Below are 144,179 nucleotides of genomic sequence, written 5' to 3'. Positions count from 1 at the left end.
GTGCTTCTTTATCTCAAAATCTCCTTGAGTCCTAAAACTTTCCAAAAGCCCTGCACCTCTACAATTCTGGCCTCTTTGTGCATCCCTGATGTCCTAAGGCCTTTCCATTGGCAGTTGTGCCTTGAACTGTATAGTTCTGAAATTGCCTCCCTAAACCTCTGTCTTTCTACATCTCTTCTCACTTAAGACTCTCCTGAAAAACTTATTGCTGTCTTAATATCTACATAGCCGGCCAGGTGTCAGATTTTATGATGTTCCTGGGAACTGAAACACTTTGGTAAATTTTCAATGTTATTGGCATCATATGCAATCAAGTTACTGTTGTTCCTGTACCTTTGAACAGTATTCATTGTTGTAATGTAGAAGCATATTGCTTCATGCAGATATTGGCCTGAAAGTCATTGCCCTCCCATAAGGTGCATTTGGTGGGGGCGGGGGGGGGGGGGGGGGGGGAGGCTGGTTCATTTAATCTGTCTTCCTTCCTTTGACACAATTAACTGTGATGGGAAGGATCAGGGACAGACTTCCTGCCCTGGCCCCTAATTAAGGCCTTTAACGGGGAGGGGGAGGTGGGGGGGGGGGGGGGGGGGGGGGGGGGGAGGGGGGAGGGGGGGGAGGGGGCGGGAGTGGGGAGGGGTGGCGGGTGAAATGGCAGAGGGCCCAATTGGGGGACCTAGCATGCGCAGAGTCACCCTCCCCCCCATCCTGGCTGCTGACCCCTCTCCTGTGGCCTCCCCCCATCCCACAATCCCCACCATGCCACCCCCTCACTCACCTGTGATCTGGGAATCCTTGTTGATTCTGGGCACATTGACAGCAGCTGTCATTGTTTCTGAAGGCGCTGCCTACAACCAACAGCTGCCGGCCTCAGCTGTTGGAGCCAGTCAGGGGTGCAGGTGGTGGTTTCCTTTGGGTGGGATTTCCGCTGCCAGAATCTTGGATCCAGGGGAAGACCTGCTGCTGGCCAGAAGTGCCAACGTTTCCGTTGCCTGGGTTGAATACTGCCCTCTGTGGGGGTTCCGTTGAGAGTTTAGCAGAACCTGCAGAAGAAACTTGAGACCCCTCAGGTTTTCCTCGGTGACTTTTTCTCCCACTTACAATAACCACAGCTTGCATTTATATAGCATCCTTTAGTGTAGAAAACCATCCCACGACACCTCACAGAGGTGTAGTCAAAAATAAGTAGACACTGAACTAAAGGAGTAGAAATGGGGCGGCACTGTGCCACAGTGGTTAGCACTGCTGCCTCACAGCTCCAGCGACCCGGGTTCAAATCTGACCTCGGGTGACTGTGTGGAGTTTGCACATTCTCCTCCGTGTGCTTCCTACTGTCCAAAGATGTGCAGGTAGGTGCTAAATTGCCCCTTAGTGCCCAAAAGGTTAGGTAGGGTTACAGGGATAGGGTGGAGATGTTGGATTAAGTAGGGTGCTCTTTCCAAGGGCCTGTGCAGACCCAATGGGCTGAATGGCCTCCTTCTGCATTGTAAGGATTCTATGATATGTGAACTCGTGATCCAAAGTTTAGTCAATTATGTGGCCGGGTTTTAAGAGTCTTTTTAAATTACAAGAAGGAGCTGGTGGGGCAGAGAGAATTCAACAGCACGGTATGCGAGTGATTGAAAGACCCCACCAATGATCGGGGCAACATGCAAGGGATCAGTCAGAGGGCAAATGACTAGAATAAGAGAGAGCAAAGAAATTACAGAAGCATCCAAATTTTCTCCAGGCACTGTGCAAGCTATTGGGCTGGATGCTCTGTCGACGGGATCCTCCGTTTCGCCGGCAGCCCACTCACTCTCATGGACTTTCCGACGGTGTGGGAGTGCCCACATTAACCGGATGGAGAATCCCGCTGCCAGTGGGGGCGCGCCGCACCAGAAAACGGGTGCGCTGGAACGGAGAATCCCGCCCAAGAACTTCGACTAAGCTATATGCTATGGGGCTTGGCTTTTAATCCAACTGGAGCAAATTCCACAGCAATGAGACTCTCATCATTAAATACATCATTGATCTGGGATAATTTAATCTGAGATCACCAAAGTAAGGGCACAGCAGTTCTGAACTGCAGCTGCAAAAAAATAAACTGCTTTTATATTTGTTTAGGGAGTTACTGTTAATAAAAAAAATCTACACTCCTCAAAAGAGAAATGAGGGTTTTTTTGTTTCAAAAAGGAAAATCTGCCTTGCAGGTTGTTCACTATTTGTTCTACGTTAATCATTAATGTTTCCTACCCTGGCTGTTGTTTTTGACCGTGTGCTACAAACACTGGAATGTGGTTTGCAATTTATTGCCAACCACTCCCTGTGAGACTTGGGATGATTTTCAGGCCTGGGAGTTAACCTGGAGTTAATACAACTCCAGACTGTGGATACTTGTAATGTCTGTGTGAATATCTGACAGTCGTCAGATGTCGTGATTCAGCTTTATCCCATTTGTGTAGCAAGAGGGAGAATAAACAGATGATCTTTGTATGCAGATGAGATGGTTTTCCTGTTTTGTGATCTGATTGCTCTGTGGTTCACCTTGGAACAAGTTAGTTGAATGTAACGATAGACAATATGACTGGAGTCTAGATTAGGCAGAGGACTGGAGGAGCTCCAGGCCACAATATGCCCCTATTCTCCAGGTTAAAGCAACAATGGTTGGTATGGAGTTACTGTAACTAAATAGTTTGAATTAAACCTCTGTGTGAGTGAGTTTATTTCTCCATGTCTGAAGTCACCAATTTCTATCCAGCTGCTTGATTGGCATGCTTTTACATCGCACACCAGTTTCCTGATCTGGAGTGCAAAGTTTAATGTTTGAAAAGACAATTCAAACTAACTCACTGAAAGCAGTGAAAGATGTCATCATACTGGTTCTACCAGTTTTGGTATGGCTTCAAAGAAATGTGCATTTTACTTGCAAAGAATACCTCAAGGGAACACTTTCAATAAGCAACTTTAAGTGACGTTTTAATTTAAACCCCCCCCGCCACAGATTTTCAAATATGCACTATTGTACATGGATTTTTTGCAGTAAATACCTAATTATTTTGTCATGTATTTTTCACATGGAAATAGATTTTTACCTTTACTACATAAAATATTTCCTACTTGGAGTACAGAAAGGAGGACTGAGCAGGGAGGATCATATACCTGTACCCAAGCCTGCTTGATTTATATTCCATTAAAATGAACTGAACAATGAGGCAAAATAAATGACATACATTTAAGCAGGTATGCATATGGTGATGGACAAATAAAATGAGGGCCAAAATGTTACTTTTGGGGGTTGGGCATGCGTTCGACCTGACCAAATATAAAATTTTGTAACATGATGTTGGGTGTGCTTTCTGACATTAACGTACACGTGTACAATTTTGAGGTTGTCAGGCGCGCATCTGATTTGCGTGCACCCCACTCAATTAAAGAGCCAATTAAGACCATTAACAAGCCAATTCTATGCTACCCACGTAGATTTCAGCTCGTCGCATGGGTGCTAATCACATTTTTTGCATTTCCTCATCCAAAAGCAGAATAAAAGTCCCCCGGGGCAGCAGCACTTTCTCTGCCATCATGCGCTCAGGGCTGTGTGAGTACAGCTTTGTCCCCGGATTTCTTAGCGATTCTTTAAACTTTTCAAGCATGTCTTTCAGCATTTCAGGACCTCATCTTCTCTGGAAGGTTTCACTGAGGATTCCAGAGCATACCTACAGTGCAGAAGGACGCCATTTGGCCCATCGAGTCTGGATTGACCCTCTGAAAGAGCACCGTACCTCGTCTCATTCCCTGGCCCTCTCCCCATAACTCCACCTAACCTGCACCTCTTCGGACACGAAGGGACAATTTAGCAGGGACAATCCATCTAAGCTGCTCATCTCTGGACTGTGGGAGGAAACCGGAGTGCCTGGAGGAAATTCATGCAGACATGGGGAGAATGTGCAGACTCCACACAGATTCCAAGGGTGGAATTGAACCGGGTTCCCTGGCGCTGTGAGGCAGCAGTGTTAACCACTGTGGATTGGAGCACAGGGATCCTTCATTTACATATATATATTGAAGATAGGAGCAGTAGGAGACCTTTTGGCTCTTCGAGCCTGCTCCGCCATTTATCATGATCATGGCTGATAATCCAACTCAATTGCCTAATCCTGCTTTCTCCACAAAACCTTTGATCCCATTCTCCTCAAGTGCTATATCTAGCTGCCTCTTGAATATATTCAAAGTTTTAGCATCGATTATTTCCTGTGGTAATGAATTCCACAGGCTCTCCACTCTTTGGGTGAAGAAATTTCTCTTCATCTCTGTCTGAAATGGTTTACCCTGAATCCTCAGACTGTGACCCCTGGTTCTGGACACACCCACCATCGGGAGAGCATCTTCCTGTATCTACCCTGTCCAGTCCTGTCAGAATTTTATAAGTCTCTATGAGATCCCCCTCATTCTTCTGAATTCCGGCGAGAACAATCCCAACCTAATCAATCTCTCCTCATATGACAGTCCTGCCATCCCTCGAATCAGTCTGGTAAACCTTTGCTGCACTCCCTCGAGAGCAAGAACATCCTTCCTCAGAAAAGGAGACCAAAACTGCACACAATATTCAGGGTGTGGCTGCACCAAGGCCCTGTATAATTGCAATAACACATCCCTGCTCCTGTACTCAAAACCTCTCGCAATGAAGGCCAACATACCATTAGCCTTCTTTGCCGCCTGCTGCACCTGCAAGCTTACCTTCAGCGAACGGTGCACAAGGGCACCCAGGTCCCACTGCACACTCCACTCTCCCAATTTACAACCATTCAGGTAGTAATCTGCCTTCCTGTTTTTGCTTACAAAGTGAATAACCTCACACTTATCCAAATTATCCTGCATCTGCCATTGATTTGCCCACTCGCCCAACTTATCCAGATCATGATGTAGGATCCCTGCGTCCTTGTCACAATTCACCCTCCCACCCAACTTGGTATCATTTGCAAATTTGAGATGTTACATTTTGTTCCCTCATCCAAATCATGAATATATATTGTGAACAACTGGGGTCATCTTCCCTGAATCTACCCTGTCTAGTCCTGTTAGAATTTTGTAAGTCTCTATGAGATACACCCTCATTCTTCTGAACTCCAGCGAGACCACTCCCAACCTACTCAATCTCTCCTCATTGTCCCAGAACTGGTCCCTGTGGTACCCCACTGGTTACTGCCTGCCAATTTGAAAAGGACCCATTAATCCCTACTCTTTGTTTCCTCGCTGCCAACCAGTTTTCTATCCACCTCAATACACTTCCCCCAGTCGCATGTGCTTTAATTTTGCAGAATAATCTCTTATGCGGGACTTTGTCAAACGCCCTCTGAAAGTCTAAATATACCACATCGACTTGCTCCCCCTTGTCAATTGTACTAGTTACATCTTCAAAGAATTCCAACAGATTTGTCAAGCATGATTTCCCCTTCATAAATCCATGCTGACTCTGATTGATCCTGCCACTACTTTATTTTGTCTTTTAATTTAGAGTACCCAATTATTATTTTTTCAATTAAGGAGCAATTTAGCATGGCCAATCCACCTAACCTGCATATCTTTGGGTTGTAGGGGTGAAACCCATGCAGACATGGGGATAATGTGCAAACTCCACATGGACAGTGACCCAGGGCCGGGATTCGAACCCGGGTCATCAGCGATGCCACTACTTTATAAATGTTCCGCTATAAAGTCCTTGATAATGGATTCAAGAATTTTCCCCACTACCGATGTTAGGCTTTCTGGTCTATAATTCCCTTTTTTCTCTCTTCCTCCCTTTTTGAATATTGGAGTGACATCAGCTACTATCCAATCTGCAGGGAATGTTCCAGAGTCTATAGAATCCCAGAAGATGACCACCAATGCATCCACTATTTCCAGAGCCACCTCCTTAAGCAATCTGGGATGCAGATTCTCAGGCCCTGGGGATTTATCCGCATTCAATCTCATCAATTTTCCCAGCACCATTTCTCTACCAATATTGATCTCCCTCCGTTCTTCCCTCTCACTAAACCTTTCTTTCGCCAACATTTCTGGTGTCTGATTTGTGACCTCTTTTGTGAAGACAGAACCATTGAATTGCTCAGCCATTTCTTTGTTCCTTAAGATACATTCCCCCGCTTCTGTCTGTAGGCGACCTGCATTTGTCTTTACCGATCTTTTTCTCTTCACATATCTATAGAAACTTAGTGTCAGTCTTGATGTTCCATGCAAGCTTACTTTCGTACTGGATTGCCCCCTTCTTAACCAATCCCTTGGTCCTTCTTTGCTGAATTCTAAACTGCTCTCAATCCTCAGACCTATTATTTTTCTTGGCCAATCTGTATGCTTCTTCCTTGGATCGGATACTATTTCTAATTTCCTTTGTAAGCCATGGATTGGTCCTCTTATCCATTTTGCTTTTGTGCCAGACAGGAATGAACAGTTGTTGCAGTTCCCCAATGTGTTCCTTGAATGTTTGCCATTACCTATTCACTGTTATCCCTTTAAGTAACTCTCTTCAATCTATCAAGGCCAACTCACGCCTCATATCTTCATAGTTCCCTTTATTAAGATTTAGCACCTTAGTCTCCAAATCAACTACTTCACTCTCCAGCTTGATAAAAAATTCTGTTACGTTATGGTCGCTCATCCCCAAAGTGTCTCGCACAGCTAAATTGGCAATAATTCCCTTCTCATTACACAGTACCCAGTCTAAGATGGCCTGCTCTCTAGTTGGTTCCTCCACATGTTGGTCAAGAAAACCATCCAGTATACATTCCAAGAATTCCTCCTCTCCGGCATTGTGGCTAATTTGATTTGCCCAATCTATGTGCAGATTAAAATCACCCATGATCACCAATATTCACTTGTTACATGCATCTCTGGGGCAGCACGATGGCGCAGTAGGTTAGCACTGCTGCCTCACGGGGCTGAGTTCCCAGGTTTGATCCCGGCTCTGGGTCTGTGTGAAGTTTGCACATTCTCCCCGTGTTTACATGCGTTTCACCCCCACAACCCAAAGATGTGCAGGGTAGGTGGATTGACCATGCTAAATTGCCCCTTAATTGGGAAATAAATTAATTGTGTACTCTAAATTTATTTATTTTTAAATAAAAAATTACATGCATCTCTAATTTTGTGTTTAATGCCATTCCCAAACTCACCACTGCAGTTTAGGGGTCTATATATGACACCCACTAATATTCTTTACAACTTGATGTTTCTCAACTCAACCCATACAGACTCCACATTGTCAGACCTAATATCCTTTCTCACTATTGTGTTAACTTCTTCTTTAACCAGCAGTGCCACACCACCACAACCATCAAGAAGGACAAGAGCAGGAGATACTTGGGTACCCCACCATCCTGACTTGGAAATGTATCACCGTTCCTGCACTGTCGCTGGGTCAAAATCCATCCCTAACAGCACTGTGGGGGCACCTACACCTTAGGGACTGCAGCGGTTCAAGAAGTCAGCTCACCACTACCTTCTGAAGGCCAACTAGGGATGGGCAATAAATGTTGGCCTAACCAGCAATCTCTACATCCTGTAAATTATTTTTTTTTTAAATGTGTCTTTGCCAATCCATCTCAAGGGCCCATATGTCCTTAGGGTAGGTTGGGACGATGTGGAATCTGAAGATGGTGAGCGGGTCACTCATTGGGTAAGTTGTCATACAGGGCGGCCACACATCTCTGGCCCTGTTCCCTACCAACTCTCGTTGAGGGTCACCCCAGGTGGGATGTTCAACTATCTTGGGCATCTTGCCCCTCGCCATCATTCAAATCAACCTCCCCCACCACCCTCCAGCACCTCCCAGCTGGCACAATATCTACACCCAGCTCTAGCCCATTCCTAACACCTTTCAAATAGAGGCAAGCAGCAGAACATAGAACATAGAACAGTACAGCACAGAACAGGCCCTTTGGCCCTCAATGTTGTGCCGAGCTATGATCACCCTACTCAAACCCACGTATCCACCCTATACCCGTAACCCAACAACCCCCCCCCTTAACCTTACTTTTATTAGCACACTACGGGCAATTTAGCATGGCCAATCCACCTAACCCGCACATCTTTGGACTGTGGGAGGAAACCGGAGCACCCGGAGGAAACCCACGCACACAGGGGGAGGACGTGCAGACTCCACACAGACAGTGACCCAGCCGGGAATCGAACCTGGGACCCTGGAGCTGTGAAGCATTTATGCTAACCACCATGCTACCCTGCTACAGATTGGAATGTTTTTGAAGAAGTGTTTATTGGTGACTATATGCATAGTTGTGCTCTGACCCCCTAATTGTCACCTGTGTATTAAATCCCGTGCCAACTTAAGTTGTGTCTAACTATCTAATTTTACATGCTCACATGCTCCTTCCAGGTGTTACCCCAAACAGCACATCAGATATGGAGATGACCTACTGTGTCTCTTGCCCTTTTACCTGAGATTCCTGTAGTGGCCTGGGCCTGGATGTGCACAGCCGACCTTCAGTTGTCACAGGGGATGATGTGTCACCCTGTTCTGCCCGTTGCCCATCATATACGGCAATATAAGGTGAAGGTGATTCAGAAGCGTTGAGGTGCTCCTCCCCTGTACCTGCAGGCACTGGAAAATTGCTAACAGTCCCCCTCCCTCTTACCGACCCCCACCCCACCGCCGCGCCTCCTGTAAATCCTGGCTCTGTGTCTGCAACTCTACCAATGATGGGATCATACTTTCCAGAAGTGCGATACCTGTCTGAACTACAGCTGTTCCCTGGGATTGGGCAGTGTTTGACCGTCCGCCTCCTCAAGAGTCCCTGCCTCTACCTAGGGTTCTGCAGCATGTGTGTAATGTGCATCAGAAGGTGACCCAGGAGCCTCTGCACTAAAATGCCCCACTGAGGTGTTAGGCTCTGCGATGGTGGAGAGTGCAGGTGACAGCAGTGACAAGAAGTCGGAGTCTTCCTTGGACTGGTACTCCTGGTCTGGTGGGCAGTGACTCTGGTTGGCCCGCCCTCGACTGATGGTGGTTCGGCAAGACAAAAGAAAAAAGACATGGTGAGATCTTGGGAAGGATTAGTCAGTTTTGGGAGAAGGTTACTGATGCACGATCAATTGCACAAAAGACTCAGAATGGTACAGCTGTGGCTTTATTGCTGTCAGATGCGTGGCCTCCTACTGCAGCTGGCGAAATGGCAGATCAATGGAGGACACGCATAGTTATACAGCTCCTTGTGGGCGGAGCCAACTGGCAGGGGCTACTGGCGAACCTGTAATACAGGTCCTACCTTACGTCCCCTAATACAGGTGCAAACAGTGGTTCACCACATTCACCCCCTTTTAAAAATTAGTCCAGTGGGGGTCTCGTGGAACTATATACAATGTTGTAAATTATGTACAGTGGGGAGGGGAAAGAAAATGTCCATTTTGACGGTCTGGTGCCCGTCAGAGGTTCAGTCGATCCGGTGCTTTGACAATTCGCTGGGAGCGACGTAACGGTGGCGACGATGTCGGTGCTGGCGGTGCTGGTGTCACCGATGTCGGTGCTGACGGTGTTGGTACTGGCCAGTAGTTGGATGACCCTGGGAGCGTGCCGAAACCTTCTTCGTCCTCTTGTGTGGGCAGGGGAAGGAGGGATGGACCTGGTGGGGTTAGTGTTGGTAGCACCGGGGGATGGGAGGTGCGCATGGGTGGGGAAGTGTGTTGGAGTGGAACCTGATGGTGTCAGGTCCCTGAGGGAGTCAGTATCTTGGCGGCCATCGGGGAACTTCACGTAGGCATACTGGGGGTTGGCGTGGAGCAAGTGTACCCTGTCCACCAAGGGGTCCGCCTTGTGGAGTCGGACGTGCCTATGGAGAAGGGCCAGTCCTGGAGCTGCGAGCCAAGTCGCGAGCGGCACCCCGGGTGTGGACTTCCTAGGGAAGGTAAAGACACGTTCATGGGTTGTGTTATTTGTGGCGGTGCACAGTAGTGACCGGATGGAGTGCAGTGCATCCGGGAGGACCTGCTGCCAGCGAGCGGCTGGGAGGTTCCTGGCCAGCTGAACGGCCCCCCAAACCGTCCAGTTCTCCCTCTCTACCTGCCCGTTTCCCCGGGGGTTGCAGCTGGTCGTCCTGCTGGAGGCGATACCCCTGCTGAGCAGGAACTGACGCAGCTCATCACTCATGAATGAGGATCCCCTGTCTCTGTGGATGTAGGTGGGGAAACCGAACAGAGCGAAGATTGTGTTGAGGGCCTTGATGACGGTGGCAGATGTAATATCGGGGCATGGGATGGTGAAGGGGAATCTGGAGAACTCATCTACCACACTGAGGATATACGTGTTGCGGTCGGTGGAGGGGAGGGGCCCTTTGAAATCCACGCTGAGGCATTCAAAGGGGCGGGAGGCCTTCACCAGGCGTGCGCGGTCCGGCCGGTAGAAGTACGTCTTGCACTCCGCACAGACCTGGCAGTCCCTGGTGACTGTCCATACTTCCTCGACGGAGTAGGGCGGGTTGCGAGCTTTGATGAGGTGGTACAGTCGTGTGACCCCTGGGTGACAAAGGCTGTAGTGTAGGGCCCGGAGTTGGTCTACTTGTGCGCTGGCACATTTACCTCGGGAGAGGGGGTCTGGGGGCTCATTGAGTTTCCGGGGCGATACAGAATCTCGTAATTTTCAGTGGAGAGCTCGATTCTCCACCGCAAGATTTTATCATTTTTGATCTTGCCTCGCTGCGTGTTGTTGAACATGAAGGCAACCGACTGTTGGTCAGTAAGGAGAGTGAATCTCCTGCCGGGCAGGTAATGCCTCCAATGCCGCACCGCTTCAATGATAGTTTGGGCCTCTTTTTCGACGGATGAGTGCAGAATTTCAGAGGCATGAAGGGTGCGGGAAAAGAATGCCATAGGTCTGCCTGCCTGATTTAGAGTGGCGGCAAGGGCGACATCTGAAGCGTCGCTTTCTACTTGAAAGGGCAGTGTCTCACCTACTGTGTGCATCCCGGCCTTGGCTATGTCTGCTCTGATAAGGGCGAAGGCGTGTTGTGCCTCGGCCGCGAGGGGAAATTGAGTTGACTGTATCAGTGGGCAGGCCTTGTCCGCATAGTTTGGGACCCACTGGGAGTAGTAGGAGAAGAACCCCAGGCAGCGTTTGAGGGCCTTGGGGCAGTGGGGGAGGGGAAGCTCCATGAGGGGGCGCATGTGGTTGGGATGGGGCCCCAGAAGTCCGTTTTGGACTACATAGCCGAGGATGGCCAGGTAGATCGTGCTGACCACACACTTCTCTCTATTATGCATAAGGTTGAGAAGAGTGGCGGTGCGGAGGAATTTAGCGAGGTTGGCATCGTGGTCCTGCTGATCATGGCCGCAGATGGTGACATTATCTAAGTACGGAAATGTGGCCCGCAAACCGTACCAGTCGACCATTCGGTCCATCTCCCTTTGGAAGACCGAGACTCCGTTAGTGACGCCGAAGGGAACCCTAATAAAGTGAGAGAGCCGACCGTCCGCCTCGAAGGCAGTGTATGGACGGTCCGATTTACGGATGGGGAGCTGGTGGTAGGCAGATTTCAGGTCGATTGTTGAGAAGGTACTGTGCAATCTGATTGACCATATCAGATATGCGAGGGAGGGGGTACGCGTCGAGCTGCGTGGACCGGTTGATGGTCTGCCTGTAGTCCACGACTATTCTGTGCTTCTCCCCCGTTTTTACTACTACCACTTGGGCTCTCCAGGGGCTATTGCTGGCCTCAATGATACCCTCCTGAAGCAGCCGCTGGACCTCAGACCTGATGAAGGTCTTGTCCTGGGTGCTGTACCGTCTGCTCCTGGTGGCGACGGGCTCGCAATCCGAAGTTAGATTGGCAAAGAGGGAGGGGGGGTCAACCTTGAGGCTGCAAATGGTGAGTGGAGGTAGGGGCCCGCCGAATTTGAGGGTGAGGCTCTGGAGATTGCACTGGAAATCCAGGCCCAGTAATAGTGCAGCACAGAGGTTGGGGAGGATGTAGAGACGGAAACCGCTGAATTTTACGCCCTGGACAGTTAGAGTGACCGTGCAGAACCCTCGGATCGGGACAGAATGGGATCCGGAGGCCAAGGACATCCTTTGATTGGCGGGGTGGACCGCGAGGGTGCAGCGCCTTACCGTATCCGGGTGTCTTAAGCTTTCGGTGCTCCCGGAGTCCAGCAGGCAAGAGGTCATGTGGCCGTTGATTTTCACTGTTGTCGAAGCGGTGGCCAGGTTGTGAGGACGAGACTGGTCCAGTGTCATCGAGCTGCGGGTGGTCGTCGGAGATCTCGGATGATGAGCGTCGGTGGCCCAGATCGTAATGTGTAGTTGGCGTTCCAGCCCCATGGGGATGACAAGATGGCGGCGTCCGGAGGTCCTGTGGGGAACAAAAAGGGGCACAGAGGTGGTGACTCACCCGAGCCACCCTCAGGTGGGCGTTCATCTTTTTTGGCACTGGGTCCCAGTCCTTCTGGTGAGGCTGGCAGCGCTCACTGCCTTCGCCACCTCCTCCCAGGCCCTGTTGATGATTAGCCTCCTGCCGAACCTGAGGGAGAGGGTGTTCCTCCTCACCTCCACCATATCCAATATTCTGTCCAGCTCACTCTCCATGAACCTCAGGGCAGGTCTTCGTGGAACCATCTTCTTTGCTGGAATGAGAGTGTTTGGGAAGTGGAGTGCTTATAAGCAGCTCCAGCTTGTCAGACTCTCCAGTGCCAATTCCGGCCTCAGTGATTCAGATGCCAGCAGGAATGGGAGTTGTTCTAGATTTACGTGGACAGAGTGCTCCTGACCCTCCGTCTCCTGACTTGCTTCCCAAATAGCGTCCTCAGTGGGAACACGAACAGCACGCAATTCAGTCTCAGCGGCAACACTTAGTGTCCGAAACAGAAGACCCTGCCCGTTGTATTCCATTTATATGCTTATGGATTCATGATTTAACCAGGTTTTCTCTTTTGCCCCTCTATTTTAAGGGATGTTAGCATGTTAACACCCCTGGCGTGTTTTCCTGTCCTGAACCTGGGAGTATTGTGACCAAATGTAGCAACCCAGCACCACCTTGGCTGAGCTTAGTTAAATCAGGATGAATTAGTGCCCTCTTCTGTTCTGTATGGGCAACTATATTTTGGAGAAACTTGGTTTGGGCAAATTTTAATGGAAGGTGAATGTAACAGACAAATAAATAAAGGAGTTGAGTGCCATTGATTGTTTACTGATAGGTATCAAGTTAAGGTGAGGCTGTTGTCAACAAAGGTATCAATTCCTCAGCATTTGCCTCAGTCAAACTCTAAACTGTACAGGTTACTGAAGTTACATTTGGAATGCTGCAATCTATTTTAGACACCTGACTTTAACCTTAATGCAAAGAGAAAGTTCAAACAAAGAAGTAAGAGACCTACACTAGACGTCATGAGAAGGAACTCACCAAGCAAAGTCAAGGAGATGAAGGGAAAATATGAGCAAGCTCACTCATAACATATTTGCTTTAATTGCAACTTCAAGGAGGGGTTTTGCCTCATCCCTGTGATTGTTCTGTAGCACAAATAATAATAATCTTTCTTAGTGTCACGCGTAGGCTTGCAATGAAGTTATTGTGAAAATCCAGCGCCTGTTCGAGTACACTGAGGGAGAATTCAGAATGTCCAATTCACCTAACAAGCACGTCTTTTGGGACATGTGGGAGGAAACCGGAGCACCCGGAGGAGAGCCACACAGACACAGGGAGAACATACAGACTCTGCAGACAATAACTCGAGCCGGGAATCGAGCTGGGTCCCTGGTGTTGTGAAACAACTGTGCTAACCACTGTGCCACTGTGCCTCCCCTATTAACCACAGCACTGGGCCATCTTGTTAAATCTGGCTGCAACAACTTGCATTTATGTGGCACCATTAACATCGTAAATTATCAGAAGGCAATAATATTTGACACTGTGCTACATAGACGATGAGGGCAGATGCCCAAACGCTTGGTCAAGGAGGTAGATTTTAAGAGAAGTCTTAGAGGAGGAGAGAGAGGCAGAGAGATGTGGGGAGTAAAACTAGGCAAATGAAAGCATTGGTTATCAACGGTGAGATGATTAAAACTGGGGATTGCAAGATGCCAGAATTGGAGGTTTGTAGGCAGGAGGAGGTTACAGAGAGGGTTGAAACAAAATGGGCGGTATTCTCCAATCCCCCGCAGGCCTGCGTAGATCCCGCCCCCGACGTGGACGGAATTGTCCGCCACCCGGGAATCAGCGGGGACGGGAATCCCGCCACGCTGGTCGGCAGGCCCCCTGCGGCGATTCTCCGGCCCGCGATGGGCCGAAGTCCCGCCGCTGACAGGCCTCTCCCGCCAGCGGAAATTGGAGCACCTCTGGTGCCGGCGGGAGCAGGTGTCGCGTGCGGGCAAATTCTGGGTGGCGTGGGGCGATCGGACCCCGGGGGGTGCCCCCACGGTGGCCTGGCCCACGATCGTGGTCCACCAATCGGCGGGCAGCCAGTGCCGTGGGGGCACACTTTTTCTTCCGTTGCCGCCACGGCCTCCACCATGGTGAAGGCGGAAGAGACCCCCCCTACCGTGCATGCGCCGGGATGACGTCAGCGGCCGCTGACGCTCCGGCGCATGCACGGCCTCACGCCGGCCGGCGAAGGCCTTTCGGCCAGCCGTTCGCCGCGGCTGGCGGGGAGCCAAAGGCCGCTCGCGCCGGTCGGCGAGGCGCCAACCCCTCCGGTGTGGGCCTAGCCCCTAAAGGTGCGGAGAATTTCGCACCTTTGGGGAGGCCCAATGCCGGAGTGCTTGGCGCCACTCCGGTATGCCGGGACCCCCCTGCCCCGCCAGGTAGGGTAGCATACCACCCAATACGAGCCTTTTAAAAAAAATTTAGAGCACCCAATTATTTTTTCCAATTAAGGGGCAATTTAGCGTGGCCAATCCACCTACCCTGCACATCTTTGCTTTGTCGGGGCGAAACCCACGCAGACACGGGGAGAATGTGCAAACTCCACACAGACAGTGACCCAGGGCCGGGATTCGAACCCGGGTCCTCAGCGCCGCAGGCAGTAATGCTAACCACTGTGCCACCGTGCTGCCCTTGAGCCTTTTAAGAATGAGACCATGTTGTACCAGAAGCCACAGTGGTCACCATTTACAGGTGATGGATGCCGGTTGTTTGGAACTTGTGTTAAGGTGCAGGGAGCAACGTTTTGTATATGCAAATGTTTCTGGAGGGTGAGAAGGCCAGCAAAGGACAGCAATGCAGTCAGCAGACTGAGAGAGTTGGGGAGGAGGGAGCGAGGTCCTCTTTTCCTTTTCTACCTACACTTGGAAAGGCAAGCAGCAGTCTTCGGAAGGAGGACATGGAAACTGTGGAGCTGATTGGATGAGTACGCCAGGTAAGTATTTACTACTTTAAGTATTTACTATGCTAATCGCTTATAGTTTTAAAGGTCTTAATTTGTGGTTTGTTTGTAAGGGCTATATTCTGTAACAACGACAAGCAGGGAAGAAGGACCATGGAGTAAATTATTTCATCTGATATTAAGCATCTTACAAAGGTTAATTTAAAGGGATCAGTCAAAATTAAGGGCAGCACGGTAGCATAGTGGTTAGCATAAATGCTTCACAGCTCCAGGGTCCCAAGTTCGATTCCCGGCTGGGTCACTATCTGTGTGGAGTCTGCACGTCCTCCCCGTGTGTGCGTGGGTTTCCTCCGGGTGCTCCGGTTTCCTCCCACAGTCCAAAGATGTGCGGGTTAGGTGGATTGGCCATGCTAAATTGCCCGTAGTGTCCTAAAAATTAAGGTTAAGGGGGGTGTTGTTGGGTTACGGGTATAGTGTGGATATGTGGGTTTGAGTCGGGTGATCATTGCTCGGCACAACATTGAGGGCCGAAGGGCCTGTTCTGTGCTGTACTGTTCTATGTTCTATGTCACAGCAGGAAAAGTTTGCTCCTTTTGCTCCATGTGTGAAGCTAGGAACATTTCCAGCGCTCGTGGCCACCATGTGTGCTGGAAGCGTCTCCAGCCGCAGCTCCTAGAAGTGGCGGCTAGATGCACTGTGGACAACCTGCAAGGCACAGAGTATCATGGATAGCACATATAGAGAAATGGTTATACTACAGGCTAAGAGTCCACAGGCAGGAAGGGAATGTACCAGCCTCCCCGAACAGGCGGCGGAATGTAGCTTCATTTGAAGCCTACTTGTGACAATAAGCGAATTTCATTTCATTTTCGAATGGGTGACTAGCAGGCCGGGCATGAGGATTAGGCAGGCAGTGGCTATTGCCCTGAAAAACAGGTACACTGCTTTGGATACTGTCGAGGGGAATGGGCTCTCAGGGGAAAGCAGCAACAGCCAAATTTATTGCACCACGGTTGGATCTGTGTCTGCAAATTAGACCCTAGGATGGTATGTTGCCTCCCTGGTGCTAGGGTCAAGGATGTCTCAGAGCAGCTACAGGACATTCTGGAGGGGGAGGGTGAACAACCAGTGGTCATGCTACACGTTAGTATAAACTATGTAGGTAAAAATAAGGATGAGGTCCTAAAAGCAGAATATAGGGAGTTAGGAAGTAAGTTGAAAAGTAGGACCTCAAAGGTAATGATCTCAAGATTATTCCCAGTGCCGCGCGCTAGTCAGAGGAGTAATAGCAGGATATATCGGATGAATAGATGGCTAAAGAGATGGTGTGAGGGGGAGGATTTCAGATTCCTGAGACACTGGAACTAGTTTTGGGGAGGTGGGATTAGTACAAACTGGACAGGTTGGGCGCGATTCTCTGCTGCCCACGACGGGTCGGAGAATAGCGGGAGGGCCTTCCCGACATTTTTCCCGCCCTCCCGCTATTCTCCCCCCCACGGCCGCCCCACGACACGAATCGCTGCTCGCCGTTTTTTACGCCGAACAGCGATTCTCCCCAGGCCGATGGGCCGAGTACCCAGGCCTTTACGGCTGTTTTCATGAACGCAAACACACCTGCTCTCACCGTTCGTGAAAACGGCCACAAAGTGCCGTCCCGGACAACCATGGCACCGATTGGCACGGCCGCACCACGGCCGTGCCAAGGGTGGCATGGGCCTGCAATCGGTGGGCACCGATCATGGGCAGCGGGTCCGATACCCGCGCACTATTTGTTCCTCCGCCGCCCCGCTGGATCAGTCCGCGGGGAGGCTGAGGGGCATGATGGGCCGCGCATGTGTGGGTTTGACGCATATTCGTGACGACATCATCCGCGCATGCGTGGGTTGGAGCCGTCCAACCCGCGCATGCACGGCTGATGTCATTGTGCGCGTCAGCCGCCGTGACGCTTGGCGCACGGGCTTAGCGACGGTCGCTAAGCCCGCGATGCCGTGCTTCACGGGCCGCGCTGCTAGCCGGGGGGAGAATCGGGTCCCGGGTGGGGGCGCGGAGGCTGCCATGAAACACGGCCAGTTTCACGGCAGCCTTTACGACTCGCCGCATTTGCGGAGAATCGTGCCCGTTATACCTGGTAGGACTGGGACTGATGTCTTAGGAAGAGTATTTGCTTGAGTGGTTGGGGAGAGTTTAAACTAAAATGGCAGGGGGATGGGAACTGCAAGGAGTCAGGGGAAACACGGACAAAACAAAAGACAAAACGGAGATTAAGAAAAGTGATAGGCAGAGAAATCAAGGGACAGAATCAAACAGGGCCTCAGTAAAAACTAATGGGAACGGGCCAAGTAATGTTAAAAAGGCAAGCCTTACAGCTTTGTGCCTTAATGTGCAGAGCACTCACAATGAAGTGGATGAATTAATTGCACAAATAGATGTAAACGGATGTGATATAGCTGGGATTACGGAGACATGGCTGTAGGGTGACCAGGATGGGAATTGAACATCCAGGGATATTCAGTATTTTGGAAGGACAGACAAAAAGAAAAAAAAATGGAGTTGCATTGCTGGTTAAAGAAAAATTAACGCAATAGTGAGGAAAGATATTAGCTAAGACGATGTGGAATCTGTATGAGTAGAGCTGAGAAACACTAAGGGGTAAGAAAAGTTAATGGGGTTTATATATAGACCCTCAAACTGTCGTGATGATGTTGGGAATGGCATGAAATAGGAAATTAGAGGTGTATTCAATAAAGGAACATCGGTAATTGTGGGTGACTTTAATCTGCATATAGATTGAACAAATCAAATCAAATTAGGAACAATACCGTAGCAGAGGAATTCCTGGAGAGCATACGGGATGGTTTTCTGGACTAATACGTTAAGGAACCAACTCGTGACTAGGTGTTCCTAGACTGAGTATTGTGAAATGATAAAGGAATAATTTGGCAATCTAGTTGTGCGAGACTCCTTGGGGATGAGCGACCATAATATAATAGAATTCTTCATCAAGATTGAGAGCGACGTCGTTGATTCTGAGACTAGGGTCCTGAATCTAAATAAAAGAAATTACGTTGATATGGGGTGTGAGTTGGTTATCATGGATTGGGAAACATTACTTAAAGGGATTGTAGTCGATAGGCAATGGCAAACATTCAAAGATCACATGGGTGAACTGCAATTATTTAGAACTGTCTGTCATAAAAATAAATCAGGCGAGGTGTTCAAACCATGGCTTAAAAGGGAAATTAGAGATAGTATTAGATCCAAGGAAGATGCATAGAAATTGGTCAGAAAAAACAACAGACCTGAGGATTGAGCGAAGTCTAGAATTTAGCAAAGGGTTGATTAAGAAGGGAAAAATAGAATACGAGAGTAAGCTTGCGGGGAACATGAAAACTGGCTGTAAAAGCTTCCTTAGGTATATGAAGAGAAAAATATTGGTGAAACCAAATATAGCTCCCTTACAGTCAGAAACAGGGGAATTTATAATGGGGTAGAAAAAATGGCAGACAAACTAAATACATACTTTCCATAGAATCCATAAAATAGAATCATAGAATTTAGTGTCGAGTCTGCACCGGCTCTTGGAAAGAGCACCCTACCCAAGGTTAACACCTCCACCCTATCCCCAGTTCCCAGTAACCACACCCAACACTAACGGCAATTTTGGACACTAAGGGGCAATTTAGCATGGCCAATCCACCTAACCTGCACATCTTTGGACTGTGGGAGGAAACCGGAGCACCCGGAGGAAACCCACGCAGACACGGGGAGAACGTGCAGACTCCACACAGACAATGAACCAAGCCAGGAATCGAACCTGGAACCCTGGAGCTGCGAAGCAATTGTGCTAACCACTATGCTACCATGCTGCTCATATCCATAGAATCTATATAATCCCTAAGATGCAGAAGGAGGCTATTTGGCCCATCGAGCCTGCACCCACCCTCTGAAAGAGCACCCTACCTAGGCCCACCCCCACCTGCCCTATGCCCGTAACCCCACCTAACCTGCACATCCCTGGACATAAGGGACAATTTAGCATGGTCAATCCACTTAACTGCACATCTTTGGGAGAAAACCAGGGAACCTGCACAATGTGGGAGAAAACCAGGGAACATGGAGGAAACCCATGCAGACACGGGGAGAACGTGCAAACTCCACACAGTCAGTCACCCAAGGCCGCAATTGAACCCGTTTTCCGGTTCTGTGTTCACAAAAGAGGACACAAAAAATGTACAGAAATGTCAGGGAAGACAGGGTTTAGTGAAAGGGAGGAACTGAAGTAAATGGTAGGGAAATGGTGTTGGGAAAATTGATGGGATTGAAGGCCGATAAATCCCCAGGGTCTGATAATCTCCATCCCAGGGCAATTAAGGAAGTAGCTCTAGAAATAGTGAAAGCATTGGTGGTGTTTTCAAGATCCTATAGACAATTCCTATAGATTGGAGGGTAGATAATATAACCCCATTATTTAAAAAGGGAGGTAGAAAGAAAACAAGGAATTATAGATCAGTTAGCCTGAAGTTGGTAGTGGGGAAAATTTTCAAATCATTATAAAAGATTTAATTGAGTGGAGTAGGGTGGCACAGTGGTTAGCACTGCTGCCTCACAGTGCTGAGGACCAAGGTTCGAGCCCGGCCCCAGGCCACTGTACATGTGGAATTTGCACATTCTCCCGTGTCTGCTTGAGTCTCACCCCACAACCCAAAAAGATGTGCAAGGTAGGTGGATTGGCCACACTAAGTTGTCCCTTAATTGAACAAAAAAGAATTGCATACTCTAAATTTTAATAATAAAAAAAGGAAAGATTTAATAACAGAACACTTGGAAAACAATGGCATGATTGTACAGACATCATGGATTTACAAGAAGGAAATAATTTTTAAAAATAAATTTGAAGTACTTGCAGTAGCTACAGTATTAATCCAGCTGGTCCAGTTCAATTCTAAGTCCTCAGGATGTTGATAGTGGGGAATTCACCAATGGTAATGTTGTTGAGTGTCAAGGGAAGATGGTTGGATTCTCTCTTGTTGGAAATTGGTTTGGCACCTTGTGACTGAGTGAATATTACTTGTGACTTATCAGCACCAGCCTGGATATTGTCCAGGTCTTGGTGCATATGGACATGAATTGCTTCGCTATCTGAAGAGTCACAAATGATGCTGATCATTGTACAGTCATCAGCGAACATGGCCTAATGATGGAGGGAAGATTGTTGATGAAGCAGTTGAAGATGGTTGGGCCTAGGACGCTACCCTGAGGAATTCCTGCAGTGATGGCACTGGGATGATTGACGTCCAACAGCCACAATCATCTTTCTTTGTGCTCGGTATGGCTGGCACCATCTAGTGGGGAGTTATCCTCCAATTCCAGTTGGCCCCAGTTTTGCTAGGGTTCGCCTTGATGCTGCACTCGGACAAATGCTGACTTGATGTCAAGGGCAGTGCTTCTCGCCTCACCTCTGGAGTTGAGCTGTTTTGTCCATGTATGGATCAAGGCTGTAACGAGGTCAGGAGCTGAGTGCCCCTGCGGAACCAATTTAGTGGAAAAACAGCGCATTTCCACTGGGAATTGAAATAAACGAGTAGGCTTCAATTAAGTTACTGTGAAAAGCCCCTAGTCGCCACATTCCGGCACCTGTCCGGGCAGGCTGGTACGGGAATCTTACCGTGCTGCTGGCCTGCTTGGTCAGCCAGCGATTTAGCCCAGTGAGCTAAACCATAATTAAATAAAGTCAGAAGAAAATTTCACAAAAACTGAATGCATTTTGTCTTAGTGTTTTTACAACAGATCTTGGTGCAAAATGGTTTATTTTACCTTAATTATGTCAAAGTCATTTTAAAAATTAACTTTAACTTGTGTAGAATTAAGCCTGATCAGGTTTATTCAGCAATAATGTTTATTGTTAAAATGATCATTTGTAAGCCATAAAGTGTAAATAATGATTGGTCTTCCATCACCCTAATAAAAACAGAGATATTTTACAAATAAAAAGTGTCACGGTTACACAATTTGTTAGAGCTCCATTTGGACATTGATAACTGTGACTTAGATTCATACAAGCTGTCGTTTCAACCTTCCTGTATTGCAATAATAGGGAGAAGCAAAAATAAAAAGAAGCATTCACAGACAGCAGAGGGAGCTCTCCACCACATCTTGAAATAACCTGTGTAACGTTGAAAGGCTCCAGATAGCCCAGTGAGGCTGAAAGCAAAACCATTGCATTATAAAACGGAATGTTTTCTTCAATAATATGGAGAATTTTTAAACATTAGAATACAAACATAATGCCGGATGGAGTGGTCTGGCAGAGCAAAGTGTAATTAATATTGTGGGAATTGAGTAAATACTATACTCAGGAATTCTGACAGCCTCATGAGGTCTCGGCATGTTTTAATGTGTAATCCCCAGTCAGGTAAAGCATGCAGTCTTTTCATTTGGAGTCATATATAAGTTAATAACTGACTCTGGGATCTCAGCCTCAAAAGAAATTTTCACCCACCAGTTCATTTTCAAAATCTGAAACTTCTCTCATTTGTCAGTCCTTCACTGCATCCAACTCTCATGGGCTTTGCATCCTTATTTGCAGTGGCACAAATGACAAAAGCATATCACAGGAAATCATTTTTAGACTGCTTTATTCCCGAGTTAAGTTTCTTCTTTGTAGGCTGTTAATCAGAGGCCCTGGAGCTCTGTACAGAGCTCCCATTAGCACTGCTCTGTCCTGCCCTGGACTCTTCTGACAGCTCTCTCCAGTAGATTAAGTTGTGAGATGCTGGCCAGTAGATACACTGAATACTTGTGTCTCCGTCTGTCTCTTACGTGTAACAAAACCATTCATCTTCGCAGTCCTCTTGTCTTGTGTCTTGTTTGCTAGCAGCTAAAAAATGGAAGAAGCTCTCCTGTGTGATTTGGCACCAAAGCTCATACATACAGGGCACTTGACATCAAGTGTACCTGCAGGGTGCATGACCTGCTCACTGTTGCCACTTCTGGCCGGAGGACTGCGCACAGCTCAATTCCTTCTCATTGAAAAGGCAGCAGCGGCCGCCATTCTCAATAAAAATGCCGGTAGCTGCTGTTGGGCACTTCTTCCGTGACTGTGACCATCATGGGAATGCTGTGACTGATCACTCTACAACCCTCCTGATGCCTGCCAGTGGGTCGCAACCCATACTTTGCAAAACCCTACTCTACTTGTGGAGATGCTTTGAGATGACCTCGGCATTCTAAATGTTATTCCTACCTTAATTCCTACTGTTGTGTGGAGAGTGTGGATTTCAAATAACATAAACAAAAACATCACAGGTGTGAATTTTGCAGTGAACAGGATCGGAGCTCTTACACATTGTTGTAGTTTGGCATATGTGTCAAACATTTGGTTGACCAACAAAATAAACATACCTTCCTATTGTCTCGGGTACTTCAGTATAAGCAAGTGAGCTAGTGCTTCACAGGTGGCAGCATATAATTAATTTTGTTAACTCGAAAAATGATGGTCAGTGTTTTACTTTTCTTTGTCCCTCCTCATGCTTTTGTTTCTCATATCCAAATGGTGTGATATGTGAATCCACATCACTTGGTCAGATAGACATCACTTGGTCAGATAACATGTGGTTGGCATTTGGTGATCCAAGCTTAAAGAATACTTCTAACCAGAGTGGGTGGCTCATATCATCAGTCTGATTTCCACTTGCTCGACTGTTGGCTGCAGATTATGATCCCTGCCGAAGGCAGCATGGTAGCACAGTGGTTAGCATTGCTGCGTCACAGCGCCAGTAACCCATGTTCAATTCCGCCTTGGGCGACTGTCTTTGTGGGGTTTGCACTTTTTCCGCGTGCCTGCGCGAGTTTCCTCTGGGTGGTCTGGTTTCCTCCCACGATCACAAAGATTTGGAGGTTAGGTGGATTGGCCATGCTAAATTGCCCTTAGTGTCCAAAGATGTGCAGGACAGGTGGGGTTACAGGGTTACGGGGATAGGGCAGTGGAGTGGGCCCAGGTAGAGTGTTTTGGTACGGTTGGTGCAGACTCAATGCGCTGAATGGCCTCCTGTCGCACTGTAGGGATGCTATGGATTCTGTGATGAAGTGGGTGTAGTGGACAGCAATGCCCACAACACTAGGATAAGCATTGTTCTACTCAGTAATTTTGACATTTGCGAAGTAGTGTAAAATTGATGATATTGAATCAGCAGCCCATATTAATTTCTCTCCCACACAATCCATCTCTTAAGGGCAGATGGTGGCTTCATGGTAATATGTCCAGACTGGTAATCCAGAGGTCCAGGTCAATGCTCTTAGAACATGAGTTTAAATCCCACCGGAGTGGAATTTAAATACAATAAATCAATCTGGAATATAAAGCTAGTCTCAGGAAAGTGACCATGAAATCATCAGTATTAGAAATCATAGAATCATAGAATTTTCATAGAATTTACAGTGCAGAAGGAGGCCATTCAGCCCATCGAGTCTGCACCAGCTCTTGGAAAGAGCACCCTACCCAAGGTCAGCAACTCCACCCTATCCCCATAACCCAGTAACCCCACCCAACACTAAGGGCAATTTTGGACTCTAAGGGCAATTTATCATGACCAATCCACCTAACCTGCACATCTTTGGACTGTGGGAGGAAACCGGAGCACCCGGTGGAAACCCATGCACACACGGGGAGGATGTGCAGATTCCGCACAGACAGTGACCCAAGCCGGAATCGAACCTGGGACCCTGGAGCCGTGAAGTGATTGTGCTATCTACAATGCTACCGTGCTGCCCCTCCATCTGGTTCACTCATGTCCTTTTACAGGGAAGGAAATCTACCATTCTTACCCAATCTGGTTGTCATGTGCCTCCAATGTTGTAGTTTTCTCTTAACTACCCTCTGCAATAGCCTAGCAAGCAACTCAGTTCAAGGGCAATTAATGAATGGGACTTGAAGGTCAGAGGAAATATTTTCCTCTTCAGCTCTTTGTAGTAAATTACCCAATAACTTACAACAAATCCTTGACTTTGGTTGGCCATCATGGCTAGGTATGCAATCAAATTGTCAAAGGAGTCATCTAGTAATAAAATGAAGACGAGTGAAGATTTTAAATTCATGGGAAGGAAGCATATCTTGATAATTTTGGATAGATCTTCAATCATAAAAGAGCCAGCTGGTTAGATTGCACTCCTCACTGTTCTAGATTTCTCCTGGAAGCATGTTCAAGACAAAGAACAATACAACACAGTGTTGCCTTTTTTACCTACTGTAAATATGGCAGTCAGTGAGGTTGCCCTCCTTCCTTTGGATATCAATATTTTGATGCTCAGAGTCACCAGGTATCAAATGATACCACCACAAGGTTCAACCGGCTATCGATCAAAGAGCCAAACACCAGTTTGTTAGTTCAAGGTTAAGGATACTTTATTTACACACACAATTAATCATGCAACATAAACACTACTAGTTAAACTACACCTGTCGACTATGACAACCTGCATCCGGCTTAGGTCAGAGGAACAGTGGCCGTTGTTCGGATCTGTATCTATCGGGTCTGTAGAAGTAACTGCTGCTCAGCTGGGCTCATCTGTCTGGTAGTGGGTGTTGAACTTGAACTCGCTTCTGGTGGTGCAGCGATTGGAGATGGACGTTGCCGGAGTGCCAGGCCCAAAATAGACCAAACACATGGTGGACTCTCTTCTTATGCTTGGGCGGTCCTTCAGTTTGGACCCCACTAATTGGGTGATCCCTCATCACTATGTTCGATTTCGAACCAATAAATGGGCGGGTGCCTTGATGGCTGGGCGTGTCCCAAGCGGTCATTCACCCTGTTGTTTACACTTCCCTAGAACAGGGAGTTAGTACAGGGCGCTGAAACATCTGGGACTGTACCAGTCACGCAAGTCCTTTGTCTGGTGGAGATGGGTCATCAAATGCTAATCGGTTTGGGTTTTGATACCGTCTGGATTTCTCACTCGCAAATATACATTTCAGGCTCTGAGCCTGCCTGAATTTCGCTTTGTCCATTTTTCCCGTTATGCTTTTTGACTTTCTCTCTTCCTGGTTGCAAGTGGCCATCCCAGATGGCTACAACAGCAACAGGCCCTTCGGCCCTCCAAGCCTGTACTGGTCATGATAGCAGCCTTGGCCAAAACCCTCAGCACTTCCTTATCCCTCTGTCCCCATCCTATCCATGTATATGACTTGATGCCTTTTGAACGCTGTTAATGTATCTGCTTCCACAACCTCCCCTGGCAACGCATTCCAGGCACTCACCACCCTCTCTGTGAAAAACATGCCTCGCACATCTCATCTAAACTTAGCCCCACGGACCTAAAGTTATGCTCCCTAGTGACTGACCCCTCCATCCTGGGAAAGAGTGCCTGCCCATCCACTCTATCCATGCCCCTCATAATCTTGCAGTCCCTCAACCTCCGTCTTTTTAATGAAAGCAGCCCGAGTCTAATCAGCCTCTTCGCTAACATCCTTCAGGCCAGGCAACATCCTGGTAAACCTCCTCTGCACTCTCTCCAAAGCCTCCGTGAATAGTACGAAACACATGTCACGTGACTACATTTCTGAGCATGTACAAGGAAGCCACACAGGTAACCCACTTTGTGTCAAATTTGAGCAGTTTCTCCTGAAAGATTGTGAAATCTTGTGACGTGCAGTGAGCCTGCGTGTTCACTGAAGGAGCACGGAAAAATGCTGCTGTCTTTATTAGAATAAGGGAGATAACAAGGTAATTTGATGGAGATTATTAAAACAATGAAGGGAATGAGACAGAAATGATAGAAACAGACTATTTCCCTCGATTTAGGGTTTTAGAATGAGGGGGTGTAGATATAAGAATAAACATAAGAGATTTAGGACAAAAAGCAGAATAAATATTTTACACAGAGGGTTGCAAAGTGGTGGAATATATTGCCCAAATTAGTGAGTGAAGCAGAAATCATGTCAACATTTAAGGATAGCTTAGATAGCTGTGTTGGAAACATGGATTATATATAGTGGCAATAATGGGGTTAAAATGTTCATGAATAATAAAAAAGAACCAAATGGACTGAGACTTTGATCAGATTGATTATAAGCTGACATCAGATCAAAGAAAGAAAGCAACAGTCAGCAGTCGGTCAGATGACTGACAGAACAAAGATATCTCAAGGGTATCTCTGCCTGCCAGCAGTTAATGCTGTAGATTACTAAGAATGATGGTTGAACACACACATCTGGAGAAGAAAGACATTTTGTTTTCAGACATAATTTGTAAACCAGATAACTTGGAACTGGCAATATGTGTGTAGCTTTGAAGCACCCATGTAATCCCTCACAGCTGGACAGCCCATGGGAAGTTATAGCTCTAACACGGTTCCAAGAAATAGCTATAAATTTAGCTTTGTGGGATTCAATCACGGACTTTTCGGAAGGGACCCAGGTTCGATTCCTGGCTTGGGTCAGTATCTGTACGGAGTCTGCACATTCTCCCTGTGTCTGCGTGGGTTTCCTCCGGGTGCTCCGGTTTCCTCCCAGAGTGCCGAAAGAAGTGCTTGTTAGGTGAATTAGACATTCTGAATTCTCCCTCTGTGTACCCGAAAAGGCACCATAGTGTTGCAACTAGGGGCCTTTTATAGTAACTTCATTGCAGTGTTAATGTAAACCTACTTGTGATACTGAAGATTATTATAAAATTTGCTTAGTCCTCATAGCTGAACTCTGGCCATTAATACTGCTGCTGAGAGTGAATAAAAGTATTATCTTTCTCTCCAAACATACCAGGTGGTGACCTTTAGATCAAAGAACAATGATCTGGTCATGTATTATGTGGGCTAATTTTAAAAACATATGGTTGAAGGAAAGAAGACTGAGTAATAGAGGACAGCACAGGCACATGGAATTAAGATCAAATTTGTCTGGAGGACAAATAGAATTGTGTGTATCTATATAATTTTAATGAATATTGTTACGACACCTTGGGCTAGTGCGCAGTCAATTCCAGTCCCACAGATACCAAGAATCCCAACATAAGTGAATCAACCAATAAATAATACCTCTTGTATTTTTATGAGATCTTTGATCCTTGACTGCTCCAATGAGTTAAAGACTTCAGATTTGCAATAAACATTTAAAAAACTGCTTATTAAAACAAGAGAAGAGATAAACATGTAATGGAAATTATAGAACAACAGTCTGCTAATCTAATTATCCCCTAACACCTAACGCATGGGCGGCACTTAGCCCATTGGGTAGCACTGTTGCTTCACAGCTCCAGGATCCCAGGTTCGATTCCTGGCTTGGGTCACTGTCTGTGCGGAGTCTGCACGTTCTCTCTGTGGCTGCGTAGGTTTCTGCCGGGTGCTCCGGTTTCCTCCCACAAGTTATGAAAGACGTGCTGTTAGGTGATTTGGATATTCTGAATTCTCCCACTGTGTATCCGAATAGGCGCCGGAATGTGGCGACTAGGGGCTTTTCACAGAAACTTCATTGCAGTGTCAAAGTAAGCCTGCTGTGACAATAAAGATTATTATTATTATTATCCCCCCTCCACCCAGACCCACACAAGACAGACACATGGAAGAGATTGTAAAGGATCAAAATTACAGGAATGAAAAAGGGGATGGGATGAATCCTTGCAGCTGAGGGTGTGGTCTTTCGGTCGGCAATCTTCCAAGGACGCAAAGTATTGAAATCATCGGTTGGTTTGAATCTTCCAATGTTTGACTTCCATTAGAACGAACGGGCTATAGAATTCTGTTTGGGGAATCAATTTCAGTTGTACAGGCTTCCATCAGACTGGCTCTCAGATTCACTGAGAAAAGATTAGAATTCTCTACCTGAGAATTTCAAATAAGGTTGTCTATCCACTCCACCTCTCGAATGTTTGTCTGCCATTTCTGCAGATCAAGATTAACTGTAGTGAAGAGAAGTAGGAAAGGGGTCTGTCTACCAGACCTATAGAGGTCTTAGGAGAGAGCCATCCGCACTGTGCCTTCCTCAGCATTTCAAACAGAGGTCAGGCTTTCACACCTGGCTACAGAAACTGCTGGCAGCCTTTTAGAAACATAGAAAATAGGTGCAGGGGTAGGCCATTCACCCCCTTCAAGCCTGCACCATCATTCAGTAGGATCATGGCTGATCATGTAAATTGAGTATCCCACTTTCTCTCCGCACCTCTCGATCCCTTTAGCCACAAGGGCCACATCCAACTCTCTCTTGAATATATCCAACGATCTGGCCCCAACAGCTTTCTGTGGGAGAGAATTCCTTAAGTTCACAAGTCTCTGAGAGAAGATGTTCTTCCTCCTTTTTTTTAAATTTAGAGTATCCAATTATTTTTTCTCCAATTAAGTGGCAATTTAGTGCGGCCAATCCACCTAACCTGCACATCTTTGGGTTGTGGGCATGAAACCCACACAGGCACGGGGAGAATGTGCAAACTACACACGGACAGTGATTCAAACCTGGGTCCTCAGCGCAATAGGCTGCTGTGTTAACCACTGTGCCACGTGCGGCTCTAGAAGACGTTTTTCCTCATCTCAGCTCGGAATGACTTATCCCTTATTCTTCAGCTGTGACCCCCTAGTATTGGGAACATTCTTCCTGCATCTAGCCTGTCCAGACCCATCAGGATTTTATTTGTTTCTATGAGATTCCATCTCATTCTTCTAAACTCCAGTGAGTAAAAGCCCAGTCGATCCCGTCTTTCTTCATATGTTAGTCCTGCTATCCCGGGAATTAGTCTGGTGAACCTTCGCTGGACACCCTCAATAGCAAGAAATTCCTTCCTCAAACTAAGAGACCAAAACTGCACATAATACTCAAGTGTGGCCCTACCAAGGCCCGGTATAACTGCAGCAAGCCATCTCTACTCCTATACTCAAATCCTTTCACTATGAAGGCCATCATGCCATTAGCTTTCCACACCGCTTGCTGTACCTTCATGCTAACCTTCAGCGACTGTTCCACCATGACACCCAGGTCTCGTTGCACTTCCCCTTTTCCTAAACTGCCACCATTCAGATAATAATCTGCCTTCCTATTTTTGCAACAAAGTGGATAACCTCACATTTACCCACATTCAAATGCATTTGTCAAGTATTTGCCTGCTCAGCCAGCCTGTCCAAGTCATGCTGCAGCCTCTTTGCATCCTCCTCACAGCACACACTGCCACCCAGCTTAGTATCGTCTGCAAATTTGGAGATATTGCATGCAATTCCTTCATTCAAATCAATAATGTATATTGTAAACAGCTGAAGTCCCAGCACTGGACTCTGCGGTAACCCACTAATCACTGCCTGCCACTCTGAAAAATACATGTCTATTCCCACTCTGCTTCCTGTTTGCCAACCACTTCTCTATCCATGTCAATACATTACCCCCAATACCATGAGCTTGAATTGTATTCTCTAATTTCTGGTGTGAGACCTTGTCAAAAGCCTTTTGAAAGTCCAGATACACAACATCCACTGGTTCACCCTTGTCCACTCTACTGCTCACATCCTCAAAATATTCCAGAAGATGTGTCAAGCATGATTCCCCTTCAGTGAAGCCATGCTCACTTGGACCGATCCTGTATCCACTTTCCAAATGCTCAGTTATTTCATCCTTAATAATTGACTTCAGCCTGTTCCCAACCACCGATGTCAGGCCAACCGGTCTATAATTCCCCAATTTCCTCTCTCACTTCTTTTTTTAAAATGTGGGGTTACATTAGCTACTCTCCAATCCATTGGAACTCTTCCAGAGTCTATATAATGCTGGAAAATGAACTCCAATGTGCCCACTATTTCTAGGGCCACTTCCTTAAGTACTCTGGGATGCAGAGCATCAGGCCCTGGGGATTTATCAGGTTTTAATCCCATCAATTTCCCCAATATTGGGGTGGCACTATTGTTAGCACTGCTGCCTCATGGCGGCAATTTTCCCAATACAATTTCCTGACTAATTAGGGTTTCCTTCAGTTCCTCCTTCACGCTACACCCTCTGTCCTCTAGTATTTCTGGAAGGTTATTTATGTCCTGCTTAGTGAAGACACATCCAAAGTATTTGTTCAACTGGTGTACCATCTCTTTTTTGCCCGTTATGAATTCACCTGATTCTAACTTTAACATTTGTTTTCACCAGTCTTTTTCTCTTCACATACCTATAGAAGATTTGCCAGTCAGTTTTTATGTTCTCTGCAAGCTTACTCTCGTATTCTATTTTCCCTTCTGAATTAACCCCTTTGTCCTCCTCTGCTGGATTTTTAATTTCTCTCAGTCCTCAGACTTGCAGCTTTTTCTGGCCAATTTATATGGCCCCTCTTTGGCTTTAACATTATCCCTGATTCCCTTGTCAGCCATGGTTGAGCCACCTTCCCCATTTTACTCTTGCATCAGACAGTGATGTACAATTGTTGAAGTTCAGCCATATTGTCTTTAAATGTCTGTCATTGCATATCCACCGTCAACCTATTCAGTATCCTTTACCGGCTTATTTTAGCCAATGTACATCTCATACCATGTAAATTAGCTTTCTTTAAGTTTGGGACCCTAGTCTCAGACTTAGCTGTGTCACTCTCCATCTTAATGTGGCAGGGGGATGGGAACCAATGCTGGAAGTTGGAAGGTAGTAAAACAGGGACAGAAACAAAAGGAAGTAAGGGGAAAAGTGCAAGGCAGAGAAGACATAGTCAGAAATCCATAAGGGCGACAGTACAAGGTACAGTGACTGAGGGGAGCACAGTGAATAGGCCCAGTAATAACAAAAGGAATAAAACTGGAGATGTTAAGATTCAAAACAGAGGTAAAAAAACCAACATAAGTGTACTTTACCTGAATGCTCGTAGTATTCGGAATAAAGTAAATGAGTTGGTGGCACAAATCATCGTGAAGGACTATGATTTAGTGGCCATTACTGAAACATGGTTAAAGGATGGTCATGACTGGGAGTTAAATATCCGAGGGTATCAAACTATTCGGAAGGACAGAGTGGATGGTAAGGGAGGTGGTGTTGCTCTGTTATTTAAGGATGACATCCGGGCAATAGTAAGGGATGACATCGGTGCTATGGAGGATAAGGTTGAATCCATTTGGGTGGAAATCAGGAATAGTAAGGCGAAAAAGTCACTGACAGGAGTAGTCTATCGGCCACCAAATAGTAACGAGATGGTGGGGCAGGCAATAAACAAAGAAATAACTGATGCATGTAGAAATGGTACAGCAGTTATCATGGGGGATTTTAATCTACATGTCGATTGGTTTAACCAGGTCGGTCAAGGCAACCGTGAGGAGGAGTTTATAGAATGTATCCGCGATAGTTTCCTAGAACAGTATGTAATGGAACCTACGAGGGAACAAGCGGTCCTAGATCTTGTCCTGTGTAATGAGACAGGATTGATTCATGATCTCATAGTTAGGGATCCTCTCGGAAGGAGCGATCACAATATGGTGGAATTTAAAATACAGATGGAGGGTGAGAAAGTAAAATCAAATACTAGTGTTTTGTGTTTAAACAAAGGAGATTACAAGGGGATGAGAGAAGAACTAGCTAAGGTAGACTGGGAGCTAAGACTTTATGGCGGAACAGTTGAGGAACAGTGGAGAGCCTTCCAAGCGATTTTTCACAGTGCTCAGCAAAGGTTTATACCAACAAAAAGGAAGGACGGAAGAAAGAGGGAAAATCGACCGTGGATATCTAAGGAAATAAGGGAGAGTATCAAATTGAAGGAAAAAGCATATAAAGTGGCAAAGATTGCTGGGAGATTAGAGGACTGGGAAATCTTTAGGGGGCAACAGAAAGCTACTAAAAAAGCTATAAAGAAGAGTAAGATAGAGCATGAGAGTAAACTTGCTCAGAATATAAAAACAGACAGTAAAAGGTTTTACAAATATATAAGACAAAAAAGAGTGGCTAAGGTAAATATTGGTCCTTTAGAGGATGAGAAGGGAGTTTTAATAATGGGAAATGAGGAAATGGCTGAGGAACTGAACAGGTTTTTTGGGTCGGTCTTCACAGTGGAAGACACAAATAACATGCCGGTGACTGATAGAAATGAGGCCATGACAGGTGAGGACCTTGAGACGATTGTTATCACTAAGGAGGGAGTGATGGGCAAGCTAATGGGGCTAAAGGTAGACAAGTCTCCTGGCCCTGATGGAATGCATCCCAGAGTGCTAAAAGAGATGGCTAGGGAAATTGCAGATGCACTAGTGATAATTTACCGAAATTCACTAGACTCTGGGGTGGTCCCGGTGGATTGGAAATTAGCAAACGTGACGCCACTGTTTAAAAAAGGAGGTAGGCAGAAAGCAGGAAATTATAGGCCAGTGAGTTTAACTTCGGTAATAGGGAAGATGCTGGAATCTATCATCAAGGAAGAAATTGCGAGGCATCTGGATAGAAATTGTCCCATTGGGCAGACGCAGCATGGGTTCGTAAAAGGCAGGTCGTGCCTAACTAATTTAGTGGAATTTTTTGAGGACATTACCAGTGCAGTAGATAACGGGGAGCCGATGGATGTGGTATATCTGGATTTCCAGAAAGCCTTTGACAAGGTGCCACACAAAAGGTTGCTGCATAAGATAAAGATGCATGGCATTAAGGGTAAAGTAGTAGCATGGATAGAGGATTGGTTAATTAATAGAAAGCAAAGAGTTGGGATAAATGGGTGTTTCTCTGGTTGGCAATCAGTAGCTAGTGGTGTCCCTCAGGGATCCGTGTTGGGCCCACAATTGTTCACAATTTACATTGATGATTTGGAGTTGGGGACCAAGGGCAATGTGTCCAAGTTTGCAGATGACACTAAGATGAGTGGTAAAGCGAAAAGTGCAGAGGATACTGGAAGTCTGCAGAGGGATTTGGATAGGTTAAGTGAATGGGCTCGGGTCTGGCAGATGGAATACAATGTTGACAAATGTGAGGTTATCCATTTTGGTAGGAATAACAGCAAACGGGATTATTATTTAAACGATAAAATATTAAAGCATGCCGCTGTTCAGAGAGACTTGGGTGTGCTAGTGCATGAGTCACAGAATGTTGGTTTACAAGTGCAACAGGTGATTAAGAAGGCAAATGGAATGTTGTCCTTCATTGCTAGAGGGATGGAGTTTAAGACTAGGGAGGTTATGTTGCAATTGTATAAGGTGTTAGTGCGGCCACACCTGGAGTATTGTGTTCAGTTTTGGTCTCCTTACTTGAGAAAGGACGTACTGGCGCTGGAGGGTGTGCAGAGGAGATTCACTAGGTTAATCCCAGAGCTGAAGGGGTTGGATTATGAGGAGAGGTTGAGTAGACTGGGACTGTACTCGTTGGAATTTAGAAGGATGAGGGGGGATCTTATAGAAACATTTAAAATTATGAAGGGAATAGATAGGATAGATGCGGGCAGGTTGTTTCCACTGGCGGGTGACAGCAGAACTAGGGGGCATAGCCTCAAAATAAGGGGAAGTATATTTAGAACTGAGTTTAGGAGGAACTTCTTCACCCAAAGGGTTGTGAATCTATGGAATTCCTTGCCCAGTGAAGCAGTTGAGGCTCCTTCATTACATGTTTTTAAGGTAAAGATAGATAGTTTTTTGAAGAATAAAGGGATTAAGGGTTATGGTGTTCGGGCCGGAAAGTGGAGCTGAGTCCACAAAAGATCAGCCATGATCTCATTGAATGGCGGAGCAGGCTCGAGGGGCCAGATGGCCTACTCCTGCTCCTAGTTCTTATGTTCTTATGTTCTTATGTTCTTAATGAAGCATTCTAGCATATTAGGCTCACTCTTCCCTAAAGGCTGGTGAAAGCAGTGTTGCTAATTAATCCTCTCTCATTGCACAATACCCAGTCTCGGATGGCCTGCTCTCTAGTTGATTCCTCGACATAATGGTTGAAAAAAAAAACATCTCTTATACATCCAGGAAATCCTCCTCCTTTGCATTGCTTCCAGCTTGATTAGCCCAATCAATATGCAGATTGAAGTCACCCATAATAACTGCTGTACCCTTACTGCACGCACCTCTAATTTCCTGTTTGGTGCAATCTCCAAGCTCACATCTGCTGTTGGTGGTTCTGTACACAACCATCTGGATAGAGAATTCTTGCAGCATTTAAATTAGGTGTTAAACGTTTATAGTACTGCTAAAAGGAATATACAAATCTGCTCACTCCAGCCGAAGGGCCAGAGAGGAAAGAGGCTCCAGCCTTTTTGGGAGCTAGCAACTGGCTCCTGCTCAGCTGCTCAGAATGAAAACTGAAAGCCAAAATGGAATCTGCATTCTGTTACAGAATTTTCTGAAAGGCTCTACCAATCCCAATTGAGATTAAAATCTGTCCCAAGATTTAAAGAGAGGGGATTGGTTGCTAGCCAAGTCCATCAAAATGACATCACGAGCTATGCCACAGAGCACACTGCACGGAGGGGTGTGCCTGAGTTGTTTCAAATAGCAGCTTGCAGCACGGGAGTTTCAGTTCGACACCAAAAGGCTGTAGTTTCAAAAATAGCAGCCAGCAAAAACAGCCAGCAAAATGCAGCAAGTAAAACAGGGATTAAAAAGAAAACAAGGATTACACAAGGAGTTACAAGAGGATCCTTAAAATATGGGGCGGGATTCTCCCAACGGGAGACGAAGTGCGACGCCGGAGTGAAAACCGGAGTGTTTCACTCCGGCGTCGGAGGCCGCTCCCCGCCTCCTATTCTCCCACCCCCGGGGGGCGAGGAGCGGCACCGCGTCATTTACGCGCGCCGGGCCTTGGCACCGCGTAAAAGCGGCGGCGCGTAAATTACGCGGCCGGCGCCCTGTAAATGACGTCACCCGCGCATGCGCAGGTTGGCCCACGGACATGTCGGAGTGATCTTGCGGGGCGGCGGAGGAAAGGAGTGCACCTCTCAGAGAGGCCGGCCCGCTGATCAGTGGGCACCGATCGCGGGCCAGATCGCTTTTGATGCAGAATAGGGCCAGCAGCGTGGGTTCAATTCCCGTACCAGCTTACCCAAACAGGCACTGGAATGTGGCAACGGGGGGCTTTTCACAGTAACTCATACTTGTGACAATAAAAGATTATTATTATAAACTTGCTAATCAGACCCGCTACGTTTTCTTCCAAGTCATTTATGTATATTACAAAGAGCAGAGGCCCCAGAACTGATGCCTGCGGAACACCGCTAGTTACGAGACCTCCATTCGGAAAAACACCCTTCCACTGCTACCCTCTGTCTTCTATGGCCAAGCCAGTTCTGGATCCATCCAGCTAGTTCACCCCTGACCCCATGTGATCTAATCTATTGCACCAGCCTGCCATGATGGACCTGATCAAATGCTTTACTAAAGTCCATGTCGACAACATCCACAGCCCTTCCGTCATCAATCATTTTTGTCCTCAAAATATTCAATTAAATTAGTGAGATATGACCTCCGTCATACAAAACCATGCTGTCTGTCACTAATAAGACTATTCACTTCCAAATGTGCATAGATCCTATCTCTGAGAATCTTTTCGAACAATTTCACTATCACTGACGTCAAGCTCACTGGTCTATAATTACCCGGATTATCCCTGCAACCCTTCTTAAATAACAGTACAACATTGGCTATCCTCCAATCCTCTGGGATCTCACCTGTGGCCAATGAGGACACAATGATTTATGTCAGAGACCCAGTGATTTAATCTCTTGCCTCCCTCAGTACTCTGGGCTAGATGCCATCTGGCCCTGGGGATTTCTCAGGAAAACCTCCCTGGAGGATTACAAGTGTCAGAAGTAAGGCTGCTGTATTTGTTGTCAAAGGACACAACCCATGCAAGGTTGCCAGAATCAGAAGTATGCATGCCGCCAGACCAAAAGCCAAAGCCACCTCAGGCCTAGGCTGCACCAGTCTATGAATCCATAGAAGACAAAACAATGCATCATTGCACCATTCCACCGAAGGTCACCACGATAAAGATAACACTTTTGGTCAACAGACATTGCTTAGAAATGGAGGTGGATATGGGAACTCTCATCTCCATGATCAGGGAACTGAGCTTCCGGAATCTCCGGATAGGCATCTTACCCCTAGGCCTGTGAGGCAGCAGGGCCAGGTTGGCCATATATACAGAGAAACCTTTGAAGACTATGACCTCAGCTATCTATGGGTAGTAGACATCCAACACTAACGAGGACATGACCTAGCCCCTTGGGCAGAGAATGGCTTCAAAGGATCCATCTAGAATGGCTACATATATTTAAACTTGGAACTGATAGACTGTAGGAGGTAATTGGCAAATATTCTGAAGTATTCCAAGAAGGCCTTAATAGAATAAAGGGAGCAAGGGCAAAGATTTATGTGGACCCCGACCCCCTACCCAAATCTTTCAGGATGCAGCCAGTCCCATATATTTTTTAATTTTTGAAATTCATTTCAAAATGGTGGAACACACCATTACAAGGGGACATAAATTTAAGATAAATGGTGGAAGATATAGAGGGGATGTCAGAGGTAGGTTCTTTACCCAGAGAGTAGTGGGGGCATGGAATGCACTGCCTGTGGTAGTAGTTGAGTCGGAAAATTTATGGACCTTCAAACGGCTATTGGATAGGTACTTGGATTAGGGTAGACTAAGGGAGTGTAGGTTAACTTCTTAAGGGCAGCACGGTAGCATTGTGGATAGCACAATTGCTTCACAGCTCCAGGGTCCCAAGTTCGATTTCGACTTGGGTCACTGTCTGTGTGGAGTCTGCACATCCTCCCCGTGACTGCGTGGGTTTCCTCCGGGTACTCCGGTTTCCTCCCACAGTCCAAAGATGTGCAGGTTGGGTGGATTGGCCATGACAAATTGTCCAAAATTCTATGATTAACCTAGGACAAAAGTTCGGCGCAACATCGTGGGCCGAAGGGCCTGTTCTGTGCTGTATTTCTCTATCTATCTCTATCTATTTATGGGATGCGGACGTCACTGGTTAGGCCAGCATTTATTGCCCATCCCTTGTTGCCCTTCAGAAGTGGTGGTGAGTTGCCTTCTTGAATCTCTGCAGTCCTTCATAGAACATAGAACATAGAATGATACAGCGCAGTACAGGCCCTTCGGCCCTCGATGTTGCACCGACATGGAAAAAATCTAAAGGCCATCTAACCTACACTATGCCCTTATCATCCATATGCTTATCCAATAAATTTTTAAATGCCCTCAATGTTGGCGTGTTCACTACTGTTGCAGGTAGGGCATTCCACGGCCTCACCACTCTTTGCGTAAAAAACCCACCTCTGACCTCTGTCCTATATCTATTACCCCTCAATTTAAGGCTATGTCCCCTCGTGCTAGCCACCTCCATCCGCGGGAGAAGGCTCTCGCTGTCCACCCTATCTAACCCTCTGATCATTTTGTATGCCTCTATTAAGTCACCTCTTAACCTTCTTCTCTCTAACGAAAACAACCTCAAGTCCATCAGCCTTTCCTCATAAGATTTTCCCTCCATACCAGGCAACATCCTGGTAAATCTCCTCTGCACCCGTTCCAAAGCTTCCACGTCCTTCCTATAATGAGGCGACCAGAACTGTACGAAATACTCCAAATGCGGCCGTACTAGAGTTTTGTACAACTGCAACATGACCTCATGGCTCCGGAACTCAATCCCTCTACCAATAAAGGCCAACACACCATAGGCCTTCTTCACAACCCTATCAACCTGGGTGGCAACTTTCAGGGATCTATGTACATGGACACCGAGATCCGAGGTACACTTGCTATGCTGTTAGAGAGGGAGTTCCAGGATTTTGCCCCACCGACAATGAACGAACGGTGATATATTTCCAAGTCGGGGTGGTGAGTGACTTGGAGGGGAACCTCCAGTTCGTGGGCTTCCCAGGTATCTGCTACTCTTGTCCTTCTAGATGGTAGTGGCCGTGGGTTTGGAAGGTGCTGTCTAATAAACCCTGGGGAGTTACTGCAGTGCATCTTGTAGATGGTACACAGAGCTGCCACTATTCGTCGGTGTTGGAGGGTTTGAATATTTGTGGAAGGAGCAGCAATCAAAAGGGCTCCTTTGTCCTGGATGGTGTCAAGCTTCTTGAATGTTGTTGGAGCTGCACTCATCCAGACAAGTGGGGAGAGTAGTGATCTCTATATGTGAATGTACATAAGGGGTTAATGTGTAATCAGTAGCACCACATGATCACTAGAGGGCCGGACAAACAGGGGTATAAAAGGCAACCACATTGAGTCTCTCTCTCTTTTTTGGGTGCACTGTGACCAGGGCAATAGCAGACTAGTTCAGATGGCTAGTGGAGGTACGTATAGTTACTGTAGTTGGATCTTGTTAACCTTATCAGTAGTATTAAAGTTAAAGTAAAGTAAAGCAATTATTGTTTCAGCTACTCAATAAACCTTTTGTTATTACTGGACAAGTTCGAGTCTTCTTCATCGAAATTCAGACCTCATCATTAACTAAGGATTGAGTAACACATGCTACCTACCACGCAGGTAACAAAACAGAGAGTACACTCCTGACTTGTGCCTTGAAGATGGTGGACAGGCTTTGGGAGGTCGTGCATCCTGGCATGCTCTCCTGCACGCTTCATTGAACGAGGATTGAAACCTTGGCTTGGTGGTAATGATAGAGTGGGGCTATGCCGCGCCATGAGGTTGCAGATTGTGGTTGAATACAATTCTACTGCTGTTGATGGCCCACTGCACCTCATGGATGCCCAGTCTTGAGTTGCTAGATCTGTTCAAAGTCGATCCCATTTAGCACGGTGGCAGTGCCACACAACACGATGGAGTGTATTCTCAATGTGGAGGCAGGGCTTTGTCTCCACAAGGACTATGCAGTGGTTACTTCTACCATTACTGTTATGGACAGATGTAGTTGCAGCAGGCAGATTGGTGAGGATGAGGTTGAGTGTGTTTTTCCCTCTTGTTGCTGCCTTCACCACTTGCTGCAGACCCAGTCGAGCAGCTATGTCCTTTAGGATTGGCCAGCTCGGCCTTTGGTGGTACTACCAAGTCCCTCTTTGCAATGGACATTGGCATCCCCCACCCAGAGCATATTCTGCACCCTTGCCACCCTCAGTGCTTCCTTTAAGTGGTGTTCAATATGGAGGAGTACTGATTCATCAGCTGATGGTGACCAGCATGTGGTAATCAGCAGGAGGTTTCCTTGCCCATGTTTAACCTGAAGCCCCATGAGGCTTCATGGGGTCCAGAGTCTATGTTGAGGACTCCCAGGGCATCTCCATCCTGACTGTATATCACTGTGAAATGAAATGAAATGAATGAGTTAAATGAAAATGAAAATGAAAATGAAATGAAATGAATGAAATTAAAATCACTTATTGTCACAAGTCGGCTTCAAATGAAGTTACTGTGAAAAGCCGCTCGTCACCACATTCCGGCGCCTGTTTGGGGAGGCTGGTATGGGAATTGAACCGTGCTGCTGGCCTGCCTTGGTCTGCTTTCAAAGCCAGCGATTTAGCCCTGTGTTAAACCAGCCCCGTGCTGCCACCTCTGCTGGGTCTGTCCTGCCAGTGAGATATACCCAGGAATGGTGATAATGGTGTCTGGGATATTGTCTGAAAGGTATGATACTGTGAGTCAGGCTGTTGTTAACTAATCTGTGAGATAGCTCTTCCAACTTTGGCACTAGCCCCCAGATGTTAGTCAAGAGGACTTTGCAGGGTCGACAGGGCTGGGTTTGCCGTTATCATTTCTGGTGCCAGGTGGTCCGTCCAGATTCATTTATTTCTTGTGTTTTTGCAGCGTTTAGATACAACTGAGTGTCTTGCTAGGCCATTTCAGACGACATTTAAGAGTCAACCACATTGCTGTGCGTCATGAGTCATATATAGGCCAGGCCAGGTAAGGATGGCAGATTTCCTTCCCTAAAGGACATTAATGGTCTGGTCGACATGCGCTATTTTGCAATGTGCAATGGAGAACATTCTCCAAGGACTACGTAAGGTGGCAGTTTACTTAGACTACATATTAATCACAAGGGTCATGGAAAAAGAGCACATAGCAAATCTGAAGGAGGTTTTGAGACAATTTTCTGACACATGTATACATCCCAAAAGACACAAATATGTATTCCAGGTCGGCGAAGTGACCTACCTAGGCTATCGAGTCAGTAAAACAGGTCTACACCCGGTGGGTAATAAAGTTAAGGCCATCAAAGAGGCACCAACCCCACAAAATATGACAGAATTAAAATCTCTCCAAGGCCTCGTAAACTACGACGGGAAACATTTCCCAAACTTGTCCACTTTATTGTCACCCCTGCACACACTGTTAAAGAGCAGATGTGCTTTTGACAGAAGCCGCAGGATGAAGCCTTCATGAACGGGAAGCAGCAGCAATTACTATCATCAAACACCCTGGCTCATTTCAACTCCAAGAATGAACTGGTATTGGCATGCGAACAAAGAACAAAGAAAAGTACAGGACAAGAAGAGGCCCTTCGGCCCTCCAAGCCTCTGCCGTCTAAACTAAAATCTTCTACACTTCCTGGGTCCGTATCCCTCTATTCCCATCCTATTCATGTATTTGTCAAGATGCCCCTTAAATGGCACTATGTCCCTGCTTCCACCACCTCTTCCGACAGCAAGTTCTTGGCACCCACTCCCCTCTGTGTACCAAACCTGCCGCGTACATCTCCTCTAAACCTTGCCCCTTGCACCTTAAACCTATGCCCCCTAGTAATTGACCCCTCTACCCTGGGAAAAAGCCTCTGACTATCCACTCTGTCTATGCCCCTCATAATTTTGTAGACCTCTATCAGGTCGCCCCTCAACCTCTGTCATTCCAGTGAGAACAAACTGAGTTTATTCAACCGCTCCTCATAGCTAATGCCCTCCATACCAGGCAACATCCTGGTAAATCTCTTCTGTACCCTCTCTAATGCCTCCACATCCTTCTAGTGGTGTGGCGACCAGAATTGAACACTCTACTCCAAGTGTGGCCTAACTAAGGTTCTGTACAGCTGCAATATGACTTGCCAATTCTTATACACAATGCCCTGGCTAATGAAGGCAAGCATGCCATATGTCTTCTTGACTACCTTCTCTACCTGTGTTGCCTCTTTCAGTGACCTGTGGACCTGTATACCTCGATCTCTCTGACTGTCAATACTCTTGAGGGTTCTACCATTCACTGTATATTCCCTATCTGCATTAGACCTTCCAAAATGCATTACCTCACATTTGTCCGGATTAAACTCCATCTGCCATCTCTCCGCCCAAGTCTTGAAATGATCTAAATCCTATTGTATCCTCTGACAGCCCCCATCGCTATCCGCAATTCCACCAACCTTTGTGTTGTCTGCAAACTTACTAATCAGTCCAGTTACATTTTCCTCCAAATCATTTATATATACTACGAACAGCAAAGGTCCCAGCACTGATCCCTGCAGAACACCACTAGTCACAGCCCTCCAATCAGAAAAGCACCCTTCCATTGCTACTCTATGCCTTCTATGACCTAGCCAGTTCTGTATCCATCTTGCCAGCTCATCCCTGATCCCGTGTGACTTCACCTTTTGTACCAGTCTGCCATGAGGGACCTGTAGTCCATATAGACAACATCCACTGCCCTACCTGCATCAATCATCTTTGTGATATAATGCAGTTTCACTACCAGCCAATTAGGTACAGCTTTACTGAGATATCACCTTTTCAGTTTTTTTCAGCTTCAGTGGAATCTCCAATACTCACCCGAGGTAAGTTAGTTTGTACTCACCACTCCGCCCTCCGAGACTGCTCCCTGGAGACTCTCTACGTGCTCTTTAATGAAGTCTCGCCTCTCTCTCCACACATTTTACTGAAGTTTCACCTCTCTCTCACTGCTCTTTACTGAAGTCTTGCCTCTCTCTCTGTACTCTTTAATTAAGTCTCCCCTCTCTCTCTGCGCTCTTTACTGAAACCTCACCTCTCTCTTCGCTCATTTTATTGAAGTCTCACCTTTTCTCTTTAGTTGGTTCAGATTGTACTCATTGTGGTTGGCTTCTCCCATCACACTGACAATGACAGGATAAGAAGAATCTCCCAAGAGCAGAGGATCTCAGGATGAAATACCAGCATCCCAAGATATCCAGGTAAAGAAGGAACATCCCAAGCATAGGGAAGCAATAGAATACCATCCTCAATAGACACAGTTTGGCATTGTACACTCTTGTACATAGGAACCAGTAAACCAATGATACCCACAAAATGCCAAGCCTCGCTACACAAGCATTCTCGCTGCTCTCTAACCATGTTAGAGGACCACTCCAACCTCGTCAACACGAGAAGGTTTACACCATCCTCCACCAAGGAAACCCCACGAACAAGGAGTAGAACAATGGTCACGACACCCATTCACTGGGTATCTCGGCTATGGTATGATCCTCCCCCCTTCGACACGATAAGGAAACCCCCCCCCAAGAAGTGTTTCCAGCTACAGCTCCTGGAAGATCGAGTTTCAGAGCTGGAGCGGTAGCTTCAGACATTATGGAGCATCCGCGGGCCTGAGATCATCATGGATAGCATGTATAGAAAGGTGGTCATACCACAGGCTCAGACTCCGCAGGCAGGAAGGGAATGGATGACCACTAGAGAGAGCGAGAGAACTAGGCACGTAATGCAGGAATCTCCTGTGGCCATTCTCCTGCAGAACAGATATACCGCTTTGGATACTGTTGAGCAGAATTGCCTCTCAGGGGAAAACAACAACAGCCAAACTCGTGGCACCACGGTTGGTTCTGCTGCAGAGGGGAGGAGTAATATGTGTGCCAGTACAATAGTTATAGGGGATTCAATTGTAAGGGGAATAGAAGGCGTTTCTGTGGCTGCAAACAAGACTTTAGGATGGTATGTTGCATCCCTGGTGCTAGGGTAAAGGATGTCTCGGAGCGGGCATGTCCTGGTGTACGGCTGTGAGGGAGCAGTCAGTTCTAGGTGTAGAGCTGAGTGGCAGTGGGCAGGTCTGAGCTGAGTGGCAGTGGGCAGGTCTGGGCTGAATGGCAGTGGGCAGGTCTGAGCTGAGTGGCAGTGGGCAGGTCTGGGCTGAGTGGCAGTGGGCAGGTCTGGGCTGAGTGGCAGTGGGCAGGTCTGGGCTGAATGGCAGTGGGCAGGTCTGGGAATTTTTCCCAAAGAAGTCGATAAACGGCTGCCACCTCCGGGCAAATCCTCACATCGATTCTTTCAGGGCAGACCTGACCTTCTTGAGCCAGAGAAACCCAGCGATGGCACTAACTCATACCCCCGATTTATGGGGATCCAAGTCCCTCCACACCAACAAGATCCATCACCCGGCTATCAGGGAGGCAAAGGCCAAAACATTGGCCTCTGTTGCCCTCTGGACTCCCGGGTCTTCCGACACACCAAAAATCGCCACCTCTGGACTCGAAACCATCCATACCTTCAGTACCTTTGACATGACATTGGTAAATCCCTGCCAGAATCCTCCAAGCTTCGGACATGCCCACAACTATCCTCCACCCCTGCAAAGTACCTGCTCATCTGGCTACAATCATCTGCGCCCTGTGGACCACCTTAAATTGTATCAGGCTAAGCGGGGCACACAACGAGGACTCGTTGACTCGCCTCAGGGCATCCTCCCATAACACGACCACCAACTCCTTGCCCAGTTCTTTGTCCCACTTCACTTGGCTTCACTTCCCCTATTAGGGCACCATCCGAATCCCTGAACTCTTTATAAATTTCCGATACCTTCCCTTCTCCACTCCCGTTTTCGACACTACCTTGTCCTGTACCCCATGGGGCGGCAGGTGCGGAAAGGTCAAAACCTGTCTCCGCAAAAGTCTCTCACCTGTAGCTGGCAGAACCCATTCCCACCGGGCAGCTCAAACTCCTCCTCCAATTCTTCCAAACACGGAAATCCCCTATCTATAAACAAATCCCCGAACTGCTCGATCCCAGCCTGCTGCCACCCCCAGAATCCCCCATCTAGCCATCTGGCGCAAATCGGTGATTGCCACAAATTGGTGCCCACACCGGCGCTCCCTCCACCCCCGTATGCTTCCACCACTGTTCCCACACCCTCAGGGCAGTCACTACTACCGGGCTTGAGGCGTACCAAGCTGGTGAGAATGGCAGAGGCACCGTTAACAGTGCCCCTAATCTTGTACCCATACATCAAGCCACTTCCACCCGCTCCCACACCGATCCTTCCCCCACTACCCACTTCCTGACCATTGCCATGGTCGCCGCCAAGTAATAATTTATAAAGTTCGGTAGGGCCAGCCCCACCTCTCGACCTACTCCAGCGGCACCTTCTTCACCCGCTAGGCTTGCCTGCCCACACAAACCCAGAAATCACCGCATTCACCCTCTTCAAGAAAACCTGGGGATAAAAATAGGAAGGCTCTGAAAAATGAACCGGAACCTCAGGAGAATCGACATCTTCACCGTCTGCAGCCTCCCTGCCAGTGACAACGGGAGCATATCCCACCTTCAAAAGTCCCCCTTCATCTGCTCCACCAACCGAGCCATAAGCAGCTTGGCAGCTGCTCCCACTCATGGGTTATTGTTAATGGTGGATATTTTCTGGACTTTCTGAAACTCTCCTCACAGGTTTGGCTACATTGGAAGAAAAATAAAAAAGGCAAAACTTTGTGATTCAAAGATCAGAATTCTGCCAAACAGTGAAAAAAGCCGCCAGCGGACTGAGATAAATGTAACCCAGCTGACCATATAAGGACAGCTCTGCTATCCTTTGAGATTGATTCTCAAGTTGAAGACAACTTTGTTTCCCCCAATATGCCAGGATGGATTCTCCTCACATTATCAGGTTAGCCAATGGTTGGTGCTTCTGCCTGCCCAGTTGACCAGTGAACTTTCCTGTGATGTCTCCGTGGAGATTTTGGTGGCTGATGAGGATTTGGAAGTCACCAAAGAGAAAATGCTGCCGGAACAACCTTTGGCCGATAATAAAAGTAATAATAATAATAATTACTTATTGTCACAAGTAGGCTTCAGTGAAGTTACTGTGAAAGGAACATTCCGGTGTCTGTTCGGGGAGGCTGGTGCGGGAATTGAACCTGTGCTGCTGGCCTCGTTCTGCATTTCAAGGCAACTGTTTAGCCCACTGTGCTAAACCACTGTGCTAAGCCGGGCAGCCAACTTGCCTAATTTTAAGCCCTTCCACCCACTATTCCCACCTGGTGGAGTGGAGTTTAAAATCACCGCCAGAGAGAGAGAATAGTCTTTAAAGTCCTAGATGTGTGATAATATCTGTCATGCTAGTGAGAATTTGGTAGTGTTGTGATGTCTGCATTAAGGACTGTAAGGAATGGGGAAATTCTTCGCCCCTTGCACACATAGGATAAGGAAGGTATGGACTGTAAGGGACACAGTTTCATTAGGGGATCTGCTGTTAGATCACAAAAGAGACAGTCGTACCAAAAGCCCTGGAGCTATTCTGAGAAATAATGTACAAGATGAAATCACATGGATCACCACAGAAGAAATATTAGGATTATCCTTTATTAAAATGCAGAACATACCAAAAAATAAATAAGAATTATTGTTCAATACAGCCAAATTCCAAATTGCAAATGTAAATCCTTGATCGATGTTTTGCCCTAACATCCTCCTTTTAAATTGAATATCTTGGTATATAGTTTGATGTATTCGTATATAATTGGTTGGTCTAATTAAGTGTATGTTACAACCAAAGTTATAAACAGTAGTTTTTTTTAAAATTATAAGCTACGAGTGAGTGTTACCTTTGGTAAAACATGAGATTTGTTTCAGATCATGAAAGTTTTTTTAGAAATTCACAGACAAAGTACATGGTGAGGTGGCATTCCACGTCATTCCAACCTCCGTCACTTACCATTTCTACACAATCCTCACCACCAAATGCATTGTTGGGTTCTCCTGGTCTCCAATGACTGTAATTCTGCAGAGGGGTTGAGTCAGTGTACGTGAATTGTCTTTCTTTTTCTAAGTCATTCACCCCGATGAACACTCGAGACAAACCAGTCTTGTTCACATAGGCCGCAATCAGTGTGTTTGTTTCTTCATCCTTCGGCATTGCCAGTGACCCTCCTCTATCTTTGCAGTGCACAAGAGCAGCATTGTAGTTCTTCCCTTCTTTCACAATCAGGTAAAATTTCTCTGCGGTCTCTTTGATACCTGCTATAACTGTGAAGGTGAAGCAGAGAATTTATTTTGTTTGCCAACCAATGACAGGTACTTATGAGGTTATTCATGAAGACCCTGCCTTATCAACCTTACCCCTCGCCTGAGGTGTGGTGACCCTCAGGTTAAATCACCACCAGTCAGCTTTCCTCCTCAAAGACGCCTATGGGCATCTGGGACTATGGCGACTTTAATTTTTACTTATGACAGCTTGGTTCCCACATTCTGCACATTGGCAAATTCGCAGAAGAACTAGAGGGAAGATGAGGATAAATTATTTTATGCAGCAACTTGTTGAGCATCGCTAATCCCTTCTCTTAAAAATGCACAACTGAACATGCATTTGTCAGCAAGGAGAACACCTGCCTCCCCCTATCTGCCCCATCATTGCTATTTATAGGGATCATAAACTGCATTAAGGACAGTTGTTGATTGATTTATATGGGCTGTTACTGCAATTGTTACAGTGCTCGTAACGTTTGACCATTCAAGAAGTGTACAAGAAATGGCGTGGCACATACCAATGGACTGGTGCTGACTTTAATGACCGTGCAGAAACCACTTGGTGTCAAACATAAGTGCACAGTAAGAAGTCTTACAACACCAGGTTAAAGTCCAACAGGTTTGTTTCAAACACGAGCTTTCGGAGCACGGCTCCTTCTTCAGGTGAATGGAAAGGCTTGTTCCAGAAATGTTTATATAGACACAGTCAGAGATGCCCCGGAATGCGAGCACCTGCAGGCAATCAAATCATCAAAGATGCAGAGAGAGAGGTAACTCCAGGTTAAAGAGGTGTGAATTGTCCCAAGCAATCACAAGGCAGCCTCAAACGTCACCCAAGCACAACGCAACGCCATCCGCACTCTCAAGACCAACCGCAACATCGTCATCAAACCAGCAGACAAAGGAGGGGCCACCGTCATACTGAACAGAACAGACTACTGCAAAGAAGTATACCGACAACTCGACAACCAGGAACACTACAGGCAGTTACCCGCAGATCCAACCAAGGAACACATCCGCCAACTCAGCAGACTGATCAAGACCTTAGATCCAGACCTTCAGAACACCCTACGTGCTCTCATCCCACGTAATCCCCGCATTGGAGATCTCTACTGCCTCCCGAAAATACACAAGGCCAACACACCAGGCCGTCCTATCGTTTCAGGCAATGGGACCCTGTGTGAGAACCTCTCTGGCCACATCGAGGGCATCTTGAAACCCATCGTACAAGGTACACCCAGCTTCTGTCGCGGCACGACGGACTTCCTACAGAAACTCAGCACCCATGGACCAGTTGAACCAGGAACATTCCTCGTCACAATGGATGTCTCGGCACTCTACACCAGCATCCCCCATGACGACGGCATTGCTGCAACAGCCTCAGTCCTCAACACCGACAACTGCCAATCTCCAGACGCAATTCTGCAACTCATCCGTTTCATTCTAGACCACAACGTCTTCACCTTCGACAACAAATTCTTCATCCAGACGCACGGAACAGCCATGGGGACCAAATCTGCACCTCAATATGCCAACATCTTCATGCACAAGTTTGAACAGGACTTCCTCACCACACAGGACTTTCAACCGATGCTATACACCAGATACATCGATGACATTTTTTTCCTTTGGACCCACGGCGAGACATCACTGAAACGACTACACGATGACATCAATAAGTTCCATCCCACCATCAAACTCACCATGGACTATTCTCCAAATTCAGTTCCATTCTTGGACACACTCGTCTCCATCAAGGACGGTCACCTCAGCACCTCGCTTTACCGCAAGCCCACAGATAATCTCACGATGCTCCACTTCTCCAGCTTTCACCCGAAACACATTAAAGAAGCCATCCCCTATGGACAAGCCCTCCGTATACACAGGATCTGCTCAGACAAGGAGGAGCGCAACAGACACCTACAGATGCTGAAAGATGCCCTCGTACGAACGGGATATGGCGCTCGACTCATTGATCGACAGTTCCACCGCGCCACAGCAAAAAACCGCACCGACCTCCTCAGAAGACAAACACGGGACACCACTGACAGAGTACCCTTCGTCGTCCAGTACTTTCCTGGGGCGGAGAAACTACGACATCTTCTTCGCAGCCTCCAACACATCATCAGCGAGGATGGACATCTTGCCAAGGTCATCCCCACACCCCCACTACTGGCCTTCAAACAACCGCGCAACCTCAAACAAACCATTGTTTGCAGCAAATTACCCAGCCTTCAGAACAGCAACCACAACACCACAAAACCCTGCCAGGGTAATCTCTGCAAGACATGCCAGATCATCGACATGGACACCACCATTACACGTGGAAACACCACCCACCAGGTACGCGGCGCATACTCGTGCGACTCGACCAATGTAGTCTACCTCATACGCTGCAGGAAAGGATGTCCCGAAGCGTGGTACATTGGCGAGACCATGCAGACACTGCGACAACGAATAAACGGGCATCGTGCGACTATCAACAGGCAGGACTGTTCCCTTCCAGTTGGGGAACACTTCAGCAGTCAAGGACATTCAGCCTCTGATCTCCGGGTCAGCATTCTACAAGGAGGCCTTCAGGAGACGCGACAACGCAAAATTGCTGAGCAAAAACTTATAGCTAAGTTCCGCACGCATGAATGCGGACTCAACCGGGATCTGGGATTCATGTCGCATTACATTCGGCCCCCACCAACAAGCCTGGACTTGCAGAGGCCTACCGACTGAACTGGCTTGGGACAATTCACACCTCTTTAACCTGGAGTTACCTCTCTCTCTGCATCTTTGATGATTTGATTGCCTGCAGGTGCTCGCATTCCGGGGCATCTCTGACTGTGTCTATATAAACATTTCTGGAACAAGCCTTTCCATTCACCTGAAGAAGGAGCCGTGCTCCGAAAGCTCGTGTTTGAAACAAACCTGTTGGACTTTAACCTGGTGTTGTAAGACTTCTTACTGTGCTCACCCCAGTCCAACGCCGGCATCTCCACATCAAACATAAGTGCAGTAGCATACGTCACACTTCAACTACAGAATGGCAGGTTGCACGAGCAAAGGAGACACAGAGCAGCGCAAGCTGCTGGGATAAGGAGGCCTTGAATAAGAGCTCAGAGAGCCAGCCTCACTGTGCAATAAAGTAATGATATGGCCAATCAATAAGTACTGCACCCAATTTGAAGCTAGTTCCCCAAATTTTTCTCCGATGAAAAGAAAACCTTAATTTCTGCCTGCATTGAACAAACATGCAGTAGAATGTTTTAGCTTGGTGATGTCAAATTGAAAATTTCCTTCTGGTCCTCCCAACTTGTTATCAAATTTCTCAAGAAGCTTAACAAGCCATGAATCGGGACACTGGTGTGCCATTCACACTCTCTCATTTCAATGTTCCAGCCCTCAGAGCAGAGTGAGCACAGCATTGCCAGTAGCTGTGAAGGTAACTGTACCCATGAACCTCTGTACACTGTGCTCCCTCCAGGCTGGTGCAGGTGATGCTTGCAACATCTCCCAGCTGGTCATATACTGATGCATTAAGGAGATCCATTCCTGTAAATACATATCATTCTCTCATGGCATTAGAAAAGCAGATGGAGTGAGCACACTGTTTCCTCAGGGTTGCAGGCTTCCCATAATACTATTGACTTTACGGGTAGTGCGTGTCAACTTTGAAATGTACCGCAGCCAAAAAGATTCCATTCCGTCAACATACAACTGGTGCCCACTCATACACACAATGCCATGCTAGTCAATGCCCAGTTCATGTATTTTGCAGCCATGACAGCAGTCATAACCCATCACTCTGCAGCGGTCCACTGTGCCATGTGCATTTGGATCACTACAACCAACCAATGAGGTGGTTAATGACCCCGGTTCACAACCCAAGCACACAAGGGCAGCATACGTAGAACAATAGTCAGGTTGCTGGAGCAGACTACTGGGGTGCTTAAATAGTACTTCTGCTACATGGACCATTCTGGAGGAAGCTTGTGATACTTGGCAGAGTGACTGTAAAGATTTGTGGAAATCCTCTGCATCCTGCAAAACCTTGCACACCATTTGAGGATCAGGAGAAAGGTAGTAGGCAACCAACACAGCCCCATTCTGGCTAGGTTGATGCACCTAATTGATGCACCTAACTCAATATCAGTGAATGCAAAGCCTATCGTTCAGTCTGCATCTACCAAAGAATATTGGGCCTTAACGTGCAGGCTCTCTCATGTCAAATTGCAGGGGGGTGGGTAGGAGGGGTATCCCAAGGATGTGCTGGGAAACCCCTTTTAGAACTTCACAGGTAAGCATTTGCACACAGTCACCCAGAAGCACAGACATTAGAACATAGAACATAGAACAGTACAGCACGGTAGCATGGTGGTTAGCATCAATGCTTCACAGCTCCAGGGTCCCAGGTTCGATTCCCGGCTGGGTCACTGTCTGTGTGGAGTCTGCACGTCCTCCCTGTGTGTGCGTGGGTTTCCTCCGGGTGCTCCGGTTTCCTCCCACAGTCCAAAGATGTGCGGGTTAGGTGGATTGGCCATGCTAAATTGCCCGTAGTGTAAGGTTAATGGGGGATTGTTGGGTTACGGGTATAGGGTGGATACGTGGGTTTAAGTAGGGTGATCATTGCTCGGCACAACATCGAGGGCCGAAGGGCCTGTTCTGTGCTGTACTGTTCTATGTTCTAGCACAGAACAGGCCCTTCGGCCCTCGATGTTGTGCCGAGCAATGATCACCCTACTCAAACCCACGTATCCACCCTATACCCGTAACCCAACAACCCCACCCCCCTTAACCTTAATTTTTAGGACACTATGGGGAATTTAGCATGGCCAATCCACCTAACCCGCACATCTTTGGTTTGTGGGAGGAAACCGGAGCACCCGGAGGAAACCCATGCACACACGGGGAGGACGTGCAGACTCCGCACAGACAGTGACCCAGCCGGGAATCGAACCTGGGACCCTGGAGCTGTGAAGCATTTATGCTAACCACCATGCTACCGTGCTGCCCCAAAAACATTCTCTGAGCAACTGCTCTGTGCTGGGAATCATCCGGAAATGCAAACTTCTGATGGTTCTAGCAGGATGACACCAATAGTTATTCAGGCAAGGTTAGACAAATTAAAAACTCTGCTAACGTCTGGGTAACTATTGCAAAGACTCTGCTTCACTTAGTCATGTTCAAAAACATATATCAGCATGCCTATTCAGTGAGCAACTGTATCAATTCAACTTAAAACTAAAATGACCTACCGTTCTTTACAAAGCTCATTGTGTTGTTCAAACGAGCAATGTTTATATCCATTTGTCCTACAATTTTCCGGTATCTTCCACAGTCACAGAAGCTGCCTATTAATTGATCAGAACACATGTTGGGAGTGATGTTGTCTTATCCAGAATAAACATGTCTCTGTTTGATAACGATTAAGGACAGAAGTTCAAAAGAGTTCTGTGTCTAAATATCAGTATAAATTTAACGCAGCTGAGAAATTTTATATTAATACATTAGCAGGACCACTAGAAATAGATGTTAGAATGACTTCAACGCCCATGTAAAAATTGAAATATTGTTTATGGCCAGTTACCAGAAGGCATCAATTCTACTGGTTGAGATACATGACATAGACCTCCAAATTATTCTTGAAATAAAACTGGTCAAAATTAAAAGTGAAGACTTTGGGTTGAATTTTCCAAAGGTGTCCGCAACCTCGGCACTGGCTCCTCCCCCGATATATCTTACGGGAAGCGGCCAAGCCAAAGGCCACCTTCGCATTTTGTGTCCAATTAGGGGAAGCAGACGGGTTCCAGAGGTGGAAGGGCAATCATATCTTACAATAATAATAATAATAATAATAATTACTCCACCCCACTGTGAGACCGGTGAAGGCCAGACTGATGGATTGGAAAGGAGGCAATGCTGCATCATTAGCATCTATTCTGTGGCTGTGATGTTACATGCAAAAATCATCAGAGACATCCATCTCTGCTATTTCAGAACTCAATGGTGTGTCTGCCCATTGCAACTGATGGGCTCTTTAACAAGCTATAAGGCCCTGTCCTCCTTCCGTCAAGTAGCCTCTTCTCACCTGCCAGGGAGCAGACACAATAGGAGCCACGTGGCCAATCAAAAAAATGTAATACTATCAAAACATAGGGCTTAATGACCCTTTCAAGTGTTTCCATTGGCTATCTGTGCTGGAAGCCGATGCTGCTGGGAGCCCACATCTAGGAAAAGTGCTTGGAGGCAGGAAGAAGTTGAAGAGTTAAACTGACAAGCTGCGTTCCAAATTTCCACATCTCCTCCACTCCCCCCTCTCCCCCTCCCCACCCCCCCCACCCCAAAACGGCCTCCAAAGCCTCCACAGTGCCTCGCTTACACAAATTGCATTGGCATGTGGAAAAGTCAAGTAAATCATAAGCCAGACACAGGTGAAGAAGGTCAATTGAACTTTATGAGTTTACTCACCCACAAAGAGCCTAAACTACTGACTTTTGTTTAATGATTGCTGGATTTTGCCTTCTTCTTCAATTCCATTCTATGTAATGCTCAATCTTTTTGTGAAGACTTTCCTGATGTCAGTTTTACATTTGCCTTTCACTCAAGAACAGAGGACAAAAAACAAAGAATACAGCACAGGTACAGGCCCTTCAGCCCTCCAAACTGGTACTGGTCATGATACCACCCTTAGCCAAAACCCTCAGCACTTCCGAGTGCCGTATCCCTCTATACCCATCCTATCCATGTACTTGTTGAGATGCCTTTTGAATGCTATTAATGTATTTGACTACAACCTCCCCTGGCAACGTGCTCTGGGCACTCACCACCTTCTGTATAAAAAAGTCTCCTCTAAACTTTGCCCCACGGATGACTGATCCCTCCACCCTGGCAAAGAGTACCTGTCCATCCACTCTACCCATGCCCGTCATAATTTTGTAGACCTCTATCAGGTCTCAACCTTCATTGCTCTAATGAAAACAGTCTGAATGTATTCAGCCTCTTCGCATAGCTAACACCCTCCGAGACCAGGCGACATCCTTGAAAACCTCCTCTGCACACTCTCCAAAGCCTCCTCATCCTTCTGGTAATGTAGCGATCACTCGTTTGAATCTGCGTCTTTTATGCTTTCACAGTTATGTTTGAAGCAATGTTCCTGACCCATCTTATTAATATTTGCATTTTACCTGATTTTAAAGGACATGCAGAAACAAGAACAATGCGTGACAATTTACCCATTTATTTTAGAAATTGGAAACAATACCTGATTCACCTTTCAATCCGGGAGGTCCTGGATAACCTTTATTCCCTTTGTCACCTAAATTATAATCCGCAATGAGTTATAATCTTATATCATAGTTAGAGAACTAGATATTACCAGTGGCACAACATGTTATTTAAATATGAAATGAAAATGACCTCTGTTTTGGGTTTTGGAGGGGGAACAGCCAATGCATCATTTTCGTCACGTTGATGCCACTGCACACAGCACAGTGATGCATTACAATGTGTTTTGCACACAATTGCAAGATGTGTTAACATACAAACAAAAATAGGAATGGTGATGGGTGGGTTTCCTCCAGGTGCTCCGGTTTCCTCCCACAGTCTAAACATGTACAGGTTAGGTGGATTGATCATGTTAAATTGTCCCTTATTGTCCAAAAGGTTAGGTGGGGATACTGATGACAGGATAGGGTGGGGACGAGGACCAAGATGGGGTGTTCTTTCGGAGGGTTGGTGTGTACTCGATGGGCTGATTGGCCTCCTTCTGCACTGTAAGGATTCTTTGATGCCTCTATATGTTGGTCAAATTGTGGCATTATCACCCTACCACCTGGGGAATATTATCCCACAATTTTGTGGGATGTGTGGGTTAGATGGATTGGCCATGCTAAATTACCCCTTAAGTGTCCAAACGTTAGGTGGGATTGTGGGGATGGGGTGGGGGGTTGTGCCTGGGAAGATGCTCTTTCAGAGGGTTGGTGAAGACTTGATGGTCTGAATGGCCTCCTTCTGCACTGTAGGGATTCTATGAAGTATATTGTTATTCTATGAAGTTTATTTATGCCTAATTTTTCATTAAAATAAATTGCTCAAAGTTGATATCTGGCATGCGTCAGGTTTGAATTGTACCTTTGATGATATTTAGGAGTAAATTTTGAAGTGTCTCAAATGGAATGCTTGATACAGTCCCTCGAGATACTGAAGCTAAATCAGCAGCAACGAAAATCACCAAAGGATCACCGACTTCTGGAAATGGACCATGTCAGTCAATGGAACCATGGATCAGTTTGTGATTGAGTCCTATGGAAAATAATGGTCAGAAACCTATCACCTTCAGAGAATGGAGGGTGGGGAAATCCTGACAGATAAGCATCCTCGGATCAGATATCTGCCAATTTCTGGCCTCTGAGTGATCTTGCTGGAGGTAGGGTCAAAGAGAATGTGGTGACCCACCCATTGTGGCAGGTAGCCAATTAGACTAATTAAGGGACCAATTGGTACAGGAATAAGGAGCTGCTGGTAACTCAGCGATGGTGGATGGTATCCTCGCCGTTTCCTACCTGCCCCAGCAGGGCCCACCTCTTCTGGTGGGGCTGCCAGCCAGACATCACTGTGAGCCCTCCCATTGGGCCTCCCTGTTCCCTGGTCCACATTAATTGTATGGTGCTCCCTGAGCTGGCATCTTAATTGTCCATCTCCAGGGAGATGGTAATGTTGTTCAGGTACCATTGGGGTGTGGACCTGCAGTTGGCTCCCAATGGAAAATTGATTTCAAAGGTGGTAAGATTCCAGCAACATGTTGGGAAGTCAAAACAAATTTATAATGACGTGATTTTAATCAATTTTAGGAACTGTGGGGCCAGTATAAAATGCTGGAAGCTATTTTTTCATAAATTCTAACTATTAATTCTAGCCAGTTAGTATACCCGTACCAGCCTCACGAACAGGCGCCGAAATGTGGCGACGAGGGGCTTTTCACAGTAACTTCATATGAAGCCTACTTGTAACAATAAGCGATTTTCATTTCATTTTCACCTTAATGTTTTACACTGCAAAGATTTGTTATCATATAAGAATTGTAAGCATTTTGTACCGTATATTTGGAAGATTTACATATTCCTTGACTTACAATTTGCCAGTTTGTTGGCATGGTACATGAATTCCAATAAATATCCCATCCCGAAAGTTAATTTTATTGGCACATCAATATTATAGCAATGTGCAATGTTTTCTGGACCCTCTGCTACTGATTTATTGATTACAGTAAGAAGTCTTAACCAGTTTAAAGTCCATCAGGTTTGTTTCGATTCACTAGCTTTCGGAGGACTGCTCCTTCCTCAGGTGAGCAGTGCTCCGAAAGCTAGTGATTGGAAACAAACCTGTTGGACTTTAACCTGGTGTTGTAAGACTTCTTACTGTGCTCACTCCAGTCCAAGGACGGCATCTCCACATCATGATTTATTGATTGTACTTGGCGGTATTAGCACAATTTTGCCTGACAGATAAGGGGCTGAATTATCCTCTGTTACTCCACCACCAACCTTACAATTTGGGAGAGAGAACCTCAAGGAGAAGAGGAAAGTAGGTTGTGAGGCCTAACCCTTACATTCCTGTCCCACATTATACTTTGCTCCCTTATCTCACTTACTGCACATAAACACCACCAGGGATGTAGTGCCACCAATACTTCTCTGGCCTAAAATATTGTGGTCCAGTTTTGATGGCAGGAACGTTCTAATTACAATCCCCCCATTAGTGGGATAATCGTGCTTTAAAGATCTCAGGAATTCACCCCTGCTTCCTTTTACACATGCATTGGTGCAAAATCAACACAAGAGGGAGGATGCATTAAAACCACAGAATCATAGAATTCCCAAAAGCCATTTTCATCCAGAGACAGAGGAACAATTTTGAACTGTTTTTATTTAGGTGTAAAACTAACCATTGCCAGTCAGATTACCGAGGATTCAAAAATGCATATTTAACAGCTATGAAATGTGGCACATGTGCTCCAGGAGAAGAGGAAAGTAGGTTGTGAGGCCTAACCCTTACATTCCTGTCCCACATTATACTTTGCTCCCTTATCTCACTTACTGCACATAAACACCACCAGGGATGTAGTGCCACCAATACTTCTCTGGCCTAAAATATTGTGCTAATACCGCCAAGTAATTTAAGGTTAAATTAAATACTGTTGCTACCATTACTGGAGCTACGTTGACACCTCCCCTTCAGTCTTTGCTGCACAAAATAAATACACCACATTTAATGAAGGAGACAGACTATATAGCAAAGTTTGTGTTGCAAGAAAATGTTTTTATATCACAAAATAGACAAACTCATTTTTTGCATGACATGGAATTAATTCATATCTCATTCCTTATCTGGAAGAATGTGAATCTATTACCTAAACATTTGCAATACAATTTTTATTCCAGTACGTGCCGGTGTAAACTGAGATATTTATTTTCCAATTATTTTTGTTATCCTTCAATAATGTTCCATGACAAAAATAGCTGCATGAGAAAGGAAATGCAGTAGTTATCTCTAAACATTTCGACTTCAAAGTCGTTACACTGTCCAAACTTTAGACTTACCCTTTGAGCCAACTGGGCCGACTTTACCCCTTCGTCCAACTTCTCCATTCTGACCTGCTTCACCAAACAATCCTTAATAAAATTAAAACCTCATATTAGATATGGCATTGCAATAAAGCCATTGAAAGTGGTTATTCACTCTGTAATTTATTTGACCAATTAAATAGGAACTTAATTTATTTGTTAGCAGGCAATAAGAATGAAAATAATTATTTTGAGTTACAACAAATGCCCTTGAGTCTTGGGTTAAAACATCTCTTCCATTTCAGCTTATGCCAGAGTTTTCTGTGGAGTCAAATGCTACTCTACTATCAGAATTCAGAATGCCAAGTTAAATTGCTAAAGTTTTCACAGTCGACTTTTTTCATCTTTAAAAGGCATACACATGTACTCGAGTATAGTCAATATCATCAAAATGATCATTGGCAAGTCATGTGTCCTTAATGTACAGTTTAAGGTACTAAACAAAGACTGCCGTTTGGATCTGATGGAGATGTGAGTGAGAGTGAGAACTGCTTTTACTTAAGCTTGGGAAAGTCCAGGAGCATAATTTTAAACTGACTGGCATGATGCAAGAACAATAGGACTGGACTGACCACCAGTTTGTCCCCTTTCTGATTTCATTTTGCTTTGGTAACAAAAATAGGTGTCCTGGTCCATTGATGGATGTTTCCCACTGATAATAATAAGTTAGTTAGATTAAAGTAATCCATTGTAATTCAAACTCCATAAATGCAATTGCCTGTATTAACCCCTTTACATGAACAGAGCATGAACCTGTAGCAGCCTCACGATTCTCGGATTTTGAATCCAAGTGGATATTGCATGTGCAGGAGCCGAAGCTGAGAGCAAACCATCCCGTCCCAGAGTTCGAGACAGACGAGATTATAACGATCAGGTCTCATTGACATTAACCAACACTGACTCCCAGCTGGAGCTGGAATAATCGAGGAGGGTAGAGTATTAGAACTCTGCTGGGATGGGGAGCATCCGCTGTGCCCCGTGCCTCGGCCTGGTTGGGCGACCTTATGTACTTTTTATACCTGGAAAAGGTCAAGTACAGCGTCAGGAGGTTGGTAGAGGGATTCTACCTGAGGTGGCAGCCATTTATCTCATAACTTCAAAGAGTTAATTACCATCAGTTGTAAGGGGGAGGTAGCATTTATTTGTGAGATTAGGGGGGTTATGGGGCTGGCAGTTTGGATGTAGCCTTTGTTGTGTGTTTTTCTATATTTCTATTTCCTTGCAATGTGAATGTGATAATTGACCAATTTTCATAGCTGTGTTATAGTTTAGATTGTGTTCGTTAATTTTGAAATCTTCAATAAAATATAATTTTTTTAAAAATTGCCAAATACGGTCACTGGAAAAGTAAGGATCAAAAAACACAAGTAAGCCACCTCAGGGAGTAAAATAACTATAGAGCAATACAGAGAAATGTGCATGTGCAATATTAGTTAAACAGCGGCAGCACAGTGGCGCAATGGTTAGCACTGCTGCCTCACGGCGCCGAGGTCCCAGGTTTGATCCCGGCTCTGGGTCACTGTCCGGGTGGAGTTTGCACATTCTCCCAGTGTTTGCGTGGATTTCGCCCCCACAACCCAAAGATGTGCAGATTAAGTGGATTGAACACGCTAAATTGCCCCATAATTGGAAAATGATGAATTGGGTACACTAATTTTTTTTTTAAATTTGAAATCTTTAATAAAATATTATTTAAAAAAAATAATAGCTGGAGGGAGACAATAGATGGCAACTTGTCATTGCTTCTCCAAAACTAAATCAGAAGTATGGGGAGGTGGTGGCATAGTGGTATTGTCACTGGATTAGTAAACCAGAGACCCAGAATAATGCTCAGGGGATCCAGGTTCAAATCCTACCATTGCAGATGGTGAAATTTGAATTCAATAAAAGTCTGGAAATAAAATTCTAATGATGACTATGAAATCACTGTCGATTGCCATAATCTGGTTCACTAATGCCCTTTAGGGAAGAAAATCTGCAGTCCTGACCTGGTTTGGCCTACATGTGAGTCCAGACCCACAGCAACTTGCCCCCTCAAGGGCAATTAGGGATGGTCAATAAATGCTGGGACAGTCTGCGACTCCCAAATTCCATGAACGAATAGTGGCACAATAGACCAGAGGAATAGCCCAGATAATCAAAATGATACACTGACTTCAGACTGTAAAATTAGCTTGGCTGTGATGTGATTCAAAACAGTGAACATCATTTTGTTATATTTTTAGAGAGTACAATCCAACAAATGCTGAGATATTGTGGTCCACTAGGCCTATGATAATTTGGACCCTGCCAATTATTAGTATATATCGAAATGCTTCAGCCACTCTAGGTGGTCTCCGGAGCCAGTTTACAAAATGCCGGACAGACAGGGAAGTTGGGAGTGGAAGATTCCGCAAAGGGCTGCTCCTCCAATCATCGGCATTCCCAGGCTTGCTGCTGATGGGCTCACTCTAGGCAGCAAATGTAGGAGAGAAACAATCTTTGATTCAAGGAACAGCGAACTCCAATGTTGATGATTTTGCGAGAAAGGGATTTTTATATCTGGCGGGGGAGGCAGTGGGAAAGGTGGGGTGGGTGCGGGTGCGGGGGAGGGGGGGTGGGAGGATTGGAGCTGAGGCCTGCAAGTGAATGCCGATCTTGCAGTTTTGCCTGAAGGGGGTGTTATAGCCACCGGGACAGCACAGGTGCGAAGGCCGTGTTGGTAGTTAGGGATGGGTATGGGAGGTAACCTTGTGGAGGCCGTCATTGGTATAACTTTGAAAGGAGTTGTGGCCTGTCCCCATAATGGGGGAGTGGAGAGTGGACATTTTCACTTAAGGTCAAATTAGCCTCTAACAAATCTCACCAACCCAGAGGCTGCAACCTGTGCTGCCACATAATAATAACCTTAATAATAATCTTCATTAGGGTCACAAGTAGGCTTACATTAATACTGCAATGAAGTTACTGTGAAAATCCCCTAGTCGCCGCATCTGTTCGGGTACACTGAGGGATAATTCAGAATGTCCAATTCACCTACAAGCACGTCTTTCCGGACTTGTAGGAGGAATCCGGAGCACCCGGAGGAAACCCACGCAGACATGGGGAGAACGTGCAGACTCCGCACAGACAGTGACCCAAGACGGGAATTGAACCTGGGCCCCTGGTGGCAGTGAGGCAACAGTGACAACCACTGTGCTACATGAGGCCCTCACACTGTGCCAAGAAGCCTGGGCAGCTTGGTTGGATGGGTGGGTTTCCAGAGTACAAGGGTCTTATGAACCACAACTTTTGGGGTGGGGGAGGGTGGGGGAGGAGGGGGGAGGGAGTGAGGGGCTGCCAGGGATGTAATCAGATCCTGTTAAGTTTAATATGAAGACTTGACAGCAATCAGCTCACCCATGCCTGCATCAGGGTGTTTATTTTGGATAAGTCAAATAACCAATTAAAATAAACGACATAACTGTGGGACGAATTTTAACATTCCTTAGCCTTGATGGATGAGCCAATTATGCCCAATTACTTAGTTCTGAAGTATGCTGGTCCCACTGATTGACACTCATGAGTTAACTGATTCTACAATGAGCTCCCCATTCCCTGAATTCCAAGGCTTGCCTGCAGCATTCGCTGAGAGTGCGAGGAGGGGTACCAAGACAAGGGCCAAAAGTTTAAGATCTCAACAGACCTCCCAGTTCCAACATGTGGTGTTGCAGTGATGTCCTCACAGCCCTTCACCGCACACTCTCCCCACCCCCTCCCACGAGGACGTTTAGTTAACCCATGAGCCATGTGGTGAGATAACCACTGTAGCTATGTGTACTGCAGTAGGGGGATGTATGCCTGTACCTGTAATACAGGTTCCTCCGGTCAGCCCCTGCCGGCTAGCTCCGCCCACAGGGAGCTTATGTATAAATGTATGAGAGCTGCTCAGACCCTTAGTCTACTGTTGCAGATGGAGGGACAACATTGTACAACAATAAAGCCTCTATTGAACCAGTCTCTCGGCTTTGAGTATAATTGTTAGCGCTACAATTTATTGTTGTACGATTTCCCATTCACCATGGACATCAGAATCAAGCCTGACCGTCTGCAGCTGGATCCGCATTCGCCTCACGCCAGAAAAGACTTTGATCACTGGCTCGCAGTCTTCGAGGCCTACATCTCTTCAGCGGACCCTCCCCCGACGGAGGCTCAGAAAAAGCAACTCCTGTACTCCAGACTTAGCTCTAGCATCTTTCCGCTCATTCGAGATGCGACCAACTACACCGCAGATATGGAACTGCTCAAGGAGAACTATGCACCATCGGCGAACACCCTGTTTGCGAGGCATCAACTTTCTACTCGCGTCCAGCAGCCGGGTGCGTCGATTGAGGACTTCTGGAGGGCCCTTATACCTCTGGTACGAGACTGCGACTGCCGGGCCCTCACAGCTACGGAACATTCCGATTTACTCATGCACAGTGCCTTCGTTACAGGCATTGCATCGGACCCCATCCGGCAACGACTGCTGGAAGGGGTCGCCCCCGACCTCGCGGCCGCAAAGGCCCTGGCGCTTTCCATGACGGCCGCCTCCCGTAGTGCGCAAACTTACTCCGCTAGCCACTCGGCCCACCCGTCCTACCCCTCGTGGACCCCGCAAACGGCCCCCCAGGCCCATCTGTCCTACCCCTCGTGGACCCCGCAAACGGCCCCACAACGTGCGCTCCATGGACGCCACCATTTTACCCACAGGTACTGCGGATGCCGCCATCTCGTCTCCAGGGGCCGCCATCACGGGACACAGGTCGCTACCGCTCCTCGTCGGACTCATCTGACTCAACCGCCGATCAACCACTGCTCGCCTCCGTTACGCTCGACCAGTCCCGTCCTCGCAACCTGGCACCCTCTTCCACATCGGTGCTGGTCAACGGCCATGTGACCTCCTGCCTCATCGACTCCGGGAGCACCGAGAGCTTCGTCCACCCGGACACGGTAAGGCGCTATTCCCTTGCGGTCCATCCCGCCGACCGGCAGATCTCCCTTGCCTCCGGTTCCCACTCTGTCCCGATCCGGGGTTTCTGCCTGGTTAAACTTACTGTACAGGGTGTGGAATTTGACCGTTTCCGTCTGTACATTCTCCCCGACCTCTGCACTTCACTCTTACTAGGCCTGGATTTCCAGTGCAATCTCCAGAGCCTTACCCTCAAATTCGGCGGACCCCTACCTCCCCTCACCGTTTGCGGCCTCGCGACCCTCAAGGTTGAGCCTCCCTCCCTCTTTGCCAATCTGACTGTGGATTGCAAGCCCGTCGCCATCAGGAGCAGACGGTACAGCACCCAGGACAAGGCCTTCATCAGGTCCGAAGTCCAGCGGCTGCTTCGGGAGGGTATCATCGAGGCCAGCAACAGCCCTTGGAGAGCCCAGGTGGTAGTGGTTAAGACCGGGGAGAAGCACAGGATGGTCGTGGACTACAGCCAGACCATCAACCGGTACACGCAGCTCGACGCGTACCCCCTCCCCCGCATTTCTGATATGGTCAATCAGATTGCACAGTACCGGGTCTTCTCTACTATTGACCTGAAATCCGCCTACCACCAGCTCCCCATCCGTAAATCGGACCGTCCCTACACTGCCTTCGGGGCAGACGGTCGTCTGTACCAATTTCTGAGGGTTCCCTTCGGCGTCACGAATGGGGTCTCGGTCTTTCAGCGAGAAATGGACCAAATGGTTGACCGGTACGGACTGCAGGCCACCTTCCCATACCTCGACAATGTCACCATCTGCGGCCATGACCAGCAGGACCATGATGCCAACCTTTATAAATTCCTCCACACCGCATCTCTCCTTAATCTCACGTACAACAAGGAGAAATGCGTGTTCCGCACAGACCACTTAGCCATCCTTGGCTACGTAGTCCAAAACGGACTACTGGGGCCCGATCCCGACCGCATGCGCCCCCTCATGGAGCTCCCAATCCCCCACTTCCCCAAGGCCCTCAAACGCTGCCTTGGGTTTTTTTCTTATCACGCCCAGTGGGTCCCGCAATACGCAGACAAGGCCCGGCCACTTATCCAGTCCACACATTTTCCCCTCTCGGCCGAGGCACAACAGGCCTTCGCCCGCATTCGTCTGACATAGCCAGGGCGGGGATGCACGCCATAGACGAGACTCTGCATTTCCAAGTAGAGAGCGACGCTTCAGATGTCGCCCTTACCGCCACACTGAATCAGGCCGGCAGACCCGTGGCATTCTTTTCACGCACCCTCCACGCCTCCGAAATTCGGCATTCCTCTGTTGAAAAGGAAGCCCAGGCAATCGTTGAAGCGGTGCGGCACTGGAGGCATTACCTGGCCGGCAGGAGATTCACTCTCCTCACTGACCAACGGTCGGTAGCCTTCATGTTCAACAACACGCAGCGGGGCAAGATCAAGAATGACAAAATCTTGCGGTGGAGAATCGAGCTCTCCACCTTTAACTACGAGATCTTGTATTGCCCCGGCAAGCTCAACGAGCCCCCAGACGCCCTCTCCCGAGGTACATGTGGCAGTGTACAAGTGAACCGTGCCTTGCACAAGAGTCTTTGCCATCCGGGGGTCACTCGCTTGTACCATCTGATCAAAGCCCGCAATCTGCCCTACTCCGTCGAGGAAGTACGGACAGTCACCAGAGACTGCCAGATCTGTGCGGAGTGCAAGCCGCACTTCTACCGGCTAGATCGCGCGCGCCTGGTGAAAACATCCCACCCCTTTGAACGCCTCAGCGTGGACTTCAAAGGGCCCCTTCCCTCCACCGACCGCAACACCTACATCCTTAATATGGTCGATGAATTTTCTAGGTTCCCATTCGCCATCCCATGCCCGGATATGACGTCTGCCACCGTCATCAAGGCCCTGGATTCCATTTTCGCCCTGTTCGGTTTCCCCGACTATATCCACAGTGACATGTAACTCTAATACAAAGGATGCTATTTACAAGAGGATCCAACAAGGAAAATCAAGAGTCCATCCGGTTAGCAGGTTACAGGTTGAGCCGAATCGGTGGTCGAACGTTCTGCTGTGATCGGCGTAGCTGTGGTGGTGACGTCGGCACAGGCGGTGATGGCAACGATGGTGCAGCTGTTGGCGGTGTTGGTGCTGGCTGCTGGCGGGATGACTCCGAGAGCAAGCCGAAATCTTCTGTGTCCTCCAGGGTGGGCAGGGGGATGAGGGATGGACCTCATTCATGAGCGATGAGCTGCGTCAATTCCTGCTCAGCAGGGGTATCGCCTCCAGCAGGACGACCAGCTACAACCCCCGGGGAAACGGGCAGGTAGAGAGGGAGAACGGGACGGTATGGAGGGCCGTCCAGCTGGCCCTACGGTCCAGGAACCTCCCAGTCGCTCGCTGGCAGCACCTGACGCGCTCCATTCCATTCGGTCGCTACTATGCACCGCAACTAACAGTACACCCCATGAACGTGTTTTTGCCTTCCCTAGGAAGTCCACATCTGGGGTGTCGCTCCCGACTTGGCTCACGACTCCGGGCCCAGTCCTTCTCCGTAGGCATGTACGGCACCACAAGGCGGAGCCCCTGGTGGACAAAGTACGCCTTCTCCACGCCAACCCTCAGTATGCCTACGTGGAGTTCCCCGACGGCCGCCAGGACACAGTCTCGCTCCGGGACCTGGCTCCCTCAGGTGCCGATCCCATGCCCACACCCCTTCCCGCGCCAACCCCAGCGCCCCCCTATTCGTCCCCATCAGGTCCATCCCTCATCCCCCTGCCCACCCTGGAGGACACGGAAGATTTCGGCTTGCTCTCGGAGTCATCCCGCCAGCAGCCAGCACCAACACCGCCAACAGCTGCACCATCGTTGCCATCACCGCCTGTGCCGACGTCACCACCACAGCTACGCCGATCACAGCAGAACGTTCGACCACCGATTCGGCTCAACCTGTAACCTGCTAACCGGATGGACTCTTGATTTTCCTTGTTGGATCCTCTTGTAAATAGCATCCTTTGTATTAGAGTTACATGTCACCCCCGCCGGACTCATTTTTTACAGGGGGTGAATGTGGTGAGATAACCACTGTAGTTATGTGTACTGCAGTAGGGGGATGTATGCCTGTACCTGTAATACAGGTTCCTCCGGTAAGCCCCTGCCGGCTAGCTCCGCCCACAGGGAGCTTATGTATAAATGTATGAGAGCTGCTCAGACCCTTAGTCTACAGTTGCAGATGGAGGGACAACATCGTACAACAATAAAGCCTCTATTGAACCAGTCTCTCGGCTTTGAGTATAATTGTTAGCGCTACAAGCCACATGATTTCATCTTTTGGGAAACCTGAGGTCTAATGAGAGTACAGCCATAGACAGCCATGTGTCACGCTGAGTTGATGTGGGATCTTGGCCAGTGGTGTGGGCGATTGTAAGGGAGTGGAGCTCAGTGAGAAGGCGAGCACAGCAGTCATTGGCCGTTGCTAGGATGCCTCTGGGGTTGCATGGACAATGGGTCAGGTATAGACAGGGCGCCTCACTGATCACTCACTCTGTTTCTTCTCTTTCAGTTATTGTGCAGATACCATGATGGAGCCTGTAGAGTTGGCAGTAATCCTTCTCACCATGGGGCAGCAGAGACGATGCCAATGGTAACGTGCAGCTTCCCAGAGGCAGGAACAAAATCCTGAGGAGGAAAGGGCGGCAGGTCCAGCTCAGCCGCCGGAGGCTGGACCACAGGGAGTGGCCACTCAGGGGCAACAATACCGGGCCAGAATTTACAGATGGTGGATGGGTTGCCTGCAGATGAGTGAGAACCAGCGCAGGAGTAGGCGCTGGATGACATGGAAATGGTCACTCACCTTTGCCAGGCTGTGTAAGAATTGGCACCACATGGACTCACCCTGAAGATCACAGCTGTTAAGTAATGGGTTAAGAGACATTCCAATTAGTTGTCTCATTTATGTTATGTTCAGGTGATGTGATGTTAGAGTTTTGTGCAGAGTCTGTTGAAGTAAATTAAAGGTGTTTGTGGAAAAGGAGCAGAACCTTTGACTCTTTATACAACAGCAGCTAAACAATTAACAAATGGTAGCAGAGGACGGTTGCTGTGCAAATGTGAAGGGTTGAAAGATATAACTTTTCCCGACCAAACCAAGGAGTGAGTGAGAAGAAAAAAACCCAAAGATATATGGCTGAACCTGGGATAAAGATGGCTGGATATGACTACCCACCCTTATTTTCTGAAAGCTGATCGCACAACCAATGGAGAAGTGCGGTAGTTATGTGGGCTAAGGTAACTGCCTTGGGAAAGAGAAAAAAGATATGGCATTGGCTCTTTCATAGAATTTACAGTGCAGAAGGAGGCCATTCGGCCCATCGAGTCTGCACCGGCTCTTGGAAAGAGCACCCTACCCGAGGTCAACACCTCCACCCTACCCCCATAACCCAGTAACCCCACCCAACTCTAAGGACAATTTTGGATACTAAGGACAATTTAGGAAGGCCAATCCACCTAACCTGCACATCTTTGGACAGTCGGAGGAAACCGGAGCACCCGGAGGAAACCCACGCACACACGGGGAGGATGTGCAGACTCCGCACAGACAGTGACCCAAGCCGGAATCGAACTTGGGACCCTGGAGCTGTGAAGCAATTGTGCTACCCACAATGCTACCGTGCTGCTTTCTCTACCTTATGACAATAACATCTGGAGCAAAGTGTTTTCTGAGCTGGAATTGGAAGAGTTAGACTCAGAAGAAGGTCTGCAGACTCTATTATGTTATGTGGATAAGATTTATAAGAAGGATGACATGTTAAGTGCGTAGGAGCATGGTCTGATTTTAATAGGTTCTGGAAAATAGAGGATTTCTCCATTGAAGGCTATATAATGGAATTTGGCAGACTATATAAAAGGCTGAAGAAACACAACCTGGAATTTCCACAGTCTGTGTTGGCCTTTAAATTACTTGACTGTGTTAGAGTGAGCAACATGGATAGGCGCCTGGTTTTGACAGGAGTTCAGTTTGCAGATAACGATTCCTTATTCAATCAGATGACAGAAGCTTTAAAAAAGTTTCTGGGAAAACATTTGATTCCAATGGCTCTGATGACCCAAATAGGTCAGCCTGCAATAAGGCAGAATATGGAAGATACACTACTAACAGTATGGCGAAATTGTGCGGCTACAAACAGTTTCTAAGACTATGGAAGGAGATCGGGACCCGGAAATTATGAAGACAGAAACCCAGTTAGAACCGACAATACGAGGATGAACCCCAGAAATGCACGGGGCATGAAAAATCGATGTTTTCGATGTGACTCTCAATAACATTATGCTTTCAACTGTCCAAAATGTTATAATAGTGTTTGAAGTGACACATGACATGGAAGAGTCAGAAGAGGAAAAAGATATTGACCAGAATGAAGGCAATGTCCTATTAACAAGCAGTTTTACATCGGTAATGAGGGTGTTGGTTGCAGAATCCTTCAATTGTGCTGTATTGGACAGTGGCTGCACATTTACTGTATGTGGGATTGACTGGTTAAAATGTTACCTGGACTCCTTGAATGCTGAAAATCGTAACAAGGTTAAGGAATTTGAAAGTTCCACAAGTTTCAGGTTTGGGGATGATAATACTCTGAAGGCGCTGAAAAGAGTGGTGATCCCTTGCAATATTGCTGGAGTGAATCATTTTATTAGCACGGATGTTGTATCAAGTGAGATATCTTTGCTTCTGAGCAGACCGTCGATGAAGAAAACACATGTGAAACTGGATATGGAACAGGATAAGGCAACAGTTTTTGGATAGACGGTGGACTTACAATTTACACAGTCGGGACACTATTGTATTCCATTATTGACAAATAATATTTCAAGTACAGTTGTTTAGGATGTGTTAATGGCAGTTGAAAATGGGACTTTAGCTGATAAAAAGCTTGTCGTATTAAAACTGCATAGGCAATTTGCGCATCCGTCTCCTCGGAGGCTGAAAAATTTATTAAAGGATGCAGGGGTAAGGGATGAAGACTACACTAAGCTGATAGAACAGGTTAGTGATCGCTGTGAAGTTTGTAGGAAGTACAGAAGGACACCAGCACAACCGATAGTAACCTTATCTTTGGCCAGGGATTTTAACGACATTGTGGCCATAGAGCTAAAATCTGGGATAAAGCCAATAATATATTTATTTTGCATTTTGTAGATTTAGCAACCAGATTTAGTCAATCAACGATTGTACGAAGTAAAGGAAAGAGAGTAATTCTGGATCAAATTGTGGAAAAATGGACCGGGACAGGAATGGGCCCACTGGCAAAATTACTTACGGACAATGGGGGAGAATTTGCTAATGATGAGTTTAGGGATATGTGTGAAAACATGAATATCAGAGTTATGAACACGGCTGCAGAAAGCCCATTTAGTAATGGTGTGTGTGAAAGAAACCATGCAGTAATAGATGACATGTTCCGGAAGATTTTGGCAGATAGACCAAACTGCAAGCTAAATTCAGCTTTAGCATGGGCGGTACATGCAAATAATTCATTGCAGATGGTTGGGGGCTATAGTCCCTATCAATTAGTGTTTGGGAGAAATCCTAAAATTACATCCATTTTGGGTGACCGACCTCCAGCTTGGAAAGGGACTACAATTAGCTCTGCCTTTGCTGAGCATTCAAATGCATTACAGAGCAGTAGAAAAGCTTTTTTGGAAGCAGAAGCCTCTTAAAGAATTCGCAGAGCTTTGAGGCATAACGTGCAGCCAGCAAATGCCATTTTTCAGCAAGGAGACATAGTATACTATAAGAGAGACAATTTTAATGAATGGAAAGGCCCAGGAAAGATCACAGGCATAGATGGCAAAACAATTATTTTGCAAAATGGCAATCAAACTGTTAGGGTACATTTATCAAGGATAATGGGTACAGATTACAACATTTTCAAATTTAGACAGAGCAGACAGACATGACGAGGAACCAGGGTCATCTGGTACGCACGTGTTGCCTATGAGGACCAGTTAGCTGATATAGACAGGGTTTCTGTAGAGGAAGACAATACTTCTGATGATTTAGAACAGGCCATTTTTCCAAAAGGACAACTGCCAAAAGTTGGTACAAAAGTGACATACTTGCCTGAAGGGTCTAGTCAATGGCAGGATGCAACTGTTATTAGTAGAGCAGGGAAGGCCATTGGAAAGTATAAACATTGGTTGAATGTACAGCATTCAGCAGAGGGAGTCAAGACAGTGGACTGGGAACACAGTGCCAGTTCAGATCGTATATTGGATAGTGAACAGGTCCACAGGAAAAGGTTGAGAACTATTGAAAGGACATCCCACAGCAGAAGGGAAAGATCAAGCAGTAGCTGTACAGAACGAGATACCAGGTGGGAGAAGGGACATAGTTTATCCAGGTCTCGCAGCATGAGTAAGACTACAAATACTAATAGAAGCTCACATGCACGTGCGATTTTGGTGGCTTCCAATAAGTTAGATGAAAAAGTTATCAAAGATGCCAAAGAGCAAGAACTGCATAGTTGGAGTGAATTTGGGGTATACACGGAAGTACCGGATAGGGGACAAAGAGCTCTACCCCACAGATGGATTTGCACGGAAAAGGTTCTTCCGGATGGAACTTATAAGGCAAAGGCCAGGCTTGTGGCGGGGGGTTTGAAGAAAACTTAGGAGATCAGGATTTAAGGGTAGATTCACCTACGGCAGGAAAGGTTATTTTAAAGATCTTCTTGGCTCTATTAGCCACAAAGGCATGGGAATGCAAATCTATAGATATAAAAGCTGCCTTCTTGCAGGGGTATCAGCTCCAGAGATACATTTTTCTCCGTCCTCCTAAAGAGGCAGCTAACACAGAAGGGGTACTCTGGAAGTTGAACAAATGTGTATATTGATTAAATGATGTGTCTAGAGTCTGGTATTTTTCAGTAAAGTCAGTTTGTTAAAGTTAGGCTGTTGCCAGTTGAAAGCAGATCCGGCAATGTTTTACTGGCACTATAAAGGAAATATTTCTGGCATCTTCATGATGCATGTCGATAATTCTTTGTGGGGTGTGACTAGTGATTTCGAAGCTATTGTAATCTCTGGTTTGTGGAAAGAATTCAGGATTGAAAGTCAGGCTTCCGGTGCATTTAAATATATTGGACTGGAAATCAGACAGACTACGTTAGGGGAACTTTATGTCAGCAATCTTATTTGGAAAGCATCAGCCCAATAGCAATTAGTCATGGCTGGGTTTCACAAAAAGACACAATGGTTTCAAAGATGGAAAAAGAGCAACTGTGAAGTTTAATTGGGCAACTGAATTGGTTAGATAGACAGACGAGACCGAACGTGACTTTTGATGTCTTAGCGTTGAGTACAAAAATGAATGACCCCAAAGTGGAAGACATAATAAGAGCAAATAAAGCATTGGTCAAACTAAAAATGCAGGAGTGTGTTTTGAGGTTCCCGGTTTTAGGTGACCTTTGGCACTTGAAACTCATAGTTTATAGTGATGCATCCTATGCAAATTTATGTGATGGGGTTTCAAGCGCAGGTGGCTTTTATAATTTTCCTTTTGGGGAACAATGGTAAATGTTGCCCTCTTGTGTGGGGAAACAAAGAAAATAAGGAGACTGGTCAAAAGTACTTTGGCTGCTGAGACATTAAGCCTTGTAGAGGCGGTGGATATGGCCTTTTATATATCTCAGATATTGACAGAAATTTTGGGATTAGTGAATTTGGGTAATATACCTATTGAATATCACATTGACAATAAATCTCTGTGGGAAAATGTACACTCTATAAAAAGTGTCAATGAAAAAAGGATAGACATTGCAAGTTTGAAGCAGATGTTGTACAGAGGGGAAATAGCAAAAATTAAATGGGTTGACAGTAGCTATCAATTGTCAGACTGTTTTACAAAAAGAGAGGCTAGCTCACAGAAACTTTTGGATATTGTTAATTAAGGGCGCCTGTTTCTGTGACTGTTTTTATTACTTCCGAAAATGAAAAAAAAAGAAGGGGGGAAATTGCAAGTGTGTTTTTGAGTTTCTTTTAATTTTGTTTTCACCTAATTATTTTTTTTTCTCCAAGTGAGGGGAGACTGTTAAGTAATGGGTTAAGAATGTCATGAGAATGTCACTTTAAGAAATGTTTGAATGCTCATGCAGTGATGTCAGAGTGTGGGTGGAGCTGAGCTCTGGCTCTGCTTTTTAGTTTCACTTTGAGAAAAGCTTGGGTGTGTCTGTGTTTTTTTTGGTTTCGTTTTCAGTGTTGGAGCTGAAGCCAGACAAAGCAGGTGTACTGTTGTTCTCTCTGCATTGAAAGACTATCTCTTGATCATTTGGTGAATTCAGAATTATGAATTTTCTCAGTAGTGAATTTAAACCTGATGTGTTTCTGATGAAAGTTATTTTTTAAGTCTTCTGGATGTTAAAAGGACAGCTTAAGAATTGCTTAATGTTGTATTCTTTAGGGGTTGTGTTTGAATTAATGGTTGCTAAGATGTTCACTGTATGTTTTAAAAAGGTTAACTTGTGTTCATAGAATAAACATTGTTTTAATTTTTAAAATACTTTTCCATTTCTGCTGTACCACACCTGTAGAGTGGGCCGTGTGCTCCCCATACCACAATCTATTAAAAGTTGTGAGTCAGGTGAACTCCATGATACACTTTGGGGTTCTCTAAACCCTGGCTCATAACAAGAGACATTCCAATTAGTTGTCTCATTTATGTTAATTATCCCATAATTGACATTGATGTGTAAAGGGGCTTCAGGTGGCCTTTGTGTCAGGTGATGTAATGTTAGAGTTTTGTGCAGAGTCTGCTGAAGTAAATCAAAGGTGTTTGTGGAAAAGGAGCAGAATCTTTGACTCTTTATACAACAGCAGCTAAACGTATAACAACAGCTGCCTTGAATTTCTATGCTGGTGGTTCCTTTTAGGGCTCCAACATTGACCTTTGTGCAATCTCCCAGGCCTCTGCACAGAAGTGCATCAGGGAGGTCACAGACCTGCTCTTCGTGCGGGCGCACCAAGGATGTAGCTGAAGTGGATGCTAATTGAAATGCCCCAGTGCAGGGAGCCATTGACTGCACACACGTGCCTCTCTGTTCCGCATGTCGTCGTGGTGCCCCCTTCATGAACCACAAGGGCTTCCACTCCCCGAATGTTCAGATCATCTGCGATTTTGCCAAGCACATTCCGTGAATGTGTGCCAGGTTCCTGGGGAACATCAACGACAGCTACATGCTTGGTCACTCTCAGATATTTGAGTGAACTCATCAGCTACAGGGTTGGCTCCTTGGGCCATGGCCTTCGTCATGAAGGGAGGAGTCCTTGTTAGCAAGATGGCACTCGCATCACTGCATCATGTCAGTGTGAGGGAAGGGCAACCAATCATCTGAGAGCCTCACAGACAGGAGATGGAGGCGGCAATATTTCTGGGGTGGCTGATCATGCAGATGTCAAATGAGAGTGTGAGACCCAAAAAGGTACAAAAAGTGACATTTAATACCTAACATAGGTGCTCAAACTCTTACACAAGTGCTCAAGATGTAACAGTGCCTACCATCACCCATGCTGTGCTACAATAACATTTTAACCTTCCTAACCCTGCCACTACGTGTAGCCCCAGGTTCACAGCTGAGGCACAGATGGCCTGTAGCCTGCCACACACTGTTGCCTGAGAGGACCTTGGTAGATTATCCTCTGGAGGGCCGACACCTGCAGGACCCCAGCCTGATTGTGGGCAGCACGGGTGTGGTGATGTCACCCTCCTCGTGCAGAGCTAGAGGTGTACGGGTCACAGGAAAAGGGGTTTCAGGTAGACTGGACACCCCCAGGGTCTCCTGGCTGGAAGGCCCTGGGCTATGCACCAGCTAGTCCTCCTCCCTATGGGTGCTTGAGGGCCCCAGGGTTCCCCCATCGTAAAGAGGGCCAGCTAGAGTGAGATCCATAAGCTCTGCCATTCTCTGGCGCTGACACACATAGATGCCCACAGTGCCTGCACTACACGATGGAGTTCATTGTCTGGACCATGCAGTGAACATCCCCTGTTATGAAGTGGATGTCTTGCACTGTGGACATCACCCTCGCAGTAGGCCTCGTTGCCTTGGAGTATCGGTACAATCTCCTCGGATAGAAGACGATAGGGATCCTCCAGTCCACCTTTCAATCCAAGGATTGCTGACACCCCTTCCTGATAATCCCGACTTTGCTTTTGTAGTTCCTGCAGCTGAGGGATGACTGAGTCGAGAGGCATGTCACCTGACAGGGGCTCAACAGTGTCCTGGCTTACAGTGTCCTCCAAGTGACATATCCCTGGGACGTCTCTGCCGTCATCTGCTGTTGATCATCAGCAGTGAGATGCTCACCAATGAGTGATCCAGAAGCATGTCTGCTAATAATTTCCGCTGAGGTGTGAGTCTCTGTGCCGCTGGAGGGTGTAGGTGACAGCTGTGATGCCTCGTCTATATGACTGTCTGAAAAGTAATCGTTGGAGCTGCTCACCCTGGTAGTATCCGGTGGTCTACTGGAGGGTGGACCAGGTTGCTCGACTGATTTTCCTGCAAGGGAAGGGAAATCACTCCACATGCCAACGCTCAGACCTTTCCATTGTGAGCCAGCTTGTCCTGCTATGAGGCAGGTGAGGAAAATGTAAATAGGATGTGTGCCGGGTCAGGTGGTAAGGATGCCTGGCATGTGTGGTTGGTGAGTGGGAGGTGATGAGGAGAGGAGCCACGGGGGCAATAAGGAGGGGTGTGGGAGGCAAGTGGTGGATCCCGGGAGGTGGCAGTGAGTGAGTTCCCAGTAGATGTGTGATGTGAGTGGGTGAGTATTGAGAATTGAGAAGAGTGACTTACCCTGGCTGCATGGAGGAGGTCATTCATCTTCGTCCTACACTGGTTGCCAATCCTCTTGTGCAGGGAGCTGGTGCTGACCGGCGTTGCCATCACCTCCCATGCTGGTTGGTCTTCTGCCTGTTTGACGGTAGAGCATATCTTGCTGCATCCCATCCAGCACTCTGGTGAATGCTCCCTCTGGAAACCTGGGGGGGCAGTCTTTCGAGCAGCCATCTTCCTGACTGGAATTGGAACAAGTGCTGGGGAGGCCTTTGAATGGAGAACCTACCCGATTGATGAGCTCAAGTAACACCTGGGCGGGCAAATCAGAATAGCCCGCCTTGGGTGCAGCGTGCAACCCATGGAAAAAATATTTTTGTATAGTGTGTCAAAATACTGCGTGATATCTCACCAACACCATTGGCATGCTATACTCAGCTTTCCTCACCAAAAACACTTCGCCAACATATTGGAAAATTCGACCCAGTATCGAAGGGACCTTTTTTAAACCTTGTGGCATTTAATGATGATGTAAAAGCAGTGTGAACCTGATTTGGCAGTAAACCAATAAATGTTCTGTTCAGTCAACCCTAGAGTCTAGCTGGCTTTTCCTTTATATCCTTTGTCAGGAAAATTAATGATGTGTAAAAGTTAATTTGACTTTGGGGTAAGTCAGCTGATTTATGGGCATTCAGTGAAGGTGTTCCAGAAGCTGAGCAAACAAGCACATTCTACTGGTGGGCGAAAAGAAACTTTGGCAAAGCAGGAAATAGAAAAGGATTGAAATTGCTCAGTTATTCTCGAGCAGATCTTGCGTGGCAAGACTTTCTCTCACTCATACAGTCATAGTGATTTACAGCATGAAAACAGGCCCAACTTGTCCATACCACCCAGCTTTTACCACTAAGCTAGTCCCAATTGCCTGCATTTGGCCCAGATCCCTCTATACCCATCTCTCCTATATAACTGTCTAAATGCTTTTTAAAAGACAACATTGTACCCTGTCTCTACCACTGCCTCTGGCAGCTCGTTCTAGACACTCACCTCTGTGTGAAAACATTGCCCCTCTGGACCCTTTTGTATCTCTCCCCCCTCACCTTAAACCTATGTCCACTAGTTTTAGACTCCCCGACCTTTGGAAAAAGATGTTGACTATCTATCTTATGTGTGCCCTTCATTATTTTATAGACCACTATAAGACCACCACTAAACCTCTTATGCTTCAGGGGAAAATGTCCCAGTCTATCCAGCCTCTCCTCATAACTCAAACCATCAAGTCCTGGTAGCATCCTAGTAAATCTTTTCTGTACTCATTTCATTTTCATTTCATTCATTTTATTTCATTCAAATCTTTGCTGTACTCTTTATCTGTGCTCCTGATACTGCTCTGCCTCCCTGAATGAAAGCATTTAAATATGTTACTTAGCTGTCATTACCAGTAGTGGCACAGCTCAAAACCCACTTTGGTAAGTCAGAGAGTTCTAGGGCTGGAGGTGAGAGGGGGAGAAGGGAACTCATTGCATTGTCCCTCTGATCAATTGTATTACTGCATGCAGCAATTTAAAACTGAAGTCAGCTGATCCCCTTCGGGATACTGTACGCCTGTGTTGTAGATTTTCTTTTGCAAAAGTATACTTTATTGGTAAAATGTCTAAAAGAACATAATGCACATTTCAAAATGGTCACCACACAAAGTGCAGCAAATTCAGGTTCTCTACATTTCTCGTACTGCCCTCTTGAAGTGCTTCAAAACAGCCAAAGAAGTGTTCCAGACATTTCAAAATGGTCATTACAAATGGTACAACGTATTTAAGTTGCCGACGTAGATCAAGTTGCACTTTGAGGTGCTTCAATACAATTGTAATACATGTAATGATACATGTAATATTCAGTGTATACATTCAACGTGGGTCATCTGGCCCGAGGGGGTTCTGTACAATTCCACTCCCCTCAGTTCACTGTGGCTGAAAGGTCCCAGACAGCGACCGTCCGCCATTGGGCCTCTGTGGCGGCTGTCCCAAGCTTTAGTGTATCCCTCAGCACGTGGTCCTGGGTTTTGGAATGTGCCAGCCTACAACACTCGGTCCGGGAAAACCAACCAAGTTTTGGGCAAACCAAAGAGTGTTTTTCATGGAGTTGTTGATCCTGCAGCAACAGCTGATGTTTGTCTCGGTGTGCATCCCTGGAGACACCCCGTAGAACACAGAATCCTGTGTCACAGAGCTGCTCGGGATGAACCTCGACAATAACCACTTTATCTCTCTCCAGACTTTCTTTTCAAAGGCACATTCCACAAGGAGGTGGACAACAGTCTCTTCCCCACCACAGTTATCTCGAGGGCAAAGTGCAGGTGGGGTGAAACTCCAGGCATGTCGGAAGGATCAGACTGGGAGGGCCTTTCTCACCACCAACCAAGCTTGGTCTGGCGATGAGAGATTCTGCTAAATTACCTTGACAATCTGCTCAGGGAACCATCCGATGTCTCCTTTTCCCGAAAGGCTTCCAGAACGTTATGTGCAGACCACGGCCTAATGGACCTGTGGTCGAAGACGTTTCTCTGCATTGATTTTTCCACGAGGGGCAGGTGGTACGGCACGGTCCAACTACTTGAAGCGTTCTGTGGCAGAGTGGCCAGACCCATCCTTCGCAAGACACAGGTAGAAGTTCAACACACAGTAACACTTGGTGTTTGTGTACCGAGGATCTATACACAGCTTATCGCAGCCACACACAAACTTCCTGGCAGGGGTGAAACCATGATCAAGAAGGGACTCTAATCATGCTGCACGCTGCATTTGTATGAGTGATGATTTCTGTGAGTTTCATTTCTATTATTAGGTGGGGTTTCAGCTGAAAAGTTTTGGCTTTTTACCCCTTGATGTTGGAAGCTCTTCAGTGGTTGTTTGTGCTCCGCGAAGGGGCTTCAGTGCCGAACATCCGGAATGTAAAGAGGTGAATGCTGTTCTAGTTGAGCTCGAAACCAGTAACACTGTTAGGGTGGTGGTGAAAGACAGTGAAGTAAGTACACCCATTGACCATGCCTTCTTCATTAAGAGAACCCTTCTAGATTCATGTGGATTCAAAACTGCTAATTTCTAATGTCCGCAGGACTTTCCCAGCACTAGATATCTTCATGTGACCTTCAAGAATGTTGCTGCCTACATCGAGTTCCTGAAAATGTTGGGGGAGAAGAGAGACCGGCCACACCTGAAAATCCTAAAGCACAGCCCCTCTTTACTCTGCCGTTGCAACAGGACTGTGTGGTGACTGTGCACGTCCACAACCCCCATGTTCTGGTCGATGATCTGACCACCTTCCTCACTGGGTACATCGACAAGGTGAAGGATGCCTATGGAATCTGGAGCAGCAAGCAGCAGGTGAAGGTAACACTGAAGGCCGATGATAAGGGGGTAATCCTCCACACTCCCTCCAGCTTTGATCAGGGAAAGCCGTGACTATCTTACCAATGCAAGGCAGTCCAAAGTTTGTCTCTCCTGCGGAAAATCTGGCTATGTGGTGGCCAACTGCAGCACACGCATCTGCAAGAATTGCGAGCAGGAAGGACATCAGACAAAGGACTGCAAGCAGACAATTGCTACAACCTGTATGGCTGAACAGGCCATTTCTACAATATCTACCCCAAACGTGGCTTTACTTACCCGTAGATAGCGAAAGCCAAGGAGGGCCAAGTAGACGGAACGGCCAGCCTGACTACCACCAAGGAGCTGTGCAAACCTCCTGTCAGCGAAACCTCCAGCCAACCTCCAAACCTCCAGAATGGGACAAAGGAGAACCAAAGAGGAAGACAAGGGGAAAGGAAAGAGGGAAGCAGATGGCAGCCAAACAACATCACCCCGCCCCACACCTATCCACCTCTCAGCACAGCGAACCAATGGAGAAGAAACCATCAGAGGGCCAGTCGGTGGCAGCTTGGCAGCTGGTGAGGAGGAGAAGGAAGAAGGGGGGGGGGGGGGGGGGGGGAAGGACAACTCTCTCCTGTCAAGTGAGCAGTAAGAGACCACTCCCACCTGACACAGGAAAAACTGCAGGAGTGTGTTTTGAGGTTCCCGGTTTTAGGTGACCTTCGGCACTTGAAACTCATAGTTTATAGTGATGCATCCTATGCAAATTTATGTGATGGGGTTTCAAGCGCAGGTGGTTTTTATAATTTTCCTTTTGGGGAACAATGGTAAATGTTGCCCTCTTGTGTGGGGAAACAAAGAAAATAAGGAGACTGGTCAAAAGTACTTTGGCTGCTGAGACATTAAGCCTTGTAGAGGCGGTGGATATGGCCTTTTATATATCTCAGATATTGACAGAAATTTTGGGATTAGTGAATTTGGGTAATATACCTATTGAATATCACATTGACAATAAATCTCTGTGGGAAAATGTACACTCTATAAAAAGTGTCAATGAAAAAAGGATAGACATTGCAAGTTTGAAGCAGATGTTGTACAGAGGGGAAATAGCAAAAATTAAATGGGTTGATAGTAGCTATCAATTGTCAGACTGTTTTACAAAAAGAGGGGCTAGCTCACAGAAACTTTTGGATATTGTTAATGAAGGGCGCCTGTTTCTGTGACTGTTTTCTTTACTTCCGAAATTGAAAAAAAAAGAAGGGGGGAAATTGCAAGTGTGTTTTTGAGTTTCTTTTAATTTTGTTTTCACCTAATTATTTTTTTTTCTCCAAGTGAGGGGAGACTGTTAAGTAATGGGTTAAGAATGTCATGAGAATGTCACTTTAAGAAATGTTTGAATGCTCATGCAGTGATGTCAGAGTGTGGGTGGAGCTGAGCTCTGGCTCTGCTTTTTAGTTTCACTTTGAGAAAAGCTTGGGTGTGTCTGTGTTTTTTTTGGTTTCGTTTTCAGTGTTGGAGCTGAAGCCAGACAAAGCAGGTGTACTGGTGTTCTCTCTGCATTGAAAGACTATCTCTTGATCATTTGGTGAATTCAGAATTATGAATTTTCTCAGTAGTGAATTTAAACCTGATGTGTTTCTGATGAAAGTTATTTTTTAAGTCTTCTGGATGTTAAAAGGACAGCTTAAGAATTGCTTAATGTTGTATTCTTTAGGGGTTGTGTTTGAATTAATGGTTGCTAAGATGTTCACTGTATGTTTTAAAAAGGTTAACTTGTGTTCATAGAATAAACATTGTTTTAATTTTTAAAATACTTTTCCATTTCTGCTGTACCACACCTGTAGAGTGGACCGTGTGCTCCCCATACCACAATCTATTAAAAGTTGTGAGTCAGGTGAACTCCATGATACACTTTGGGGTTCTCTAAACCCTGGCTCATAACAAGAGACATTCCAATTAGTTGTCTCATTTATGTTAATTATCCCATAATTGACATTGATGTGTAAAGGGGCTTCAGGTGGCCTTTGTGTCAGGTGATGTAATGTTAGAGTTTTGTGCAGAGTCTGCTGAACTAAATCAAAGGTGTTTGTGGAAAAGGAGCAGAATCTTTGACTCTTTATACAACAGCAGCTAAACGTATAACAACAGCTGCCTTGAATTTCTATGCTGGTGGTTCCTTTTAGGGCTCCAACATTGACCTTTGTGCAATCTCCCAGGCCTCTGCACAGAAGTGCATCAGGGAGGTCACAGACCTGCTCTTCGTGCGGGCGCACCAAGGATGTAGCTGAAGTGGATGCTAATTGAAATGCCCCAGTGCAGGGAGCCATTGACTGCACACACGTGCCTCTCTGTTCCGCATGTCGTCGTGGTGCCCCCTTCATGAACCACAAGGGCTTCCACTCCCCGAATGTTCAGATCATCTGCGACTTTGCCAAGCACATTCCGTGAATGTGTGCCAGGTTCCTGGGGAACATCAACGACAGCTACATGCTTGGTCACTCTCAGATATTTGAGTGAACTCATCAGCTACAGGGTTGGCTCCTTGGGCCATGGCCTTCGTCATGAAGGGAGGAGTCCTTGTTAGCAAGATGGCACTCGCATCACTGCATCATGTCAGTGTGAGGGAAGGGCAACCAATCATCTGAGAGCCTCACAGACAGGAGATGGAGGCGGCAATATTTCTGGGGTTGCTGATCATGCAGATGTCAAATGAGAGTGTGAGACCCAAAAAGGTACAAAAAGTGACATTTAATACCTAACATAGGTGCTCAAACTCTTACACAAGTGCTCAAGATGTAACAGTGCCTAACATCACCCATGCTGTGCTACAATAACATTTTAACCTTCCTAACCCTGCCACTACGTGTAGCCCCAGGTTCACAGCTGAGGCAGAGATGGCCTGTAGCCTGCCACACACTGTTGCCTGAGAGGACCTTGGTAGATTATCCTCTGGAGGGCCGACACCTGGAGGACCCCAGCCTGATTGTGGGCAGCACGGGTGTGGTGATGTCACCCTCCTCGTGCAGAGCTAGAGGTGTACGGGTCACAGGAAAAGGGGTTTCAGGTAGACTGGACACCCCCAGGGTCTCCTGGCTGGAAGGCCCTGGGCTATGCACCAGCTAGTCCTCCTCCCTATGGGTGCTTGAGGGCCCCTGGGTTCCCCCATCGTAAAGAGGGCCAGCTAGAGTGAGATCCATAAGCTCTGCCATTCTCTGGCGCTGACACACATAGATGCCCACAGTGCCTGCACTACACGATGGAGTTCATTGTCTGGATCATGCAGTGAACATCCCCTGTTATGAAGTGGATGTCTTGCACTGTGGACATCACCCTCGCAGTAGGCCTCGTTGCCTTGGAGTATCGGTACAATCTCCTCGGATAGAAGACGATAGGGATCCTCCAGTCCACCTTTCAATCCAAGGATTGCTGACACCCCTTCCTGATAATCCCGACTTTGCTTTTGTAGTTCCTGCAGCTGAGGGATGACTGAGTCGAGAGGCATGTCACCTGACAGGGGCTCAACAGTGTCCTGGCTTACAGTGTCCTCCAAGTGACATATCCCTGGGACGTCTCTGCCGTCATCTGCTGTTGATCATCAGCAGTGAGATGCTCACCAATGAGTGATCCAGAAGCATGTCTGCTAATAATTTCCGCTGAGGTGTGAGTCTCTGTGCCGCTGGAGGGTGTAGGTGACAGCTGTGATGCCTCGTCTATATGACTGTCTGAAAAGTAATCGTTGGAGCTGCTCACCCTGGTAGTATCCGGTGGTCTACTGGAGGGTGGACCAGGTTGCTCGACTGATTTTCCTGCAAGGGAAGGGAAATCACTCCACATGCCAACGCTCAGACCTTTCCATTGTGAGCCAGCTTGTCCTGCTATGAGGCAGGTAAGTTAAATGTAAATAGGATGTGTGCCGGGTCAGGTGGTAAGGATGCCTGGCATGTGTGGTTGGTGAGTGGGAGGTGATGAGGAGAGGAGCCACGGGGGCAATAAGGAGGGGTGTGGGAGGCAAGTGGTGGATCCCGGGAGGTGGCAGTGAGTGAGTTCCCAGTAGATGTGTGATGTGAGTGGGTGAGTATTGAGAATTGAGAAGAGTGACTTACCCTGGCTGCATGGAGGAGGTCATTCATCTTCTTCCTACACTGGTTGCCAATCCTCTTGTGCAGGGAGCTGGTGCTGACCGGCGTTGCCATCACCTCCCATGCTGGTTGGTCTTCTGCCTGCTTGATGGTAGAGCATATCTTGCTGCACCCCATCCAGCACTCTGGTGAATGCTCCCTCTGGAAACCTGGGGGGCAGTCTTTCGAGCAGCCATCTTCCTGACTGGAATTGGAACAAGTGCTGGGGAGGCCTTTGAATGGAGAACCTACCCGATTGATGAGCTCAAGTAACACCTGGGCGGACAAATCAGAATAGCCCGCCTTGGGTGCAGCGTGCAACCCGTGGAAAAAATATTTTTGTAAAGTGTGTCAAAATACTGCGTGATATCTCACCAACACCATTGGCATGCTATACTCAGCTTTCCTCACCAAAAACACTTCGCCAACATATTGGAAAATTCGCCCCGGTATCGAAGGGACCTTTTTTAAACCTTGTGGCATTTAATTTAGAATTTAGAAGAATTTAGAATAGTACAGCACAGAACAGGCCCTTCAGCCCTCGATGTTGTGCCGAGCAATGATCACCCTACTCAAACTCACGTATCTACCTATACCCGTAACCCAACAACTCCCCCTTAACCTTACTTTTTAGGACACTACGGGCAATTTAGCATGGCCAATCCACCTAACCCCGCACATCTTTGGACTGTGGGAGGAAACCGGAGCACCCGGAGGAAACCCACACACACACAGGGAGGACGTGCAGACTCCGCACAGACAGTGACCCAGCCGGGAACCGAACCTGGGACCCTGGAGCTGTGAAGCATTGATGCTAACCACTATGCTACCATGCTGCCCATGTAATGGTGATGATGATGTAAAAGCAGTGTGAACCTGATTTGGCAGTAAACCAATAAATGTTCTGTTCAGTCAACCCTAGAGTCTAGCTGGCTCTTCCTTTATATCCTTTGTCAGGAAAATTAATGATGTGTAAAAGTTAATTTGACTTTGGGGTAAGTCAGCTGATTTATGGGCATTCAGTGAAGGTGTTCCAGAAGCTGAGCAAACAAGCACATTCTACTGGTGGGCGAAAAGAAACTTTGGCAAAGCAGGAAATAGAAAAGGACTGAAATTGCTCAGTTATTCTCGAGCAGATCTTGCGTGGCAGGACTTTCTCTCACTCATACAGTCATAGAGATTTACAGCATGAAAACAGGCCCAACTTGTCCATACCACCCAGCTTTTACCACTAAGCTAGTCCCAATTGCCTGCATTTGGCCCAGATCCCTCTATACCCATCTCTCCTATATAACTGTCTAAATGCTTTTTAAAAGACAACATTGTACCCTGTCTCTACCACTGCCTCTGGCAGCTCGTTCTAGACACTCACCTCTGTGTGAAAACATTGCCCCTCTGGACCCTTTTGTATCTCTCCCCCCTCACCTTAAACCTATGTCCACTAGTTTTAGACTCCCCGACCTTTGGAAAAAGATGTTGACTATCTATCATATGTGTGCCCTTCATTATTTTATAGACCACTATAAGACCACCACTAAACCTCTTATGCTTCAGGGGAAAATGTCCCAGTCTATCCAGCCTCTCCTTATAACTCAAACCATCAAGTCCTGGTAGCATCCTAGTAAATCTTTTCTGTACTCATTTCATTTTCATTTCATTCATTTTATTTCATTCAAATCTTTGCTGTACTCTTTCTCTGTGCTCCTGATACTGCTCTGCCTCCCTGAATGAAAGCATTTAAATATGTTACTTAGCTGTCATTACCAGTAGTGGCACAGCTCAAAACCCACTTTGGTAAGTCAGAGAGTTCTAGGGCTGGAGGTGAGAGGGGGAGAAGGGAACTCATTGCATTGTCCCTCTGATCAATTGTATTACTGCATGCAGCAATTTAAAACTGAAGTCAGCTGATCCCCTTCGGGATACTGTACGCCTGTGTTGCAGATTTTCTTTTGCAAAAGTATACTTTATTGGTAAAATGTCTAAAAGAACATAATGCACATTTCAAAATGGTCACCACACAAAGTGCAGCAAATTCAGGTTCTCTACATTTCTCGTACTGCCCTCTTGAAGTGCTTCAAAACAGCCAAAGAAGTGTTCCAGACATTTCAAAATGGTCATTACAAATGGTACAACGTATTTAAGTTGCCGACGTAGATCAAGTTGCACTTTGAGGTGCTTCAATACAATTGTAATACATGTAATGATACATGTAATATTCAGTGTATACATTCAACGTGGGTCATCTGGCCCGAGGGGGTTCTGTACAATTCCACTCCCCTCAGTTCACTGTGGCTGAAAGGTCCCAGACAGCAACCGTCCGCCATTGGGCCTCTGTGGCGGCTGTCCCAAGCTTTAGTGTATCCCTCAGCACGTGGTCCTGGGCTTTGGAATGTGCCAGCCTGCAACACTCGGTCCGGGAAAACCAACCAAGTTTTGGGCAAACCAAAGAGTGTTTTTCATGGAGTTGTTGATCCTGCAGCAACAGCTGATGTTTGTCTCGGTGTGCATCCCTGGAGACACCCCGTAGAGCACATAATCCTGTGTCACAGAGCTGCTCGGGATGAACCTCGACAATAACCACTTCATCTCTCTCCAGACTTTCTTTTCAAAGGCACATTCCACAAGGAGGTGGACAACGGTCTCTCCCCCACCACAGTTATCTCGAGGGCAAAGTGCAGGTGGGGTGAAACTCCAGACATGTAGGAAGGATCAGACTGGGAGGGCCTTTCTCACCACCAACCAAGCTAGGTCTTAGTAAGTGATTGAAAGATCTGGTGATGAGAGATTCTGCTAAATTACCTTGACAATCTGCTCAGGGAACCATCCGATGTCTCCTTTTCCCGAAAGGCTTCCAGAACGTTATGTGCAGACCACGGCCTAATGGACCTGTGGTCGAAGACGTTTCTCTGCATTGATTTTTCCACGAGGGGCAGGTGGTACGGCACGGTCCAACTACTTGAAGCGTTCTGCGGCAGAGTGGCCAGACCCATCCTTCGCAACACACAGGTAGAAGTTCAACACACAGTAACACTTGGTGTTTGTGTACCGAGGATCTATACACAGCTTATCGCAGCCACACACAAACTTCCTGGCAGGGGTGAAACCATGATCAAGAAGGGACTCTAATCATGCTGCACGCTGCATTTGTATGAGTGATGATTTCTGTGAGTTTCATTTCTATTATTAGGTGGGGTTTCAGCTGAAAAGTTTTGGCTTTTTACCCCTTGATGTTGGAAGCTCTTCAGTGGTTGTTTGTTCTCCGTGAAGGGGCTTCAGTGCCGAACATCCGGAATGTAAAGAGGTGATGGCTGTTCTAGTTGAGCTCGAAACCAGTAACACTGGGGCTAGTTTGTTGAAAGATCACCAGATCTTTCAACACTCTGGGGCTAGTTTAGCTCACTGAGCTAAATCGCTGGCTTTGAAAGCAGACCAAGCAGGCCAGCAACACGGTTCGATTCCTGTAACAGCCTCCCCGGACAGGCGCCGGAATGTGGCGACTAGGGGCTTTTCACAGTAACTTCATTGAAGCCTACTCGTGACAATAAGCGATTTTCATTCATTTCATTTCACTGTTAGGGTGGTGGTGAAAGACAGTGAAGTAAGTACACCCATTGACCATGCCTTCTTCATTAAGAGAACCCTTCTAGATTCATGTGGATTCAAAACTGCTAATTTCTAATGTCCGCAGGACTTCCCCAGCACTAGATATCTTCATGTGACCTTCAAGAATGTTGCTGCCTACATCGAGTTCCTGAAAATGTTGGGGGAGAAGAGAGACCGGCCACACCTGAAAATCCTAAAGCACAGCCCCTCTTTACTCTGCCGTTGCAACAGGACTGTGTGGTGACTGCACGTCCACAACCCCCATGTTCTGGTCGATGATCTGACCACCTTCCTCACTGGGTACATCGACAAGGTGAAGGATGCCTATGGAATCTGGAGCAGCAAGCAGCAGGTGAAGGTAACACTGAAGGCCGATGATAAGGGGGTAATCCTCCACACTCCCTCCAGCTTTGATCAGGGAAAGCCGTGACTATCTTACCAATGCAAGGCAGTCCAAAGTTTGTCTCTCCTGCGGAAAATCTGGCTATGTGGTGGCCAACTGCAGCACACGCATCTGCAAGAATTGCGAGCAGGAAGGACATCAGACAAAGGACTGCAAGCAGACAATTGCTACAACCTGTATGGCTGAACAGGCCATTTCTACAATATCTACCCCAAACGTGGCTTTACTTACCCGTAGATAGCGAAAGCCAAGGAGGGCCAAGTAGACGGAACGGCCAGCCTGACTACCACCAAGGAGCTGTGCAAACCTCCTGTCAGCGAAACCTCCAGCCAACCTCCAAACCTCCAGAATGGGACAAAGGAGAACCAAAGAGGAAGACAAGGGGAAAGGAAAGAGGGAAGCAGATGGCAGCCAAACAACATCACCCCGCCCCACACCTATCCACCTCTCAGCACAGCGAACCAATGGAGAAGAAACCATCAGAGGGCCAGTCGGTGGCAGCTTGGCAGCTGGTGAGGAGGAGAAGGAAGAAGGGGGGGGGGGGGAAGGACAACTCTCTCCTGCCAAGTGAGCAGTAAGAGACCACTCCCACCTGACACAGATGACGTGGGCAGCTGCCCTTTGGATAAGGATGAAAATGGGCATGTACAGGAGAAGAGGCAAAATGCGAGGGAGTTAGAGGAGGGGTTGCCCGGGCTCCTGGGCATCGGAAATAACAATGTGACTAGTGCACCCCAACTCCAACCCCAAAATGAGGAGCCTGCTGGGAAGTTGGGAGCAGCAATGTCTCTGGAGGGGGATGGATGGGTGAGACTCTTCCAGAAGGTACACACACAGAGCTCTGTAATCAGCAGCCTGAAGGAAGAAGATGGCTCAGTAAAGTCATCGCATCATTTTGAGAATGAGCAAACCCCTTTATGCTGGACTTTATGATGTGAAGCCCACAGATAGCACAGCCTGCCAATCCCTCTTGTCCTGTATCACAGAGTCCTTGAGGACAGTGTGTGGGAGAGCTTGGACATACCGCTTACTCTGGATGAGTTGATTAAGGCCCTTGAGTCCTTCGAGAAGAGTAAAACTCCAGAAAGCGATGGTGTACCGGCTGAGTTGTATTAAGCCCTATGGGACCGGATCATCCCTAACCTGCTGGAGGTATACAAGAGTATCCTTCCAGCCATGAGCATGTCAGAATCCATGAGAAAGGGCATTATTATCCTCATCTACAAGTGGAAGGGTGAAAGTGAAGAAATTAGAAATTGGCGACCCATTTCACGGTTGAATGTGGATTATAAAACTCTGTCCAATGTCTTTGGGCCAGGTATGCTCTGGAGATGGTGATCCACCCTAACCAGATCTGTTTTTAACCAGCAGGAAGATCTCTGATAGTCTCGCGCTACTCAGGAATACGATCGCCTACGTGGGGGACAGTGGTGTGGATGGATGCCTGCCTCATCAGCCTGGACCAGGAGAAGGCCTTTGACAGAATATCGGATACCTACATGATGGATGAGCTCTCCAAAATAGGGTTTGGGGAGGGAAACTGTAATTGTATTCAAATGCTCCACACAAACATCATTAGCACAGTTTCAATCAATGGGTGGGAATGTGTAGTCAGACAGGGCTGCCCTCTCCCGTCTTGTTTGTATGTTGTATAGAACCCTTCCATGAATCCATCAGGAAGCATTCGGGCATAAGAAGAGTGGCTACCCCAAGCTGTGGAGGCACTCAAGTCAAAGCCTCTGTGTACATGGATGATGTCACCGTCTTATGTCCATTTCCACTGTTCAACTTCTGTGACCAGATCGAACTGGCCTTGGGTGCCAAATCATGGCAAGAGCGAGGACATGTCTTTGTGAACTGGGCTGACTGATCCTTGAAACCCTTCACCCTCAGGTCAGATGGCCTGAACATACTGGGGCTATGGTTCGGAAGGACGTGTTAAAGCATGTGGTAAAAACTGGAAGCTGCAAGTAGGTATAATGAACCAAACCATTGGTATGTGGCAGTTACGCTCCCTCTCCACTGCGGGTAAGAAACTGGTCATCAGGTCCAAGGCACTCTTGTTGTTGCTGTATGTGGTGCAGGTCTGGGAGATGGTGATGACCTGAGCAATTTTCTGCTTCACCTCGGGGTAAAAAATGGACTGTGTTCGAAGGGATGCGATAAATAAACCTCTAGATAAGCCCACAGAATCGGGAACAATGTGCCCAGCGCTCTCCTAACCCAATGTTGCAGATACTTCACTTTTATCCATCATTCCAAAGGCTCAAATGACAGGCATAGGGCGGCACGGTAGCACAGAAGTTAGCACTGTTGCTTCACAACGCCAGGATCTCGGGATCGATTTTTGGCCTGGGTCACTGTATATGCGGAGTCTGCACGTTCTCCCTGTATCTCTGTGAGTCTCCCCCGGGTTGTCCGGTTTCCTCCCACAGGTCCCGAAAGACGTGGGGCTGGATCCTCCATTATTGGGACTATGTCCCCACGCTGGGATCAAAACGGTAGAGTTTTACTCCTGAAAATCCTGAATCAAAGGGACACGGATTCCCAGCCCAGCAGGGACCCAGAGTAGATCTCGCAGCTTTTGTTGCAGATACGGGCCTCTGCACTTCCGGGTCAGAGGCCGTGCCGTGCTCCATGGCGGACTCGGAACACGGAGGTAGACCCACAAAGGAGATTGCCCCCCGATCGCCCGCACACCTGACCTTCAACAACCCCAACACGAACATTCCCCGGCTGCCTATAAGGCCCCCGACCAGGGCGGCCGCAGTCTGAGTCCACAGCCGCCAAGCGTGTATCCCGACCGACTGGAACACATTAGTTCCACGCCGTCGGGACTTTGGCTGGCCGGGGGCGGAGGGTGGCGGAGCGGGCCTCTGGCAATGGCCCCGGTGACACCGCTTTTCAGGGCCCACAGAATCGGTGACCCGGCGTGGTCCTGGATTCTTGCTGGAGCATCGATTCTTCGCCCCCGTGCCGGCTGCAATTTTGGAGCGAGGGTGCGGAGAATCCAGCCCGTACTGTTCCGTAATTTGGACATTCTGAATTCTCCCCCTGTGTATCCGAACAGGCGCTGGAATGTGGCGACTAGGGGCTTTTCACAGTAACTTCACTGCAGTGTTAGTGTAAGCCTACTTGTGGCAATGAGGATTATTAGATAAGGTTTCAGCTCCATGTTGTGTCCCTACTTACTGGTCATACTGCCTGACATTATAAGAACAGCTGAAGTACATAGAAGGTGATTCTAATCCGTTGGATGGAGGGATCATTCATTTCATATATAATCGGTGCTCAGCATAACCTGGGAAAGAATTCAGCCTTAAATTTCAGGTAGGAGAATGAACACATGGAAAATTGCAGACAGAGCAATAGTACAAATAGTAAAGTTCTTTTGAGGGGGAGAGCTGACTGATGGTGATTTAGCCTGAGAATCGCCACACCTCAGGCAAGGGGCAAGGTAGAGAAGATGAGGCCTTCATCAATAACCTCAGCAATAACCCCGTAATTGAACCCGTGCTGTTGGCCTTGCTCTGCATCACAAACCAGCTGTCCAGCCAACTGTGCGAAACCAACCTACAGTACAAATACATGGGTAGTAGCAAAGCAAAATGAGAGACCAAACAAGTGGGAATCAGGGAGAAAGAGAGAGAGAGGAGAGAGAGAGAATCCTGAGAATGGGAGGTAGATCGACAGTGGGTATAGGGAAGACAGTGACCGACTGAGAGTCACAGTAAGGGAAAGAATACACTGAAAATGATGCCCAGATTGAACCTGAACACCAAGAAATCGACTGATGCCAAGAGTGGAGGAGGGAAACCAGCAGAGAAGATTCTCGAAAACAAAAAGAAGAGAGGCAGAGTGCAAGAAAGTGAATGTAATGAGTTTTGGATACAGTGAAGAAAGTCTGAAGGGAGAATTGTGTGTAGCGGAGAAAGCGAGGTTCCTGAGAATCCCTGCCGTGGAGAGCTAACCACTGTGCCGCCCCGCTGCCCTAGTCAATGCACATTTGCACAGCTCGCTGCATTTTCGGGCCCTGCCCCCACCACGATGGGACAATAAAATTCTGACCAATCTATCTGGAAAGTTCCCCAAGTTTAAGGAAGCCTTCAACAACCAGGCCCATGAGTCACCAGACGCTGAAAATTCACATTAATCAAAATGGTCAGGTACAAAAGGAAGGGTAGCCCAGCTATGTTGAAAGAAATTCTGGGGAGAGAGTTACTCCACACTAGGATATACCATGAATGTAAACTGTGCTCTCATCACCTGTTATTGTGAAATGCATCGAAAGCATCAAAACCTGCCTGTGATCATTACTGTTCGGTGATATTATCAGCATGTGGCTTCTGATCAGCACATTTTAGTAACTACAAGTATCCCTTCAGACTATATATTTCTGTTTACCATGCACCATACCTTTTGATCCAGGTGGACCTAGTTTTCCTGTTTTTCCTGCTTCACCGGAGTGTCCCGTTTCACCCTGTTCACCTTTAAAAACAGAAATTAATCTTCAGATGCATGTTTTGTTTATTAAAGTAAGAAGTCTTACAACACCAGGTTAAAGTCCAACAGGTTTGTTTCAAACACGAGCTTTCGGAGCACGGCTCCTTCTTCAGGTGCATTCACCTGAAGAAGGAGCCGTGCTCCGAAAGCTCGTGTTTGAAACAAACCTGTTGGACTTTAACCTGGTGTTGTAAGACTTCTTACTGTGCTCACCCCAGTCCAACGCCGGCATCTCCACATCTTGTTTATTAAAGTCACTTTATCTAATTGCACAAAGCATTCATAATAAGATGGATGACTTGAAAATAAATGGGTCTATGATGGCCATTAGAGATGATGCTGTAGTCACCTGGGGTGGTCACGTTCCGATTACAAAATGGAACCCCCACTCCCCCACTACCCAAGGCCCTGAAACGATGCCTGGGGTTTTTCTCCTATTATGCCCAGTGGGTCTCGAACTATGCGAACAAGGCCCGCCCACTCATCCACTCCACAGTTTTCCCCCTGACAGCTGAAGCCCGCCAGGCCTTCAACTGCATCAAGGCTAACATCGCCAAGGCCACGATGCATGCGGTCGACGAGACCCTCCCTTTTTAGGTGGAGAGCGATGCATTGGACATCGCTCTGGTCGCCACTCTCAACCAGGCAGGCAGACCCGTGGCATTCTTTTCCTGCACCCTCCATGCCTCCAAAATTCAGCACTCCTCTGTCGAAAAGGAGGCTCAAGCCATCGTAGAAGCTGTGCGGCATTGGAGGCATTACCTGGCCGGCAGGAGATTCACTCTCCTCACTGACCAACGGTTCGGTTGCCTTCATGTTTAATAACACACAGCGGGGCAAGATTAAAAATGATAAAATCTTGAGGTGGAGGATAGAGCTCTCCACCTACAATTATGAGATTTTGTATCGCCCCAGGAAGCTCAACGAGCCACCTGATGCACTATCCCGAGGTACATATGCCAGCGCACAAGTGTACCGACTCCATGCCCTACACGATGGCCTCTGTCACCCAGGGGTCACCTGGTTCTTTCACTTCACAAAGGCCTGCAATCTGCTCTACTCCATTGAGGTCAGGGCTGTCACCAGAGACTGCCAGGTCTGCATGGAGTGCAAACCGCACTTCTACCGGCCAGACCGAGCGCACTTGGCGAAGGCCTCCCGCCACTTTGAACGCCTCAGCATGGACTTCAAAGGGCCCCTCCCCTCCACCGACCGAAGCATGTACTTCCTGAACGTGGTCGATGAACACTCCAGATTCCCCTTCGCCATTGCATACACCGATATGATGTCTGCCACGGTCGTTAAAGCACTCAACACCATCTTCGCCCTGCTCGGTTTCCCTGCTTACGTCCACAGCCACCGGGGATCCTCCTTTATGAGTTATGAGCTGTGTCAATTCCTGCTCAGCAAGAGCATTGCCTCGAGCAGGACGACCAGCTACAACCCCTGGGGAAACGGGCAGGTGGAGAGGGAGAATGGGACTGTCTGGAAGGCCGTCCTGCTGGCCCTGTGGCCTCCCGCTGGCAGGAGGTCCTCCCTGACGGCCTTCACTCCATCCGATCGCTACTCTGCACTGCGACTAATGAAACCCCCATGAACGTCTCCTTGCCTTCCCTAGGAAGTCCACCTCCGGGGTTTCGCTCCCAACGTGGCTGGCAGCTCCAGGAACTGTCCTCCTCCGCAAACACGTGCGGATCCACAAGACGGACCCTTTTGTTCGAGAGGGTACAACTGCTGCATGCGAACCCGCAGTACGCCTGTGTGTCGTACCCCGACAGCTACCATGACACAGTCTCCCTCAGAGACCTGGATCCCCACACCACCCAACAACCCCCTCCGATGGCCCCGGCGCCACCCACCCTCCCCCCAGCACACCTAACTACAGCCCCTGCCCCAGGACGATCCGTCCTCCCACTGTTTCCACCCAGGAATGAAGATGAGGACAACATGCTCCCGGAGTCACAGGCGTCCAAGCCGGTGCCTGCATCACCATCGGACCGAGGCGCTCACAACGGAGGATTAAGGCACCCGACCGGCTAAATTTGTAAATTTTCACCAGACTTCAAACCTTAAATCCTCACAAACCTGTAAATAGTTTTCCACCACCCCCACTGGACTCTTTTTTAACAGGGGGTGAATGTGGTAGTCACCACTGTTTGTATAATACTTGTATTAGAGGTAATACAGTAAGGCTCCTGTACTACAGGTACTGGGGGGTAGAGCCCTGTCTGCTGGCTCTGCTCTGTAGGCGGAGTATAAATATGTGTGCACACCGAGCTGCTCCCATTTCTGGCAGCAGCTGCAGGAGGCAACACATCTCTGCTTAACAAAGCCTTGATTACTCTCTACTCTCGTCTTGTTGTAATTGATAGTACATCAGGGATTAACCTAGTGAATCTCCGCTGCACACCCTCCAGTGCCAGTGCGTCCTTTCTCAGGTAAGGAGACCAAAACGGAACATAATAGTCCAGGTGTGGCCTCCCTAACACCTTATACAATTGCAGCATAACCTCCCTAGTCTCAAACTCCATCCCTCTAGCATTGAAGGATAAAACTCCATTTGCCTTCTTAATCACCTGTTGCACCTGTAAACCAACTTTCTGTGACTCATGCACTAGCACACCCAGGTCTCTCTGCACAGCAGCATGCTTTAATATTTTATCATTTAAATAATAATCCCTTTTGCTGTTATCCCTACCAAAATGGATAACCTCATTTGTCAACATTGTATTCCATCTGCTAGACCCTAGCCCATTCACTTAGTTAGAACTGCTGCCTCACCACACCAAGGACCCTAGGGTGACAGACTGAACCATTGGCTGGAGCGGGGCTGGAAACTCAGCCAATGGAGCAGAGGAATGGCTGGGGACAGCGAGAGTCTGATGAATCCAAGCCGGCAATGCAGGTATTCTGGACACCGAGTGAGGATGTAAAAGAAAAGGCTCCGAAAGACCGGGATTCGAGGCGGACGCTCTTGCCAAGACCGGGGATGGGATAACAGTAGGCCCGTGATGGCAGGGCTGCTGATGTTGACGCTGGCGGGGAGACAGTCCAGTCGGGGAGGGGTATGGTTGGCACAATGAGGCCCGGACACGATGGAAGGAAGCGTGACACAGCAGCCAGGGGCAGTCAGACCTCCTGCAACATCTTCACTCATCACACGAGTGGCCAAGCTTCAGCAGCCCGGCCTCAGCAGCAGCAGGCTGAGCCCGGAGTCCGGAGGAGCGACAGCGGAGGAGCCAGAAACAGGGAGAAAACCCCTGGAGATGTCCAACAGCAATGACTGAAGGAGCAGAGGAGGAGAAATAAGAGAAAGTAGAAGCCAATAGCGGTGATGCAGGAATAAGTCCAGAAAAGGGAAAAACAACAACAGGCTGCAGGTGGATCAAAAAATTATTTTTCCAAAATGGCGCCGGAGCTTGGTGACTCTCGGCGAGCTCTTCCCTACAGATCCTCTTCCTACATCTTCTATATCCGTTAGTTATAGTATGTTCTATGTTGTCATGTATGCAGCGATCTGTCTGGACTGTAAGCAGAACAATAATTTTCACTGTACCTTGGTACACCTGATAATAAATAAATAAAATTAATTCCAGCCTTGGGTGACTGTGTGGTGTGTGCACTTTCTCCCAATCTTTGCATGGGTTTTCTCCAGGTGCTCCGGTTTCCTACCACAGTCCACAGATAGGGCAGGGACAGGTCGGAAACTTGTTTGGAGGGTCAGTGCAGACTCGATGAGCTTAATGGCTTCCTTCTGCACTGTGGGGATTCTATAGATATGGATTAGTGACAGACTGCAAACTTAAAATAATGCCCTGTCTGTCCCTACTCTTTGTTCTAGTCAATGAATCCCTCAGCCTTGTTAATATAATACCTCCAATTGCAAGATTTTATCTTACATATTGGACTTTTATGTGGCATTTTCCTTTTGGAAACCCAAGTGTACTACATCTACTGGGACTCCATTATCTACCCTTCTAGTTACAACCTAAAAAAACTCATAGGTTTCTCAAACATAATTCATAAACTGTGTTGACTTTGTCTGATGATACTATATTTTTTGAAGTGAATTGTTAATAATAATAATAGATTCCAGCATATTCCCAATTACTGATATCACGCTAAATGTAGTTCCATCTTTGTTCTCTCCTGCCTTTCTTGAACAGCTGGCATTCAGTGCACATACACAGACCAATAAGTTTATGAAACATGCATTAAACCAGTATCCATACCATTGGCATCAGTGGGGCTACCCAGAATTGTGGCCATTATTTCTGGATAGTGCACTGTTACGGAGAAGAATAGTATGGCTTCTTCCCGTCTTCAGTCAGGATATTTGTATGTCAGTCATGTGTACTTCCTTATTCTCAGAAATTATTGTTCTTGATTTAAAATAAATTTCAGAAGCAGGCTTTCAGATGATTTTGTAAAAATTAAGAAGGTTATTTATTATCACACACTAGCCCTGAACATCTAAACCCGACGTCTCAATCATTCATTTCACTCACAGTAAGACAGACACAAAGATCAGACACAGATTAAGTTAAAGCTGTAATCATAAAAATGGAATTATAACTGGGTCTTTATATTAATGCATGCCTAGTGTCTTCTTGGTGGAGTTGTTACTTTAAGAACAAAGAACAATACAGCACAGGAACAGGCCCTTCGCCCCTCCAAGTCTGTACTGTTCATGATACCACCCTTGGCCAAAACCCGCAGCACTTCCTTATGGCGTATCGCTCTATTTCCATCCTATCCATGTATTTGTCAAGATGCCTTTTGAACGCCGTTAATGTATCTGCTTCCACAACCTCCCCTGGCAATGTGTTCCAGGCACTCAACACCCTCTGTGTAAAAAACATGCTTCGCACATCTCCTCTAAACATTGCCCATGGACCTTAAACCTATGCCCCCTGATGACTGACCCCTCCACCTTGGGAAAGAGAGCCTGCTCACCCACTCTATCCATGCCCCTCATAATCTTGTAGACCTCTTGGAGTGAAGGTCTTCAAAGGATTCTCATGAAACTGTGATGCCTCTTGTAGACAAATATTGGAGATTGGTTCAGTGGACCTGGAAGCTGAAACAAGTACTATACTTTGTCTACATTATCGACAACTTCCAGCCATGGTGTTACAGCTGTTTCAGATGTTCCTCACACAGATAGGCTTTGCTCAGATTTCCTGTGGTGTCTGAAAATTAGTTTCTGTCACATGATTGCTGGGTTAACACTTCTGGGGCCCCTGCCACCATGATATAAAGGCAGTTGACAATGGTGATTCACTCATATCTCTGCCTCAGTTAGATTTCAAAGAGTGTCCTTGGTTCAACAAAGCACTTGTGAGGCCAATTAGTCTTGAGATTTCATTAAGTCTTACAACACCAAGTTAAAGTCCAACAGGTTTGTTTCAAACACGAGCTTTCGGAGCGCAGCTCCTTCCTCAGGTGAATGGCCATTCTCCTGAGGAAGGAGCTGCGCTCTGAAAGCTCGTGTTTGAAAAAACCTGTTGGACTTTAACCTGGTGTTGTAAGACTTCTTACTGTGCTCACCCCAGTCCAACGCCGGCATCTCCACATCTTGAGATTTCATGGGCTGGATTTTCCGCAGCCCGACACCGAAATCGCGCCAGGGCAGAGAATCCATTTCTGCATATGGAATCGGGACCGGCGCCGGTTCCCCGATTCTCCGGGCCCCGAAAAACGGCATACTCTGGGAGTACCCCACGCCGCGTATCCCCTACCTAAAGCCATTGCTGGAGGCTCGCTCCACCATTCTCCACCTCCGATCGCCCAAAGTTCCGACAGTGTGGTCCTACCTATCGAGACCCTAGCATGGCAGCTACGGACTCAGTCTGCGGCCGCCATGGTCGGGGGCGGGGTGATCGGAGGGCGGGGGGGCCTTATACGGGCCCGGGATATTTTTGGGCGTACGGTCAGGGTCAGGTGCACGACCGATCGAGGGCACAATTTGGGAGGTCCAGCTCCGCAGTCTGAGTCTGCCATAGAACACGGCGCGCTGCTGGAGGCCGCCGTCATGCGCATGCGTGGCCTCTGACCTGGAAGTGCCGGGACCCGTATCTGCAGCAAAGGTTGCGAGCTTCCCAAAGGGTCACTGCTAGCCCCTTGCATGGCTATGAATATGGGGCCTTTCATGACAGTTTTTCTGGCGTGAAAGGCCACAGTTTTTATAATGACGTGGGGACATAGTCCCAAAAACCGAGAATCCAGCCTCAAATTCCTCAAAACGCTGGTTCATCTACGCAATGAAATGTTTGAACTTCACAGGTGGCTGCAAAGTTCCCTTCTTCGGCTCTATGTTTAATTATATATTGGCCCCAGAATTGAATACTGTCCACAGTTTAAATGTCTGTCTTCCGTTACAGCCAGCTTAACCGAGTTTGTGACCATTTTAGAAACATAGAAACATATACAAAATAACAGCAGGAGGAGGCCATTTGGCCCTTCGAGCCTGCTCCGCCATTCATTATGATCATGACTGATCATCCAATTCAAGAACCTAATCCTGTCGTCCCTCATATCCTTTGATCCCCTTCGCCCTAAGTGCTATATGTAACTGCTTTTGAAACCGTACAATGTTTTGTACTCAACTATTGCCTGTGGTAACAAATTTTCACAAGGTATGATCTTACAGCCCATAATGTACAATATTGCCATGGCTGTACTGAGCGTGACAACATTTGGAAATGTGGAAAAGTCTAATCAATACATGAGCATTTATTTATCAGGATTGCAAATTTCCATGAGTTCAAATGAGGTTCAATTAATTCAAGCTTGAGTCCAAATTGTTTAAAACTAATATTTTTTTAACTTTTTGGATTTGACTGCGGTGTTATTGCACATTCCATTGAAACAAAGCATTTTACTTGGAAAAGCAATAAACTCCCACGTAAGAAAAAAGGATGTAGAGTCATTTTATTAATGTCTTGATGTTATTGTTTAAACCACGACGGGGGAATTCCTGGAAAGTGAATGTTTCCTTGTTCAGAAGATGAAAATTCCAGACAGCAGTGATGTGTTGGGCAGGCTGGGTCTATGTGGACGGCGTTTGATGCAGTGTAGCGAGAGACAGACTTCCAACACTTGATGAGATGCAACACGATTTTATCTAACATGTTCAACTGTGGGTTGACACTATGCTGACTTGACTGGAGACCTGAGGCTAGCCTGACCAGGCTAACTGACTACCACATGGTGTTTGCACTGGCTATGCTCATGAGCTCTGACTGTCTCAGAGGCTGGATCCCGAGAGAGCGGGAAAACTAGTGTCCTCTGGCTTTATAGTGGTCGTGTCCTGTCTAGTGATTGGCTGCTGTGTTCCGTGTGCTCACTGGTCATCCTGTGTGTCAATCACTGCCTGTCTACACTCCATTATATACATGGATGTATATTATGACAAGCAGATTATTCCCAAAGTTCACTAAAATGCATGGCGTCTCTCTCTTTGTCCTTGACTCAATGCCATGAGTATATTTAATTTGCCAGTACTTTCAAGCATCAATAACGCAAATCAGTCCACTAATGACAACCTGGCCACACCTTATATATTCATTTCCTCCTCCACCAACGCAATGGCAGCAGTGAGCACTGTAATAATATGCACTCATGCATATAATGAGATACAGACAGGCAGTGACAGACACCCGGTACAGCCAATCAACACACTAGACAGAACACAACCAATCACCAGGCAGAATACTAGAGGGGGGTTTCCCACTATAAAACACACAAGGCATCAGCACTCTGTCTCTTTCGACTGGTGACAACTGTAGTGACAGTCAGGGTGTATATATCCGTTAGCACCTTCTACACGTGGCTCAGAGGTAGTCTGGCTTAGTTAGTTATAGTTAGCACACTTAAATTAGTAGAGTGTCAGCCCACAGCAAGATGTGTGCACTGTTACAGAAGTTCAATAAATCGTATTGAACCAAGTTTGGTGTCTACTTTCCAGTACAACTGCATCCAGTTGCAGTCCGTGTTACCCCAGGGTGAATAACACAACATGGTACCAGTAGTCTACTTTATCTAATTGATTTACCTTGAGTGATTCAGTGACGACCAGCAAGTGCCTTCCAGCGGCATGGAGAAGATCCAGGCCCCTCCACAGCTACAGATCTCCAACAATCTCAGTGCTAACTGGCAGGTCTTCAAGCAGAGGCTCTGTCTCTACATTGAGGCCTCGGGCCTCGAGGATGCGTCCAATGCTCCTATCGACTGCGGGGGACCAAGCCATCCAAATCTTCAACTCACTCACTTTTGCCGACGGCGAGGACAAGACCAAGTTCAAGACCATTTTAGCCAAATTCGACAGTCACTGTGAAGTCGAAACGAACGAGAGCTTTGAGCGCTATGTCTTCCAGCAACGCCTTCAGGGTAAGGATGAACCTTTCCAAATCACCTCCGTATTTTAGCGCAGTCCTGCAATTATGGTGACACCGCTGATCAGATCGTGTTTGGGGTTCACTCCGACGCTTTGCGGGAGCAGCTCCTTAAAATTAAAAACATGACCCTGCCAGTCGCAATCGAGATGTGTAAAGTGCATAAACAGGCAAGAAGTCGGTACTCACATCTTAAATCGGCAGAACATGAACAACTTGCCTCCCACGAGGCAGAGAGTGTACAGGCCATCGCCCGGATGCGGCTCCTCAGTATCGATGAAAGCGGCCGCTTTGCGCGCTTTTCCCGAGGTCCCGCGCATGCGCAACATGAACTGGAGAACCAAAGACCAAACTGCACAGGTGCGAACGTCAGCTGACCGCACTACGCATGTGCGACGACGCACGGAGCGTAACGACGTCACCGTCATGACGTGCCCGAACTTCGGCACCGCCCACTTAAAGCGGCAATGCCCTGCAAGAGGCAGGCGATGTTTAAATTGTGGGAAGCCTGGACATTATGCAGCCTTGTGCAGATCTGCACCACTGGTCAATGGCCAGCGATCCCATTTCCAACACAAGCCCGTTCGATGTGTGCAGCAAGGACTACTGGATTCTGATCCAGGTAGCACTACGGATCCAGAGGACGACTGCCTGGAGTCTCCCTATCGTGTGGGCATCATCACCACATGTGAATATGCCTCCTCAAATTCAGCAAGATGCCTATCTATCCTCAACGTGGATTCTGCGGACGAATGGAGTGCTGTCGTTCCCATTAATCAATGCAGCATCCGGTTCAAGCTGGACACTGGGTGCTTCTGCCAATCTCATCTCTCAAGCAGATTTTGACCGCATTAAAAAGTAACCCAAGATTCTTCCGCCGGCCTGCCAGCTCCTTGATTATAATGGCAATGCCATAACTGCATTAGGATCTTGTCATCTATTTGTCTCCAACAAGACCATCAATGCCACATTGCGATTCAAAATCATCAAGCCTGATAAGGCATCCCTGCTCGGTGCCCATGCATGCAAGCTACTCAATCGCGTGCAGCGAATCCATGCCATGTCCTTTGCCAATGTGGATCTTCAGGCTGACATTGATGACATCCTGGCACAATACCCGGATGTGTTTAGTGGAATGGGTACGCTGACGAATTGCTACATGATCTTACTCAGGCCTGATGCCACACCTGTGATCCATGCACTACAACGGGTGCCGGCTCCTCTGAAGGAACGTTTAAAGGCGCGCTTTTCCTGGGGTCCCACGCATGCGCACCACAAACGGGAGAACGAAGTGGCCAAAAAACAAACTGCGCAGGTTTTCTCTGAGAGACTCAGGGCGAAATTCTCCGCCCCCCACGACGGGTGGGAGAATAGCGGGAGGGCCTTCCCGACATTTTTGCCGCCCTCCCGCTATTCTCCCACCCCCCCGCCGAAGTCCCGACCCGAATCGCTGCCGCCGTTTTTTTACGGCCGGCAGCGATTCTCAGCTGTTAGATGGGCCGAAGTCCCAGCCCTTTCCGCCGTTTTTACGAACGGCAAACACACCTGGTCTTGCCGTTCATAAAAACGGCGTCACAAACTCGCTATTCATAACCATGGCACCGATTGGCACGGCCGTACCACGGGCCCGATGCCCGCGCACTACTTGTCCTTCCGCCGCCCCGCAGTATTCATTCGCGGGGTGGCTGAGGGGCAACCCGGCCCGTGCATGCGCGGGTTTCGTGCAAAAACGCGATGACGTCACCCGCGCATGCGCGGGTTGGAGTCTTCCAAACTGCGCATGCGCGGCTGACGTCATATGACGCGTCAGCCGGCGCTAACTCCGGCAAGCGGGCTTAACGATTTTCGTTAAGCCCGTCTTGCCGGAGCCTACGGCGTCGGGCTGCTAGCCCCGACCGGGGACCAGAATCGGTCCCCGGTCGGGAAGGGGCGCGCTGCCGTAAAACCCGCCGGGGTTTTACACCAGCTTTACGATTTCTCCCGTTTTGGGAGAATCTCGCCCTCAGTATTTGGAGAGAAAAGTGGTCTGTGCAACTGGAGAGTTTTTTTTTATTTTGTTTTTTAAATTTAGAGTACCCAATTCATTTATTTCCCAATTAAGGGGCAATTTAGTAGTGTGGTCAATCCCCCTACCCTGCATATCTTTGCGTTGTGGGGGTGAAACCCACGCATACATGGGGAGAATGTGCAAACTCCACACCGACAGTGACCCAGAGCCAGGATCGAACCTGGGACCTCAGTGCCGCAAGGCCGCAGTGCTAACCACTGCGTTAGCGTGCTGCCCCTAAGACGTGCTTGTTAGGTGAATTGGACATTCTGAATTCTCCTTCAGTGTACCCGAACAGGTACCGGAGTGTGGTGACTTGGGGATTTTCACAGTAACTTCATTGCAGTGTTAATGTAAGCCAGGGGTGGGCAAACTACGGCCCGCGGGCCGCATGCGGCCCGCCAAAGGTATTTCTGCGGCCCACCAAGTCATTAAAAAAAATAAAAAAAAAATTTTTTTTTAAAAAAAAATTTTTTTTTTTTTTTTAAATTTTTTTAAAAAAGTTAATGGGTGGGGGGGCTGTTGGGTTACTTACTGGTATAGGGTGGATACGTTGACTTGAGTAGGGTGATCATTGCTTGGCACAACGTCGAGGGCCGAAGGGCCTGTTCTGTGCTGTACTGTTCTATGTTCTATATGAGGCGCCCAGAATCATAACCGGGTGACGTAATTATTTTACTTAATATACTATGCGGCCCTTTGTGAATTGTGAATTTCTGAATGCGGCCCTTGCATGGAAAAGTTTGCCCACCCCTGATGTAAGCCTACCTGTGACACTAAGAAAGTTTAAGCGTTGGATTCTCTGGTTGCCGCAGGATCGTAGATTACAGCCCCACATGTTAGGAAGTATATCAAAGCTTGAGGGAGAAGGAAGAGGAAATTTACTGGAATGACAACAAAGGGAGAGAGATTTCCGTTACATAGGGCTGGATACTCCGATCCTGCGGCTATGTCTGCAGGATCCGTCTGGTCTTATGACCAGAAAGTTGGCACCGCCCCCGCACTGATCCCCTGCTCAGTGGGGGGCTAGCAGCTGCTCAGCGTGAAGCCCCCGGTTTTACCTACGGATACAGCTGGAGAATGGCCAGGTCCGTGGCCGTGAATGCATATGGTGGTGGCCTGTGGCCGTAACATAGCACCGGACTATATGACATAGCGTGGAACTGACCTGCCAAAAACTGCTCCCCTCAAACTAGCCTCACCACCCGCATGACTGTGGCAGCATTGGACCCAGTCCGCAGCCGCAACGGTGTGAGCATGTGCGAGCGACGCCGTCGTGGATTCGGCGCATCGGGGGTGGAGCATCAGGGGAGGGCCTCAGGTGACGTCCTGAGGCCATCCAAACGGCGTGCGCCGTACTCCCCGCTGTTTTTGAGGGAGTGGAACATCGCCGCCCCTCAATTTTAGCGTAAATGTGGATTCTCCGGTCCATCACTGAATGCGATTTTGGCATCGGCGATCGGAGAATCCAGTCAACGGTATCCAGAATTGGCTACATTCCTCCAACTGAAACCTAACAAGTATTTATAAAGGTTTAGCATAATTTCCTTACCTTAATTGTACTCAATGCTTCTATTAATAAAGCCAAGGAGACTTGTTTACTTATACATATTTCTGCCCTTTTGCCCTTGTACCATTTCATTTACATTGCCTATTCTGGACTACAGATTGCTCAGGGAAAAGAGTGCTTTTGTTAAACAATGTGTGAAAGTTGGAATTTTGATACAAGTCATAGAATTTACAATGCAGAAGGAGGCCATCTGGCACATCGAGTCTGCACCGGCCCTTGGAAATAACACCCCACTTTAGCCCACGCATCCCTATTCCTGTAACCCAGTTACCCCACCTACACTTTTTTGGACACTAAGGGCAATTTAGCATGGCCAATCCAACTAACCTGCACACCATTGGACTGTGGGAGGAAACCGGAGCACCCGGAGGAAACCCACGCACACACGGGGAGGATGTGCAGACTCCGCACAGACAGTGACCCAAGCCGGAATCGAACCTGGGACCCTGAAGCTGTGAAGCGATTGTGCTATCCACAATGCTACCGTGCTGCATTTAGAAATGGGAGACACACAAACAATGTGCAGGATAACCTAATTACGAAATGGGAAGCCCATTGCCACATTGTCCGAGGGTCTCAAAATTCATCAATTCACTCCTGCAGAATACACACATTCTCTACTGTCTCCAGAAGGACAATACCGAGCCTCTGCATTACTGTACAGGGACAAAATTACTAGCCCACCGGCGGTGATTGTGCTGTCGACTTAATATCATTAACTGTAACTGATAATGAAAACATAGATAAACTGTGCTGATTTGAACCTCAGTGGAGAAATGCCTGGATGGCTAGTGTTTGCTCCCTGCATGTGTAATAAAAACACTTGAACATTGCATGTGGTGCCTGAGTGTTGAAATCTTATTTATTTATTTGACCTTTCAATTGACGTAGTGAAAATGAAATGAAAATCACTTATTGTCACGAGTAGGCTTCAGTGAAGTTACTGTGAAAAGCCCCTAGTCGCCACATTCCGGCGCCTGTCCGGGGAGGCTGGTACGGGAATCGAACCGTGCTGCTGGCCTGCTTGGTCTGCTTTAAAAGCCAGCGATTTAGCCCAGTGAGCTAAACCAGCCCCTCGAGCGAGCTAAACCAGCCCCTGTCAGCAGGATACAATGATGCAGGACACCACCAGGGAACTGGGAAAAGTCAGTATATGAGTACATTACTGTTCATACTAAATCTGACTCCGTTCCAGCCCAGGAAGTGTCAGATGCACCATGTGCTCAAAATCTAGACTCCAAGCAATGGTTTAAGGGGTGGTAAGGGCGGAGTGAAAACTATTGTATTATAAATTGTTACAATTACATTCGGTGTTAGTCGCAAGTAACGAGTTTGGACCAAGAGGACTCAGATAAAACCACACTGCTGATGACAACCATTCCCGACCGCCTTACCTAGAGATGGCTAGCAGTGAGGAACTTGAGTCGGGACCGGAGGAATCCCTGACACAGCATTTAGCTGGCAAAAATAAGAAATTGAGAGACAAAATGATAAAGAACAATTGGAAACGTTTCGACACACCTGCCGATTAGAGAAATGGTGGGATTCCAGAAAAAAACACAAAAAGAGGATAAAAGCCCTCATTCTGATAACAAGGTGTTGCGAAGGGAATAAACAAATAGAAAAGGTGGAGAGATAATGGTTAAACTAAGTCAAATTGGAAGGTTCACATGGGAGGTTTAAAAAGCTGTGTGTACGGTAAAATTATGCTTGTGTGTATGTGAGTGGATTCAGTGTCTATTCATGTATAGAGTGTCCTGTTTGATTATGTATGTTTGTGCTCCAATGTCTGTCACTGTGTGAATGTTGGAAGTGTTAAAGCCAATGGTTCAGTGCTGTTGTGCTGTGTGAGAGAGAAAGAGATTGCCTTGTGTGATCTGATCTGATTTATCTGTGCATTTGAAATCCACTGTCTCTGTCTCTTAAAAGTTTTTTTTTTAACCTGTTGTGGTCTGTTTAGTACTTGGTTTTAAAACAGTTGGTTGTTTAATGTGTTTTCAAAAGCCGTATTATTTTAGTAATTGGTGTAAGTGAGAAAGATGTTATGATAACATGGTTATTGGACTGTAAAAAGAAACAATTGTGCTTTTGTTCTGAGCGAATAAGAGATATGGGCACTCCTCTCCATGCTGTACGAGACTGCAAAGTTAGCATGTTGTACTGTGAAAATTCACTTTTCCTTGAGTTCCTGCTTACAGTTGTTTCAAGAGTTACCTTGAAGAGAGAAATCTTCAGGACTTGAGACTGAAATTGTTTCTTTGCAAAACATGCACTCTGTTCACTAATTTGAGTTTAAAGTTAAAGGAATATTGAAGATAGGTGGAGACTTCCAAAATGAGAGAATTTGTGTGATAAAATAATTTGTGTGACTGAGTGTGTTTTAAATTTCTCCTGAAATTGTTATTTTTAAAGTAATAACTTTTACTAGTTTTGAGTTAAAGTAAATTTCACAATGAAAATGGTGATCTAAAATGAAGACGTAATTAATGGCTGGAATTCTCCAGTCGTTGCGATTCGATTTTTGCACTAGTGGCTCACCCCCGCCAGTGGGTTACGTGGCGGCATGGGATGGTCACAATGGGAAATCTGTCATGATTGGGAGATATTAGGAACTTGCGTCCAGAAATGGGGTCCAAAATGTAGCAGGCAATTTAGATTTAAACAGATGGAGGGACAAGACTGCTGGCAGCAGAGTCAGAGGGTTATACCCACAGCCTGTGATGCCTTGTCCCATTCAGACTTAACCTCATTAGTGTGAGTACACAGTATGCCCCGGTTGAGCCAGGATGATCCACTCAAGATCCATTGTTATTCAGGACAACCTTGTTTTGCAGGCCATTAGCCCGTCACAGAGTCCCGTGACCTATTTGTCCATCAATGGAAGGTAGGTTGCAGATAAATGATCTAGCTCTGTTCTGTTGTATAAACAGGAGTGGGCAATCAGCCAAAATAACAATGATAGGTTCAAGTTTGGGAAATGAGAGAACCTTTGTTTGAGGAGCTAGAGAGAGAGAGAAAGAATGCTGTTCTGAACAGTTACTGGGAAAAGGCTATGGAAATCAAACTGAGAAGTCATGAAAGTTGCCACTGAGGCAGGCTTTGGAGAAATGGTTCTGAACAAATGTCCCTAACAGAGGTAAATGTGCTTTGTAAATGGAAGTACTAAGGGCAGCAGGGTGGCACGATGGTTAGCACTGCTGCCTTATTGCACCAAGGTCCCAGGTTCATTCCCGGCCCTGGGTCACTGTCCGTGTGGAGTTTGCACATTCTCACCGTGTTTGTGTGGGTTTTGCCCCCACAACGCAATGATGTGTAGGGTAGGCAGCTTGGCCACACTAAATTACCCCTTAATTGGAAAAATGAATTGGATACTCTAAATTTATTTTGAAAAAAAGTAAATGCAAGTATTGCCTTGGTCTCTCTGTGTAAGCAGCCTGAGAGCGGCATGGTTATTTAAAGTGATGTTTAATGGGGATTAATGTGTTCAGGTTAAGAAACTGCATGTAATCTGTTGATGTTAGAGCAGAAGTAAAAGTATAAATATTTTTTTCCCCCTTCATTGTTAGAAAGTTTGTTTCTAAAATAACCGAGCCCTATTTCTTACATTATCACTCCTGGAACGAATCGTTCTTTCCGCAATGTATTAAAACTTGAAGAAGTTATGGCACGTGGTCCAGTCACTTAGCCACTCTTGAGAGCTGACCAGGTGTCCATAACATCTCATTGGCAATTGGCAGGAAGATAGAATCCTGCCGCCAAACTGAATACGCGCGGCCGAGAAACACAAGATATGAACCGGGAGCAACGCTCACTGGCAAGAATCATGACTTCAGGGAAATTTTTATAAAAATGCAGGAATTTTAATCCAGATACAAATGTATACATGTGAGAACAAGATAGTCTGAATGGGAGTTAGGTAGATTGGAATTTAGAATATTGCAAGTGATTATGGCTAATCTTAAATTGGATTCATCTTGGGTCAGAAACTTGTTGCAATGTTTAAAGATTTAGCAAATTTGTCCCTAAAAAAGGAAAATTTTGAAATTGGACACCGCTAATTCAAACATGAGCTTCTAAAAGCAAGGGAGAAATGAAAGTTTGACATTTTGAACAATTGGATGGGTAATTTAAAATACTGGCAGAAAAGAATGAAATCCAATCTGAGGAAGTATGGAAAAAATAACATGAGAATTTGACATGAATCAGCCTCTATTTATTTTTAAATTTATTTATATTGGACGTAAAAAAATTGAAGTTATGTTTGGATTCATTAACCCATTTTGCCTAGAACAAAATGGATCATTTGTGTCTTTTTCTTGCAGGTAACTGCAAATGGAACAATGCAGATTTCCCAACAACATTCATGGACTAAAGACTTGGGGCGGGACTCTCTGTTGGCCAATGGCAAAATCGGGATGAGCGATTGGGCGGAGAATCAGTTCCAACGCCGGAATCGCAGCGGGCGCTGATTTGAAGACAAATATCCATTCTCCGTCGCCTCAACAGCGGCGTCAATGAATTCTGGAACGCATGTACAGTAAAGGCCATTTACATATCATTAGCGAGCCCAACCCAGTATTCTCCGGGGCTTTCGTGATTCTCCACCTCCGATGGGCCGAATTCCCAATGACACAGTTCATTTGTACTTTTAAAAATCGTGACACCAGCAACGTGGCTGATAAGGGAAAGAGAGGAGGTAGGACATGAAAAGGCGCCGGGGTGGGGCTGCTGGGGAAACAGGCCTTGAGGCCAGGAAATCCCCCACGAGACGTTGGCGGTGGTCAATAATGGACCACCCATTGCCGCGGGCTGCAAAGTAGTCATCTTCCTGCACAACCCACTGACCACCCACCTTAGCCCCTGGTTCAGTAGAGTGACACCAGCTATATGGCCCCACACCCGCACACCACCTTCCGCTATACCCCACACCACCCAACTTTCTACCACCTGCCGGCAGGCAGCCAACCCAGGGCAATGCCCACAGTAGCCCCTACAGGGGGGGCGTTGGGCAGGGGCCATGGAGTGTGCCGCTGGCAAGGGCATCAGCAACCAATGGTACCCCTGGCAGCAGGGACTGGCAGCAGGGATAGGTGCCAGGGCCAGAGGCCCCCATGGTGCCGGACACTGATGGGGCCAGGTTTGCAGAGATGGAGAGGGGGCAGAGCCCACAGTGCCAGCTGGGGTCACCATGTTGCCCGGTGGACCTGGTTGGGAACAGGAGTGCAAACCATACTAACATGTCGGCCTTTCACCCTCTGCACACAATGGATAATGGAATTCTTCCAGCAATGATGGTCTTCCTCCGAGCTGCCACAGGGGGATGCACTGAGTATGTACGAGTTGCCACTGCTCATGGAGGGGAATGCAGCAGCAGCAGAGCCTGCCCCAGAGGAACAGGATGCAGCCGATGAGGAAGGGGAGTCGGCTACCCTACGGGTCGAAGAGGAGGTGCAAAGGAGGCGCTGCATGATGCCTTGTGTGCACCGGCAGCGCATGGCGCATGACATTCAAAGACCTGCCAGACCGGGCATGCCATTGAAGACTCTGGCTGAGCATGTAGCCAGTGCAACATATCTGCCAGATGATGGCACACCTGGCACCATGGGGGAATGAGGGAGGACACCCGCTCCCGGTGGCCATATGGTGAAGATTGCCCTGAACCTTTACGCATGGATCCTTCCAGGCGCCGAGTGGGGATCTGCCTGGGATCTCACAGAGCTCGGTGCACAAGTGTATCCACGCCATCACGTAGGCCCTACATGCCCAGTCAGAACAATTCATCCATTACAATGGAGACCGAGCCCACTAGGATGCTCGGGCAGTGGGATTTACCGCCATCGAAAGGATGCCCCGGGTCCAGGGGCTGATTGACAGAATGCATGTCCCCCGATGAGTGCCTGCAAGTGAAAGGCTGCCCTACGCCAACTGAAAGGGGTTCCACTCGATGAACGTGGAGCTGCACCCAACACTCGGGCAGTTTGCATGACGCCTTCATCCTCGCACATTTGACGATTCCTGACGTGTTGGAGATGCCCCCATGTCTGGGGGGTTGGCTTCTGGGCGACAGGGATTATCCACTGTGGTTGTGACTGATGACGCCTATCCAGTGGCCATCGACCAATGCGGCGATCTGCTACAACGATGCCCATGCTGCGACCAGAAGTGTGGTTGAGCGGTGCTTCAGCATCCGGCTCTGGGAGGGGCCCTCCAGTATGACACTGAGAGGGTCATCTGCATCGTGACGGCCTGCTGTATCCTCCACAACATGGCGCAGCAGAGGTGTGATGTGCTGGAGGAGGAGGATGAACACCGGTCCTTGACCGATGAGGAGGATGCGGGGGAGCCAAGGATGGGCAGGTCATGGGGCCCGGGCTGGCATGGAAGGCTGGACGATGTGTGCGCCAAGGCCAATGCACACAGGATGCTCTGACCGCCTCCAAGTTCACCGACTAGGGAGGGACTGGCCAGGGGCACGGACACGCATCCCAACCCCAGCTAAAATGCTAAATTGCCCTTAGTGTCCAAAAAGGTTAGATGGGGTGATTGGATTACGGGGGTAGGGTGGAAGTGAGGGCTTAAAGTGGGTCGGTGCAGGCTTGATGGGCCGAATGGCCTCCTTCTCCACTGTATGTTCTATGTAACTCAACTCAAAGGTTAGAAATCGGGGATCATATGATAGCTGCTCTTGAGAGCAGAGAGAGGCAATGAAATGATGGCAGCCCAAGGATGCAAGAGTGTGGCATTCCTATTGGAAAGTATACATGTTATAGAGACCCATGACACGACTCCCGATCATTAATAGAAATGAGGAACAACAAGAGGACAGTACCTAAAAAGGCCAGGGGATGATTGGGTAACTAAAACACAATCTGGCCCAAATACAAAGGGGGGAGGTACTGAACTGGATGAACAGTACCCAATTGTACGGAATGGCCAAGAACCCAGGCTTCATTGACACCAGCACATTGAAACTAATGACCAGGTTGTGCCAGTAATTCTGGAATGTGTCATAAATAAAGAGGTGTAATGGGTATGGTATTGGAAATCCCCTCAGTCACTGCAGACACTGAATCATACCCTCAGTACCAAGTGGAAAACATTGGGTTAATCCGAGACAATGACTCCCACCGGTATTACCCCATAGACATGCATGCCATACACAAGAACAGATGCATAGATGGAGCATCACTGACTGGGTGTAGGAAGAAAGGAGGCCTCACGATTTGCCCCGCACAGTCAGAACGGGAGCTTTGGACGAATGCGGATGTAACCGAACAGATGGCGGCGGCATGTTAGAAATTACCCACAAAGAAAACCATCAAACCCACTCAGGATACTAGGGGCAGGGGGAATACTGTGTGACAACTATTCAGGGCTCATACCTGTACGGTAGCCTACATTACAACATTACCACCCCCAACTTCTGCTTTCGACCCCGGCTCCCAGTTACTTTCGGACCTACGCGGATGGTGTACATACAACAAAGAGGTCAGGTCTCAATCAACATCTCTGACACGCTCCATGATACCATAGAGCAGTGTGAGGAATCGAGTCGGGCAATTCCCCTGCCTTCCTGACAGTCTGAGCAAGATTAGACATGACGGGCGGTAGGTGATGGAAATGGAGAATCTCGCCCTTGGTATTGGATTCATTTTTTAAAATTCTGTTTGTAACATGTAACATTATTCCATCACCTACCGCACGTCATGTCTAATCTTGCTCAGACTGTCAGGAAGGCAGGGGAATTGCCCCACTCGATTCCTCACACTGCTCTCAGGTACCATGGAGCGTGTCAGAGACGTTGATTGAGACCTGACCACTTTGTTGTATATACAGAAAAGTTATGGGCCTGGACATGATGGGAACAAGTGTGGGACTGGGAGCTAAATATAGATATATACTCTTGGATAAGAATCATCTTTCATGAAATCATCACAATGCAGCTAGTGTTAGCATTAGCACGGGGAATTACTCGTAAGAGGAAAGCCCTTAAACATCAAACTAAAATAATGCTAGAGGAACATCGGGCTGCTGTGACAGGACACAATATTAATGTAATAGGATCCCAGCCGCTTGTCTTGGTGGCTGCGCGCCACCAGAAAGACAGGAGTCTCGGACATTAGGAAGCTTCATACCTGGGGAGAGGTTCAGATGATGCCATGGCCCATAGGGTTTGTTTGGGTAGGAACCCCGGAGCAATGACAGAACCATTGGACGCAGATTAACTGGCTAACGTAACCTAATGGTTAGACCCAAAAGGGAGAGACTGATTTTCTCAGAGTGCCAGTCGGGACCAGCAGCTAGAGTGGTGAAATACACAGAGAGAAACACAGCTTTACATGAGAACATTTAAAATTAAGAAATGGGAGACACACAAACAATGTGCAGGATATCATAATGAAGAAATGACGGAGGCCATTCCCACATTGTCTGATGGTCTCAAAGCACAACAATTCACCCCCATAAACCTGCCAGCAGAATACACACATTCTCTACTGTCTCCAGAAGGACAATACCAAAGGCAAGATTCTCCGTTTCTCGATGCCGATTTCGTAATCGGCGATCGGGCGGAGAATCCCTTTTTACGATAGAATCGGGGATGGTGCCTGTTTTACGCAGGTTTCCCTGAAGGCCCTCTCCCGATGCTCCATCCCTGATGGGGTGAGCTCACAACGCCGCGGGGAACGTGTGCAGGGCAGGTAAGTTACGTGGAGTAAGCTCCGGGAGGTTGGGTGGGTGATGGATGAGGGTCCTAGAAGGAAGGGGATGCTGTCAGGGTGCTGAAGGGCCTGAAGAGGGGGGAACCCCATAGAGGAGTGTCCTCACTTGGAGGGTGTGGGGTAGCGTCCATGTGTGTGGGGGGGTGACATTGCCCATGGGTGGAGGTGTGGGGGACACACAAGTTAACTTAGAGATTGGGGCACCCTTTCAAAATGGCGGCCCGATCTCGGAGTTCAGCTCCCCAGTGCTAAAAAAAATTCTAAGTGTGGGCTAAACCGGTGAGAAACTACCGAGGGCCCAAAAAAGTGGGCTGGATTCTCCCGTCCCACGGGCCGCAAGAACGCCCCGGGCAAGGTGCCGACAATTAATTTGATAAGGTTCCCCATGATAGGCTCATTCAGAAAGTCAGGGGGCATGGGATACAGGGAAATTTGGCTGTCTGGATACAGAATTGGCTGGCTGAAAGAAGACAGCGAGTGGTAGTGGATGGAAAGTATTCCGCCTGGAGGTCGGTGACCAGTGTTGTCCCGCAAGGATCTGTTCTGCAACCTCTACTCTGTGTGGTTTTTATAAATGACTTGGATGAGGAAATGGAAAGGTGGGTTAGTAAGTTTGCCGATGACACAAAGGTTGGGGGAGTTGTAGATAGTGTTGAGGGTTGTTGCAGGTTACAATAGGACATTGACAGGATACAGAGCTGGGATGCGGAGTGGCAGATGGAGTTCAACCTAGATAAATGTGAAGTGATTCATTTTGGAAGGTCGAGTTTGAATGCTGAATACAGGGTTAAAGGCAGGATTCTTGGAAGTGTGGAACAACAGAGGGATCTTGGGGTCCACGTACATAGATCCCTCAAAGTTGCCACCCAGGATGATAGGGTCGTTAAGAAGACGTTTGGTGTGTTGGCTTTCATTAACGGGGGACTGCGTTTAAGAGCCGCGAGGTTTGCTGCAGCTTTATAAAATCTTGGTTAGATCACACTTGAAAAGTTTGGCGGATTTCTCCGACGCGGCAGGGGGGCGGGGGGCGGCGTGAATCACGCCCCCGCCAGTCGGCGAATTCTCCGGCACCGGAGATTCGGCGGGGGGCGGGAATTGCGCCGCGCTGGTCATCGCCCCCCCCCCCCCCCCCAGCGATTCTCTGGCCCACGATGGGCCGAAGACCCGCTGCTGTAATGCCGGTCCCGCCGGTGTGAATTAAACCACCTCCCTTACCAGCGGGACTGGCGGCGTGGGCAGGCTCTGGGTTCCTGGGGGTGGGTGCGGGGCGATCTGGCCCCGGGGGGTGCCCCCACGGTAGCCTGGCCCGCGATCGGGGCCCACCGATCCGCAGGTTGGGCCTGTGCTGTTGGGGCACTCTTTCCCCTCCGCGTTGGCCGTGTCAGCCTCCACATGGCCGACGCGGACGTAGCCCCCCCCCGCGCATGGCGGGGATGATGTCAGCAGCTGCTGACGCTCCCGCGCATGCGCAGTCTTCTGTCGGCCGGCTGGCGTGGTGCCAAAGGCCTTTCCCGCCAGCCGGTGGCGCGCCAACCACTCCGGTGCGGGCCGAGCCCCTAAATGTAAGGGCCTGGCCTCTAAAGGTGCGGAGGATTCCGCACCTTTTGGGCAGCTCAAAGCTGGAGTGGTTCACGCCACTCCATTCCGCCGGGACCCCCCGCCCCGCCAGGTAGGGGAGAATCCCGCCCATTGTGTCCAGTTCTGGTCGCCTCATTACAGGATGTGGATCCTTTGGAGAGGGTGGAGAGGTGATTTACCAGGATGCTGCCTGGACTGGAGGGCATGTCTTATGAAGAAAGGTTCAGGGAGCTGGGGCTTTTCTCACTGGAGCATAGAAGGATGAGAGGTGACTTGATAGACGAGTACAAGGTGATGAGAGGCAAGGACAGAGTGGATAGCCAGAGACTTTTCCCCAGGGTGGAAATGGCTGTAATGAGGGGGACATAATTTTAAGGTGATTGGAGGAAGGTATAGGGGAGATGTCAGAGGTCGGTTCTTTACACAGAGAGTGGTGGGTGCGTGGAATGCACTGCCGGCAGAGGTGGTGGAGTCAGAGTTATTAGGGATATTTAAGCGACTCTTAGACAGGCACATGGGACAGCAGTAAATTGAAGGGGTGTAGGTTAGGTTGATATTAGATTAGGATAAAGGGTCGGCACAACATCGTGGGCTGAAGGGCCTGTACTGTGCTGTACTGTTTTATGTTCTATAATGGAAAACTCCATTGATCTCGGGCAGGATTTTCCGGTCGCCGGGAAAACACAGCCGGAGATTCCCGCCCAGTGACTAAGTGTCATTGAACAGCAGTGGGGAACTCGCAAAAATTTCAGGACTCCAGGAAAAAGGGCAGGAGAGTGAGACTGGCTAAATTACTATTGCTGAGATCTAGCATGGACACAACAGGCCAAATTACCTCCTACTGTGCTGTAACCATTCCAGGATTCTACCAATTATTCTCATTTTTATTTTTAACATATCTCTCTTCAGATGCCCTCATAACGTGAATTAAAGCTGAATAAAAGGGTGAGGAGTTACATCTTGAGGCAGAAGGTTGGGGAGTTCATAGCGTGATAGTGGAGTGGGATTGCAATGACTTAATAACCACAGAGATGTCAAGTCAATAAATGCATTACTATAACAACAAGTAATGTTTTGATTAAATATTGTTTGTCTGAAATATATCTGCAGTACCTTTTGGACCTGGCAAGATTATATGAGTTGCACAGATGTCTGAGGCAGGACGATGGGTTGCACTGAAGGACAGAGTCTGTACTTGTAGAACTATGAGCAACAACAAAAATTTCTTCATCCGCTCCACCTCCATTCCTCTAGATTTGTTCAACCTGCAAAAACATGAAATGTAATTGTACCTAGAATGTTTAATTATGACTGCATCTGGGTGGTTTTACCCTTGAATGAGAGCGTAAAATGGATAACAAACATTTCCAACTCATCGTATATCATTCCTGGTTTGTATTTTCACAGAAATCGATCGGAATCAGGAGACATTAACTGCCAATCTGCCATTATCTGTTTTGCACGATCACTCAAAATCAATATCTACTCTTTTCACACCTAACAGCCATACTTTTCAAATGCATTTATTTATGTTAAGTTGACTTGACACAACACCTCCAGATATAAAAGCAAAATACTGCAGATGCAGGAAATCGGAAATAAAAACAGAAAATGCTGGATAAACGCAGCAGTTCTGCAGCATCTGTGGATAGAAAAACAAATTTAATGTTTCAAGTCCATATGACTTCCAAAATGTTTTCCAATTAGAAATCCAAGGTTATAGAACATAGAACATATAGAACATAGAACAGTACAGCACAGAACAGGCCCTTCGGCCCTCAATGTGGTGCCGAGCTTTGTCCAAAACCAAGATCAAGCTATCCCACTCCCTGTCATTCTGGTGTGCTCCATGTGCCTATCCAATAACCGCTTGAAAGTTCCTAAAGTGTCTGACTCCACTATCACAGCAGGCAGTCCATTCCACGCCCTAACCACTCTCTGAGTAAAGAACCTACCTTGGATATCCCTCCTATAGGAGGCTTATGTAAAGACAAGACGTGATGGTTCAGTTAGGGCGCTTGAGAGATACAAGTTAGCTAGGAAGGCTCTAAAGAGAGAGCTAAGAAGAGCCAGGAGAGGACATGAGAAGTCTTTGGCAAGTAGGATCAAGGATAACCCTAAAGCTTTCTATAGATATGTCAGGAATAAAAGAATGACTAGGGTAAGAGTAGGGCCAGTCAAGGACAGTAGTGGGAAGTTGTGCGTGGAGTCCGAGGAGATAGGAACATAGAACATAGAACATAGAACAGTACAGCACAGAACAGGCCCTTCGGCCCTCGATGTTGTGCCGAACAATGATCACCCCACTTAAACCCACGTAACCCGTAACCCAACAATCCCCCCATTAACCTTACACTACGGGCAATTTAGCATGGCCAATCCACCTAACCCGCAAATCTTTGGACTGTGGGAGGAAACCGGAGCACCCGGAGGAAACCCACGCGCACACGGGGAGGACGTGCAGACTCCACACAGACAGTGACCCAGCCGGGAATCGAACCTGGGACCCTGGAGCTGTGAAGCATTGATGCTAACCACCATGCTACCGTGAGGCCAGGAGAGGTGCTAAATGAGTATTTTTCGTCTGTGTTCACACAGGAAAAAGACAGTGTTGTCGAGGAGAATATTGAGATACAGGCTACTAGACTAGAAGTGCTTGAGGTTCATAAGGAGGAGGTGTTAGCAATACTGGAAAGTGTGAAAATAGATAAGTCCCCTGGGCCGGATGGGATTTATCCTAGGATTCTCTGGGAAGCTAGGGAGGAGATTGCTGAGCCTTTGGCTTTGATCTTTAAGTCATCTTTGTCTTCAAGAAGGGGAGTAGAGATAACCCCGGTAACAATAGACTAGTGAGCCTTACTTCTGTTGTGGAAAAAGTTTTGGAAAGGTTTATAAGAGATAGGATTTTTAATCATCTGGAAAGGAATAATTTGATTAGGGATAGTCAACATGGTTTTGTGAAGGGTAGGTCGTGCCTCACAAACCTTATTGAGTTCTTCGAGAAGGTGACCAAACAGGTGGATGAGGGTAAAGCAGTTGATGTGGTGTATATGGATTTCAGTAAAGCGTTTGATAAGGTTCCCCACGGTAGGCTATTGCAGAAAATACAGAGGCATGGGATTCAGGGTGATTTAGCAGTTTGGATCAGAAATTGGCTAGCTGATAGAAGACAAAGGGTGGTGGTTGATGGGAAATGTTCAGACTGGTGTCCAGTTACTAGTGGTGTGCCACAAGGCTCTGTTTTGGGCCGCTGCTGTTTGTCATTTTTATAAATGACCTGGAGGAGGGCGTAGAAGGATGGGTGAGTAAATTTGCAGATGACACTAAAGTCGGTGGAGTTGTGGACAGTGCAGAAGGATGTTACAAGTTACAGAGGGACATAGATAAGCTGCAGAGCTGGGCTGACAGGTGGCAAATAGAGTTTAATGCAGAAAAGTGTGAGGTGATTCATTTTGGAAGGAATAACAGAAAGGCAGAGTATGGGCTAATGGTAAGATTCTTGGTAGTGTGGACGAGCAGAGAGATCTCGGTGTCCATGTCCATGGATCCCTGAAAGTTGCCACCCAGGTTGAGAGGATTGTTAAGAAGGCGTACTGTGTGTTAGCTTTTATTGGTAGAGGAATTGAGTTTCGGAGCCATGAGGTCATGTTGCAGTTGTACAAAACTCTGATGCGGCCGCATTTGGAGTATTGAGTGCAGTTCTGGTTGCCGCATTATAGGAAGGATGTGGAAGCATTGGAAAGGGCACAGAGGAGATTTACAAGGATGTTGCCTGGTATGGAGGGAAGATCTTACGAGGAAAGGCTGAAGGACTTGAGACTGTTTTCGTTAGAGAAAAGAAGGCTACGAGGTGACTTAATTGAGGCATACAAGATGATCAGAGGATTAGATAGGATGGACATTGAGAGCCGTTTTCCTCGGATGGTGATGTCCAGCACAAGGGGACATAGCTTTAAATTGAGGGGAGATAGATATAGGACAGATGTCAGAGGTAGATTCTTTGCTCAGAGAGTAAAAAGGGCGTGGAATGCCCTGCCTGCAACAGTAGTGGACTCGCCAACACTAAACGCATTCAAACGGTCATTGGTAGGCATATGGACGATAAGGGAATAGTGTAGATGGGCTTGAGAGGGGTTTCACAGGTCGGCGCAACATCAAGGGCCGAAGGGCATGTACAGCACTGTAATGTTCTATATCTCCCACCCCGAACCTTATAGCCCCCTTGTAACAGTTACATCCACCTGAGGGAATAGTCTCTGAACATCCACTCTATCTATCCCCCTCATCATCTTATAAACCTCTATTAAGTCGCCTCTCATCCTCCTCCGCTCCAAAGAGAAAAGCCCTAGCTCCCTCAACATTTCCTCATAAGACCTATCCTGCAAACCAGGCAGCATCCTGTTAAATCTCCTTTGCAGCCTTTCCAATGCTTCCACATCCTTCCTATAGTGAGGTGACCAGAACTGCACACAATACTCCAAATGTAGTCTCACCAGGGTCATGTACAGTTGCAGCATAACACCACAGGTCTTAAATTCACGCCCCAAGTTAATGAACGCTAACACACTATAGGCCTTCTTCACAGCTCTATCCACTTGAGTGGCAACCTTCAGAGATCTGTGGACATGAACCCCAAGATCTCTCTCTGTTCCTCCACATTCCTCAGAACCCTGCCATTGACCCTGTAATCCGCATTCAAATTTTTCCTACCAAAATGAATCACCTCGCATTTATTAGGGTTAAACTCCATCTGCCATTTTTTGGCCCTGCTCTGCATCCTATCAATGTCTCTTTGCAGCCTACAACAACCCTCCACCTCATCCACTACTTCACCAATCTTAGTGTCATCCACAAATTTACCGACCCACCCTTCAGCCCCCTCCTCCAAGCCATTGATAAAAATCACAAATAGCAGAGGACCCAGCACTGATCCCTGTGGTACACCGCTGGTCACTGGTCTCCAGTCTGAAAATTTTCCATCCATCACCACCCTCTGTCTTCGATGTGAAAGCCAGTTATTCATCCATTTGGCCAGATTTCCCTCTATCCCGCACCTCCTTATTTTCTTCATGAACCGACCATGGGGAACCTTATCAAATGCCTTACTGAAATCCATGTATATGACATCAACTGCTCAACCTTCATCTACACACTTAGTTACCTCCTCAAAGAATTCAATCAAATTTGTGAGGCAAGACTTACCCTTCACAAATCCGTGTTTACTATCCCGGATTAAGCTGCATCTTTCCAAATGGTCATAAATCCTATCCTTCAGGACCTTTCCATTAACATACCGACCACCGAAGTGAGACTAACTGACCTATAATTACCAGGGTCATTCCTATTCCTTTTCTTGAACAGAGGAACAACATTTGCCACTCTCCAGTCCTCTGGCACTATTCCCATAGACAGTGAGGACCCAAAGATCAAAGCCAAAGGCACTGCAATCTCATCCCTTGCCTCCCAAAGAATCCTTGGATTCCATCCTTGGATATCCCATTTGGCCCAGGGGACTTGTCGACCCTCAGGTTTTTTAAAATTGCTAATACATCCTTCCTCAGGCCTCCTCCAGCCTACCTGCCTGTATCACACTCTCATCCTCAAAAACATGGCTCCTCTCCTTGGTGAACACTGAAGAAAAGTATTCATTCAACGCCTCTCCTATTTCTTTTTTAGAATTAGAACAGTACAGCACAGAACAGGCCCTTCGGCCCTCGATGTTGTGCCGAGCAATGATCACCCTACTCAAGCCCACGTATCCACCCTATACCAGTAACCCAACAACCCCCATTAACCTTATTTTTTAGGACATTAAGGGCAATTTAGCCTGGCCAGTCCACCTAACCCGCACATCTTTGGACTGTGGGAGGAAACCGGAGCACCCGGAGAAAACCCACGCACACACGGGGAGGACGTGCAGACTCCGCACAGACAGTGACCCAGCCGGGAATCGAACCTGGGACCCTGGAGCTGTGAAGCATTGATGCTAACCACCATGCTACCGTGCTGCCCCTGAAATCATGTTGCTTGACCAATGGAAAACCTCATCGAAGGGCTCGCCCGGGATTTGAACCCGGGACCTCTCGCAAATTCCGACAGCGAGACACCCAAAGCGTGAATCATACCCCTAGACCAACGAGCCCCTGACACCATGCACAAGTTTCCACTACTGTCCTTGACCGGCCCTAACCTCACCCTGGTCATTCTTTTATTTCTCACATAAGAGTAAAAAGCCTTGGGGTTTTCCTTGATCCGACCCGCCAAGGACTTCTCATGCTCCCTCCTAGCTCTCCTAAGCCAATTTTTATATTACAGCATATAGAAAATTGCAATATATAATGTTATACTCTAGGACAAAAATACATAATTTATGTTGGGGCAATGTTCAATGTTTGATTTATCTATAATGGACGGGATTCTCTGTCCCGCCGCGCCCGTTTTCCGGTGCTGTGCGTCCCCGCTGGCAGCAGGATTCTCAGTCCCACCAGCTGCCCAATGGGGTTTCCTATTGTGGGCAGCCCCACGCCGTTGTAAATCCATGGGCATGGGCGCACTGCCGGCAAAATGGAGGATTCCGCCGATGGAGAATCCAGCCCAATATATCTTCTGTGACGTTACTTACAGGAAGCTGTTCGATTGGAACAGAAGGATCAGATGGTATAATAGACAATATATCATTATAATGCATTGAGGAGTTACAGTAACATAGAACATACAGTGCAGAAGGAGGCCATTCGGCCCATCGAGTCTGCACCGACTCACTTAAACCCTCACTTCCACCCCATCCCCGTAACCCAATAACCCCATCTAACCATTTTGGACACTAAGTGCAATTTATCATGGCCAATCCACCTAACCTGCACGTCTGTGGGAGGAAACCGGAGCGCCCGGAAGAAACCCACGCAGACACGGGGAGAACGTGCAGACTCCGCACAGACAGTGACCCAAGTGGGAAATTGAACCTGGGACTCCGGCGCTGTGAAGCCACAGTGCCATCCACTTGTGCTACCGTGCTGAATGTTAGCAATTAAAAATTGGAACAAAATTGGAAATTAGGAGATTGCAAAGATGAAAATAAGTTGAAATAAACCAGTGTATAATTTATAATATTTTTGCAAAGTACATTTATAGATGTAATGTATACAGCTAAATGATTTGGTGGTGGCAATTAACGTGCACACAGTAATTGTTGGTGTGATGAAGTCCAAAGAGGAAAGAAATTCAGGGCAGTTATATTGAAGACAGGGGTGCAAAAAAGGGAGGATAGATAACTCCTATTAATGGGACTATTAAAGCATTGTATTCAATGCGAATGAGAACTAGTAAAAGCTGAATTTGATTTCGCCAGTGTCTGCTCGCCTTCTCCTGATTACCACAATTGGACAGGCACATGCAAAAGGGAATTAACGTAGTACAGTACCATTTCCACATTTATACCCTTCAGAACACTGGATATTTAGAACACCCTGAGCCTTCCTGACATCCACCGATGATAATGTATCTAAAGATGTTACATTGTAGAATTCCAGTTCTTTTCCCGCACCTAGTGGGGCACTAAGGCAGATTTTTGTCTGTCGCCAAAGCTGTAATTCCTAGGACAGGTTGCTAATCTGTCGCCAGAGCCTTATAGCTTGAGGGGCGCCACTCCACATCAACAATGGCTGACCAGGATTCTCTCCTGCTCTTATTGTCAGCTACTGGCATGTTTGGAAGGATTTGCAGGTTGATACACTCGACCTGTTTGACTGCATGAATGCACCTTCCTTGGCCATCAAATCATGGGATGGACAGGTGGCATGGTGCCAAGGGCCAGAGCCTGAGGGGGCCAAGTCCATGAAAGGGGGGATGACGGTGATGTTAAGGGTGGGTATGAAGGGGCCTCATAAATGTTAGGGGGGGTGAAGAGTGGGGGTCCTGAAAGGCAGGGCCTGAAAGGGGGGTAGATAGGCCTGGAAAAGGGGGGCCCTCATCGACTCCATAGTGGGGTGTCCTCACTCAGAGGTGTATGGGGTAATGCACATGTGTTCAGGAAGTAATATTGTCCTTGGGTGGGGGGCTTAGAGATCGGGGCACCAATTCAGTCTGATCTCTGAGGAACCGGTCTCACTGGTGAGTTTAGCTCCCCATTGCTGAAAAAATGCCTTTATTTTATGTAAATTTAGACTACCCAATTCTTTTTTTCCAATTAAAGGGCAATTTAGCATGGCCATTCCACCTACTCTGCACATCTTTGGGTTGTGGGGGTGAGACCCACACAGACACGGGGAGAATGTGCAAACTCCACATGGACAGTGACCTGGGGCCGGAATCGAACCCAGGTTCTCAGCACTGTGAGGCAGCAGTGCTAACCACTGCACTCCTGTGCCACCCATTGCCGGAAAAATTCTAAGGGCAAGATTTTCTAGAAGGATTTCTAAGTTCTTTTGTGGCAGGTTTTTCTGTGCGTTTCTGCTGGTGGGTTCCCCACCACTATTCAATGACACTTATGGTAGCATTCCCTGGCTGCGCCTGCTCTGCAATCGGAGAATCCAGCCCGAGGTCAATGGACTTTTCCATTGTCCTCATCTCGCCCGTGGCGATCTTGCGGGGGCAGGGCGGAGGGACCCTGGGGAGTTTCTCACCGGTTTAGCCCACAATTAGGGCATGATTCTCTTGCCACTTTGCACTGAAGTGGGAGCACAACACAGCTGGTGAATCCCGGGAGAGGCCTCCAACCGACCTTCCGACAGTCTCCGTGCCTCGCGGGATTCACCAAAGTCCCCTAAGACGTCGGAGCCGGACCTCCGCCCAAAGGGGCCCACACGGCACACACGGAAGTAGGTCGGTTACGACCTACCTGCCTGGGATCCACCGCCCTCCGTCAATTCTCTGGCCTCCCCAGGGATGCTGCAGCTGGGCGCCGAACAGTGCTGGTCCACACAAACGTGGACCAGGTGGAACGATACCCAGGGGGTCTCCTGGAACATTGGAGACCCCAGGGTGGTCAGGGTAAGTGCAGGGTGGCTTCCTGATCCTCCACCGGGATGCCACTGCTAGGCCAGCACAAGCATTGCCTGGGTGCCAGGGTGGCAGTGCAAGGGTGCCCAGGTGCCAGCGTGGCACTGCTAAGGGCCAGGGGGCAAGGGGGTCATGCCCGTGAAATGAGGGTGGGAGAGTTTGTAGGGTAGGGGAGTGCAGGGCAGGTAAGTAGGGACCTCGGGAATATTGGAAGTGGGTGACTGGTGGGGATCACAGAGCTAGGGGCTGCTGTAAGGAGGCTTGGGGGGGCCTGAAGAGGGAGAACCCCCAAGAACCCCATAGCGTTGTGCCTTCACTTGGAGGGTGTGAGGCAGTGCCCATGTGTGTGTGGAAGGTGCTATTTCCCATGGGTGCGGGTGTGTGGGGGACCCACACTTAGGATCGGGGCACCCTTTCAAAATGGCATCCTGATCTCTGAGTTCAGCTCCCCAGCGCTGAATAAAATTCTAAGGACGCGATTCTCCGGAAAAAGTTTTGAGTGTGGTAGCGAGCAGGAATTGCCACGAGCGTCCCTGCACTCAGCCCAGCGAGGCCGGTAACGCTATTCAACGTGAATTGGTCTACTCATGAGGCCTCACGGACTTCTTGCCACAAATGAAGGCTCGCCAGTTGATTCGCCTGGACCATGCTCATCAACCCCCCGCTAAGAAGGTTGAGCAGCACTTCAGCTGGACTTGCTCAGCCAACACCAGCCAGCTCGTAATAATGGCGCCAGGGAGGCTAGCCCCAACATTCGGGGATAGAACATAGAACATACAGTGCAGAAGGAGGCCATTCGGCCCATCGAGTCTGCACCGACCCCTTAAGCCCTCATTTCCACCCTATCCCCGTAATCCAATCACCCCTCCTAACCTTTTGGGTCACTAAGGGCAATTTAGCATGGCCAATCCACATAACCTGCACGTCTTTGGACTGTGGGTGGAAACTGGAGCACCCGGAGGAAACCCATGCAGACACGAGGAGAATGTGCAGACTCCGCACAGACAGTGACCCAACAGGAAATCGAACCTGGGACCCTGGCGCTGTGAAGTCACAGTGCTAATCACTTGTGCTATCATGCTGTCCATAACTGGCTTATGGGATGCTACCTTTGGGAGGCTGCTGGATGCCCTGGAGGCCCAGTTCCACTGAATGGCCCGAAGAGTCTGCCACAAGGTGCTTAGTGCTGCCTGGTTTTAGATAGCGGCAGCCGTCAGCCTGGGGAGTGTGACCAGGAGGACTGGCCTCCAGTGCCGTAAGAAGATCAACGACCTACACCAGCAGCACAAGCGAATATACACCAATGGGATTTCCCATTGTAACCATCACACGCCGCCTCAGGACCTAAAGATGCTGACCAGGCCGGCTCCTAGGAGATTGGAGCGATCTTTTTAAAGGATGGACCAGCCTCCAGATAATCCTACAGTACCCCCTATTGACCAGCAGAGTCCCCTCTTCCCCACTCACAAGCATCAGCGCCCACCATCGCTGCTACCTGTATCTCCCCACCCAAAGTTATCAGTGCCCGCAATGGGGTTGCCGTAAGGCCCCTCCCCATTTAAGAATTCCCCTCTCAAGCCCCTCTTTTATGCACCCCCAATACCCTAATTCTTCCCCCTTTCATGGTCATGCCCGCACTCAGGGTCATGCCTTGGCAGTGCCCCTTGGCAGCCTTGCGATTGCCTCCTTGCAACCTGACCCCTTAGCACCCAGGCAGTGTCAATCTGGAAGTGCCAGGCCTTGGCCCAGCAACCTGAGAGCTCCAAAGACCTCGGCACTCTCTGACATGGCCAGCACATTTGGTCTCCATTTATGGAGTGATTCCCATCGGCCTCGGCCTCACGCTGCGCCGGCAGGGACGGAGAATCCCAGGATTCAGAAGGCTCCAGCTATGAATAGTCTGAGAATAATAATAATAATCTTTATTGTCACAAGTAGGCTTGCATCAACACTGCAATGAAGTTACTGTGTAAAGCCCCGAGTCGTCACATTCCAGCACCTGTTCGGGTACACAGAGGGAGAATTCCGAATGTCCAAATTACCTAGCAGCACGTCTTTCGGGACATGTGGGAGGAAGCCGGAGCACCCGGAGGAAACCCACGCAAATGCGAGGAGAACCTGCAGACTCTGCACAGACAGTGACCCAAGCTGGGAATCAAACCAGGGACTTTGGTGCTGTGAAGCAACAGAGCTAACCATTGTGCTGTCTATTTAAATGCTCATTTAAGTATGTTCAGCTGGTTCAGGCCCTCATGTCAGGTGCTGCGGGCCAGGAGCATCATGCTCCCGTCCCTGACCGTGTTTCAGGGCTCGCTCACCGTTCTCCAGGAATAGTGGGAGGTGCACCAGGCCAAATGTGGGGAGAGTTGCACCCTGTATGGCAATGACCAAACAATAGTGACTGTCAGATCATTTTCATCCTGATTTTTATTTGTTCTGATAGGTACTTTCCTTATTTTAGGTTCCATTCTAAGTTGACTGTTAGCAATCTTTTAACTTTTCTTCCTGATTCCTGATGGAAGTTTGCCCTCCTTGTTTTATTTCTTTCTATTGATAGATAGGAAATTAAAAATTTGCCTTAAGGCAAGAGTTCCTTTTATCCCTGAACATGAGAACTAATGTTGCAACCATAGTGATGAATGGCAATAGACTGCTGAACCTGTATTTGATCTGAATTCTCTGTTTGGGAGATTCTCCTGCTGGCGAGGAATCGCCTCCTCATTTGCACTCACACTGGGAATGAGAATCCAATCCCTTGCCATGCAAAGTCATGCAAGGCAGAACTTGCGAGGGATTCCCTCGTGAATCCTGCTTTTGGGTTGCCATTTTGAGCAGGCAGCCTGATGGTGAGGTCTGGCAGCTGGGGCGCCTATCGCCTGCAAAGCAATTCCGCCCCCCCCCCCCCCCCCCTGCTCCCCACAGTACAAGAGTGACCCAACCACCCACCGGAGACTCCCACCAGAGACCCCCACCAATAAGAGAACCCCGCAAGCAGAAACACCCCCCTTACCCCCACTCCATAAGAGAGATTCCTGCCTGGAAACCGCACCATGACAGAAACCTCTGCCTGGGAGCTGGAGAACAATCCAGACAGAGACAGTGAAAAAAGAATCACTGCTTTAAAACTCACCTGTGCCCTCTACCTGTTGGCTCAAGCAGAGGAAGCAGCACCTGTAAATTCCTAGAAAGGGAAAACTACATCAGTTGGGTTGAACCCCCTCAGAACTTTGTTCTGCAAGGCATAATTCACATCAATGGGAACTTGATTTTACTAGATGGTGATTGCATAGAGCCAGCTGTATGGATTGTTTAATCTTCTTTCCCTCAATACTTTGGCGGCACGGTAACACAGTGGTTAGCAATGTTGCTTCACAACTCCAGGGTCCCAGGTTCGATTCCCACCTTGGATCACTGCCTGTGCGGAGTCTGCATTTTCTCCCTGTGTCTGCGTGGGATTCCTCCGGGTGCTCTGGTTTCCTCCCACAGTCCAAAGATGCGCAGGTTAAGTGGATTGACCATGCTAAATTGCTGTTAGTGTCCAAAAAGGTTAGGTGCGGTTACTGGGTTATGGAATTGGGATGGATTTGTGGGCTTAAGTTTGGTGCTCTTTGCAAGGGCCGGTACAGACTCGATAGACTGACGGTCCAACTGCACTGTAGATTCTATGATTCTATGACTGCTGTGCAACTAACCACAATGTTTAGAAACATCTAGCAAAAATTAGAGCTTTTGGACCACATCAAAGGCTGTTAAGTGCTTTCTGCAGAGACTAACAGGAAGTGAGACCACTTAACTGCCTTTGACATGGTAGAAGACTTTGTGTAGATTTCTTTCTAACCATCTATAATAATTGACGTAACACAGACCGTGGGAGGGTGGAAAATGCAGAGGGGGGGTCAGGATAGCGATGATGGATTAGGCCAAATGCCATGTGAAACTGGCAATGATAAGGGCCTCCCTGGCACTCTGGGTTTGATAGATTCTCTCTGCTGCCACCTGTTCTCCAGCCTCCTGCTGGTCCTCCAGTTCCTCCCCAGCATCGTCTGCCAGTTCCTACTCGTTCAGCAGCCCCCTCGTCGTCCTTGTCTTCCTCCTCAGAAGTATCCACTTGTTGCTCCTCCTTCACCTCCAGAACATTGCCTTGCTGCTGTGTCAGGTGGTGGAGAATACAGCAGACCACAAAGTGTGCAACCCTCTGGTGTACTGCAGGGCAACACCAGAGTGATTGAGGCATTGGACCTGCATGTTGAGCAGACTGGAGACTTGGGCGGAGAGATGGCAGATGGAGTTTAATCTGGATAAATGTGAGGTAATACATTTTCGAAGGTCTAATACAGGTAGTGAATAAACAGTGAATGGTAGAACCCTCAAGAGCATTGACAGTCAGAGAGATCTAGGTGTACAGGTCACTGAAAGGAGAAACACGGGTGGAGAAGGTAGTCAAGAAGGCATACAGCATGCTTGCCTTCATTGGCTGGGGCATTGAGTATAAAAATTGGCAAGTCTTGTTGCAGCTGTATAGAATCTTAGTTAGGCCACACTTGGAGTATAGTGTTAAATTCTGGTCGCCACACTACCAGAAGGATGTGGAGGCTTTGGAGAGGGTGCAGAAGAGATTTACCAGGCTGTTGCGTGGTATGGAGGGCATTATCAATGAGGAGAGGTTGAATAAACTTGGTTTGGTCTCACTGGAACGACGGAGGTTGAGGGGTGACCTGATAGAGGTCCACAAAATTATATGGGGCATAGACAGAGTGGATAGTCAGAAACTTTTTACCAGGGTAGAGGGGTCAGTTACAAGGGGGCATAGGTTTAAGGTGCGGGGGGCAAGATTTAGAGGAGATGTACGAGGCACGCTTTTCACACAGAGGGTAGTGGGTGCCTGGAACTCGCTGCCGGAGGAGGTGGTGGAAGCAGGGACGATAGTGACATTTAAGGGGCATCTTGACAAACACATGAATAGGATGGGAGGACAGGGAAATGGACCCTGGAAGTGTAGTAGATTTTAGTTTAGATGGGCAGCATGATCGGTGCAGGCTTGGACAGCCGAAGGGCCTGTTCCGGTGCTGTACTTTTCTTTGTTCTTTGTTGATGCACAGCTCAATGACAGGCTGGGTGGCCGTATGGGTCTCGTTGTCCCCCTATCTCCACATCGGTCACTCCATACTGGCGTCATTAGCCAAGTTCTAAGCAGGCATCGCTTATCCCCAAGAGTCAACCAGCCTTCCTGGGGTGGCCCTCGAAGTGGTTGTGGATGATGACTGCCCCAGGATGTAGCTATCATGGACACTCCCTGGGAATCATGCACGCACGTGCATGCTCATTATGTGTTGGTCACAAACAAGCTGTATGTTCAGGGAGTGGAAGCCCTTCCTGTTACTGTAGCGCACTCCCAGCTGGCCTGGTGAGCGCAAGATGACGTGCGAGCAGTCTATCAGCCCCTGGACCTGGAACATCCCGGCGATGGTAGATAATCCTGGTGCCCAGGCATCATGTGGGGCTTGGTCCGTGTCAAAGTTTATATAATTTTCAGCTCAGGCAAATAGGCTATCCGTGACCTGTCAGATGCACCTGTGGGTTGTGGCCTGAGAGATGCCACACAGGTCCCTGCTCGAGCCCTGGAATGATCCTGAGGTGTAGAAGTTCAGGGCTGCAGTGACCTTGAAGGTCACCGGGAGCGGTGTCCTCCTCCTCCATGTGATGCCAAGTCAGCAAGGGTGCTGGTCCTTACTCCGTTGCAATCATCCACCACCCCGGCCATGGACAAGTCCCGGGCCTGAGGCCCAGCCGCTGCGTGTTGGGATGTTGGCTCCTGCATCATTGGGGTTGCTTCCTGCAATGTTCAGGCACTGTGTCCCGGCACCATGGTCTAATTCGGATGCTAGGCAATAACTCCCACATGCTAACTTGCACGCCTACCCACGGAAATCCACTTGGGATGTGTGAAGTGCTCACTTAACTACGATTGCCAATATCCTATCAGCAATAGACCTCAGCAGTCTGTGGGATTTAAGGGTTGTCGGTGGGCCAAACAGGAAGGGACTAGTGTTCTCTCTGGATTGGGTACACACGGTCCAGGGGTTTCCACCCCAGCAGAAACCCGCTACCTCAGCTCTGACACCCCACGACCCATGGCGGACCACACCACCTGGGCCTGGACTCCCCAGGTTGCCCCCGTTTGCCCCCCCCACCCCCTTCCAAGCACAGGGACAGCTAGCCCAGAGCCCCCCGTCTCTTTGCCTGTGAACGAAGATGGCTACTCACCTCCTCAGGTCCCCGCATCAGCTCATCCACCAGGAGTACAAATTGGTGCCACGTGACCACTTGCTGGGGAGGCGACTATGGCGGGATCGGAACCTCGCCTACGGGAGCTGGCCAGTTGCATCACAAATGGTTTGGTGCCCGGCGTGGGTCTCAGTTTTGGCCTCTCCCACTATTTATTGGCCTCGTCGCGCTCTCGCTCGAGCACAACGAGGCATCTGAATTGCACCCTTAGAAATATTTTGGTTGAATTCCCCCTATTATGCCACACAGAGAGCTTCCTGGCCAATCATTTACATACGAACAAACAAATTAGGAGCAGGAGTCGGCCATTAGGTCCTTCAAATCTGTTGTGTCATTCAATAAGATCATGGTTGATCTGATTGTGGCCTCAAATTCACTTTCTGTCTACCCCCAAAACCTTTGAAGCAAAACTGAACAAGAGACAGCTAACATTCACCAAGGATAATTAAGGTCATATGGATTAAAAATGAGACTTTACTTTAAGTGTTTGGTAGGTGGAAAGCAGGCGTGTGCACAAAGATCTCCTGAAATGTTTCCATACTCGGATTTCTGAAATGCGTCCAGTCCAGATGGTTTTACAGGCTTTACTGCCAGCTACCTAAATCAAGCATTGGTGACCTTTCATATCAACAAAAAACCCCAAACCTGTGGAGGAGTAGGAGCATTGTGTTAATGTCCCTGAACTAGCATTCCAGATTCCCAGGATAATGCCAAGGAAACCTTGGCATACCCCTTGGTAAGCGATGGAATTTGCTTTTAATTCATAAAATCTGGAATTGAGAGCTAGTCTCAGTAATGATGAAGTAATCAGAACTTCATTAGTCATTCACCCCACATCTACGTGGGTTTCCTCCAGGTGCTCTGGTTTCTTCACACAGTCCAAAGATGTGCAAGTTCGGTGGATTGGCCATGCTACATTGTCCCTTGGTAACCCTAATTTGGTGTCCATATATGTGCAAGTTAGGTGGAGTTATGGGGTTACATTGATAGGGTGGGGGGAGTGGGCCTAGGTAGGTTGCTCTTTCGCAGGGTCAGTGGCAACTTAATTTGCCAAATGGCGTCCTTCTGCACTGTCGGAATCCTTTAGTTCCATGGATTTAATGGATTATTAATTGTTGTAAAATCCCATCACTAATGCCCTTCATAGAACCATAGAATCCCTAGAGTGCAGAAGGAGGCTATTCGGCCCATCGAGTGTGCACCAACCCTCTAATAGAGCATTCTACCTAGGCCCACTTCCCTGCCCTATCGCCACAACCATACCTAACCTGCACATCCTTGGACACTAAGGGGCAATTCAGAATGGCCATTCCGCCTAACCTCCACATCTTTGGACAGTGCGAGGAAACCAAAACAACCCGGAGGAAAGCCACGCAGCCACAGGGAGAACATGCAAATTTCGCACAGTCACCCAAGGCCGGAATCAAAACCAGGTCCCTGGCATTGTGAGGCAGCAGTGCTAACCAGTGTTCCACCATGCCGCTCATGTGAGAAGAAAATCTACCATCCTTACCTGGTCTGATCTACAGGTGACTCCGTACCCATAGTAACGTTTCATAGATTTCATAGAATTTACAGCGCAGAAGGAGGTCATTTGGCCCTTCAAGTCTGCACTGGCTCTTTAAGAGCACCCTACCCAAGCCCACACCTCCACCCTATCCCCATAACCCAGTAACCCCAATGTTGGACACAAAGGGCAATTTATCATGTCCAATCCACCTAACCCACACATCATTGGACTGTGGAAGGAAACCGGAGCACCCGGAGGAAACCAACGCAGACAAGGGGAGAACATGCCGACTCCGCACAGACAGTGACCCAAGCCGGGAATCGAACCTGGAACCCTGGAGCTGTGAAGCAATTGTGCTAACCACTATGCTACCGTGCTGCCCTATGTGGTTGATTCTTAACTGCCTTCCGAAATGGCCAATCAAGCCACTTCTGTTCAAGGGCATTTAGGGATGTGGTCAGCGATGGCCACATCCCAAGAAAGAATAAAGACAAAAAACCTTTGTCAAATTGGACTTCCTGGAGTGGATTCAGCCTAGCAAATATTTATCATCAAAATGATAAGTAAAAAAACAAGGATAGCTACAAAGTTCCTCCCATGTCTATGGTCGCTGCTGATCCACAAGTGGCCTTCCATCCTGCTGTTCAGCCCCTTCCCATGGCAGGTTGATAGAAAAAGTGAAGTCGTATGGGGTTCAGGGTGTACTAGCTAGATGGATAAAGAACTGGCTGGGCAACAGGAGACAGAGAGTAGTGGTGGAAGGGAGTGTCTCAAAATGGAGAAAGGTGACTAGTGGTGTTCCACAGGGATCCGTGCTCGGACCACTGTTGTTTGTGATATACATAAATGATCTGGACGAAGGTATAAATGGTCTGATGAGCAAGTTTGCAGATGATACTAAGATTGGTGGAGTTGCAGATAGCTAGGCGGACTGTCAGAGAATACAGCAAAATATAGATTGGAGAGTTGGGCAGAGAAATGGCAGATGGAGTTCAATCCAGGCAAATACGAGGTGATGCATTTTGGAAGATCTAACGCAAGAGCAGACTATATGGTCAATGGAAGAGTCCTGGGGAAAATTGATGCCCAGAGAGATCTGGGAGTTCAGGTCCATTGTACCCTGAAGGTGGCAACGCAGGTTGATAGAGTGGTCAAGAAGGCATACAGCATGCTGGCCTTCATCAGACGGGGTATTGAGTACGGCAGGTCATGTTACAGTTGTATCGAACTTTGGTTAGGCCACATTTGGAATACTGCGTGCAGTTCTGGTCGTCACATTACCAGAAGGATGTGGATGCTTTAGAGAGGGTGCAGAGGAGGTTCACCAGGATGTTGCCTGGTATGGAGGGTGCTAGCTATGAAGAAAGGTTGAGTAGATTAGGATTGTTTTCGTTGGAAAGACGGAGGTTGAGGGGAGACCTGATTGAGGTATACAAAATTATGAGAGGTGTGGACAGGGTGGATAGCAACAAGCTTTTTCCAAGAGTGGGGGTGTCAGTTACAAGGGGTCACGATTTCCAAGTGAGAGGGGGAAAGTTTAAGGGAGATGTGCGTGGAAGGTTTTTTACGCAGAGGGTGGTGGGTGCCAGGAATGCTTTGCCAGCGGAGGTGGTAGAGGCGGGTACGATAGCATAATTTAAGATGCACCTGGACAGATATATGAATGGGTGGGGAACAGAGGGAAGTAGACCTTGGTAAATAGGCGACAGGTTTAGATAAAGGATCTGGATCGGCGCAGGCTGGGAGGGCCAAAGGGCCTGTTCCTGTGCTGTAATTGTCTTTGTTCTTTGTTCTTTCCCAGGACTAATAAGTGCTGCAGCTGAGACAGGCAGTGGGAAATAAATCAGCCATATTGACAGCTTGAAAAAATTATTTTAAAGAGACCTGAAAGCAGCATGTGCGACTTGGGCCTCCTGTTAGGGCACACTGTTCGTTATACATCCCCCAAAAATGATTCACAACACATTTCCTCCCTTTGTATTTTATAAAGAAAGAATTACACCTCCAAAAAGACAAATAACGTAATTCTGACAGGCTGAACGTTTCTCTTTACGTGTTTGCTTGTACATAATTTACTTGTTCGATTTTCTTTTCATCCTTTAAACCTGTTCAATCCTAAAATTCATCAGATGACATCTCAGCATAAAATATTGCTTTGTTGAATGATTAGACAGGTCATGACACCGCAATGTTACTGGAAATTGCAGTTTTAAAATCTAAATTATATTGAAACTAAATTTATAAAAACTCTGGGTTTGGCAAGAATCCATCCCTGACAGTAATTCACCAACACCAATGATCCATTTTCATTGATTTTGTGGGTGGGTTGTATCTCTGTTAACTTCATTTAGTTTGTCATTATTCTTTCTCTTTGTTTTGATGTAAGCTGACCACAAGGCTTCATTATAATTAAAATTCTCGGTTAGCCAGGACTTTCCCTTTGAGGCCCAGTGGCAGATGTAGCTGTTTATGACAATGGTTCTACTTTTCAAACGTACTTTACTAATCCATCTTTCCTTTTACATTATTCACAGTTCTATGAAAGGGAAGTTTCACAAATAATTCTACAGCTATCAAACTATTGAGCTGATTACCAGGAACAACACCCAGGGGAAATAACTGAATCATTAACTGAAGAAATGCAATTTTAGATGCTATCGTTTGTAAAACAGAAAAATGTTGTGGTTCAGCTCCAGTCTTTTCAGAAACATCCTTTTCATTAAACAACACATCTGAGGAAGATATCATTCTGAAAAATTAAATGGAAGCAAAAAACTGAGGAGCCGCATGCCACTGTTTATTTAATGCGCACTTTCTTCTTACAAACTAAAGTTAATCCTTACGTTACAACAATAAACACAAACTAAAGTTTCTGACCAAACACAAGAGATTTGCTTACCTCTCCAAACAACAGAGTAAAATGGAGGATCTTATCCATGCCTCTGATACCCTATCCAGATCCCTCACAGAGTGTTTATTCATTGTTGACATTTGTTTATTGCAGAGTTGCTTTTAATATTGCGTCAGTGAATCACATTGCCCACCCAGTGTTTCTGCTTACAGGGTTTGATTCCATTACATTGAATTTTCTTTTTTCAAAATCACTCTGTAAAATGTTTTGCGATCATCAAACGAGTGAAAGCGTTAGACATACGGTTTGATCAAAATCACTGCACGAAACCATTTGCACAGTTCTCTCTATCTTCTTTAAAATAGTTACTCCAAGGGCAGCACGGTGGCCTAGTGGTTAGCACAACCGCCCCACGGCGCTGAGGTCCCAGGTTCAATCCCGGCTCTGGGTCACTGTCCGTGTGGAGTTTGCACATTCTCCCCGTGTCTGCGTGGGTTTCGCCCCCACAACCCAAAAATGTGCAGAGTAGGAGGATTGGCCACGCTAAATTGCCCCTTAATTGGAAAAAATAATTGGGTAATCTAAATTTATATTAAAAAAAATAGTTACTCCTTTGCCTATTTTTTTTCTGCTTCTTCGTTATGACACGTGCCTCCATTGTGTATTTTGCTCCCAAGCCTACAGCAATGTACCAAGCACAGGAGGCTGTGAAAAGGTACACTAGAGCCATATTAGATAGTTGGAGCTCAAAATCTCTTTTTTTTCCCATTTGGGAAACAGCTAGTCCACTTTTAACCGTCATAACCGATGGTGGTGATTGGAAGGGAGCATGAGGGGAGGAAACGGGGTCAAACGTTATTTACTGGAGGCAGGGGAGGGGCAGAATATGAAGGCTATCTTGCAAAAGATGTTCTTTAGTTTGCTGTACACCAGGTTATTATCTCGGTTAGCTTGGACTTTTTTGTTTGAAGCCCAACAGGAAATATACCAGTTTATCTGTGGTAAAAACAATTTAAGGTGAATAAATGTTACCATATCTTTCCTGCTACTTTAATCAGAGTTCTCTGACATCAGGCACTCACAAAAAGGGGCCATTGTCTGAATACGTACCCATTTTAGAACATAGAACAGAAGATTACAGCGCAGTACAGGCCCTTTGGCCCTCGAAATTGCGCCAACCTGTGAAACCAACCTAAAGCCCATCTACACTATTCCCTTATCATCCATATGTTTATCCAATGACCATTTGAATGCACTTAGTGTTGGCGAGTCTATTACTGTTGCAGGCAGGGCATTCCACGCCCTTACTACTCTCTGAGTAAAGAACTCCTCAATTTAAAGCCATGTCCCCTCGTGCTAGCCATCACCATCTGAGGAAAAAGGCTCTCACTGTCCACCCTCTCTAATCCTCTGTCATCTTGTATGCCTCAATTAAGTCACCTCTTAACCTTCTTCTCTCTAACAAAAACAGCCTCAAGTCCCTCAACCTTCCCTCATAAGATCTTCCCTCCATATCAGGCAACATTCTGGAAAATCTCCTCTGAACCCTTTCCAATGCTTCCACATGGAACATAGAACATAGAACATAGAAAACTACAGCATAGAACAGGCCCTTCGGCCCACGATGTTGTGCCGAACCTTTGTCCAAGATTAATGATAGATTATCATAGAATTTACAGTACAGAAGGAGGCCACTCGGCCCATAGAGTCTGCACCGGCTCTTGGAAAGAGCACCCTACCCGAGGTCAACACCTCCACCCTATCCCCATAACCCAGTAACCCCACCCAACACTAAGGGGAATTTTGGACACTAAGGGCAATTTATCATGGCCAATCCACCTAACCTGCACATCTTTGGACTGTGGGAAGAAACCGGAGCACCCGGAATAAACCCAAGCGCACACGGGGAGGATGTGCAGACTCCACACAGACAGTAACCCAAGCCGGAATCGAACCTGGGACCCTGGAGCTGTGAAACAATTGTGCTATCCACAATGCTACCGTGCTGCCCTTAAGAACAAATTAATCTACACTCCATTATTCTACCATAATCCATGTACCTATCCAATAGTCGCTTGAAGGTCCCTAACGTTTCCGACTCAACTACTTCCACAGGCAGTGCATTCCATGGCCCCACTACTCTCTGGGTAAAGAACCTACCTCTGACATCCCCCCTATATCTTCCACAATTCACCTTAAATTTATGTCCCCTTGTAATGGTTTGTTCCACCCGCGGAAAAAGTCTCTGACTGTCTGCTCTATCTATTCCCCTGATCATCTTATAAACCTCTATCAAGTTGCCCCTCATCTTTCTCCGTTCTAATGAGAAAAGGCCTAGTACCCTCAACCTTTCCTCGTAAGACCTACTCTCCATTCCAGGCAACATTCTGGTAAATCTCCTTTGAACCTTTGTCTGCAAATTTACTGATCCACCCTTCAACTCCCTCATCCAAGTCATTAATGAAAATCACAAACAGCAGAGGACCCAGATCTGATCCCTGCGGTACGCCACTGGTAACTGGGCTCCAGGCTGAATATTTGTCATCCACCACCACTCTCTGACTTCTATTGTTTAGCCAGTTCGTTATCCAACTGGCCAAATTTCTCACTATCCCATGCCTCCTTACTTTCTGCATAAGCCTACCATGGGGAACCTTATCAAATGCCTTACTAAAATCCATATACACTACATCCACTGCTTTACCTTTATCCACATGCTTGGTCACCTCCTCAAATAATTCAATAAGACTTGTCAGGCAAGATCTACCCCTCACAAATCCATGCTGACTATCCCTAATCAAGCAGTGTCTTTCCAGATGCTCAGCAATTCTATCCCTCAGTACCCTTTCCATTACTTTGCCTACCACCGAAGTAAGACTAACTGGCCTGTAATTCCCAGGGTTATCCCTATTCCCTTTTTTGAACAGGGGCACGATGTTCGCCACTCTCCAATCCCCTGGTACTACCCCTGTTGACAGTGTGGACGAAAAGATCATTGCCAACAGTTCTACAATTTCATTTCTTGCTTCCCATAGAATCCTTGAATATATCTCATCAGGCCCGGGGGACTTGTCTATCCTCAGGTTTTTCAAAATGCCCAACACATCTTCCTTCCTAACAAGAATCTCCTCGAGCTTACCAGTCTGTTTCACACTGTCCTCTCCAACAATATGGCCCCTCTCGTTTGTAAATACTTAAGAAAAGTACTCGTTCAAGACCTCCCCTATCTCTTCAGACTCAATACACAATTTCCCGCTACTGTCCTTGATCGGACCTACCCTCGCTGTAGTCATTCTCATATTTCTTACATATGTGTAAAAGGCCTTGGGGTTTTCCTTGATCCTACCCGCCAAAGATTTTTCATGCTCTCTCTTAGCTCTCCTAATCCCTTTCTTCAGTCCCCTCCTGGCTCTTTTATATCCCTCCAGGGCCCTGTCTGAACCTTGTTTCCTCAGCATTACACAAGTCTCCTTCTTCCTCTTAACAAGACATTCAACCTCTCTTGTCAACCATGGTTGCCTCACTTAATCATCTCTTCCCTGACTGACAGGGACATACATATCAAAGACGCGTAGTACCTGTTCCTTGAACAAGTTCCACATTTCACTTGTGTCCTTCCCTGACAGCCTATGTTCCCAACTTATGCACTTCAATTCTTGTCTGACAGCATTATATTTACCCTTCCCCCAATTGTAAACCTTGCCCTGTTGCACACACCTATCCCTCTCCATTACTAAAGTGAAAGTCACAGAATTGTGGTCACTACCTCCAAAATGCTCCCCCACTAACAAATCTATCACTTGCCCTGGTTCATTATCAAGTACCAAATCCAATATGGCCTCCCCTCTGGTCGGACAATCTACGTACTGTGTTAGAAAAGCTTCCTGGACACACTGCACAAACACCACCCCATCCAAACTATTTGATCTAAAGAGTTTCCACTCAATGTTTGGGAAGTTGAAGTCACCCATGACTACTATCCTGTGACTTCTGCACCTTTCCAAAATCTGTTTCCCAATCTGTTCCTCCACATCTCTGCTGCTATTGGGGGGCCTATAGAAAACTCCCAACAAGGTGATTGCTCCTTTCCTATTCCTGACTTCAACCCATACTACCTCAGTAGGCAGATCCTCCTCAAACTGCCTTTCTGCAGCTGTTATACTATCTCTAATTAACAATGCCACACCCCCACCTCTTTTACCATCCTCCTTAATCTTGTTGAAACATCTATAACCAGGGACCTCCAACAACCATTTCTGCCCCTCTTCTATCTAAGTTTCCGTGATGGCCACCACATCGTAGTTCCAAGTACCGATCCATGCCTTAAGTTCACCCATCTTATTTCTGATGCTTCTTGCGTTGAAGTATACACACTTCAACCCATCTCCTTGCCTGCAAGTACTCTCCTTTTTCAGTGTTACCTTCCCCACTGCGTCACTCCATGCTTTGGCGTCCTGAATATCGGCTTGCTTAGTTGCTGGACTACAAATCCGGTTCCCATTCCCCTGCCAAATTAGCTTAAACCCTCCTGAAGAGTACTAGAAAACCTCCCTCCCAGGATATTGGTGCCCCTCTGGTTCAGATGCAACACGTCCTGCTTGTACAGGTCCCACCTTCCCCAGAATGCGCTCCAATTATCCAAATACCTGAAGCCCTCCCTCCTACACCATTCCTGCAGCCACGTGTTCCACTGCACTCTCTCATTATTCCTAGCCTCGCTATCACGTGTCACCGGCAACACACCATACATGGCAACTCTGTCTGTCCTGGTTTTTAACTTCCAGCCTAACTCCCTAAACTTGTTTATTACCTCCACACCCCTGTGTCGTTGGTACCAATGTGCACCACGACTTCTTCCTATAATGTTTTAATTTACAAACAGAACATTGTTATGGTCTTGCTTGTTAAGGAACATACTTTTCATGAGATCACACATCTGAGGAATGGGTAACATTCTGATAATTGCAAAATCGGAAGGCCTATAAGTCAGTGTTCACTTAATGAAACTTATTGCCACTTATGGCTAATTTTTAGACTTTTATTTTACATTTACTGTAACGATTTTGTGGGCAAAGGGGCTGTATAAAGTGATTCGCATGTTCCTCACCTTTGTCCTCCCGTTCTGATCTATTTACATAAAGTTTGGCAGAGGCTAAACAACATGTAGTCGAGGGGGGAAGGAGTGAACAGCAAAACCTGATTTTAAAAATGCAGCAAAGGGAAATAGAAGAGTGACAAAGAAGAGCTCGCTAGCCGTACCTGGGAAGAGAGTCTGCCTGACTCAGGGGTGAAGCGCCATTAGAAAGTCAAAGCCAAAGATGGGAGGTATGAAAGGAGATAGGTAAGTCTATAAAATATATAGTGTTGGTACATTAAATATAATAAGATGTCTTATTAAAGTCATTAATAATAAACAAATAAGAACCAAATTAGAACTGATATTTGAGATCTTCCAGCTGTTGGTGCTGGTTGGTACCTCCAGTCCCGCTATTGGTGCAGCTCCATTGTTTCTACTGGAACATCGGAACTTCTGTACCAGTGCCTACTACAAGATTGGTCCATCTCTACATGCTTCTCCCATTGTAGAAGTCAGGGCTACTTAAAAAGGGCATTACCCTGCACTAGCTTCAGAGTGCTAACCTCTCTGAAGGAATACACCTTTGGGTTTTTGGTTCTAGACTCTGGACTCAATTGAAACAATAATGTCCTGCACCCATTTCATGGTAGCATAGTGGTTAGCACAATTACTTTGCAGCTCCAGGGTCCCGGGTTCGTTTCCCACCTTGGGTCACTGTCTGTGTAGAGTCTGCATGTTCTCCCCGTGTGTGCGTGGTTTCTTTTGGGTGCTCCGGTTTCCTCCCACAGTCCAAAGATATGCAGGTTAGGTGAATTGGCCAGGCTAAATTGCCCTTAGTGTTCAACATTGCCCTTAGTGTCGGGTGGGGTTACTGGATAGGGTGGATGTGGGCGAATTAAGTGTGGTGCTCTTTCCAAGAGCCGGTGCAGACTCGATGGGCGAATAGCCTCCTTCTGCACTGTAGGCGTGCAGAGGGGGGGGCCGACGGTGCGTTGGCCCCGGGCATCCATTGGATGGGGGCATCAATCAGAGGCTATTGCTCTCCCAATGTCACCCAGATGCCTAAATTTTTCCACCTGAATTTAACAAATTGTTTTGCTAAGGGGGGGGGGGCGTCACAATCAAATCCAGTGACTACCGACATTACCTTGTGTCAGGGTTAGGTGACTGCGCTCCCAGACTCCCCCGCGGTGGGGAAACCGCTCTATCCGCCGCGCGAGCGGGCGGCCCGGGACTGCGCATGTCCAAGGGAGGGGGAGCTCCTCACATGCAGGGAAAGGCCCCGCCCCCTGATCTGCGTGCTGAGATGTTGACCAATGAAAAAAGATTGAGGACCGGAGGGACTGTGGTTCTCCAGCCAATCAGAGCGCGGGCTTTATGTGAGTGATAATTGAGCTTTCTCACCGACGGAATCTTCCTCCTGTCTCCAACATCTGTGAGTAAAACACTTTCTTTTCTTCCCCTTTCCATTTCTTTTTTCATTCTGACCATCAATTGGTCACTTGCAGCAACTGAAGGGAAAGGAAGTGAATCCAGGGAGGGTTCAGACTCTGGAAAGCTTGGCCCAGGTCTCTCTCTTAAAAATATTGACATCCTTTGCTCCCTCAGTTTGACACATGGAATGAAATGAAAATTGCTTATTGTCAGGGGCTGTTTAGCACAGGGCTACATTGCTGACTTTGAAAGCAGACCAAGGCAAGCCAGCAGCACGATTCGATTCCTGTAACAGCCTCCCCAAACAGGCGCTGGAATGTGGCAAATGCGGAATGTGACAATAAGCGATTTTCATTTCATAAGTAGGCTTCAAATGAAGTTACTGTGAAAAGCCCCTAGTATTGACCAGGACACGGGGGTAACTCCCCTGCTCTTCTTCAAAATAGTGGCTGTGGGATCTTCAACATCCACCTAATAGGGACAGACAGAGCCTCAGTTTAACAACTTATTTGAAAGAAGGCTGTTCTGACAGTGCAGCACTCCCTCAGTTCTGAGTGTGATTAGGGATTCAGTCATTCACCCCAACTGCTGACACACCAGCGAGTTCACTCTGGGGAGAGGCTGTTCACCTGCTCTGTGTGTGGGAAGAGATTCTCTCAATTAACCAACCTGCTGACACACCAGAGAGTTCATTCCGGGAAGAGGCCGTTCACCTGCAGTGTGTGTGGGAGGGGATTCACTCAGCCATCCATCCTGCTGAGACATCAGTGAGTTCATACAGGTGAGAAGCCATTGACCTGCCCTCTGTGTGGTAAGGGATTCAGTCATTCATCCCAACTGCTGAGACACCAGCGAGTTCACACTGGGGAGAGACCATTCACTGCTCTCTGCACACAGCAGTTTAGAGCATCATCTACACTGAAATGTAAATCACTTATTGTCACAAGTAGGCTTCACTGAAGTTACTGTGAAAAGCCCCTAGTTGCCACATTCCGGCGCCTGTTCAGGGGGCTGGTACGGGAAGTTATATTCAAAATGTTTTCCTTTCTCATAATATTTCTCAGTATATTAGGCCTTATACTTGAGTCTTTGGGGCATACAATCAAGATTTGCCCCGGGCATCACCAGACCTCTGCACGCCACTGACTGTAAATTCTATGAATTCCTGTATTCCTTTTTTACTGGATGAATGCAGGGTGGGGGGGCATTGCGAACCCTTTTTCTATGTTTTGAGTGTGTGGAATATAAACCAGCCCTCTGATTTTACCCTATCATGAGTTTGCTGTCAGGTTATTAATAAGGGTTTGGATCATTCCAAAAGGGAAAAGTTTATGGGCCTGAATTTCACGGCTGCTGGGTGAGCACGGTCGGCAGGCTCAGGGAGGATGTGGAATCTGCTCTCCTGCGATATTGTGTACCAAACGCAGTATCTTGCTGGGTGGCCAGTAAAAGCCTGTCCAGCATGAATCGCGTCTTCTTGTTAGGCTGACAGGCCGGGTGATGGTGGGAGCTACTTGGGCGCCGGGTGCAAAGGGGAGCCAGCGGGAAATTTAGAATATGCAGAGGCAGCTCCTTGAAGGCGGCCAGGAGTTGCGGAGGAGGTTGAGGGAGTTGTCAGATGGACTCAAATAACTGTCTTGTTGTGCTGTCATGGCCTTAGCACCCGGTGGGCACAGAAGTTGGGCAGGCAAGCCTGGTGGGCACTCATAGAATATAGAACATAGAACAGTACAGCACAGAACAGGCCCTTCGGCCCTCAATGTTGTGCCGAGCCATGATCACCCTACTCAAATCCACGTATCCACCCTATACCCGTAACCCAACAACTCCCCCCTTAACCTTACTTTTTAGGACACTACGGGCAATTTCGCATGGCCAATCCACCTAACCCGCACATCTTTGGACTGTGGGAGGAAACCGGAGCACCCGGAGGAAACCCACGCACACACGGGGAGGACGTGCAGACTCCGTACAGACAGTGACCCAGCCGGGAATCGAACCTGGGACCCTGGAGCTGTGAAGAACTTATGCTAACCACCATGCTACCGTGCTGCCCAATGCCCCCTGTTTATCAGCTGAGTCCCTAGGCATACTGGTCAAGGTTATTGCCAGATGTGACGTTCTGATGCCAAGAGTTAGCAAAAGGAGGCCACCGCATCTAATAAAGAAGGCCTGGGCAGAGATGGTCACCCAAGTCAGCAGGCACAACGTGGTCCTTCAATGCGCCGGCCCCGAAGCAACATAGCAGAGGACTACAGGGGCCGGTATGTAGGAAACGAGGCCCCCAGCCAGAGAGGCCGGCCCACCGATTGGTGGGCCCCGATCGCGGGCCAGGCCACATCGGAGTCCCCCCCCCCCCAGGGATCGGACCACCCAACAAGCCGCCCTCCGACCCTACCACACCAAGGTCCTGCTGGCTGAGAACAGGTTTAGACGGCGCCAGCGGGATTCGGGCATTTTTAACGACGGCCGCTCGGCCCATCCAGGATGGGCGGGCCGGCTGCGTAGAGCGGCCCACGACCGACGCCGCGCCAACTACGCTGGTGCCAATGGCGCCAATTCTCTGCTCTGCAGAGAATCGCGTGCCGGCGTCGGGGCGGCGTGGCGCGATCCGTACCAGTCGCGGGGATTCTCCGACCCGGCCCCGGTCTGAGAGAATCCCGCCCCCTGATTTTGAGGAGATTCTGGATAGCCCAGTCTCCTCAGAAAGAAGTTATCACTATCCAATGGCCTCCTCTCTGCAAAGCGGCTTGCCTCACAAAATATTTAACAGGTAAAATTTTAACAAAAAGTAAAACTGAAATTTCTCTTTGGTAATTTTCATGTTCCAAGATCTTGGTCTAAATCTGCAGATGGATTCCATATTCACCAACTGACAGACATCGACATCATCGTCGGAGGGCTGCCAAGGTTTAGGGTAGGTCAAACTTTGTCGTCCAGCGCTCATCCCAGAAATTCCAATTCACGGCTGATATCTGGCCACCCCAACAGTCTCCAGCCAAAGGCATGTTGGGAAAGTGTAGAGAGGCCTCAGATTTAAGGAACCCTTTTGTTTGCATTTTTAGATGTGAGAAATTGTACACTTGTGAAGGATCCCGTCTGGAACACAAACTCACCTTCCTATCTCAATTGCTAACTCAACTGCTGCTTATATCCAGTACATTCCCATTCCTATCTGATGAAAAATAGAACTCTGACAGGTTTATGGTGAGTCATTATGAATATAAAGATCTGTTTACAGTTTAAACATCTGTCAAGTGGGATTAATGGCATGGAACCAAAATGTTTTGACAATATATGACACATATAATTGCTTAAAGGGGATTTTTTACACACTTCCCCTTTCCCAATATTGTGGCTGCAACAGTTCCTTTTATCATTCGGCACTTAGAATTTTATATATTTTTACAAAGCCAAGGCTGCAGGTTATCTTTCCGGCTTAAACTGTTTGGTTGAGCATGATTATGAGAAACACAGTTTTAATTTTCCTTCTCATTTTTTAAAGACTCGCATATTCTGGCGCTCACGGTAAACATTGACCAGTTTCAGAGTACAACCATAGAACATGGAACGGACAGTGTAGAAGGAGGCCATTCGGCCCATCGAGTCTGCACCGACCCACTTAAGCCCTCACTTCTTCCCTATCCCCGTAACCCAATAACCTTTCTTAACCTTTTTGGACACTATGGGGCAATTTATCATGGCCAATCCACCTAACCTGCACGTCTTTGGACTGTGGGAGGAAACAGGAGCACCCAGAGGAAACCCACGCAGACAAAGGGAGAACGTGCAGACTGCACACAGACAGTGACCCAGCGGGGAATTGAATCTGTGACCCTGGCGCTGTGAAGCCACAGTGCTATCCACTTGTGCTACCGTGCTGCCCAAAGAGTACCGAAAGCCCTGTCAGGGCAGCACAGTAGCACAGTGGTCAACTAAATCGCTGGCTTTGAAAGCAGACCAAGGCAGGCCAGCAGCACGGTTCAATTCCCGTACCAGGCTCCCCGAACAGGTGCCGGAATGTGGCGACTAGGGGCTTTTCACAGTAACTTCATTTGAAGCCTACTTGTGACAATAAGCGATTTTCATTTCATTTCATTTCTGCACTGTATGTTCTGTCAAGGTCATTGTGTGCATTTCAATATCAGCTTTTTACATTTGTTGGATCGTATTCCTTCTTGAGTTTCTTAACATGTTTGAAAAATCACTTTCCGCAATCGATCTTATAACAATTTTTCAGTGCTTCGTACAATTTTTTCCTTTCCTTAAGAAAGCTGGATGATCTTTGTAGCATAACCTTAAACACATCAAAAATGTATTTTTTTTAAAAATAATTTTTATTGAGATTTTCACAAAATCTCAAAAACAAAAAATATCAACAAGAAAAAGTATTAACAACAAAAAAAAGAAAAACACAATAACCCCCAAAACCAAACCCCCACACCAAGTAACTACAAAAAGAAGAAATAGATAAGCACCCGGCATATTCAATAAACACATGTACACATTTCATCCCTCCCCCGAAACAAACCCCACCCCCCCAACCCGGGTTGCTGCTGCTGCCGGCCTATTTTCCTACCATTCTGCCAGGAAGTCAAGGAAAGGCTGCCACGCCTAAAGAACCCCTGAACTGATCCCCCTATGCCGTCTCCATTGCCCCCAGATTTTGAGGATAGCTGCCACCACCTGGCTCGTGGTATACCTCGTTGGAGGGAGTGGCAACGGTGCCGTTACCAGCGCCTCCAGGCTCGTGTCCACACAGGACGCCGTCTCCATCCTCTTCCATGCTGCCCCTTCCCCGTCCATTACCCACGTACGCACCATCGCTGCGTTGGCTGCCCAATAGTACCCACAGAGGTTGGGCAGCGCCAGCCCCCCCCCTATCCTTGCCCTGCTCCAAAAACACCCTTCTCACCCTCGGAGTCCCATGCGCCCATACAAATCCCGTAATGCTGCTGTTGACACTCCTAAAAAAGGCTTTCGGGATAAGGATGGGGAGGCACTGGAACAGGAACATAAACCTCGGGAGCACCGTCACCTTGACTGACTGCACCCTGCCCGCCAGCGACAGCGGCAATATATCCCATCTTTTAAACTCCTCCTCCATTTGCTCCACCAGCCTAGTGAGGTTAAGTTTGTGTAGGGCCCCCCAGCTCCTAGCCACCTGGACTCCCAGGTACCAAAGCTCCTCCCCGCCGTTTTCAGCGGGAGCCTACCAATCCCCGCCTCTTGATCCCCCGGGTGCACGACGAACAGCTCACTCTTACCCAGGTTGAGCTTGTACCCTGAAAAGCCCCCAAATTCCCTAAGAATCTTCATCACCTCCGGCATTCCCCCCACTGGGTCTGCCACATATAGCAACAAGTCATCTGCATATAATGACACTCGGTGCTCCTCCCCACCCCGCACCAGACCCCTCCAATTCCTCGACTCCCTCAACGCCATGGCCAGGCGCTCAATTGCCAACGCAAAGAGCAAGTGGGACAGGGGACACCCCTGTCTCGTCCCCCGGTACAACCGATAGTACTCCGATCTCCTCCTATTCGTAGCTACGCTCGCCATCGGGGCCTCATATAACAGCCTCACCCAACTGACAAACCCCCCCCGAACCCAAACCTTTCCAGCATCTCCCACAGGTACCCCCACTCAACCCTATCAAAGGCCTTCTCCACGTCTAATGCTACCACTATCTCCGCCTCCCCTTCTACCGCCGGCATCATTATAACATTCAGAAGCCTACGTATATTGGTGTTCAGCTGCCTTCCCTTCACAAACCCCGTCTGGTCCTCATGAATGACCCCCGGCACACAGTCCTCTATCCTTGTGGCCAAGATCTTCGCCAACAGCTTGGCATCCACATTTAACAACGAGATCGGCCTATATGATCCACACTGCAGGGGGTTCTTGTCCCGTTTAAGGATCAAGGAAATCAGCGCCCGTGACATAGTCGGGGGCAAAGCCCCCCCCTCCCTTGCCTTGTTAAAGGTCCGTACCAACAGGGGG

General features: G+C 47.5%; 1 protein-coding gene across 2 annotated transcripts; it reads right to left on the bottom strand.

The window, feature by feature from the left end:
• Positions 1-45,662: 45,662 nt before the first annotated feature.
• LOC119972680 (collectin-10-like) lies at positions 45,663-131,841 on the bottom strand. 2 transcript variants are annotated; one of them, XM_038809784.1, is made up of 7 exons: positions 131,714-131,841; positions 113,136-113,287; positions 89,625-89,696; positions 56,934-57,005; positions 53,597-53,650; positions 51,591-51,686; positions 45,663-46,344 (listed from the first exon to the last, which is right to left on the bottom strand). In XM_038809784.1, the coding sequence occupies exons 1-7, from the start codon at positions 131,803-131,805 to the stop codon at positions 45,953-45,955; spliced, it is 930 nt and encodes a 309-aa protein (XP_038665712.1). In that variant the 5' UTR covers positions 131,806-131,841; the 3' UTR covers positions 45,663-45,952. The 2 variants fall into 2 exon arrangements, with proteins under 2 accessions (XP_038665712.1, XP_038665713.1); XM_038809785.1 differs by having other exon boundaries at positions 53,606-53,650.
• Between the last annotated feature and the right edge of the window lie 12,338 nt (positions 131,842-144,179).

This window comes from Scyliorhinus canicula, chromosome 10 (genome assembly GCF_902713615.1).
Source record: "Scyliorhinus canicula chromosome 10, sScyCan1.1, whole genome shotgun sequence".
NCBI lineage: Eukaryota > Metazoa > Chordata > Chondrichthyes > Carcharhiniformes > Scyliorhinidae > Scyliorhinus > Scyliorhinus canicula.
Note: the sequence above shows the minus strand (reverse complement) of the source record. Positions and strands in the feature narration are given on the sequence as shown.

Excerpts from the sequence above, each read along its gene's own strand:
- LOC119972680 (XM_038809784.1), bottom strand. The coding sequence starts at position 131,805 with ATGTCAACAATGAATAAACACTCTGTGAGGGATCTGGATAGGGTATCA. Across the intron at positions 57,006-89,624 it reads AGGTCCACCTGGATCAAAAG|GATTGTTTGGTGAAGCAGGT; the intron begins GTATGGTGCATG and ends AATTTTATTAAG. Across the intron at positions 46,345-51,590 it reads AATGAGCTTTGTAAAGAACG|TTATAGCAGGTATCAAAGAG; the intron begins GTAGGTCATTTT and ends TCACCTTCACAG.